The 121,896-nt window shown below is 41.7% G+C and overlaps 1 protein-coding gene across 3 annotated transcripts; it reads right to left on the bottom strand.

The window, feature by feature from the left end:
* Positions 1 to 5,211: 5,211 nt before the first annotated feature.
* Positions 5,212 to 70,780, bottom strand: esrrga (estrogen-related receptor gamma a). Of its 3 annotated transcripts, XM_029846443.1 has the most exons (10): positions 70,702 to 70,780; positions 46,246 to 46,404; positions 38,027 to 38,046; positions 37,622 to 37,924; positions 32,919 to 33,035; positions 26,107 to 26,217; positions 23,629 to 23,811; positions 8,554 to 8,660; positions 8,290 to 8,452; positions 5,212 to 5,456 (listed from the first exon to the last, which is right to left on the bottom strand). In XM_029846443.1, exons 1-10 carry the CDS (start codon positions 70,773 to 70,775, stop codon positions 5,212 to 5,214), a joined length of 1,482 nt encoding a protein of 493 aa, XP_029702303.1. In that variant the 5' UTR covers positions 70,776 to 70,780. The 3 variants fall into 3 exon arrangements, with proteins under 3 accessions (XP_029702303.1, XP_029702302.1, XP_011607973.2); XM_029846442.1 differs by lacking the exon at positions 70,702 to 70,780 and adding an exon at positions 53,119 to 53,460 and having other exon boundaries at positions 37,622 to 38,046; XM_011609671.2 differs by lacking the exon at positions 70,702 to 70,780 and adding an exon at positions 53,123 to 53,460 and having other exon boundaries at positions 37,622 to 38,046.
* Between the last annotated feature and the right edge of the window lie 51,116 nt (positions 70,781 to 121,896).

The raw sequence follows: 121,896 nt of genomic DNA, 5'->3' as shown, positions 1-121,896 counted from the left end.
AAGATGTTCTAAGAGAACGATAGGAGAGATGTAGATGAAGCCATAAGGTGGAGGAGGAAACCAGAGGAGTTAAGTTAGCCATTAGCGCTGTGGCGTGTGGAGCCCACTCTTCCACGCGTTCCACAAGGTTAACGATAAGAGCCCCTGAGCAGCTGAAATGCTCAAGTAGCTTTTATCGTATCATAATAATGAATCAAAGATAAAATAAAATAAATGAACTCCAAAAAGCAGGCGAGTGAAATAAAACGTACACGCACGGGGGTTGGGCAACCAGGCAGCAACCCAAATAGAAAAATGGGAGAGAGGAATCATGGAATGAAAAGAGGAATAAAACCCACTCTCTTTCAGTTAATATCTTCTTATGTCATCCGGATAAAAAATATTTGCCTGCAGGTCAGGGCTCCTTCTGTTGGAAAAAGGCTTCTTAAAAAGCTTCACAGCTCTCTGCTACATTAAATTCGTGGCCTCTGCGTCCCATTTACTGCTGCTGGCTATTAGAGGAGAGACAGAGGAAGGAGGAGGAATGTGAGGTGGACAGAGCAAGAGGATGGAGGAGAAAAACGAGGGTGTGAAGGAGTGGCCAGATGGAAGAAAAAGCCAAAATTAAAGTGATAATTAGCAAAGAAGATGAATAGAAATGTCGGATGTATTTCTCTTAAAGAGAAAGTACCAAGATAATTTAAATACATCGTCTCAGTTTGTGTTTTTGTACAAAGAGACAAACCCTGAGCAGAACCAGGCTAACAAGAGGGGAACCTCCTGCTGATAGACAGATGGGCAAAGGAAGAGGACAAGTGGAGACTAGGCAGGGGTAAGGACAGAAAAACAGACACATCAATGCAGATAAATCTGCATTTGTATTAGTTATTGTTTGTGGAGGTTAGAGGTTGAGGACGGACACAAAGAGGTGTGTTTGTGTTACCACTAACTTTTACCTTCACTACCTCCGCCAAATGCTGTAGTGATGCTTGACCGGTATATTATATTAAGTTGGGATGCAAAATGGTTAAAGAAACTCTGTTTGTTTGGTAGTGTTGTGTCTCCATGGCAGCGTCTGTATTATACAGACTCGTTCAAACTTTCTGTCCTGGCAGTAAATGAAACAGCTTGACTGAGGTGGCACTATGCTCCTTTCATTGTGATGCGATCTGCGATTAAAAACATTTTTTTTAGGACACACACAAAGAGAAGCGATTGTGTAAGAAGACAAGCAGAGACAAAAGACAAGTGTCAAAACTGGAAGCCTGGTTTTAATTGATATTGCTCTACTGTAATAATCCTGAAAGGCATAGTCTGGAGTAACACATGTAATGTTTCAACCCATAATAGTTTCAGTTACAGAATCATAGGTCTCTCTTTTTGCATTGAACAATATATACAATGTGAAATAAATACATTTACACAAATGGACATTATTGTTGTAGCACACTTGTATGATACACATCACAAAAATATACAGGTTATTGTTGCTTTTTTTTTTTTCATTTACTGATGTGAAGCACATCTAAAATCTACAGACATGGTTTTAATAACACGACAGGGTTCTCCAAAGGGGTCTCCTTATCTTAACCAATTATGTCGCCTCCTCACTCAAACGCAGGTTTGGTCTGCAGACTTGGCTGCAGCAAAGGTAGTGTTTTAGGTTGGGGGTTAAATACAACTAAATGACTAAAGACTGTAAAGATGCTGCTGGAAGCAGGTTGGCCTCAGCAGGTATCAGAGGCAGCTGCAGACAATCTGGTTTTGTCTTTATGCCTAAATATCTTAATGCTGAAGAAGATGAGGGCGATAATATGCTGCCCAAAGCACAACCATGTCAAACTCTCTTCAACAGTTTGGCATGTTGCCATTTAAATGGTTGTAAAACTAACTTACTAGGTGGAAAAACGCTGCAGCATTTGTGGATTTACCTCCCTTAAACAAACGTGGCAAAGCCATTAAAAGTTCGTCTATCTCGTTTGTCTAATATTAATCCAGACCGTTAGCAGCAAGTGTTCTACTGTCTTTCAGCAGACCAGGACAGACAGGAACAATAAAGAGAGGAAGTTTAAGACAAGAGCACCTTATCAGACTTTGAAGGTTGATGTACAGCAAAAGATAAAAAAGAAATTTGAGCCACAAATGGCGTCATTGGGAAATAATTAACATGCACCTGTGAAACAGGTCCTAAAATCCTTAAATGAGTCTAGATTTCTGTGTATGCGAGGTGTAAAGAGGTACAACGTTTCATTACTTGATGAGACACATTGAGCGGAAACTGAGCCGTAGGAGATTCTCCCTCCACATTTCCCTTTCGAGACCCTTCACCTGTCTGATCCCGTTTAAAGATGGCCAAAGAAAGCATTTCTGTTTTAGATGTTGTCTTTGATCAGCAACATTAATGAGTTGAGCTGCGTGGAAGGCAGGTATGTACAGCAAGTTTATCAAAAAGAGTCACCTACATTATTCAAATGTATAATTCCACCTTATTAAAACCTAATGATATACAATATGTCCTTTATTCTACAGGAAAGTTACACAAGTGATCCAGTTTAAATACTCGTATGGTGTTTCTTCATTTAGATACTAAATAGCTCATTAATTATGTCTATTTTGGTAAAGATGAAAGCTTTCCTTTGATCTCAGTGGTCTAGTTAAGTTGCTAGAAGAACATTAAATCTGGTTGGGTTCATTGGGAGAGAAGCTGGTACCCCAGACCCTGAGCGGACTGATCCGGCAGACAGACAACATGGCATGTTGTCAAAGAAGAAGCACATGACACAAGAACAGGAATCACCACAAGAAAAAGGACACAGCAACGCCTTCAGGACCCAACACAGGAGGAAAGGACGTAAAAACAGAACTTGGACAAAATTAAATGTTTTTTCTTGAGGAAACAAATAAAGAAACAGTGAACATGTAACGCACAAGGCTGAACTACGTTTTTTCTTCTTTTCCCTTCCCAATAAATTGTCTTATGTTAGAATTATAATCTGTATAATTTACAATATACAATGAGAAAGGAGGAAAATACCCCTTAATAATAAGAGAGCATGTGATGTTAGAGATCAACTCCACCCAGGCTGCAGCGCTCGTCTGCTGTGACACGTTGCCCTTCTCTACCAGATTACATTCTCTATCACAGGCTGACATTCTTATTAGATATTTTAAAAAATCCTTGGTTGTTTTCATCTGTTAAAGCTGTGATGACTGAAAATGAAAATCAATACGTATCCACGTGGTGAGAGGTCGGGCGGGTTCCTGTTTGCCCTGCTGTCCACTTCTTGTAGTTATTAAAACCAACCAAGTGAATTCCATTTTCAGAAATGCACAATAGGATCTATGTGTGCCTGATGGCCACGTCAAGTCGGGTTTTTCTACAAATGAAGCCAACAACTAATTAGCTCTGGCATGAAACAAATCCCATGACGTCACTTTCAGGAGCTTTAATGGGGGGGCCTATTCCTGTACTGCTGCCTGCCACCAGAGGGCGATGACAACACTTCAGCTTCACTCATCTACTGTAATGAAATAGAAGAGCTAAAATGAAATTTGTTGTGACATGTGATCAGCGGACACGGCGTAGCTGTAGGAAAGCTCCAGACATCACCACCACCTAGAAACACTATCTTTGACTGCATTTGTTCCTCATCTGCTGCGGCAAAATAAGAAAACGCCGAACGTCTTTAGATAGCTCGTGGCAACTCACATTCTCAGAGAGCCAGAGAATGTACAAACTGTCCTCAATGCCGCCCCCCCACCCAAAAAAAAAGAGTGACAGATGATGTTAATATCACAGACTTAGTCGATCCTTTAAATCCCACTATTGCTCAGATTTTTCTAAGATTAACGTGGATTTGTTAATACATTTTTACGTGTTATATTTATATATGACATAATTGCTGAACGTGATCAAGCTGATAGAAAAGGAAAAACATACAGTATCAATTCCGTTTTAAGAAGACAATATTAACAAAAACAGCAATGTCATGTGTCATATACAGGATGACAGTTATTTACAACCCCAACACCGTCGCAAAGATTAAGTTAGAAATAAAGACAGAAAATAAGGATGGCAACAATTGTTGTCCTTTGTTTAGTCCTCATCAGCACACCTTTCCCTCTGCTTTGACCTGCATGGAGACTGAAGCCTCCCCATCACATCAAAAATCTCTCTGCACTGACCAGATGAGCTGGAGGGGTTGTGAGTGAGGGAGCCGGGCTTGATTATAACCTTAATGACACATTCACAGATTAAAATCTCTACCAACTTGTGTGTGAGGGGCCAGCGGGTGGGCCTGAGGAGCACCCAACGGCAGCCCAAGTCAGCGTTTGAATATTTGGGAGTTGCAATCATTACTACAGATGTTAATGATGACAGATTTTGGGTTGCTGGTCCTCAACAAATATAAGCCATAATGCAGTAAGTGGAGTAGGGGGGGTCACTGGCTAAGCAGGAGCTGAATTTATGGAGAAGATGAAGTGCTTGGAGCAGTGGTTTCCAGTTTGGTTCCTCTGAGTCCTGCTGGTTTTCACAATAACACCTGCTAGAGCGGAAAACTAGCAGCACTCTGGAGGGGCATGATGAGCAGCAGCCACTGTCAGATGAGAGAACACTTTAAAGATGACTGGCATCCTCTGAATGGACCAATGCCGATCTTTGGCAGGTCTTCTCTTTCTATCTGTCCAACCAAAACTGTGTAATTTGACAAAGTGCCTCTTTAAATCTTCTTCACCGTTTCTTCTTTTCCATTCATGATTATTTAAAAAACCTCAGAGGCAGAAAACACGTGGAAACAGAAACATGGCATCGTCTTTCGGTCCCTCAGGACTAAAATTAAAAGCTGTTTTTAAAACGTGTCCTCATCTAATTATTGTTACTGAATATATGAGAGTTTTGCCATCTTCAGTGTTTGGAGCCACCACGCTGATCGGTGTGGGATTGTTAATACAGGAGCTTTTAAAGGAAACACCATCTTCCTCGGCAGCCAGGGGTCAAATCCCCAAAGGTCAAAGGTTAAGTGAGTGTCCTTTTGTCAAGGATGGTACAAGTTCAGGGTTTCAGGTACAATGTTAAGCTTAATTGTTTATTCAATGAGGGGTTTGTGTCAGTGGATATGCTCCTGTGTGTGTGTGCATGTGTGTGTGTAATAATGTGTGTGTGAGTAGCAAGAGGTCATTCAATGTGAGAGTTTGCATTGATGCTCAGGTGGAAGGAGAATCCAGCTGTCCTCACACCTTGGCCTCCAGCAGCTCCAGGAAGAGTTTGTGCATGGGGACTTTGCCGTCCTGCTTGATGCTGTAGAAGTGCTGCACAGCCTTGGTGGAGATCTGACGGAGCAGGGGCAGAGTCATGAGCATTTTCCCTGCCCGACGAGGATCCTCCTGGTGCTGCGAAGCCTCGTAGTCCTGCAGGGCCTCGTGGAGCACGTCCTGGAGCTTCTGCACTGCATCCACATCTTCAATGTGCATGGAGTCTGCAGACAGAAGTCAGAAAAAAAACTGTTAAATGAATATTAGGCCTTTGTGGAATCTGTAGATTCTGTTCGTTTTATTTTGTGACTGTAATAGTTAAACAGATTGCATAATACATTTAATAGTAAGATTTTGCAATAGTGTCCTATTTTTTTTTGCGAGTATGAAATAAACATCCAGTCATAATAAAATGCAAATTAGAGAAATGACAGCATCATGTATGATTGATGAACGATTCACTCCAAAAGGATCAATAGCAGAGATGCACCTATGTGACTTTTTATAGGATAAGTGCAAAAAATGATTGTTAAACAGAAAAAAACATTTATAAGAAAGCTCAAGTGTTGCAGATGCAATGTAGGTTTAACCGTTACCATTGCTAACTAAAATAAGAGCCAGGCTTTAAATGCTGGGGCTGCTTCTGTCATTAAAGAGTAGAATGGTGGGTGTGATGAATGAGCGGACAAAGAGACGGGTGGGTGGAGAAAAAAGAGATGTACTCGCAGAATGATGAAGAGATGCAGCAACACCTCAATGTGTGTGTGTGTGCGTGTGTGTGTGCGTGTGTGCGTGCGCGCACACATCTGTAATCTCTCTTTGTTCTGGCATGTGAGGTGTGTTTCAGCATATGTGGCAGCGCAGGCCGAGAACGTCCCTCAATGATAATGCTCCATATTACCCCTTTGGGAGGTAAAGTCTTAATGTGAGCTGGCCTTTAGCTCCCAACCCCCAATCAATGCCTCGGATCAATGACTACATGCATGTTAAATAATAATCACAAGGCAACTATTGATAGGCCACCACACCCTACACACACACACACACACACACACACACACACCCAGAGCTAAGAACTTTATGTGTGTGCCGAGAAAGTATGAATACACAACTCAGAAGAAGAGAACACATTAAAACACTAATAAAACACTTTAAAGTGCTACCATACTTGAAACAGGATTTCTCTACTGTACACACACACACACACACACACACACACACACACACACACACACACCCACACACACACACACACACACACACACACGCACACACAGACATACACACACACACACAGAGTGATGGATCTACAGAGTATAATGCATGTATCAGTGTGCAGATCCAGCCAAGTCAGATGGTTGGATTCTTTAAGGGATCAATACAAAATTCTTTTGTCTCTAAAAAGTGAGCACTTATTTCCAGTTTTGGCTGCTTTGAGTGGAAAAGAGTTAATTAATGAGAATGTAATCAACATAGGATTTGCTAATGCAAGCATGTAAAATAATGTGATTTTTCTTTCCTTTTAAATGATAAATTGTATTTTACATGCAGAGTTTGAAATAAACTGCTCTGCAGGAAGTTCTGTGAAGTGATAAGGACACAAGATGTGCTGCAAATTAAGAAAATTAACTGTCAGTCACAATTAAGAGAGAATACTTTTCTCCTCATACCAGGATTTGTGATAAGTGGTGAGAGGAAGTACAGAGAAGAGAAGTTAAACCCAAGTTTAATGAGTTTAACATTGTTTCTGATTAATACGGAGTATTTAGTATTTGGACATGGCTGCTGCTTGTGCTCTGACCTACAGTCTATCGTCAAGTATACTAGAAGACCTTAATGAGCACGAGCACAAAAGCCTGCTTAACACACATGTTAACACGGAACTCACAATTCAAACACACACGCAAGCACGCACGCATGTTTGCTGTTTCCCATGGCTAGTTTAGCCATCTTTATATGTGGGGCACGTTTGCTAACATTTCTTAAGGCCTGGCTTCATTAATGCAGACGATTAGCATCCTGTGAATTAATTAGTGTCAGTGCCCTTCAAAATGCTAATGCTAGCATTCTGTTGTCTTGGAGAAGAGTTTGAGAGTCTGGACAATGATGCAAAGTTCCTATTTAACCATCAGCTCTTTCAGTTCCATTCATTTACAGATGTTGGTTGTGTGTTTCTCTCCTGAACACTAAGAATTTTACATTCAAATAATTTTTTTGAACAGTTTTTTATTTTAAATTATGGCACTTAAATAAATGTGTTTTACATTTTGTTTTGGTTGCATTTTATTTTTAAGTTGTAATTCTCTGTCACTATGGTATATGTGTATGGTGTGTGTGTTTGTGTTCTATCCTATTTAAAACACACAGTTTTGTGTGTTATTTATGTTCAGACGCATAAAGTTGACATGACTGAGAGAAAGACTGAATTTGTTGGTTTGTGCGAGTGTTGATGGTGGTAGAATCGGAACAAAAGACCCCCCCATTGCATCCCCCCATTTAAACACATTGTATTGACAGCTCCCCCCTTGTAATTAAAGAGTACTGAAGAGCTGGCCAGCTTCCAAGACAAAGTTCAAAAGATGGGTCATGGGAGGAAGAAGGCTCTGTGTGTGTGTGTGTGTGTGCGTGTGTGTGTGTGTGTGTGTGTGTGCGTATGTGTGTGTGAGCGAGACTGAATGTGTGTCTGAGTGAGTAAGTGAGTGAGTAAGACTGAATGTGCGTGCGTGTGTGTGTGTGTCAGTCAGCTGTCGATGCAGCTGGACACATCAGAGAGGGGCTTTATCGACAGACTTTGGGCTCTAATGATTTCACCTTATTTAACAGGCATCTGAAGAGACGACTATGCTAATTGTAAAAGCGATTGCCATTTCGTTTCAGGAGGAAAGCTTCAGTTTAAAAACACACGTGTTGTTGTCATGTGTAAATGCCACTCCAGCTGGTTTCATGGTACGTGTGAAGGTAGACTACGTATTGGAAAGACGTGTTTGAGATGAATCCTCTGGCTTTGGGATCAACTCTTTATTTTAAACATTCCAATAAATAAATAACTATCCAGACCTGAATTAGCCAAAGCAATGGCCTTCAGAGTAACAAACTCCTCCTTCTCTAGTTTCATCGTCCTGTATTTCTTCACAAGCTGAAGGATGGAGTTGTTCAGGTCCAGGAGTCCAGCAAGCTTGGACTGGTCTTCATCCATGATGTAGTCCTCAGCATAAACCAGCTGCAGAGAACCCAGAGGTCAGAGGTCAGAGGTCACAGAGGCTGTGGTAACATGGATGACAAACTATTGGAGGAAAAGACAGAAGAATACTAGATACAGACCTTGTCTTCAAAGGACAATGAGCGGTACACAACGCGCAGAATCAAGATCTCCATCCATGCGCTCTGCAGTAGACTCATCTGGTCGGCCAAAGACAGCGTGGAGAAACCTGGAAATGATGGAGAAGAATGAAATGATGAGACCACAGGATAATCTGGGAGTAATGAACAGTGTCAAAAAGTGAAACTAGATGCAAATGAAAATAGTACAGCTTATTTTGACTCTCAGGGGGAGGGGGGGTGTCAGGATTAGCCCTCATCCTTCCATCCAGAGTTCTCCTCCTCCTCCTCCTGCTCCCTCCCCTGTGCCCAAGGCTGTTCTCCTGGGAATGGCAAGTCTTATCTCCCCCTGACACAACCTGCATGGATCAATGCTGGCCATCGCTGCTGCACCACACACACACGCACGCACACACACACCCTAATTGCCGCCATGGCCTCAAAAGTCCTGCTCTCTCCTGTGTCAATCCATGTCTTTCTGTTTGCTTACTCCTATATCTGTCTGTCCGTCCAGTCACACTCATGTCTTTTTACCCATCAGTGCCTACGACTAAACGTCTGAGCACCTGAATTTGTTTCACCTCTTCTGTCTGGGTCTACATTCAGGTCTTTAGCCTTCCACCACTTTTCATTGTTTGGTCTGTTTGTTTTAAAAATAGCAGTAATTCAGATGAGTGAATCTTTCTTTCTGTGTTTCAGTTTCTGTCTATCTTCCTTTTTAATAAAACACCTGCCCACTCACACCTTTCCTCACAGCTGTCCTCTCCTCATACACCTGTCCTTTCACACCTGTGTTAGCCTGCAGCCCATGTGAGCACTCCTGACAGATCTCGCTGCAGGAGTGTGAGAGAGACAAGAGCATGAGAACATGAGATAAAAAGATGTTTCAACATCTGTTGCAATGTGCTTCCTGTAAAGCTGCTGTGTGTGTGTGTGTGTGATTGTGTGTTAGACGGGCATCTCATTATGTCCAGGTTGAAGGTTACTGTTGTTTGTGCTGGGCTCTCATTCATTTCATGTACAACATTAACGTCTGCAATACTAATCTAGACGCACACTCAGACACATCACATGTACAGTAGACACCAATAACACACACACACACACACACACACACACACACACACACACACACACACACACACACACACAGTGAGGTGAGCAGTACCTTTGCCAACTGGCAGTGTCATTTTCTACTTAATGAAATCATCAGAAAGGATTAGGTGAATTTCTAAAAGGGGTTTTTACACACACACACAGACACACACACGCACGCACGCGCAAACGCACGCACTATAGCGCGCACGCACGCACGCACGCACGCACGCACGCACGCACACACACACACACACACACACACACACACATATCTTAGATGTCTTCAGAAGCTCCTCAGGACACAACGTGGGCAGGGGGAAATAAGCACATTGCTAAAATTAACACACACGCTTATTGAATCTGTGCAAACCCTGAGGTCAAATGGAGAGAGGACCAGAGTGACGGGTTAATATCATTTAATGGTGTCACTGGTTGAGTGTTTTAACTTGTCCCTGTGTGTTTATGTGTGTAAGTGTGTGTGTGTACAGTATAGTGCGAGTGTGCTTTCAGCACTCTGGCACCTGGAGTAGTGTGCATGATTCAATCAATTTAAGCACATCCCACTGGTGGAATTTGATCTGATCTGGAGACCAGTGGGGCACATGTGGCTCAAGATGTGCAGACACACACACACACACACACACACACACACGGACAATAATTAAAAGTCTGATTAATTTATTGAGCTGAAAGTGCAGCAGTTTTTATTGGGGTTCATCAATGATCTTTATCAGTGAGTTCCTGTGTGTGTGCGTATGTAAGTCTTATGTGTGAACATTTATGTGTGTTTTGTGTACACAAACACACAATAAGGCCTGTGTATAGGGTGTGAGTCCTCTGACTGGGTTCATCAGCATGTTTGTTTGCATACACCCTCATGAGCATGTGTGTGTCCACCTGTGTGTGTTTCTGCATGTTTGTGTGAGTGCACCTCCCTGGACCTCCTCCCCTCTCTACCAGCCTGTCTGCGCTGTTCAGCCATCCAATGCTTCTTATCTGTCTGATTAATAGGCGGCCAGCTTCAGGACAAATTAATTAACAGATAACGCGATCTCTCCCTTTTTCCCTTCCTCCCTTCCTCCCCCCTTCTCATGAAACGATCGATACAGCAGAAGAAAAGAAACATCAATGGGAATTTAGTGCTGATGATGGAGAGAGGGAGGTATTGATGGAGAGAAAAAGAGAGAGAGGACACAAGGAAGGGGGAGATGAAGAAGAAAGCAGAAAGGGTGTTGGAAGGGAGGATGGGGTGGAGGTGGGGGGTGGAGACCCTTCTTTCATACCTGCGATTTTATTTGACAAAGAAAGTTCCTGATTTGGCTCTAATTACATTTGCTTTCTGCCCATTGTTGATAAGGAATCTCACAGTGTGTATGAGTGTTGTATAGTGTGCGTGTCATTGCTGTATAGTGCATAAGAGTGTTGTATAATGTGTGTATCATTGTTGTATAGTGCGTATGAGTGTTGTATAGTGTGTGTCAGCGTTGTATGATATGTTGCAGTGTGTGTTTTGCTGATGGGATGAGCTGGGCGTATCTGTATAAAAAGTATTAATTGATTAAATAACATAAATGTTCTTTTAAAACATATGTTCCAGGTTTATTTTATTTGTCAAAAACTTCCCTTGAACAGGAAGAAACCTTGAACAGGTCCAGGCTAAATACAGCATTATATTCATCACAACTTGCTGTGTTTCTGGGTTAAACACACGTTTGTCCAGAGAGATGTTAACGAAGGAGATGATTAGAGCATAAACTAGATATCAAGAATGAAATCATCATTACTACATAGTTATTATTGACTTTTTTTGCAACATCTGCTGGAATGTTTGGAAAGTATGTGTGTGTGGAGGCGAGTGTGTGCACATGCAGTGGCCTGACAGGAGGAGGCTGCAGTGCAGTCATGCAGAATTAACCTTTCCTGCTTGCACTCGTGCGCTCCTCTCTTCCCTATGCTCTATCAGACACACACAAAGACAAACACACAAACACACGTCGATTCCCCAGCCACCCTGCGGCCTGTTTGTCTGCCAAATGAGTCCTGACTGCACGTTTACACCCGAGACCGCACAACAATCTGGCGTACACACACATACAGGGTAGCCCTCTCTCATGCCCCAGTTGCTACACACACAAACACACACAACCAGGAGGCCTGTGCGTATTTGTTTTCTTGTGGTTACGGGGCAAATGGGAACCAGTGAGAAGTGATCGTGATGCTTATGAGTAGCTGGGAGCTAGTGCGCGCAGTCTGTGGTGTTCATGTGGGGATACTGCTTGACTGTTTTCTGCTGGTGTGTGTGAGTGTTGTTGCTGTGCTGACATTGTGTATCATGAAAGGTACCATTGCTCAACTGGTCCCAGTATTTAAACAGGTGGCTGACGGTAACATTCTGTCACAGGTGGAAGTCAGGACCTCTGGCACAGTTGGATGTTGAGTTGTAAGAAATAAAGTTAATATCAAGATTTGTGAGATGAAAGGATGTTTTACAGCTGAACACTTTGCTGCTTAAAAGACTGTGATATGGAGGTAGGTTGTGGAGTATCGGGCCTGCTCCGACTCCAGAGACAAAGTGCCCTGTCTGAGTGGATCACTGCCCCGACACACATCTAATGGCACATGTCCATGTGTGTGTGTGTGTGTGTGTTTGCGCATCTACAACAGCAAAGGCTCGCACTCATATCCAGCGTTCACGGGCAAGGTTACATCCACTCACTATCACACAAAAGTAACACACATTACATATTCACACTGGACTGGGTTTTCCAATTAGAACCAATCCCCATAAATAACACTACACAGTAAGAAACTTATTGAGAAGCCACAATAATGATATTAATAATAAAAGTTTCTGAAGAAGTTTTACCAGGTGCCTTTTAACTGGGGTAAACCGCTTTATGGTCATCTGCTTCCCCCCTTCAGCTGTGAGAACAGCGGATTGTTTTTGTGCAGCATGTACGCGTATTGTGTTCTGCAGGGGACAGATTTAAGTCTTCTGGCCCACTGAGATAGAGATTGCATTAGAACACGTGAAGTTTCCAACAGCTACCAGCACATCAGTGCCCTGCACAGACTGTATGTGCGCGCTTACACACATGCGTGCGTGAGCTGGGTGTGTATGCACAGTGTGTCAGCGGCTCCAAAACTCTCTATCGTACGTCTTTCTGTGTGCTTTGCTGCTTCAATTTGTGTTTGTGTGCACACTGTTGCACACTGTGCAGTGCAAGTGCTCCCTTGTGATGTTGTGTGTATATGTATGTGTGCGTCTGTGTGTGTGTCTGTTGGCACTTCAAACTGTTTTGTACCATACGGCCAGACGCCGGCCCAAATGAATATGGACCCCCTGTGATGGCTTTGGCCAAGCTGAAAAAATACACAAGATATACACATGACATGCGCAATAGCGAATGCCCTATCACACTACACACACAGACACACACACACACGCACGCATGCACGCACTCACACGCGCACACACCAGATGACCCAATTACACCGAAATGTGCAATGAAATGGAAACAAATCTACCCAGAGAACCAGCTAATTTAGTGGGGCTTAGACGCACTCACACACACCCACTTACACACATGCATAGACTCCATGCAGGTTTCACTGTCATGAACACATGATGAACTATTAAAATCACCTCACACTTGTCACTTAGGCAGCTTCTACGTTTGAATGATCATGCGTGTCATCACTGATGGTAACTGGTACAACAAGAGCAGCCTGAAGCTCAACATGAGCACAAACAAGGTTCAACACTTTCAATATGGATACATCGATGATCAGATTTAAGCTTCAGGTTCAGCTTCTGAACAAAGAATATATCCCAAGTTTGGTCATTTTGGTTTCAGATTTATTTTGGGGAATATTGTCTTCCAAAATCTTTAACTGGTTTGATTGGCAACATGTCACAGAGACTCTAAACATTGACTGTTTCCAGTAGAAAAATGTGAAGGAGCTTGGTTCTACCGGTAATTAGAATATCAATCTGAGAGTTCAATTAAAAATCTGCCTGTGACAGTTAAGGTTAATCTCAGGTCTCCGTCTGTGGCTGTTGTTTGTCTGGAAAGCATCATGTTCACATCACAAAACTGCTTGAATTGTTAATATACTGAACTCTGTCTTTTGTAGTAAGATGTGTGGGTGTGCGTGGGTATGTGTGTGTGTTTCTGTGTGAGTGAGTGTCTGTGCATATGTGAGAGTAAAGGGATTATAAGATATGATCTGTCAGAGTTGATGTTCTCTTTTACTTCTTTCACCCTTCGCTATCAGAACTATTGACTGCACATTTAAGTCTTTCCATTATTCTTTTACAGTCACACATAAAGACTGGAGGGCCTAAAAAGGTGACAGACTGGTGCCAGAATGCACAATAATGTTTATATTTACAGGTTGGTATCTCAAAAAGGGCTCTTTGCTAAAAGAGGCTTGAGCTGTGAGGGACATCACCTTCATCCTCTCATATTGTGGACAAAATATCTTTTTCTATTCTTTGCCCTCCCACCCTCCTCCTCTCATCCCCTCTTTGCTCAGCGCAGCCTCGGGGAGAGAGGAGCAGTCACAGGGTTGCAGTAGCCTCTAATCAGTGTGAACAGCTAGCTAATTACCAAACCCTCGGCCCTGCCTGACTGTTAATTGCATACATTAGACACCATCAGCAGCACTGCAAGATTAACACTTAAAATCTTCCCATTGCTGCAGAAGAGATGAGTGCTCAGTGTGTGTGTGTGTGTGTGTGTGCGTGTGTGTGTATGTGTTTGAAAGAAGTAGAAGAAAAGCAGGAGACGATGGCTATGTGCTGTATTGTCTGCGTGCACGTGTCTGCTGCCTCTGTGGTTGCGGGTGATAATATTTAACACTTAATTAGACCCAAAATGGAGAAGTGGAATCATGGAGATGGCTGTTGAGTATTATAGCTGTTGCGTGGGTGGGGGCAAACGGTCGTCGAGGGCAACCCCGCGTCTCCGTGGAGACGACAGATGGAGTGACATTAAGAGCATAGCAGTGGAGGCATTTCAAATAGTAAAATATCAATATTTACATTTTAATTAGCCACTTCTCTCTCAACCAGGGCCGTGTCAAGGACTGTGGGTGATTGTGTGAGAACGTGCCACTGGCAGTTCCGGTGGGCCGGGGGAGGAAAACTCTGCACAATTCAAAAATGTTGCTCAAGTGAACGGCCGTCTGCTCTGCATTAGGTGTCAGTAAAACAAGCATCTGCAGAATTTCTAACATTATTTCAGCAACCTTTAATGTTTACAGGTTTTTTAAATCCACTTCCCTCTTCTGCTTCATCATGCTCCCTCCTTTACTACAGTGCTGATGTGGGCAGGAATGACTAAGCTGTGACTGAAACCGTACGTAGGATTTAACCTTGTGCACACAACACTGAGACTCTTTACATTCCCAATCTGTCTGTGTCCGTCACTCCCAAATACATAGCTGGCAGAAAGATTTCAGAGACAATAAGCAGAAAATCTTAAAATCTTTTTGTTTTTCAGGAGAAATCCCTTGAACCTTTTCTGTTTCTCTCTGGTTTCTTCCCACATTACAGAGACATGAAGATGAGTTTGATTCCTGAATTTAAATATGAATATTTTACCATCACAAGATTCTCAATCCAAATCTGGATGCGTGAATTATATTGTTGACATATAGCCAGGAGCATCATTAGAGACCAAACTAAGGAGCTAATTGGACTTCCCATCAAAATTCACACCCCTGGAAAAGGCACCAGTATCGCTGAGTAACACAAATGTAATCAGAAGTTTAGTGTTGACCAAGCTGGACGGATCCAACTACTGTCTCAAACTTGTATTTAATTAATATTCCCAGTTTGTTCAATTAACTGGTTTTGACACACCATTGATCTTTTGGTGGATTTACTTTTCAGAGAACATATCCTTCTGTAATCTAGTCTACTGAAAAGAGACACACAAAAAAAATCCATCCATCTAATGTGTGGTCATGGGGGCCTGAAGACGATGGAGGGGGAGAGCTGGACAACCCCCTGAATGCCATCACCTTTATGACAGGACTGCGTGACTGACATAACTGAAGATTAGATCCTCTGATTGTTAAAGCTAAAGTATAAACACGAAGAGCAAATATATGAAACCAGGCAATTAGTGGATAAATGGAACTCTGCTTTTTTTTTTTGGAAACCACAACTGATGCATGAATGGAACCTTGCTGATGATGGATTTAAGGTCTAGTCCCAGTGTCTGTATCTGAGATTATGAGCCTGTGTTGATTCTATCTTCCTAATCCCCCATAGCTTCCCATAGAGAGAGGACCGCAGGAACTCTACAAGGATTAATTTACCATTCACAGATTAGAGATATGGTCTCAGATATCATCATCCAGGACAAGCATCGCAAGGAAGGGCTCAACAATAGAGCGATGGAGGGAAGGGAAGCGGGGGAGAAACTCACCTACAGACAGTATAGACTGCGAGAACGACAGAGATGAGAATGAATGCAAATGTGGAGACATTCTTCTGTCCAACATTATCATGCCTTGATGTCCTAGCTTGAAGACAAGAGCATTAGATCTTATTCCACCACCTCATCTAGGCCTGAAAAAGCCTGGCTTGAAAATCTTAATTAATTGTTCAATAGTCCTGCAGGGTCATTATGCACTGCAATAAAGAAGCGTGTAATTATGAGATTTAACAGCCATTACCAAGGCCAGGAACTCATATGTCATCATCAGCAACCAAGCCAATGGTTTAGTACAGCTGTGTGTGGCTTGATGGACAACGCACACACACACTGGAATATATACACATGGTTGAAGAAGCAATAAATGTTTGTTCATGTGATCATGCACTGTAATGTCTGTACTCCATACTGGAACTGTAACATTCTGCATAAAAATGTGCGACTAATATGGAAAAGCAGACAGATGATGATGGACACACATGCCGGCATGCACATGCACGTGCACACGAGCCTGACCCAGACAATAAGGCAGCCAGCTGTGAGAGCAGCCTGCAGATGAAACACCCAATCAAGGTTAAATAGAGGCAAAAACACACAAACCATTACGGCGCCTTTTGGGTTTTTCGATACTTTTGAATGCAGCACGATGAGCATTCAGGTCAGAGATGGCGCTCATGGTTTTCTGCCACATGACCAGAGGAACGCAGCATCCTCCCTACGATTGGAGCCAACACACTCTTCTGGATGGAAGAGGTGGCTCTGGTATGCCAGACACAGAGGCTTCTGACATTTAAAGACATAAATATACTGAATATTTTAACTACATTCACACTAAATTCAAAGAAAATTCAAAAGTTCCCTTATTCTTGTTCAAGGACGGTCAGTGGTTAACTGCAGAATTCTAAGAGAAATCACAAACCAGTGATGTGTGTGTGTGGTTTTTTTTTTTTTTAAAAAAAACCCATCACAAACACAACAAATACATGACAAAATAATAAAACTATGATGAACAGACTTAACCCTGTGTGTATTATACACGTGCACACAGAAATTAAAAATATCACATTTGTGTATGTTGTGTGCACATATCATAAATGATTCCCAGCTGCTGACAGACATGCTATCGTATGATTTTCCCCACTCAATAATTCTCAGATGGAAGAGATGAATACTAAAGAATGATATTTATCAGCCGTGGATGAAGACAGATGGACAGAGAAGAAATACAGCAGAAAGAGAAATAAACAGCAAAGGCTGGACAACTGTAAATGAAAAAGAGAAAGAAGCCTCAACATGTAAAAAGAGAAGAATAAAGATAAAGAGTGGAAAAAATCAATAAAAATGAAGAAAGAGCATAGCAAATGGGAGCTAAAAACCTTCAGAGAAAAAAAGGAAGAAAGGAAAGAAGAAGTAAAAGTAAGATGAGGGAAGAAAGTAAAATGAAAAGGGTGAGGCAAAGGGATATGTATGAAATCAGACAAGGAAGGCAGACAGAAGACAGAGAGAAGGACAGAATACTGCAACTGTCTGTCTGTGAACTTTGCATGAACCATCAGAAATAATATGATAGCATGACTAGACTGTCCCTCCTTCCACTAGATTTGCTGCATGCATAGGTGTGTGATAGGAGGGTGTGGATATCTGAGAGTCTTCTGTGTGTGTGTGTGTGTGTGTGTGTGTGTGTGTGTGTGTGTGTGCACGGCCAATAGATAGAATAGGATGATGATGATTTGAAATGGAGTTTGGCCTGTGCATAATTATGATCATCTATCTTTATGCCCCAGCAGCATATCACATCCCATCACATCACATCACATCCCATCATCTCTCTCTTGGTCTCTTAGTCTTTCTCAGGCTCACAAATACACAAAAGCAAATTGAAAATGGTAAAAGCTGCCTGTTTGTTAGTGCTGACTTGGATGATGATGGGCTCAGATTTGACTGATTTATTTGTTGCTGCACGTCTGATGTCACCTATCATAAAAGGATGCACAGGTGCAGTTATCCTTTGTGCTGTGACTGTGTACTGATGCTACTTTAAAGTGTTTGTGGGTGAGTTTATGAGGTCTTTCTTGTGTGTGTGTGTGTGTGTGTGTGTTTGTGTGTGTTCACAGACATTATTTGATGCAGATTAGTCGGTGTACTCAGATTGCAGGCTGAGTCTCAAAGGCTGATAGACAAATGAATTTGATTTGCTAATGTAATCAAACTAACAGCAATGGGCTGCTGAGCACAAATCTAACTACTTCAATTTTTCCTTTTGCTCTTTTACTTGAGAATCTCTTCAGAGTGACATTCAGGATTTTATACAAAAAAGTGATTAAAATTACCTTTAGGTTGTAAAGGGAGAATGAGCAGAAACAACAGTGAAAATCAGTCATTCCCACCAAAAACCTTCTTCTCTGGTGAATTAGACGAAGTTGTTCAGGTTCTAAACCAATAGTTCTAATTCCGAAAGCTTTGTTGTCCCGATGCTTTTACAGTGACAAGTGTTAGTTGTGTTTGCCTGAGAATGTGTGGGAGAGCTGGAACCTGCCACAGGTCAAGCCAGTACGTTAACATCTGTGCGCAAACATGTATGTGTAGCCAGCGCGGAGTCTGCATCGTCAAGGAAACGCTGTCAACACAAGGAAGTGGCTGACTCAGACCACACAGAAAAAAAATCTAACAAGTATCTGCCAACACATACGTCAGGATTCATGATGTGGTCCCAAAGCGTTGAGATAAGATCCTTCAATGTCCCTATCAGTTTTTAAAACCAACGTATGGAATCTAATTTACTGACCAGAAAATGATGAAAGCAATATAGAGAAAAAAGGGGAAAGCGTTGCCTCTGTTCTTTCTTGATTTCTCATATTGATGAGATGCTTCGACTGCCCTCATCCTTAATCCAATAAAGAAAGCTCAACCTAATCCAAACATTAAGCTCATATATCCAATATTGTCTTGCTAATTTGATTTAATCAATATTTGTTTTCATCTGCACACACAGATATGTTTGTTTGTCTGTAGCGCAATAAGGAACCAGGGTACTCGAAACCAAGACGGTGGCCTCTAAATATGTTATGTAGCTCTGGAAAGCGAACTGGTCCAATCAAAGAGGCCCTGCAGGACCACTGGGATGCACGTTGCCAAATCGTATCATACACAGCACAACAGAAACTTGACTGAAACATTTAAAGAAACTCTTTTATTCCAAATCACATGCAAAGATAAAAGTCTAACTTGTCCCTAACTGTAATGGCTCAAATGAGGATTTAAGTTTTAGCTGGTAGAATCTGTTCTGGGTGAATCCTCAGTCAATAGAAGCAAATATGTTATATAACATAAATGTGTAAGTGTGTGTTTGTGTGTGTTGCATCTAGCATGTTGTGCCTGTCAAGGTGAGATTCAGATGACAGAATGAGGTCAAACCTGTGGAGGATTCTGTGTTTTCACTGTCTGCAGGTACAGACTGGACAGTTATTGGTAGGGAAGAGAGGAGAGGATGAGAGAGGAGCAGAAAGAAGGAGAGAGGAGAGGAGAGGAGAGGAGAGAGGAGCAGAGAGAAGGAGAGAGGAAAGGAGAGGAGAGGAGGGAAGAGGAGGAGAGAGGAGCAGAGAGAAGGAGAGAGGAAAGGAGAGGAGAGGAGGGAAGAGGAGGAGAGAGGAGCAGACAGAAGGAGAGAGGAAAGGAGAGGAGAGGAGGGAAGAGGAGGAGAGAGGAGCAGAGAGAAGGAGAGAAGAGGAGAGGAGAGGAGAGGAGAGGAGAGGAGAGGAGAGGAGAGGAGAGGAGAGGAGAGGAGAGGAGAGGAGAGAGGGGATGAGAAAATCTGATAATGTGATTAAACAGCTGAAAAAAACATTGTTGTATTTTTATGTGTCACTGAAGAATGTTTCTGATTTATCACTGACCAACAAGCTTTTTGCACCGCAATTAATGAAAACTCTCTCTCTCTCTCACACACACACACACACACACACACACACACACACACCTTGTGTATATTCATAGACAAGCACACATGCACACATCACTTCCCACAATTTTGTGTCCTTTGATGTAACTGTTTAAATAAACTAATGCTGACTAAATTCTGTGTGTGTGTGTGTGTGTGTGTGTGTGTGTGTGTGTGTGCGTGTGTGTGTGTGTGTGTGTGTGTGTGTTCGGTGGTGATTAATCAATATGTTCTTCCTGACGGGGTGTTTTTCCATCCGGTTGCTGATGTTCCTCCTTGACTTGCTGATTTACTGACTGACTGTCTGAGTGCTTGAACAGTTAACGAGATCTTTGTAAAAACCCGTCAAGATATGAAGAAACAGGAGCAGCGATGGCGATTAGACCTCCCTCCCTGACTGAGTCCTGTTTATTACTGTTAGCAAATATGAACACTTAATTTGATCAATAATCACTTAATGCTCTCCAAAAAAATCTAAACATTGTTTCCCACAACTGATCAATAAATGTGTTAAGATGAACAGAAGCAGAAGCGCCGATCAAACTGGTGAAACTGGTTGGAAGGATAAAGGCATGAGGAAGAGAGAGAAGCTTGATTTGAGGGATGAGGTTGACTCAGTGATGAGGTGAAGGATACCATGGAGAGGATGGGAGGTCAGGTCAATGAGAAGGAGAAAAGGAGGATGAGCCCCAGGAACAGAGGGCAAAGGGGTGGCAGGAATTCCACCAGCAGGTCAGAAGACTCTTATTTTTGTCAGCTCCAAGGCAGTCTCTATATTATACAGAGTTAATGCATGTGACAACGATGCTCTGGTCCTGCTACATTATTGTGCTTTAGCTTCAGTCAAGTGTTTTATTGGGAAACTGCTTCTTCATTTTGTTTCATTTTCTAGGACTTTTTACGCATTATTATTGAGCAACGAATGTAACGTAATGGAGGACACTTGATGAACCACTCCTAAAATGTCCCTGAAGATGAAGCACGTTATTAAATCGTTACAGAATAAGGAGACAGATGCCACCATCCGATCACACAAAAAAGCCAAAGCAGCTTCTTCCATATCTCCATATAGGCTGATTAAATGAATGGACCAACAGCAACTCTCAGGCACCCCCCACCCCCACCCCCATCTCCGTTTTTACAGCTCAATCATACTGCCGACGCTTATCCTGGGTGTCAAAATTGAAAGGGGAACGAAGGGAAGAAAAGGAGAATTACTAAGAAAGGAAAGAGCACGTAAGAAGAGATAGGGTGGAGAGAATAGTGAAATGGCAATGGGGGGCTGCCCCAAGAGTAATTTCTCTCTTGAATAAAGAAAGAATGGAGGGGGGACGTTGTTAAAAAAAGCACTAATGGCAAGGCCCCTGGTTCTGGATTGTTATAGGTTTTGGCTGTCTTTCACTGATTCATTCATTTGTTCATTCTATGCTCTTTCGTCAAGTCAAGTGCTGCCTGTCCGTCTTTTCCTTTTGTGTCCGCAAGTCTAGATAAGAGCTGCCGGCATGACTGTCTGCTAGTCATTTAGTTAACATAAGGGAGGGAGGGAGGGAGGATGGAGAAAACGATGAAAAGACTAATTCTACAGACAGATAAATGGCACATTTTGAATGGCCTCTTTATTTTAATTCACTCGTTCACTCCTGTTTAAATATTTGTATTCTTCCACCTCCTCTGACCTGACCACCTCTTGTTCTTACTTCAACACACACTTGAAGATAATGTGCACACTAATACACCACTAGAGACTTTAGTACACATCAAGGCCTTAATGGTTTTATACGTCTGCATAACCTACAGCTTTAAAACACAGTTCTAATACTTGACTCGTATAAACATGTATAGATATATAAATTTAACCTCTCAAACACACACACACACACACACACACACACACACACACACACACACACACACACACACACACACACACAGGCGCACACAAGCACATTCCTTGTTGGAAACAGGCCATGCATATGTGTGAAACCTCATTTTCATCTTCTAATGACATATCAAATGGTTGCATACAGCCAATAACAGTATGGAAATGAGCGTGCACAATCACATGCACAAAACATTAGAATAAAACAACCAATCGAATGCCCCATCAAAGCTCTAAGGTTGGGAAATCTGTGTCAACCACAGCGGGTCACACACCCACACCCACACACACACCCACACGTACACGTCTACCCTAGCCTTGTTATCCTGGGGCCTGTCTTGCAGGCAGCCTCTCTAACACTGAGTGATGTTTAAATTAGTTTACAATTTAGCCTCCTCGCTATCCGCAGACGGCTCTTAACTCAGGCTGTGCATGAGATGTGTTTTTGTGTGTGCGTTTCTGCGTGTGTGAGCGTAACAAATTGTTGCCAGTACGGCAGACATCTAATGACTTCAAATTAGCTGCCTGGCTCTCGCTTTGACACGTTGTTACCACTGTTAGTGGCCTGTGTGTGTGGAAGTGTGTATGCACGTGTGTGTGTGTGTGCTGCGCCGTGCAGCCATATCATGGAACATAAATTGGCTTCACCTCTCTTCTTTGTACCTCTGTCTTTTTTCCGTCTTTGTTTCCCTCTTCATCAATTTGATTTAAAAAAATTACTGTTATACAACAATTACTGAAGCGTGTGTGTTCACATGCACAGACTCATGTGTGGTCTGCTGTTACACAAATGCACATACACAGTACAAGATGTGGGAAGAGACAACTATGTAAAGGTTAACAGGTCTATACTTTTATTTACCACCAAGATTCAATCAGTTTTACCTATTTACGTGTGCAGCCGATCACTTTTTTGCGTTCATCTATCTCCACCTGTGTGTATGTGTGTGTGAGACAGTATTGGATTAGTGTTCAGTGTTGTGAACAATGTGGTTTTCATAAAGTGTCCAGATGCACGCACGCTTGCACACTTGGAAGATGAAGAGTTCTATCTTTGGCTGTGAGCAGCGGATTGCCCTTCTCATTTATCTAATCATGCCATCTTCTCTCCTCCGCCAAGCAATTGTGGCGCTTGACTCCTTTTACACAGAAAGCTGTAACACACACACATAATCAGGTTCCTCGGTTCCATCATTGCACAGTGCTGAACTGTAACCAGTGATGAAGAAATTTTCTTCTCCATTCCCACATTTTAAAACAACAGGACTCATCTTATGTAAGTCTGAGACATAGATGCTGGATCCTGTTGAACCCTGCACACAGTTGCACTAAAGTGTCACATCAAGGCCGTCACATCTGCCTCTTGGTTTTTGTCTCTTTTCTCATGTTATCATTTGTATTTTGTTTTATTTTTACCATTAAACGGCCCAGGCTTGTAGGTCAGTATTGTTATTTTAGGACTTTAGCAGCAGAGATCTTTGAAACATTTAAGCTTCCTCCTCTGAATTTAATTCATCTTGAGAAAACACAAGGCCAACATTGAAGCTTTAGTGTCAAGATGTGATGGGTGACAGGTTGGCCAGTTGTATGATGGTGGGTGAGAGGTCGCACCCGCAGCACCTGCATCTGATCCCAGTCTCACTCCAGTAGGTCAGACAGTGCACATGCACATCTGTATATGTACACGCTTGATGTTTATTGCTTAATTTTCCTACCTGGGATATGTTTAGCCCAGCCGATGTTCACCACCAGCTCTCTGTCCGCCAGGTCACACAGCGTAGTCAGGGCCTTGATGTCGCTGTCTGGTACCGTCGGGTCTGGCATGGCATAAATCTTCTCTGGCTCAGCGACCAGCAAGTGAGAGACGATTTTGTTATCTGCAAGGCAGCCAAAGGCAACTGACATGACCACCAGACAAGGAGAAAAACACAGAGACAGAGAGTTGGTGAATTTTTGCTGCGAATGACTACAAAGTGTTCTACAGCAAACGTAGGGCAGAAAAAGAATGGTTCATTCGCATAGTCTCCTCGTAACATGCTAGCTAGCACACAGGTTGCTATATGTTCATGTCTGTTAAAAAGAAGCAAAACGGCTGCTGTGAGGGTTAGACAGAAGCATATCACTTTCATATGTTAATATCAGTATTACTGCTATTTTGTGCTTGATGTATATGCGTTACGCTCAGGAATTAGTCGTTAATCAAGCAGGATAATTGATCTGACTGCTGTATTACAGCATGACTACCTTTGGAACTATAGTTGGGAAGATAAAATGTAAAAAAAATCCCCAGTTTTCATTCTGGAGTTGTTGCAAGATATGATTAAAGATGAGCACTGTTGGTGAGTCAACTTGTTCACAACATTGTATTATGCATTACCGCCTCAAACATCAAGTCAACCAATCCTCACTGACACATACAGACGAGGAAGATTATATGGAAACCAAACAGCTCAGCTGGTAATGGTGACATGTGGTGATGAGATCTCTATGGCCCATTAGTGACAGACCCTGATACCCTGCTTCCAAATTAATCCACCAACTAATCAAGCATGGGAATAATAACAGGGGATAGAAGTGAGAGAGGAGTGAGGGGAGGGAAGAAAGAGTGACAAATAAGAGGAGGAAAAAAATAACAGCGAACAGACAGGTAGAATTAAAGTCATGGACAGATCGTAAAAAGACAGACAGGAAGAGTGGAGAGAGCGACAGCTAGTAGAGATAAACAACAGAAGGGAGTGAATCAGAGTTGGGGGGGATGAGACGTGTATTGATCTCACACTCGCCACCCCCACAAACACACTTGCACATAAATATATATTCTTTTCTTCCTCTTCGGTCTAGCTCCAGCTCCAGGGTCGTTTGAACCAAAACAATCCCAGTCACTGTGTGGTATCTGTGGGTAAATCTTATTTAATGTTTCCCTAATTAGAATCAATGGAAGCCCATTTCCAAACCCTGGGCTATTGTTCTGTTCTCACACAATCAATGGGGACACTGAAGCTGGGGATTGGGCTACAGATAGATGGGATGTCTGTGTGTGTCTGAGGGACAGAAAGATTTTTTGTTGTGTGTATCGACTGTGTGTCGGAGAAAAAGAACAAAAAACAAAACAGAAAGTCTACATTAAACTCTAGATTTGTGTTCTTTGAGAATCACGACAGGAACAACTCTTTGGATTGCAGACCGATTCCAGTTATGTAATTGGATTAATAAAAGGCTTAATAAAAGAAAAATACAGTTAGGAGAAAAGTGGCCTTTCTTACAATCAAGGACATTTATTTGGTTCTGTGTATGCACACACACACACACATTTATATTATCCAATCATTCTGGTGATTAGTAGTGCAGAAGTCCTGTAAGCTGTCGTGTCGTGCAGCCATTCAGCATATTGGCCTAAAGCAGAATATGCTACAGCTTTAAGCAAAATGGGCTTTGGGGACCAAGCTGCTAAACACTAGTCAATCTGCACTGCATGTGCGTGCGTGTGTTATGTGTGCAAGCAGACGGTTAGCTAAAGAGCTAACTCTAGTTTGATGTGGTTGCCAGATTGGATTTAATCCGGATTAGGGTTCTGGCCCATCCCCTCCCTTCCTCTCTCCTCATCTCATCTCATTCTCTCTGAAAAACCTCCTTGTTAAGGTGTAGTCTCTCTCTCTCTCTCTCTCCCTCTCCACCTGTCTCTCACTTTCTCTCAGTCAGGCATTCCCTTGTTAATTTTTCAATCATCAGGCTCTGGCTATGGTTTTGTTCTTTAATAGATGCAGCCAATCTAGCCAGAGCAAAATGAAGACCTTTATAGTGAAATATTACACATATAAAATGTTATGATCCCACACTAGTAGCTGTAGAGACAAGGAAATAAACTCTGGTTGGAACAGATGGCCTCCCAACATTGTATGTGTGTATGTGTGTGTGTGTGTGTGTGTGTGTGTGTGTTTACATGACTTTAGTGTCCCATTAGTGTGGAATTGGATGGATTGGCCTTATCTTATACATGTGGATTACAACAAAACTGCCTCCACAAAATGATATAATACATTGGAATTTCAATATTTTCAATGATTTTCTAGAGAGCATAAGTGATTAGTTGTACAGTATGAGATATGATCTTTCAGAGATGCTTCCAGATCACAGGAAGAGCTATTACAGGTGCTGTTACCAGCAACTTTGGACGTGTCTTTGAATTCTCTTACATGGCTTCTTTGCAGGCAAAGCCAGTTGTGGGTTCAGGTATGGACTGTTGTCAGCATCTATTCTGCGTTTGTACTTCTGTCTGCCTCCACGGACCCGGTCCAGACGAACACCTGTGGGCAAAGGAACAAGGATATCAAGACAAAGAACACCACACAGGAAGTGAGTGCAATCACACAAGTAAAACAAGCACGCGATGGTGTCCAAATTCCACTGTACTGCATTTTTTTTACACCAAAATCTATTATCAGATATTTAGGATAGATATTACCGTATATCCTTTCCATCCTCTCTTACCGTTTGCAGCCGTGCAGTTACGGGTGGACTTCAGTTAATTTTAGGGGCTCTATTAGAGTGCAAAACCTAATGGTGCTCTTCTGACTTTTCCCATGTTTCTGGTCCAGTCTATGTTGCTGTTTCTTTCTCTTTCTGTCTTGTTAATTAATTGACACAAAGGAGTCCTAATTTAATTAGGCCAATCTCTCAGGGGATTGGGTGTTACCGTGGTTACCACTTAAAGATGGATAAGGACGACAAAGGTGTCATGAACCTAGGAGGGGAAGAGTATAAGGGAAAAGAGGAGGATTTAATAAAGATTATCAAATATTTCAAGCTGAAAAGGATTTTCCACCAAATAACTTCAGCTCTACGACATGGTTCTGATTTCTATACAATAAATGACAGCAGTCATTACATCAGCGTTCCCTGAGCAACCTTGCATCTCAATGAATTTTAATAAAACTGTGAAGCAAAAGCAGCTGAGATGAGAGTAGCGGGACTATTTTCGAACAGATAGATTAAATCCACAGAAAAATGTGCTGACGCCAACCAAGACAAAAAAGAGATTTAAGAAAAATGATCATAGAAAGTAAAAATTGGTGCACATGACACTAATAAGTGCTTGTTTGTGGTGAACACAATAATTTACATAACAATATCTTACCAAGACCTTAAATGAGCTTTTGAAATGTAAATTTAACTCTCAAACCAGTGAACTGTACATGCCGTGTGTGTGTCTGTGTTTGTGTGTGTGTGGGGGGGGGCCAAAACGGCTGACAGCCCAGGTATGCTGTTCGAGCATGTGTGTGTGTGCGTGTGTGTGATGGTGGTGGGGCGGCAGTGTCAGCAAACGGTCAAGAATCTCTGAACACCAGGGGGTACAAAGCCACACAAACACACTTTCTGTTTTTCTATCACACACACACGGTATTTTCACACAACATTTACACTCGTTTAGGTAAGCTCTGACAAACCGCTTGCTCAGTTGCTACCTGGGTCACCAGCAGGTCAGAAGTAAAGCATCAAGTATAGGAGAAGGTGCAGAAGATGGTTGGAAGAAGGGATGATTTAGAGGTCTGGCCTGAAGGTATAAGTGAAGGATAAGTGAAAAAAATATTCTTTCGTCAAAAATTAAAGTCACCTGCCTTCCTGCTCAACTGTGAGAGACAGTAAAGTTGCTGTTTAGAGTTTAACGCTACTCCCTTTATGACACTATGACCGGTGTTGCTGTTACTGTTGAGTCAGACAGTCTATGGAGGTTATTTAATGCCTTTTCTTTCGTGTTTAAACACACTGCACAGGCTTTGGACATCATACACTAATTCCGACATGCAGACGTCCAATATTTCCCTTTCCTTGGACGGTAAAGCCTCAGCGCTGCTGAGCTCACTTTATAAAGAGCCCTCTCTAACTACCTCATTTATTTTCCACCAAATTAACTCTCTCTCAACACTGATTAATGATCAAATCTAAATGAATCAAATTAAAAATTGAAAATTATATTTCCAAAGTCCACAAAAAGGAAAGAGGGGAAGGCTGGGGAAGAGTGAGAGTGTGCTCTCCTCTTAACAAATGAGCCTTCAAATAATAAAGAATGGGCAACAGGGACAGGAAAGACTGAACCAAGACTGGAGGGGAGAGAGAAAGGGTCATGGAGGAGAAGTGTGTGTATAAAAAGAGCAAATGAGCAGCAGAAAAATGGAACAAATATGGACGAAAAACAAATATAGGACAGAAAAGGAGTGCAGTCTTTCTGTTCATCATCTTTACAATCACACCCATGTTTTTCTTTCTGTCATGATAACACACACGCACACACACGCGCGCACACACACACATGCATACGCACACACACACACACACACACACACACACACACACACGAGTGATGAAGGTGAATCATTTCTGTCATGGGAATATTGCTGGCTGTCAATAGCACAATCTGCACTGATCACATCAGCATGGATTTTACACAGCATTGGCATCACTCTGTGTTACCACGTTTGTGTGTGTGTAAGTGTGTGTGTGTGTGAGTGTGTGTGAACGTGCCTGTGTGTGAGTGTGTGTGTATGTTTGAGTGAGTGTCTGTGTTTATGTGTGAGTGTGTGTTTGAATAGTTGAAGAATTGCAAGTAAAATGCCTTCGACACCCAAGTGTTTTTGAAGAAAGATGCATGTCTCTAACAGGTAGAGAGAAATGGGAAGAGATGGAGGAGAAGAAAGGAGGAGATGGAAATGGATTGATTTCAGATGGTCAATGATTAGATAACATAATGAACGGGTGAAAGAGAGGAGTGTTCAGGTGGAAAAAGTGTAAGACAGGGACAGTGGGAAAAATAAATAATGGGATTCTTGTTGATGACAATAGGAAACACTCAAAAGGAAAAAGTGGAAAATCTAAAAAAGAAAAGAGAGGAAGAACTGAATTTGTAACAGAGTTGAACACCCAGTATTAGTGATGCTGGAGGGAAGTAGTTGTTTGAATTAATTCAAGATGAATGTAAAGATTTGACAAGAAAGAAAAAGAGAAGGGATGACAAAAGAAGAAAATGAAGCGAAAGCGCAGGACGGAGAGGAAGATAAGAGGGAAAAGTGTGCGGTGTCATGCAGTGACGTTGGTTTAGACCAGAACAAATCTCAACAGAAGCGCCTGAGGCAGCGGGCAGGTGGCCGTCACTGGTGTGTGAACAGGAGTGTGTGTGAGTGTGCGTGAGGAACCATGACAATGCTGCCTTCTTCATAGAAACAGCTCGGTCTCTTTAACAGACACAGAAAACACTGCTATATATTCCAAAACAGGACATCCAGAGAAAACCAACCTGGAGCTTACCTGTACATTAGTGGCATTTATCTGATTAATTAAGGCTTGTGTTCAGGGATGGTGGTGGTTGGGGAGAGTTCTTACTCTTATTGTTGTCTTGGTATGTGTCTTCTGCCCTGAACACAGAGTGCATGTGAAACACTATGGACCACTTAGGTGTACCTCTCACCGTATTTCCATTATCACTCTCCTCTATCTGGGCTGCAACCAGATTCTACACACACACACACACACACACACACGCATGCACACACTCCAGGACATACGCTACCCAGCCAGATTTAGCTACAAGTTTCCCATGAGGGAACACCAGACGCCACCAGTTGTCTGGCACTCCTCTCCTCTGTTTCCTCATCCTCTTCTCTGCTCCTTTTATTCCCTCCATAGTTGCTTCCTAACAATCATCTCTTCACAATTGAATGTTAACTTTTATCTGAAATCCTTTTTGAAATGTTTGTGCTGTCTGAAAGTAATGCATCAGTTGGTCATCTCAATTATGGTGCGTGAGTGTGTGTGTATTTGTGTGTGTGTGTGTGTGTGTGAGAGAGAGCAACCATAAAGACTCTGGATGGCAGCAGGGAGAATTGTTGAGCTATGAAGAGAGTTATGATGCACAGCACCAGCTGTACATACACACCAAACACATGAGCACCATCATTCACACAGACTGGGGCCTTCCACCTGGTCTCACTCATTAGGTCTTAGAGGCCGGGGGGAGCATGGCCAAAGTTGGCAAGTGTGGTGTGTGTGTGTATGTGCAGTTGTGCGATGGGGGCAGTGTGCCAAGGTTTATATTAGCAGTCTGTGGACTTTCCTCTCTGGTAAACTACCATCTGAATCCAGTTGGCTGTACGGCAAAACCGAGATGGAGTCTTTAGTTGTGGATTCACCATGATTCACGTGTGATCATCAAATCTGTCGCATTAAAGGCAGCAAATGTGTCACTGTGGCCATATGCACATGTACATTTATCTTGCTGGCCCATGGATGGAGTCCCTCTGCCAACGGTCTTCATGTTCACATGTCTGTTCAGTGTTTTCTTGTTTATGATAATTCAACACATCACTGCTGAATCTGTTCTGCCAGTATGAAATGAGCAGTAATCAGTACAGTGATGCCAGATTTTTAACTTCACAATTAAAATAAAACTGTGAACACAATGCTTTACAAATCCTATTTCACTCCTTTTTGGTCAAATACTTTAACTGTAACGTTGCTCTTTTCTCACACTACCCTCCACTCATTAAGCCCCACCCACACGACCTTTTGCTCTTCAGCTGACGCATCATTATGACCTCATTAAAAATGGACAGCCAGCCATTGCCAGAGGGGAAGTTCTTATAATATAGTCAGGTCCTTTAATTGCTTTGCTCCAGAAATTAGCTAGTACATATTGGTGGGTGGGTGTCCCATGGTCGTTTATTTCTCCAGTTTAACCCCACCACCCCCCACCACCACCCCCCACTCCTTTACTTCTCTGCATGAACAATAGTCAATATTTCACACAGTTAGGAGTGAGTGGATATTCACATTATCAGGTCAGGTGTGTGGTGAAAAGAACATAAAAAACAGCAGCAGTTTGAATTGGTTTACTGACCCTCTGGCCTCTTCTCTGCTCTCTTTCTGACACACACACACACACACACACACACACACACACACACACACACACACACACACACACGCGCACACACACACACACACACACACACACACACACACACACACACACACACACAAACACACACATGCACACACACATTCACAGCTTCCTTCCTGCCTCACTTGCTCTTCATCTCACCTACTTTGTCTCCCAGAGCGACAAAGCTAATTTGAGGCCAATCTTGCCCTGAGGGGTAAACTTCAGCATCTAAACAGGGACACACACACACACACACACACACGCACACACACACACACACATACACACACACACATACACACACAAACACACACACACTACACCAGGTCTGCCTGTCCACCCTTATACGTATATTGTATGTATATGTGTGTGTGTATGTGCATGTGTGTGTTGGTGATGAGTGTACATGGAGTAGAGAGACAGTAGCAAAAAACGGCAGCAATAGTTCTGGCCTCGTACAATGCTCTGTGGGCAAACCACATCCCAGAGTGTTAAAATCAATACCATGCTTTCCCCTCCGACTATTTATTCTGTGCTACTAAAAATATGGATGTGTTTAAACTCCGATACTAAAATGGGACGGTCATTAATAATATGTATGTGAGGATCTTGTTCATCGACAAAAGGTCATGTGGTTTCCGTGTCCAGTATGAGGATGTGGTCTGAGCTCTGAACACTGAGACTCACGGAAGTGCCAACAGCACATGCACTTACACTTGTGTGTGTGCACATCTGTGGCCACACAAACACGGATGTGACCAAACAGGCGATGAGACATAGGTTCTGCTTATGTCAGATCAACTGGGACTGAGAAAAAGCAAACGCCACGACAGCACCTTCTTTGGACTCTGTGTGTGTGTGTATGTGCACATGAGGAAAGTAGGAGGCAAATGAGAAAGTGCATTAGTTCTGAGGTTTTGCAGATGATAAACCTTTCACATCAAATATATAATGAAACTAATATCAGAGCCAGGGCTGCGTCAGGAACATGTTGACACTGATGTTGTTCTTATTGTGAGTAAAATGTGCTTGTGTGACTCTAACGTCTGCTTTAATAATGATGATGTTTTCATGTGATCATGTTTGTGGTTTAGGAGCTGGAAGGAAGGGGGTGGGTGCCAAAAGGATGGAGACAAAAGGGCTGAAAAGGAGAGTGAATAGATGAAATGAAAGAGACACAACACAACCAGTGGAATAACATTGAGTGGGAGAAATGGAGAGAAAGATGAAGACAGGAATGGATGGAAGAAGGGCTGGCAGAAGCATGCTCCCTGACCAATGTGAGGAAGGGGGCGTAGGCCAGGTCTCCCATCAATTACAACCTTGACCCTCGTCTCTTTTCTTCTCCTCTCCCTCTCTCACACACTTTCTGCTCCATTCAACCATCAGTCCCAGCCTCTCGTCCTCCCTTGGTCCCTCTCCTCCCCTCTTCTCTCCTCCTATAAATCAATCTCTTCTCCCTCCATTCCTCCCCCAAGCTTTCTCTCACCCCTCCCCTTGCCCAGCTTTCTCTCTCTCTGTTCCTCCTGACTCATCTCCCTCCTTTCATTGTTGGTAGTGCAGTGGGAGTAGAAAGGTCAGGCGTGGGCAGACGAGAGTGAGAGAACGAGGCTGAGGCAATGAATGAGAGTAAAAATGAGAGAATGAGTGTGCTTAATCAAAGTGTTGAGGAACAGCTAATATGGGGAGGAGCAGCTAACATATCTGGAGCTTTTCCTACAGCAATAATAAGTGCTGAGTGAGAGTGTTGCTGAGGTTGTGTTGATATATCTGCGGTGGTCTTACTTCCTTAAATAATGTGGATAATTTACTCATGGGACAAAAACTAAAGTCATCTTGGGAACTTAGTCACCATGTACTGAATAAATCCCACATCCACGCATTTAACAAGAGCATTAGCCGTTTCTTACACAAACACTGTTTTCATAAAAGAATGAGTGTTGTAAATGTAAATTTAGGGGTTTTAATTTGATATTCATGAGCCTCTTTTGATGAAAAGAACATATTAGCGTTTCTTTAAACCACTACATGAGCTGATGAAGTTAATGAGGGTGAAACTTAAAGAGTTCTTACCCTCCCTCAACATGCCTACAGTCAGACACTTCATAAAGCGGCAGGCCTGGCATGACTTGCGTCTCCTTTTGGTGATCTCACACTCGTTGGTTGCTGGACAGCTGTACTCAATGTTGCCTGTAAAGGTGTTAATATGATGACAGAGGACAGAAAGAACAATTTTAATTCAAGACACACCAAAAGACAGATGGACAAATCATCTGTCAGCTAAAAGAAATTACCGGTAGTCAGCATACGCTGCTCCAGGACAGACAGAGAACACCTACATTCTGTTTTAGCTACAAACTGTTTCTATGGAACCATAATAACACAGATGGAGCAATTCACATCAAACATTTTCTGTATCACTAATGACTTACCTTCATTACCTGATATGCTGTAAGATTCAAACTTTATAAATGCCCCATTTGTCTGGGTTCTACTTGTGTGTATTGCACAAGTGTACATGTGACATTGCACAAGCAGACCGAGGTTGCGTGAGAAGCTGCACTTCAGTCACGGAAACACTAAGGTGTAAAGATGTGGTTAAGATTATTAGCTGATGTAAGTCTATTAACTTCACAAGCTTTGCCAGCAAAAACAACAACAAGGTGACTGTTAGAATCTTCGCTTCCCATGATGGCTGGTCAATTTTGACCAGAATAATGTGTCCATTTTCTTCAGATGTGGGAAGACGTTATTGGACTCACACATATTTCACTGACAGTACTGCTGTTAACATGCATAAATATCCAATACAAGTGTAAAGCAAATGTAAAGTCCCCTGTTAGGTATCTACAAGTGAAAACCAGGCAACATTTCTGCCCAGTAGATATTCAATGCTCAGTCAGGTGATGTTGGCAAAACAAAGGTGTGATTAAGTTGGCTTTAGTTTAGTTTATTTAGTATTAGAGGAAACCACCAGGATGGGCAGAGCCACAAGAGATGAGAAAAATGCATTGGCAAGCAAAGGTCTTTTCTTAATTCAGACTTCAACTTGTAAATTCTGGATGAACTGAGAAGATAGCAACACCTCCTTTACGTTCAGTCCTACAAACTGACACCATGTGCATGTGGTTCCATTTGCCCTGGAGAAAATGTGATGCCTAAACTACTGTACAGATTAAGCTAGAAGAGACGTTGTTGCCATCTCTTGGTGCCCACTGACTACAGTGCACCAGCATCTCTGACTGGAACAACATAAACAGTGATTACTATTGACTGTTGCTGCGCAGAGGATGTTTTCTAATTATTGGGCTGATTAAAGGGGCTAGTTAGCTTGAGAAAAGGCTAAATGCACAATAACTTCCTAATGGGTAACAAGATGCTCATTAATCAGTCTTGTTAGTTAGAGGAAGCGCTAAACATGCTAAATGCTGGGGTAACCCTTATAGCTTAATGGACACTACTAATGGGACTAGTTAGATTACAGCAATAATTACATATTGATGCTACAGGAGGACCAACTTAATTCAGCAATTAAGGAGAACAGTTATGCAGCACTAAGGCTAAATGTGTTAATGACAGAATCGTGTGGGTTAATGGATGGTCAGTGAGGGGACTTTGTAAACCAGGAAGTGCAGCTAAGTGAATAACTGCTGTTAAGAACCACTTCTGTGGCTGGTGGCATTAAGCCTAAATGTTTTAAATCCTCTTTGAGCATATCAAGCTGCTGCATAGTTGTAATAATATATAGCTTCTTATTCATTGGGTGAAACTACAGGCATGACAAAAAATGTTAGTGAAATGTGTTCTTCCAGTTCTTACGATGATTTAAATTCACATGAAGTCATTTGTGTTCGACACATATGATTTTTTTTGGTTGTGAAATGCGGTCTGTCGGCTGAATGCAGAGATCATGCTTGGACCCCCCAGACAGGTTCTTACACTCTTCTCTCTATAATGGGTGACTTTTTAAAGTGTGTGTCTGATTGGGGGTATACAAGCCTCAAATCCCCTGAAATCTCCTTTGAGATATGTTGGCATGTCCACCTTCTGCATGACAGCTGCTCCAGTCTCTGCACATCATGTAGATTCTGTATACGTTAGAAGGATTTCTTTCTTTTTATGGCCCAACAAGCCTTTTTATGCATGTTTTCATTCTTCATTGGAACTCTAACTTTGAGTGTCCTCTCTGTTAATCTGATCTCCCCTACAAATATTATCACTACATGTTTTCCCTTATGCTGCTGCCTTATTCCTTCTGTCTCTCCATTTTAATGTCCTTTTTCTCCCTTTCCTGCCCCTTCTCCCTTCCCCACATGCTCTCCCCTTTATCCCTTTTTCTCAATAAGGGAGTGATAGATGCAGGTTGTCAGGTGTCGCTGGACAGATGCCACAGAAACAACAGCTGCCAGAGTCACTTCCTCCACGCTGTGGCACGCACACACTTTTAAATCCTCTCCCCCTACTCTCCTCTCCTCCTACTCACTTCACCTCCTCTCTTCTCCTACTCTCCAGTCTTCTCTTACTGTCTTATCCTCTTTTCCTCTCCTCATACTCTCTTCTTCTCCTCCTTTCCTCTCCTCTCCTCCTTTCTCCTCTCTGTCCAGCTGGATGTGTTTTTTTGGTGATTACCTGCAGTTTTATTGGCTAATGGGTTGAAACATACCAATATGTCTGCCACTGCCCATCTGAGGCTGGCACTACTACCCAGCCAAGATGGACACACACACACACACACACACACACAGACACAGACACAGACACACACACAGACACACACAGACACACACACACACACACACACACACCTTGTGTATATTCATAGACAAGCCCACATGCACGCGGTTACATTTCCACCCATGTGAGTGGATAAACTCAAGCCCTCACACAGGCACAGAGGGGAACACAAACACACGTTCACACTTTGGTTGTGTTTGGCTCATGTGGCAGCCAGAGATGATGTCATGACCCATTTGTTCTAGGGGGTCCAAGACTGCTCAGTCTGCATCCAGACATCCAGGAAACTCATTTATATAATATAAAGCTTGTGTTCACTTTTTAAATAGCCTTGCAATGAACAATCTCAGTTGATGATATTATTAAATCATTTCAAATTAGAAGCCAGAGTCAGAGTCTTGACCTTTACCTTTAAACTCTGAATGTCCTGATTATATCAATACATTCCACCAACTTCATGAGATTGACGGATTACAAATATAAATGAGCAGATGTCAGACAGTGGACACAGCCCTGTTTAAACCAGGTCAAGGTCATCTATATACACCTATACCCCAAGCATTATGGCCATATGTTTACAAGGTTCATGTTTTTAATATAGAACTGTATCTAAAACTACATTACCTTTAACAAGACCTCACAATAAATGAAAATTCACCTTACAACGTAAATGCTCTGACAGATAAACCTAGGGTTACCTTACACGGTGTGATTACAAAGTCCTGTAAGTGGCTTAACTGTACAGTATATCATGCTGTATATGCTGTTGTCTATATGAAATTGCTTCTATAGATCTGTTTGGCCCCTTTATCTCTGCATGCCTGTACCAATCTCTGTCAGGATTGCACCGAGGCTTGAGCTCATTCCACAATAAACACATACAGGTCATCTCTCCATAGTGGTGACCATCTCATAGATGTAAGACCCCAGGACATTCTGGCACTCTCTGGGGCTTTAGTAGGAAAGCTGCTTATCTGAGGCAAAAGAAAGCAGGAACAGAGAGGTGGATGGATGAAGAGGCAGATAGATGAATCTTGTCTGATATGACCGACTGACTCAATTGATCAATGACACCTGGTCGGCTGGTTCTTGGTTATTGCAGCTGTGTCTTGACAGACAAGGAGGTTGGGTTTAAGATTATTACTGAACATAAAGTTGTCAAAGGTTGTTTGTCCCTTGTAGGGTCATATATACCACAGTGACCCTAGTTGAGAAAACCTTTCCACCATTTATCAGGCATAAAACTCTTCAAAGTTACAGTAATGCCTAGGCGCTCTGTGTTCATGGATAAAATAGTGCTGTGCAGTATGGATGGCATGAGGGTGGCTCAAAGTAAACTTAAAATAAATAAAAAGAGGAGGGTAGCCTACATACCTGATGCATTTCTTGGACTCTTTCTAACAAGAGACAGGGGAAGGATTACTGTACTGTGTGGATTACGGCTCTATCCTCCCCTCTACTGCTGAACCTGAACTTCTGACCTCCAGGCGCAACCTCTGACCTTCCTCTGACACAACGTTATCTCCTCGACAACATGCTTACAGCTAACACTCTCAATGTGGAGCCTAAGAAGCCAGATTGAAAACACTAGCTGAAAATTGAAATTACTGTTGATGAATAAAAGGTTAAATTTGAGGGTGAAAGGGAGGCGTGTCTCACAATCAGATGGATGTGTGATTGGATAGTTGTACTTGGGTGGGTTAAGCAGCAAGTGTGGCCAGAGGAGACTAGGTACTGCAACATTCAGCAAGGACAGAGGAAAAAGTGGACCATGGTTGTGTCCCGACAGCCCGCTGAGTACTCAGAGGTTACGAGCAGCATATAAAATTGTAGGTCCACATCTGGCCTGGGGCTTCTATCGAATGTTCCAGATCTAGAATACCAGCTAAAATGCATGTGCATGTGACTCACTGCTCTGTATGCTCAAGTCTATTTCATTGAAGCAGCCGTTAAAGGTGAATGAAATGAACTGTATCACAGAAATATGGACAGATACAAACAAGCATTGAGCATTCAGACAGAAGGCCAAAATGGGAGCCAACCTTGGATTGTGCGTTTGAAGAAAGCCTTGCAGGCCTCACAGGACGCCACTCCGTAGTGGTATCCCGATGCAATGTCCCCGCACACCAGACACAGCCTCTTCGGCATGGAATTTAACATGTACTCGCATTTAATCTGTGAATCTTCCCCAATAGTTGAAGAACAGTCCTCGTAACGCTTTGATCCAGGGCCACCGGTGGGACCCAGTGGCCCTGCATTGGAGCCATAAAGGCTGGGGGAGTCTAAACCGTTGGGGTGGCCGTTCATCGTAGACGAATACGAGCCAGAGGCGTCACTCGAGCCACCTGGGGAGTGATGGTTCAGACTGTCAGTAAGGGAGGCAGGACTAGATGGTTCAGTCTTTATATAAGAGGATGGACAGTTGGACTCAAGGTGGCGCTCCTTACTGGACATTCTGCAGAGGAGCCTAAAGAGGTAAGACAGGAAGAAACAGAGAAGAAAGGAAAAGTGTTAGAGAAAAACAATGCAAGAATATGACAAATGGTGTTAAAAGTGTTAAACAGACGAGACAAAGTCAAGAAAGTGTTTGAATTCAGTTTCACAAAGATTAGTGAACACAATACAACTACTGAGAGCTATTTAGGAGAGAAATGATGCCAAACTGAAGTTAGAGACATTAGTTGGAAGAAACAGACAAGATAAATGGTTTATTTAGGGGAACTGTGTAAGATGCAGAATCCTCTATACCAGCGTCCAAACACATGCACAAGGCCGGCGCTCATCCATCACTCTGCACTCAATAACAACTTGTTCTACATGAAGGTAATCAGTAAGCAGCCCTTCTGCTGCTCAATCATCCCAAAGACACACACACACACACACACACCTACCGTGCAATAAAATTTTGTTGAAAAGCGCTCGTTTACAATATAAAATAATAAGCAATTATTTATTTTGTTTTCTGGAATCTCTTGTTCTTTTCTGATATTTTGTTTTTCTCTGCTTCATTCCATCCCCCAATCCTCTCCTCTCCTCTCCTCTCCTCTCCTGCTTTTGCTTCTTCTCCCTGAGGAGGCTGGCCAGTGTCTCGTTAATGGCAGTTGTAATTAACAGCTATCTTCTTGCTGTCCATATCTCTCCATACATCCTTTTGTCTACCTTAGTATCTATCTACCTGTCTTCCTATCACCTCCCATTCACTGCCATCGCTCTAACTCAATCTCTCTCCACTCGCTTTCACTTCCTCTTTACATTACCATTCTCCATTTCTCTAACCCTGCTGTCCCTCCATTCTGTCTTTTCATTGTTAAAAGGCAGAAAGCACAAAAGAGGTTTTTAATTAAGGCAGGATGCTGCTAAACGAGGGGCTTCTAAAGTCCAGTCAGCCTGTAAAAGATCCCTGTTCTACAGGGACCCATAAAACACAGACAGCGCCTTGACGGAGAATGGAGAGCTGGGTGAGGAAAAAGGGCTGGGGAGGGGAGACAAAGTCAGGTAAGCAGATATGCAGCCATAATATAACATGGGTGGGTGGATGTGGACCTACAGGGGCTGGTAGGAATCTGTTTACATCAGAACTGTTTGAATTTGAAAGTGCAAACAGTGAATACCAAACAAACTTGTGAAATTACTTGAGATTTATAATGGCCGAAGCTCTTTCCTCTCATTAATACTTTTAATACTGTTTTTTCTCAATCACATTGTTACAAAGTGTAAAATAAAATGGTCTGTGGTTGCATGGAGGGTAGACAAGATTAGCAATGAAGAAAGAATAATGATGCTCAAGAATAAATGGATGATGAGATCTCAGAGACAGAAAACAGAAAAGGGGTGAAAGTAGATGATGTGATGGTGGTTATTTAATCTTTTCTTCTCTTTTATTCCCTTTTGTGCCTCCTCCTTTTGACCGTCAATCCCTTTGAGGACCATTAAGTGAAAGAGTTTAAGTGCCAAAGATCTCAGGTGCTTTTTTTTTTTACCTTTTCCTCTCAAATTCTCATCCATCTTTTTCCCATTGCTCCTCTTTGCTCTTTTCTCTTGCTCTCATTTCCATCATTTTTTTCTCTCATGTACTTTTTCATTCCTTCCTTCTCTCATTCTGTCTATACATGAAAAATAATGGCCGTCAAAGGGGGAGGAATAAAAAGAATTAAAGGGAAGAGATGCGTGCAGAGGAGAGAAGAGGAAAGAAGATTAAGAAATCACAGAGTGCGCCGTGCTGAGCGAGAGGTTGAATGCATTTATGTATGTATGTTATCAGTATAATTACGGCTCCATGTAACGATGGCTCAGTGCTGAAAGAGCAGTCTTATTGTGACTGTCTCTTCAGAAAAGGGTTGAGAAAGAGGGGAGGAGGATGGATCCATTTTTTGATTCCATGTGTTTTTAGGTACTTAAATACTATGGATTTGCCTAGTTGAGATGGAAAAGTTTTAACTCGTGTTTTTACATAGATTCATGGAGGTACAGAGTATGTTGAATCATGTTACTGCACAAAATAAGTGAAGGGGTCTAAGATCATCAGAGCTCTTTAAAAGAAGATGGATTTCTGTTCTGCTGAACTGTTCAAGTACATGACTGCAGGAACCGCAGAATGCAGTAAAACATAATTTATCAATTCAAAAACAGACAAAGAGAGCAGCAGAAAGAGTAGAACGTTGTCTAACAAATACAGGAGGAATGGAAAAGAAGAATCTTTATTTGAGGGTAGTTTAAAGGAAGCTGGGCCACTTTAGTGTGACAAGCTGTCATTAGAGCGGTGGGCTGATGCAGCGACCTGAGAAACATGCTATCATCGTGTTAAAGCAGCTACTCTCAGCGCTCTGCTGCGCGCTCTCTTAGTCTGTGTTTCTGTGCAGCCACAAACTATCATTATGTACAATCTTTATACAACTGTCTCATGAGATGGCAGACATAATCGGAAACAACTCCAAACAGCTTCTGCCCTGCAATAGATAAGTAATGATAAGAGAGAAGAGAAGAGCAGAAGAGTCTGCTGTTGTAAGGTCATTTCAAACCTGGGTGTCATTTTTATTTGGAATTTACTCTACTTTGGTTTTTAAATCAGTTGTTCTATGTGTGAACTTGAAAGAGATTCCTTCACACATTCACGTGCATGTACCAAAAAGATAAAAACATGCCTGTGCCCCAACAGCATTTTAAAAAACTAATGAAAAATCTATAAGAACTGGAACGGAAGGCTAAGAAGAGACAGGAAAGAGGAATGGTTGCAACAGACAGAGAGGAGAGAAGTGCTGACAACGTAGCTGCTGCCGTTTGGCTAATACCTTTCCATCACACCGAGCATTGTGCTCTCGATGCTGATAAGAACACACAGTCCAATAAGCAAAAAGAAAAAAGTGAGAGAGAAACAGGAAGAGACAGAGAGAGAGAGAGAGAATACCCCATACAATTCTATCTCGATGATACTGCAAGCGCTTTGGGTAGGAATGGGAAGGATGGAATGCAAAAAAAAAAATACATTGAATTAAAGTAAGTAGTAAGAAGAGGGATTAGAAAAAATGCATTAACATTTCTATAGTCAAATGAATAGATTTCATCAATAGACTGAATTGCTTTTTCAGCCCCTCTGTTTATTTTTATTACTTTGCTCCATGTCTATCTCTATTTTAGTCCCTTTTCTATCTGTGCATGCTTGTTGAACTGTTTGTTCGGGCGTTAATCTAATCCAGGCAACTCTGTGACTGAGTGTAGACAAGTTCAAATAAAAACACTTTCCTTCAGCTTGTTAGCCACACCATCCAACATGAAGATGAAAAGCCAGCTGCAACTAAAACACACCACTGCCATTGGACAGATCTATTTTTAGGCCACGAGTTCTTCCTGAGTAGTAATTATTAGCTGTTCTCCCTGTTTACTGTGTATGGTCTGTGTCTTGTTTTAAGGCAGGGAAAGAGTTAAATAAACTGGAGTGTGTGTTCTCCTGACTGTGTGTTTGAGGTTCCCTCAGTAGAATCACAGCATGTCAATGATTATAGTTGTTTTCAGGAAGAAAAGTGAATAAAATAAGAAATAAAAACTCACGCAGCGACAGTCAATCTAAACCAATCTCCCTCCAACTGAGCTCTTTCTTTCCCTCTCTTTAGGTCTCAGTCTCTCACTCTCCCCAATTGACTTTTCTTCTTTCAAACAAAAACACTGTTATTTCTTTTTCGGTCATGTGTACACACACACACACTGACTAAAACCACCTCATGTCCCAAGCAAATTCGCAACACATACGTGCACACACACCGGCGAACAGATCAATTGTTACAGTGTTAGTCCTGCAGGAAACCTGTAATTCGCTTCATTGGCTGCAGAATAAACCCCTGATTACATACAATCAATATGATAATGGGGAAAACACATTCTAGCCAAAGGTCTGTTGGGCTGTAAAGACCCACACAGTCATGGAAATATGTGAGGGTGTTTCATTGCATCTATGATGATCAAGCTGTAACTTTAAGTACTCTTGCAAATGAGCTTTAATTTAGCAAATATAGATGGGACGTCTACACATTGGTGTCAAATGAATTGGATAGAAGATCCATCAGCGGGGTTAAAACTGGGGTTCACGACACACACACACACACACGCACGCACGCACGCACACACACACACACACACACACACACACACACACACACACGCACACACACACACACACACACACACACACACACACACACACACACACACAGTGGGAGACAAGAGATGGTTCCCACACGGGCAGCACTGCCAAACACAGTCATGAACGCTGTGTTGTTTCGACTAGTCTGCACACCGCTCAGCTCTACTGTGTCTAGATTAGTGACATCACATCAGATGTGAGTGACATCATCACTCAGAATATTGGGTATTGAGTGCAGATAGATAAGGGGCTCACCTTGTCCACAGCAAAAATGTGAAGGTATTGCCCCCCTCACCCTGGTACTGTGTCAGATGGAAATCTTGATGATTTAGGTCATTTTCTAGTGGAACCCTGGCTGATAAGAGTGTTGCTGCCAAGCATTATCTCTGGCAGCATGTCTTCTTTCTCTTTTCTCCACCTCCATTGTTTCTGTGTTTCTCTCTTCACCCATGTTCTACCACCCTTCATGGTTTAAAGGTGGTTATCTACTGTAATAACACTTTAATGCCATCACATTATGCATCAGACTGCAACTTAGCAGTAAAAGCAGTACTAGCTCGATGTGTCCTGTCATGTTTGGCATTTTCTTCCCTTCTCAATGTGTATAATTACAATTTGACAGGATGCAGAATAAATCTGAAAAATGCTGCTTGTGTTGTTAGGGTAAAGGACACCATCCAAGGTGAAGGTGTGGATTAATGTTTTTTATAACTGAGCAAGTGAAGCGTATCGTTACATACAAAACTTACCATTAGTCCTAATACTCGCCACCATGGCAGACACTGACATACAAACAGAAATAAATGCTTGACCGAAGGACGCAGATTCTGCTTCCTTCGTCCCTCAGAGACCTTACAAAGGTGCTGCAGCAAACAAATTTGCGGGGGAAATATAAGTGATTTTTTTTTTTAATATCCCCCTTCGGATTAAAAAACACATTTTATTAAGCAGATGGTGAAAGAGGATTTTCACTCTAGTAAATATGACAGGCTTTAAATGTGACACGGGGGAGGCAGAGATGGGGGGAGAAGTTCAGGGATGTTTGGTATGAATGATGATGGGGAAAAGTGGAATAAAGGAGGAAATGAAATGTAAGAGAGAAGAAGAACGCAAGGTGCTGAGGGGAGTGAGCTAAGGAGGAGAAGACAGGGTGAGAGAGAGGGGGAGAGAAAGGGGAGAGGGAGGGAGAGGGAAAGAGAGAGAGAGAGAGGGAGCGATATGGGGGAGAGGGAAAGAGAGAGAGAGGGAGTAAAAGCTGTATTCTTTAAGCAGATCAGATTTGAGGAAATTGGGCTGTCACGACAGGATAGTGATGATTTACACCTATCCATCACAGGGAAGAGAGTCGGGAGCGTAGCTCGGCGATATACAATAATGCACATTTGTACAACAAAAATATATCCTTAACACACAAGTTACAGCCAACATTTGAGGGTGAATAAACAACATGCACACTGTTAAAGCAGAAGAGATGCTCACTGAGTATTTCGACGATACGAGAGCTGTCTGAGTTTCCGTCTAAAGAGATACTCTCTGAAAGCAAAGCCTGTTAGTACATTTGGCTGTCCTTCTATTATTTCTTTTATTTAATTGATTTATATTGTCAGCAGCTGCTGTTGACACTTATCCTGTCCTCTTCCTCACCTGCTCATCCAATGCTTTCCTCCATCCTTCCCTGGCTGCTGTCTGATGCACCTTACCGCCCTGCTCAGGACCATCTGTTAGGGAATCTAATTCACATCCAGCCATAATCAGGTTTGCTGGAGTGGCCGCCGTCTCTGTATCCAATTTTGTGTCTGTATCTTTGGCCACACGCTTCTTTTCATCTATTTTACATCCTGATTATATATCACTTACTTACACTTTGTATATCAGCCTCCCGTATTGCACTGATTTGTCCATTCGTCACTCTTTTACTCTTTGTTCTTGTTCACTTTCACCAGCACAAAAACTTGCATTGATGATGGAACAAATTAATCCACTCGTGTTTGAAGGACCAGCTGAATTAGCTTCAAACTCTGCTCTCCTCAAAAACTCATTATCTCTGAAATTAAGTGCAAATCACAACTATTTAAACACACTGTCAGCATTTTTTAAATTCACCAATAGGCATTGCACGATCTAAAGAAGGGGGTGCCCCTTCGAGACAAGCGTGCTTGTAGAGAATGTGTGTTTATCATAGCTGAGACTGAGGCAAGCTGAGGTGAAGGGGTGGAAGTTAATGAGAGGTGAGTGTCTGAGACCCTCTCCCTCTCTCTGCTCCAGCAGTAATCCTCTTCTATAAATCTGCAATCCAATCAGCGTTGTCCACACTTACACGCACACACACACACACACACACACACACACACACACACACACACACACACACACACACATGCACAGATGTACACACACAGCTGTTGGGAGGCCCATCTGTGTGTTAAGGCAATCTGCTTTATCATTATGATTACATTGGGCTCAGTTTACAGCAATGTGTGCAATGTGCATGATTGTGTGTCAGTGTGGGTCCAAGCGTGTGTTCATGTGTGTTCAAGTGCACCCCAGCTTCCTGACATTAATCACATTCCCATGGTTTGATGGCCTAAATAAAAATAGGAATAATGTTGTCATTGTCCAATAAAATCGACATCGGTGAAAAAAAATTCTTCATAAAAGATGTTTTTTCCCTTCAATTAACAATGTTGAACTAAAAATGTATGTGTTGAAAGTTAAAACATGTGGACATTTTAGAAAATATTTGAAATACCTTTTAGAAGTAAATATTTTAAATTTCCTCCACATGCACACCTCAGTCTGTGCGTGTGTGTGTGTGTGTGTGTGTGTGTGTGTGTGTGTGTGTGTGTGTGTGATCGTGTGATCGTGTGGATAAATCCCATCATCACAGTTGGAGGTCAGCGAGAATATATGTGATCTTCTGCTGTACATGTGTGAGCGAATAAAGATTTCCTCTTTGCGACGATCAAAATCCACAGGTGACAGGATCTGTGACCATGTGTTTCATGGCTGTTTGTATCTTTTAGGTGCAACTTTTTCCAGTTTGCTCCCAAAAGCTTTTTGTGAACATTCATTAACATGAAAACTCTTAAAAATACTGAATTGTGATGAATCGACAGAGCTACAAGAAGAGATGGAGCTGCAAATGGTCCAATAAAATACATGTGTGTGAGCATGTGTGTGTGTGTGTGTCAGTGTGTGTGTTATTTATTTCTATATTTATATTCATCAGCAGACTTTACCAACATACACCAATACTGACAGTGTACAAGTTCCATTCCTATTGGCCATTGGCTGGAAGTCTGCGTGAGAATGGATTGCCAGACCTCTAATTGGCTTGACCCAGGACTAGCCCTGAAATCCTATTGGACTAAGACTTCCCAGTCTACACTGGACACACAAACACACACACATACACAGAAAAATTAAAGGGCTTAGCTGAAGTCTGACAACACACTAATCAATAATGCTTTAATTGGCCACAGTAATACAACAACACCAACATGGTTCCCACAATGAAGGTGACAACAGCTGCAGAGTCCAAGAGGGTTTCACAACATGGTGGAACACACATTTCTTGTTATTGATCATGAAATGATTGAAATTCTACAAGAATTTTACAGTTTTTTTTCTACAGATCTTAAAATTTGATCTAACTCTTAGTTCATTCACGATTGTGTCGGCACCTTTATCTGTAATTACTAACTAGCAAAGATGCCGTCTGTGATTTAGCAAATAGCTGCTATTTTGATGGGAGAGACACTAGAGGGAATTTAAGAAAAATAAATCTTTACCTTGTGTGTAAGTTAAAGATGGGCACTGACACCAAAGTGCATGCGAAATCCTGACAGTACCAGGAGGAACAAGAGCACTGCGCATGTATGTGCTAGCTAGTGTACGAGTGAATGTGGTTAGACCGCAGGGCTGAATGTTGGTTAACAGGTGATGTTTATTGTTGGACATTTCAACTATGGGCCTTTTTTTTGTATGACTCTCTCTCTTGTAACCCCTCCCTCCATGTCTTTGCTCACGTACCTGGGGTTGTAGAGGGCATGTGCGTCTCTCATGTGGTTGGCCTCTTGTGGATCGTAGCTCTGGTGCATCCTCCAGGCGCCAGCGCCGCATTTACTATAGGCTGACTTGGAATTATCCTCACTACTGCTGTTCACCAAAGGCCCCTTCGATAAGTTCATTCTGTAAGTTGAGAAGTTGAAATATAATCAGCACCGCTATGACATTTTTAGTTAAAATACATCAATTTTGAAAATTGCAAATCCTGTAAATCACATAAAAATAAAGGAAAGATAGACCACATGTAGAGAATTTTAAGGTAGCAGGTATGGGGAAATTAGGTGAAGACATAAACAAACTGCAGTCGGGTGGAGATATAGAAGGACAGAGTGAAGATTCGCCCCACAGAAAAGGGCTGTTGATTTTATGCTGAACACAAACCTTTCAGTCTGCCCTAACATGAGGATGAGCATTACCAGTAAAACCAGCAGAGCCTTCAAAAGAAAAAATAATGTTCACTAAAATGAAAAAAAAAAATAAGATGCAGACTTAATTATATGATGGATCTAATGCAATCCACCTAAATTAAACAGTTTTCCTGTAATTATCGAGTTTCAATGCAGAATCTTGTGATCTCTGCGTCACAAAGTGACACACGTTAACCACCCAGAGACCCCCGCGGGTCCCTGTGTGTCTAAGCGCATCCCACTGTGGAGTCCATGTAGACAGACAGGTCGACAGACCAATCACTGCTCTGACAGCCTGCTGTCCCAGCCTGAGCTGGGCCGGCTCGGTGGTGAGAGGAGGAGTGCCAGGGTGTGTAAATATGTAGGTTTAGTTCCACTCTGGTGAATAGGAAAAATCGATAGCTCGCTGCTGCTGCTGCTGCCGCTTCAAACACTTATTGGCTTTGGTTGCAGTGTCACAACGCTGTATAGACAGACGACACTTAATACTGCTTTTTTAATGGGAAGGTTCCTGGTGTCTCTACTGAGTAAAGGACATCCAGGACCTTCTACATGTAGCACTGTACGAAACCAAATAAATGACAGATGGGGAAAATTATAAGATTTAAAGGTATAATTACGTATTATATTACTGTGAACGAAGAGGCAACCGTAACAATATTCATCTAAACGCCTGAAGATTTAACACAAATCTAAGACTAAACCTGTTTGGGGTTACAAGACACAGTCTCTTTTATTTCATGCACGCCTGTGGCAAAGTAATCATATATTTTTTCACATCTTTATTCCTTCAGAAGATTAAACCCAGGCCGAGAGGCATCTTAAAATCAACAAGGAGCGATTAAATGCACGTAACTGCAGTGTTCTGTAACATTCAGGATGAGTCAAATCTGACCAAGAGAGAAGAATACCATTTATACAATTTGGATTATTATAAGTTAGTAAAAACTGAAATATCTAAAATAAAAATAAATATTTCTAAATACTAGAAAAATCCTTTTTGGGTTTTACAAAATATGGGAAAAAATAAATTAACCTGTGTGAATCTACATAACCTATTACACACTCCTGTCAGAACACGTGAGTGGAAAGCATCTCTTTGTATCACAATCACACACACACACACACACACACACACAGTGAGAAGGAGAAGGTGTGTTTATGTGTAAAAGGTATGGAGATTGTGGGTGTCTTTCTGATGCTCAGTGAGTCGCTCAAGTGTTGCCGGTCCATCTGTGAACAGAATGACCATGACTGTGTGTGTGTGTGTGTGTGTGTGTGTGAGTGTGTGTGTGTGTGTGTGTGTGTGACATGGCAATACAGTGATGGATGAGACAGTTGCCATTCTTGCTAATGCAAAAATCACCTATCCCTGAAGGAAGGAAATGCCACAACACACATACACAGGCTGCAACTGCCCTCCCTAATTACCCCTCCAGCCGGGGCCGTGTCACATCTTCCATTCACAAGTGCAATAAAGAGACAAAAATTTAAGCTGGCTTGATAAAAAAAATGAATTAAACGTGACACAGAGATGATAATTGTCAAAGCACAAGTATGAAAGTGTTTATGTTCCGAGATGTCTCATAAGCTGAAAACGTGCGTGCATATGTGTGTGCGTGTGTGTGTGTCAGAAGGGCATTAAATGTTTATTTCAATCATCGGAAGCGCTGCATGCATGAAGATAAACAAAAACATGTCCCTAAAGGTTCCCTGTATAGTTCCACACGTGCATTAAAGCAGGTGGGGCTGGTCGCAGCTCTTTGTGTGTCTGAGTGGATGTGTGCACGTTAGCGTTGGGAGGTGTTAGCGGGGCAGGCGGCAGATGGGCTGTCGGCCTTAATAGGGACTGAGCGGGTGCAGAAAGGTGACAGCTCCACAAGGGAGGGGTGTGTGGGGAGGGAGAGGAGTGTGTGTTGGGGTGAATGGCCACGGAAGGTGGGATAGAGCGGAAATGAATTATCGGTGGAGGTCAAGAAAAGTGCGGATCCGCTGCGCAGAGGAACGCAGCTCCTGAGAGCAAAAGGTCCCTGGAGGCTTTAATGTCCACAATATGTGCAACTGTGTGGACACACTGAAATAAATTCAACACAAAAAAAGTTTTCTGAATATTTTGTCTTTTAATAAAGCCTTCGGTTGCCTAGTCTGGTCAGATTGACCAAACATGCAAAGTTCTCAGGACAAGAAGAAGAAGGTGAGACGAAAGAGGCAGACGAGAATGAAAAGAGAGGTGGGACGGTAGACTGCTGTCGTGCTCTCGCCATCAGGCACAAGCATGAAGCATGATGGTAGGATGAGAGGGCGAATAATTCACTGTCAGTCTTCAGGCGCTGCGATCATTCATTTCTTTTTTGCTTACATCTGGATCTAGTTTCTCTCTGGACTTTTATTTCTGTGAAATGCCAATTTAAACAAACATAACACATATGCTTGTCATATAAAGGGGAGAACTGTCCAACCAGTCAATCTACATCTCTTTCAGACAATTATAGACCAAATAAAACAAAAAAAGAAGCAAACAGTTTGACCCTGCATCCATCTTTCCACATTCACTCATGCATGACTCCTCTCATCTAAATCTCTTCCACTGTGGCCCCTCAGTGACGTCTGCTCCCATCAGAAGAGCACCAAACGATGGGCATCCGCACAGACTCTGGTATTATTGTGGAGAACACATACACACTAAATCGGAGACTCCTGTAAAAGTTGTGATTCATAACAGAAAAAACTTCTTCACACAGTGAATCCACACAGATGCACAGATGACCTAAATACCTACAGAAGTAGAACCATTACAATAATAGCAGGCTTAAAGTGGTCCAAAAGTCCACAAACGGCTGTAAAAATAGTCTTTTTTTTTCAGCTGGGACAACAGTAAGAATAAATGAATGCATATTTTGATGTGTTGATGACAAAAATGTGAAGAACGATCAGATGAATGGGGGGGGGGGGGGGGGGGGGGCAGTCTAACTATACATCACTTTTTCTCTTCCTTCAATTCATTTAAACACACACACACACACGCATGCACGCACACACACACACTAATGGTTAATTGCAGTGAGTTTGTATGTGTCACATCTGGTAGAGTCTCTCTTAACACATAAAGGCCAGCACTGACCAACAACATGGTCCATGCACAAGCACGCACACACACACACACACACACACACACACACACACACACACACACACACACACCTTAAAGCAGCTATATAAGACCATAGTCTATGTGCATATGGAGAAATCTGCAATTACATTTGATTAACTCCTTGCCAGCAGGTGCTTGGATGGTATTTGTGGCTGTCTGCCCTTAATGGAGTGCATGTTCAAGCGCACATTTGTCCAAGAGACCCCTAAGTGCTGGTGTCAGACAAAAGCAACCCCCCTCCCCCCCTCTTCTCTTGCTCGCCACCTCTTGCTCTGTCTGCCTCTGTCATCGCGTTGCTCTCTTTATGCACTAAATTACCAGAGAAGCGTTCGGACCGTTCAAAAGAGACTAAAGAGACTTGCGCACACACACACACACACACACACACACACACACACACACACACACACACCCTCGTATGGATGAGGAGAGAGATGGCAATTAATTTGATACGGACACAAGAGGACCAGATGAGAAAACAGATTCACAGAAAGAGGAACGGGACCTCAGACATGCCACTGATAGGTCCTTCTGCACCCCCACAAACACACACATACACACACACTGGCAACAAATCAGCGCGGCACATATTGACATGCTTTGACAGATGAATTAAGTAAATGATTTTATAAGGAGATTAAAAGGATTTTAATTTACACAATCTCTCTTTTCCCCCCTCGTCCCTCCCTTCAGTCAGATCAACCCCCCCACGCCCCCTTTGCGGTCCTGGAACAAGTGTAAGCGCAAGACTAATAAAAATAAGAAAGGGTGGAGATTAAATGTAATAAATAAGCGTTCTACAGAAGGAAATAAAAATATTTTCCCTTTGTTCTAATAAAGGTAATAAATGTTCCTCATTCCTGGCACAGATGCCAGCGTGTGGCTCTGCCTTTAGTTTAAGGCTATTTGAGTTAAAACTAAAACAACAAAAAGTCTCAATCACTGCTGACAATTTTGGTAAAATGTTTATTAAAAATTAGAACAGTAAAGAAAATTTGATCTTCGAATTCTTTTGACACTATTTATCCAAATTAAAGCTATCAGCGGGAAACTGAGCAAACCAACAAAAAATAAAAATAACTAAAAACCATGAAATCTTCAAGGTCAACACGTTGCCCTTAAAATGAAACAAAAAGAGCTGGGTGTATAGTTGCTTTCACGTCCACTCTTAACATGATGGATAAATATTAAGCGCCGTCATCTGTACCTGATTACATCTGATCAAAAAGATAAATAAATGAATGAATTTGTGAACAATTCCCTTGTAGACATGAATTTCATGCGGTAATTAAAAAAAAAATTCCATTCACACTTCAGGTAATGGAATTCTCGAATTCTTTGACCAAGTTAATTTGAGACATCAGTGTAAAATAAATCTGAACAAATGTTTATTCTGAAAGGAGTTGTGAGAGAAATCCTTTTTGCTGGCTTCTTCTTCTTGTGAGTCACTTAACCAGCCAACGATTCTGACTGTTCTGCAAGGCGGCTCTGCAAATCTCACCACCCGACTCTTCACACCCGCTGACAAAATCCACCAAATTCACTAAAGTCACTGCAGGAAATGTATCTTAATGACATGCAAATGGGATGTATACGGTGGCACAAGGGGAGCGCAATTATGTTAACAGCTTAAGAGCTGCTTGTTATTATTATTATATTATTATCATTTTGATTATCATTATCCCTAATATTTTAATTAGTGTAGGAATGAAGTGCCTGAGAGCAGGAAAGAGGGAGCAAAGGACTGAGGGATGAAGGGATGAATTAAAGAGCAGAAAGACCAAAAGATGCCAGAATGGGGGAGAGATTTTCTAAAAGTTAAGCGTGTCGCTGATGACGGACATGAAAATTCTTTGTGTCCTCATCGTGTCTGAGCTTATTTCTAAAAGTGCACGACTCACCTATATTTTGCCACTTTGTTCACAGATAAAAACAGTTTAGGCGTGTCACGTAAAGTGCAGCGTTTCATATTTAAAGGGAACCACAGTTCAGAGATGGTGCAGCCAACAGTGGACACGGTTAAAACACCCAGACGTTAGTGGTGAAACAGATCAAAATGCTCCATCTTAAATTGGATTTAGGAATCTGGTCAGATCAAAGGCATCAGCAGCTTAAATAATTACATATCTTTGATATCAAAACGGGTGTTAAAATGTCATTTGCATGCACAAGAATTACAAAAAGAATTTATTTACATTTTAATTATAACTTTAAAAAGATTTTCTAATAATGATGAAAAAGAAAATTCATTAGTAGAAAAGGGAGGTGTTATTTTACTGCATGTAAAAGACATGACACATGCACGCTCGCAAGGCACAAAGGTGAGACAGCCTCGTCCAGATTTCTTTAAATGTGCAATTGGATCAGTATAAAGAATAAAAGAGACCCATCATCCCATATCGGCCTGTGCTTTGTCTTTAGCTAAACATGCTGTGACGCTTTAAATTAAAGACACTTTCACTAATGTCATAGATCACTTTAACTCTTAATTTTTTACTCGGAAGTTGTAAATCATATTGTTGCAATATAACAATATGATTTTAAGGGATTTCTTCCTGCACCAGGACAAAAGACAGTGTGTGTCCTGTTGTGTGTTTGCATTAAATAGACCTTAGTCCTTAGACTTGCACACCACCGCTACCTAACAAGTTGGTCTTTACCTTGAGAAGCATCTTTAACACCAGTGGTTTTTTTTTTTAAAGAAACTGGTGTGTTGGTGAAAGGAGCAGCTCAGTGGTGTTCACTTGTGTGGAACTGTCACTAATTCCTGTGCAGGGCCACACACCGAGTTCCCCATCTGAAATTCTACTTCCTCTGGCATTTAAGAGCACAGCACCCCCTTTCCTCCATCCCCCCTCTGATGGGCCATCTTCTCATCTCCACATGTTCTTCTGTAACCTAAATGACCCTTTCTAACACCTATACCCTCCTTGGGCAAACACAAACATAAAAACACGTGCGTACAATCATAAACACAGAAAAAGTGTGTGTATGTGTGTGTACATGCGGACACAAGTGTCTGTGTGTGTGTTTGTCTAGCGCACAGGTAAAGGGACAGTTGCTCCTCTGCCCACTGAGTTAAGAGCTGCTGTCCGGCTGGTGCACACATGCAAACACACACAGAGCGAACGTAGGCTACCTGACAGCAGAAACAACCTTGACATGATGCCGGGCACCTCTGCTGCATACCAGCACATGCTCACACATACCCATGCAGACTAAGTGACAAGAAAGAAGTTAAATATTCCAAAAAGTAATGAATGCAAAAGTAAAAATTACCTACTCTTGTTCGGAGTGCATTAAAAAACACTCGGATAACTGGTGTCCTACCGAATCCATCGGCGATATCGGGTCATTGTCATTTCAATCTCCTCCAGGGAAAAAAAAAAAAGCACAAGTAAAACTTTTTAAGTCAAAGTTTTATATCTCTCCTCTTCTGTACTCGGCTTTACTCTCGCAGTCCTTCTTTCCGTTTGGAGGGAGCAATACAATTACCAGTCTTTGCGCGCCTGCACTGGTCGGCTCTGCGTGTGTGCGGGCTGTGAGGGAACGTGTGTGTGCGCAGGGTGTGTATGAATGCCAGGAAGAGGGAGCTGTAGGTGCACACACAGCCAGCCAGTCAGGCAGTTGGGACAGAAAGCTGTGCTGCTGTCCTAATCAACGACTTAAAGCTCCGATAGCAGCTCATGAATATTAAGCATTACTTTGCATATACAGTCCCTCAGGCCCGGCCTCTGCTGGGATTGGTGGATGCTTAACCAATGACTGTTGTGAGGGGTGGGGCAATAGGCGGGGTTAAGATAGGGGAGAGAGAGCGGGATCAGAGCGTTGAGAGGGAGGGATCAGACTGAAGGGAAAAAACAGGGAGGTAGGAATGAAAGGAGGAAGCAGAAAGGAGAAAAATCCAGGTGAGGGAAAGATTTAAAGCAAGATGTCCCACTCCCTCTCTTTTGTCCATTCTTTGTCTCCTCATCTGATATTTCCTCTGTTCCTCTCACTCAGATAAAGTTGTTCTCAAAAGTCTTCACATCTTTATGTTTCAGTATTTCTCATGCTGCAATTCCAGCAAAGACCCTTTTTCACTTTTGTAATAAAACTGACTTGTATTAATGTCTAAGGCCATTTGACAGATCCACATGTTCTCATATATGATAGATTTGTGACAGCTTCAAAAGACAGAAATCACCTCCAATACTGCGAAAGCAACAGAAGACAGATGCTCCAGAGCCTCAGCAAAACGTGCGCTGACTGTGAGCTGCACACAGCTCCGTTCATCCTAGCTCAGCAGTAAAATATGGGATTAAGGCAATTCTAGGGTTGTTTTCCTTTGTTCTGGGATGATTTGGAAATGATGACATTGGGAATGGGACATGATGTCTTCCTGCTGCCCACCTACAGTGGACACTCAATATAGAAGGTGGACCTCGTTGTTGTTGTGGTGGGGGTGCAAGAGGGGTTCTCCAAAGCTTGTGGGTCTGTGATCTCAAGAGAAGAAAGAAACAAAAATATGGTTTAAAAAAAGGGGAGTAGAGCTACAGGAAGATGCTGCATTGGATCCATTATGTTTCAACATTCTTCAGTCTTTGTCTGAATCCACTGTACACAGAACTGTGAACGGGAGCAGGAAAAGAGAGAAACACGTGGGGAAGGAAAAGAGAAGAGGACACCGAGATGAAAGACACGGCTTGTGATTAGCAGCATAGGAGTGAGCAGGTAGTCAAACATTTCCTGAAACCTATATTTGCGATGTGTGTGTGTGTGTTTTATCTTCCTATTGCTGCTAAATGTATCTGTAGACATCGGTACTAATCACCTCCGCTTTATCACCGTCTTTGTTTAAAGGCCTCCCTGCTGACAGCAGGAGGTTGTGGACCGCGTTGCTTAGGAAGAGCAACACAAGAACCTCAGGTGTCACTTATGTACATAAGTAAGTTCACTTTGAATTCAATTCTTAGTCAAGAAAGAAGAAGCAATTAATTCAAATATTTAGAAATATATCCATAAAAACATAAATATTGCTGATCAAAGACAGAGCTTTAAAAATTTGTCACTAATGTATCTATAGCTACACTTTTAACTGGTTAGAGGGTTGTTTTTTCGAACGTAGGTACAGACACAACACACATACATCACACACACACATACAGAGATATGATGCATCCAGAAGCTTATAAGCATCGACAAAGATGAGTGTGAATCAATGCTGCCGTCACTACTGAGCAAACAAATCTTTCAACATAACCTCAGTCTCCAAAACCTACATAAACACACAAACACACACTGACCCAAAGAATGATGTAAGCATTTATCATCTCTGCACTGGTGGGGAAAAAAACATAAGAAATGAGCACGCCCTAAATTAAACTTACAGTTGCAATCTGATAACTGTAGGACGGGAGAGAAGAAATCAAACTGCCTGAATCTGCACGAGAAATGATGCTTTAGCAGCACAATCTACTGGGATTGTGAGAAGAAAGCTTCTGAAAATGTCTTTTTTTTTTTTTTTTCACAAGACCATAACATACAACCAGCATTTGATTGATACAAAGACAAATAGTTACAGAAATATGAAAACATTAAAAGAGTAACAAAATTTCAGGGAGTTTAGCAACCCTGAAGCAACCTTGACATCCTCTCCCACTCTGCCCTGCTCCTCTTCTCCCCGTCTAACCCCTCATCCCACCCTCTGCGCCCCTTATTTATTGATTGCTTCTCAGTCAGTGTGTATGTTGACAGTGACCCCTTTAGGCCAATTCTCTCTCTCAAGAGACAAACAGAGCTGCCACCTAAACCTGGAAAATACACAACCATTACAGAGACATCCAGGGAAATGTGTCATAAAAGCCAAGAAACAGCACTCATTACTATAAGCAGCATTTCAAAAAATGTGTCAGATGGACATTAGTGCGTGTTTGTGTGTCCTGTTTGGACTCTGTAACACCACTGGAAGAATTATCTGTTGCAGCTCAATGAGGTCACTCTGACGACTCTCAAAAGGCCACATCAGACTCTCAAAAGGCCACATCAGGCTCATCCAAGGTGAATGTACAGATTAGACACATTCAAGGGGAGATTACTTAAGAACGTGACCACCTACTGAAACAAGGATTCATGACACACGCACACCAACACAGAGTAGGCCGAGAGTTGCAGTTTACTATTGTCCATCAGAGGGCGCTCTGAACTCTGGTCATTTCCGAGCCAACAGCACCCTCACAACATGGAAAAGTCATGTATGTTCCTGAATTTTACTTCAATAAAATACAATTACTAACACACACACACACACACACACACACACACACACACACACACACACACACACACACACACACACACACACACACAGTGGATGAAGAATTCTTCTCACAATGTAATCTAAAATTAACACAAAAATGATCTCAACCCCAACATTTCCTTACATTGAAAGGTGGACAAAATTTTCATTATTTATATTTATGATTTCTTAAATGTCACCAAAAATGTTTTGAAATTTCTAGTTAAACTGGACTAGGGTTAAGTCCCCCTGCACCAGCTACAGTTAATCATCTTCCTCCACATTTGTTTAATTTGTGACTTATTTTATGCATTTCTATGTTATGATAAGGTTGCCCTTTAAACCCCTTCTACAGCACTATACATGTACAGTATATCTTTAATATTAGACATGAAGCTCCATTTCCATCTAGGTCAGGAGGAACTTACAGCTGAAGATGGACAGGCAGAAAGACAGACAGACAGACGTGGACATGAGAAGGAAAAATATTTGCTGATAGGTTAAAAAAGATGGTGAGTTAGGATTTAGTTTTTTTCATCTCTAAATTTAAATATATTTATCGGCTGACATGAGATCTGTGAAGGCTGAAGGTTTACATTCTAAACCAAGAAAAGTTGCATCTTCAAACATCCGTTGCTATGATACCTCTGAACAATCACTCTACTCTTAACTCTCCTCTTATTCAGTCTTTCACTTAAATCTCATCCTGAGGTTTTGGTTTAAATGCACGCACGCGCACGCACATGCTCACACACACACACACACACACACACAGGTGGGCTCCTTTAATTACACCATTTTCAAACAGAACATGAGCGGGATATTCCTCAGGGATTAGTCATCTCTCAGTGCTCATTCTTTGTTCATACAATGCACGCGTACACGACACAAATGAATGCTGGCCAAAAAAGCAGCTCTCTGTAATAGTTCAACATTCAATTTATTCAAAATGAGGCACAAGCCAAGTGAATCATTCTACTGTTAATAATTTGGGAAGGGAGAATGTATTTGCTGAGGAGATGAAGGGAAAAGGGGATAAAACAGCACAAGGAGGGTTTAGAAGAAAGGTAAACCCAGAATAAACAACATCTTCAAGGACAATAAAAAACTTAAACACAACATCCAGTTATAAAACGGTGACAATTGAATTTAGACCATAAACCATCATGACGTCAAAGAGTTTCTTTAAATGTGCAAGAGAAATGGTAAAATGTCTGAAAGCATCCTAACACACACAAAAAAGACAGTATTTCTATCAAGAGTGTATCCAAGTTCTTGGAGCTGTACTTCCTCTCACGAGGGCATGTTAGCTCAAATATGCTCCCACAGGTGCACCACTGTATCCTCAATGCCTCTTTTCATTTAGATTCAGTTGTACTTCCAAGCTCTCCTACGCTGGTCCAACTCTGATGTCTGCTGCAGGAGCATTTAACAGCATAGAAGTTTAAAGTGAAGATGCGCACTGAGGCAGCAGTTAGCAACCTTTTCTGACTGTCACAGTGCATAACTAATCACTCAGACAAAACAGTGAACCAATCCAATAACAACATGATGGATGTGCTTCACATTCTGCCATTCTTTGTCAACGGTTTTACTCAAAATTAGGGATAATGCATTTAATCTCTGCCCAAGGTTGGACCTATACGCTATAAGGTCTTGAGCATGGCTACAATAATCTGTTTCCCAGATGGATAATGTTATTGCAGCGGAGAGTAAAGGGGACGGCAATATTCCACAGTGCAAGATACACAGAACATAAACACACTCCACTTCATCTGTGTCTGTGTCTAATGACTTGTGTGAGTAATTACTTTAAAGGCAACGTGTGCGGGTGTTTAAGTGCCGGCGCTCATGTATGTTTTTATCTGGGCCTTTGTCTATGTCTGTGCCAGCAATGAGTGTGTTTAATGGTGTGTGTGGAAATTCATTTAATCGTCACACTTCCTCCATTTGTGTGTGTGTGTGTGTGCGTGTGTGTTTTGCTGTCAGAGGATGAAACATGCAGATTGGGAAGTAAATGCTGGGAAAAAAAGTTTAAAACAAGTGGGAGTGATTAGTGACAGGAAAGTGAAAGAAATTAGAGAGAAAAAGAAAAAAAGGTCTTCAAGGAGGAGAAGACCTCTACTCCTTTTCTCTCTAATTCTCCACAATAACCCTTTCTTCCAATGTCGCTCTAATGTTGCTCTCCAAACCATCGACCTGTGAATTTATAGTTGGCCCAATGATTGCTTCTTGGGTCATGATGGCTGTAAATTGCTTTGCCATTTGGTAAATGTTGGCAGTTAAAAGGTATACAAGTAATTATTTCCGCTTCTGCTGATTGAGACATAATTCCAAGATGAGGTCCTGGAAAAATGACAGCATTTCCAAACAACTCTGTTTTAATTTCCCAGCTTCTCTAATTAGAATCTGTATGAACATGAGGACTTTTTTATGTGGTTTCCTTCAATGGGCAGAAATAATTAAACTGTCAAAGGGAAATAAATAAGTATAAGCAAGGTATAATTTTTTACTGTGCGCAGCACCTTGTCATGAGGATTTTTCCCTTTTTGCTTAGAAAACAATGGTGGAAAGAACGAAGGGAACAGAGGACATTAGGAGACAGCAGAAACAATGTTTGGCTAAAGGGAACTGCAGCAGATTCGCGTCACAAAGAACCAACAGCCTGTGCCTTTGGGCTTTGGGTCTTTTTAAACTAGCCATCGTCATTACACTTCTGAAAAATATTGACTTGATTTAAAGTTAATCTTGTTTATCCTTGTACTTCATAATGTGAAGCCTCTTAACCCTTATTCACCTCTCCCAGCAGTCAATAACTGTACCGTTGAGTTAGTCATGCTTTGAACTTGTGATAGTTTGGGCCCAGACATCCATCAGCGAGTCTGCCTCATATTTTTGAGTCCTACGTCCTTCAAGTCTGAAAATAGAGGATGGATTTGAGGCCGAGGTTCCTGTGCAAGCTCCCATTGATAGGGAGAGCCAATGGAGATGTATTCCAACTAGAGTTACAATCTGACAACAGCTCGTATGCCTAAGCTTTGCCTGTACGTGCACGCGCACACACAGAGACAGTTAACCTACCACAGTCTAAATGAATGTTGTAACCCAGCAGATATCACAAGCTTCATCAGCTCACTGAAAGTGGTATCACAGAAAGGTTGCCTGTTCTGCTGTAACCTGGTAATTCCGTTTAATAGCAAGCATTACACTGACATCTTTATCTCGTGTGTGGAACAATAAATTATATGAACTGCTTAAAATCCTTTTTCTACAAGACACCAGAAACCAACACCCATCACTGAAACAGGATGCAAGCTTACCAACCTGAGACCATTTAGGGTACAACCAATGATAGTTACCAGGTAAAAATGAAACTGCTCTTTATTTAGTGCTGTTTTTTGTACATCAAAATAGTAAAAGATGCAAAGAGGAATACACTTGAACATCAATTGCTCCTTCTGTAATAATATTGATAATGAAAGTACCAAACCTGTGGCTCCTCTGGAATCGTTTACATGTTGTAGTCTGTCATTTAAAGCAAAAGAAGTCAATTGACCAAGCACGAATTTTGTCTTAAACCTAAGGACAGTGTATGTTGATGGGAATAGCATCAGAAGTGGAACCCTTGATGATAATGTTTCATCCTGTCTTTTCTTGGACCTCAGCAGGAATTGCTGGGGAGACTTCTTACAAGTATAACCAGAACAAGACGCAAGTAACACCACAGGAAGACAATCAGTGATGGAAGGGTTTGATGCTGTCTGGTGGTTGGCACATTGGCCTCATAACAAGACGGTTATGAGTGAGAGGGGGACAGAGAGGGAGAAATGGGGGGAGAGTGGGAGAGAATTCGAGGGAGAGAGACAGATGAGAGATGGAGAGAGAGAGAGGGGGGAGCGAGACAGGAAAGCAGAAAAGGAAGACCTTTACTATTCAAAAGCATTTCAATGATTGATGTGAGTGACAAGGCTGCATGTGTGTATGGTATGTTTGTATTTATGTGTGTATGTGTGTGTGTGTGTGTGTGTGTGTGTGTGTGTGTGTGTGTGTGTGTGTGTGCAACCCCCATCCTCACCCTACTGCTGCAGTTACTATTATGTGTACCACCTCTGTCACCTTTCCTCTAATCAGGAGTTTAAATCAATGACGTTGTCCAAAACTATAATTGCCACTTCTTAAACTGCTTCTCTCGCAATACGCTTTCACCAAGAAACCACTCGGCAGCAGAAATACGCCTGTGTGCACATTGGTGTTTGTGTGTGTGCTCGTGGGCTGGATTAAGAGCATTTTCTCATTATGATAGTGTCTGAACGGGTAGAAAATGCTTCTCACATTGTTTTACAGCATCCAGAAAGCTAAAACCTCTGCAGTAAACAGCATTATATCATACTCTCTCATAGACACCTAAACCCAAAAATCTGTTCAGTTTTTGAAATATTGCTTCTAGTAAGTACCATATAAAAATAGCAACAACATGACCAATTAGAGGACATGTCTCCTGCTCCAGCCATTGAATGTGCTTAGCATGTAAGCATGTGCTCCCAGCATCAATGCAAGATGTGAAACTCTAAGATAATAAAATGTATTTTTCATCTTATGTGGATGCCAACAACACCATGACACATGATAAATAGGAAATAACCTCATCAAACTCACATATCAACCTCACCATTGATATGTAGCAACATGAGATAGAACAAGACTCTGATAGCATGTGATCCTTTTTCAATTATGGCAGGCAGCTATCACACATCTGCATTAGAATTTCCCAAGTTAGAGTTTAGCGCCCACATTTATGTGCCTTCCTATAAACTGATTACAATTATTATTACTTCTTGACCGCTGTATACATTTCAGAGTCACAGGGAGGGTGTTTGAGCCTCTCTCTCAGCTAGTTGTAATTTTTGTGAACACAAATTCCAACATCAGGCCACTCAGATAACCGCACCCTCACCATTTAAGGTTCAGCCAGTGGCTGAAGGTCAGAGCCTGGTGGGAAAGAGTGGCTCTCTCAGTTCACAGAACAGGAGTGGAAATAAATCTCTAAATGACACAGTGGTACGACAAGCAGACGCTGGTCCCTTTACATGGGACACATTTGTTCAGTGGGACGCCTTTGAGCTGAATAACTGTTTACATGATCCAAAAATTGACCAGCATAAGCTACCCATCTTGATCAGAAAGAAACATCTTCCCAAATGAGCTCAGTTGTATTCAAAAACGTATTTATTGCTATTATTTGTGCCAATGTAAAGATGGTTGGTGTAAGCAAAGCGGTAAAACAGCCACCGTTTCAGGTTAAACCAGTGGTTCTTAATCTGGTGTTAGATTGAACCCCAGGGGTTCGGTGAGTGGGTCTCAGGGGTTTGGCGGAGGTCAAGACACACACCTGACTCATGTGATTCGTGATGACACTCCCCACTTGCTTGGCCATCATTGGCTGCAGGTGATCATGCTATATTCCTTATCATATCTGTGCTACAGTGAATTTTGTGCGCTCTGTAGTCGACTTGTGACTGTTGTAATTGCGCGTCATGTGATTTATTCCTTAATATTTTAATCCCTTCATACTAACTGTGTCGAGCAAGAAAAGAAAGCAGTCAGACGAATATGTACTATATGGATTGACATGTATAACGGATGGGAGTCAGCATCCAACTTGAGCAATTCTAGTCGAGCACGGGCAAAAGTAAAGGAAGAGTTCCTTAAGCTGCATGGAGATGGGGAAGACAAGAACACGACGCTTGCTGAATTCAAGGTGAATGGAGCCAGATTCGATGAAAAGGCTACTCTGTCTGTTCACGGCTTAGTACAATCAATGAACTGATCCTCACAGCATTGTACAAAGTTGCTTACCTGATCGCATGTTTGTGTGTGAAAATCATGTTTTGCTGTTTTTGTTCTTTGAACACAGTGATGTTAATGGACGGTTCACATGGTGCACCAGTAAAACATACCTATGTTTTAAATTTTAAAAAAAATCTTATTTTATTTTTCCACAAAGAAGGGTTTGGTGAATGCGCATGTGAAACCGGTGGGGTTCAGAACCTCCAGCAAGGTTAAAAACCACTGGGTTAAACACTTTATTTCTGCCGAGCTGCTGATCTCAGACTAAATGATCTAATCTAAATTAATCAGGAATAAATCCCAATGATTACATCAGCCCAATATCAACAGTGGAAATCTAAACCTATCACACAAGCCAGTCTGGGAATGTATAATGTAAGTTTATATCTGAATTCACTGCTAGTAAGTGCAGTAACGTAACCTTTTGCATCACACATGGAATCAGTACCATCACTGTTGTTTAAATTGTGGCCATCAGTCAGTGTTAACCTTGATGTTCCATTAACCAGAGACAGCAGTTTCCTGAAAGTGACACACACACACACGCACACACATACACACACACACACACACACACACACACACACACACACACACACACACACACACACACACACACACACACACACACACACAGTTTTGTCAAGCAAGTAGCAGGTAGACAGACAAACGGACAAAAACAAACAAAAACAGTCTAATTCTTCCAGTCTGTAACAGAACGAGGGACAGACCCGTTGAGAGAGACAGAAGAGGAGAGAAAGGGAGAGAGAGAGGGCAAGAGAGAGATGGAAATGGAGATGTCTGGTTAACAAGGTGCTGAGCACGACAAGCCCTGGGGAGTCCACGCTCCCTTACCCTCCAAGATTAGACATCCCTGTCTGTCGACCCCACTTTCTTCCTTGTTGTGACACAAGGGGAACATGCCACCATCACAGGGGGATGCCCCACAAACCAGCACCACCTCATGCTCTCCTGACTCATAGAAAATCTTCAAAAATTGCACAGCATGACTTCTTTAAGACTAAATCAGGCTTTTTTTTTTTTTAACTGGAAAGCCAAATGGATCAATATGGTAGAAGGATGAGGATTTATGGAATAGACTGTAAAAATGAGACATTGCTGCAACTAGGAGGATTTAGGACCCATATTTGGATTTATAGTTACTGGTTACTTTCTAAAAACTCTTTTGCAATATTGACCAGGAATGTTGCAAGAAAAAGTTTAATCTGACTGTATGTTAACATGATGAATGAAGACAATTCCTTCTTTCTCTCTTGGAACTCTTCTTCCTCTCTCCATTTCTTTCCTGAAACAATCTTTTTCTCCCCCCTCTCTGTTGTTTGACACCTTTCTCCCACATGAGCATCTCTATGTGTCAGGACAAATTGGCTGAGCTCAAATCTTTCTCTCTTTCCCTCCATCTGCTCACCATTCAACCATAGAGAGAGTGAAGCAGGAAAGAAAAAGATTGATAATGTGTGGACAGGGAGGAGGGAGATGAGGCTATAGACAAATAAATATTATTACCCTAGAGCAGAAAAGGCAGAAAAGCTCCACGCAGATGGGCCTGGAACCAATGTCCTTCATTATCAGCATAATATGATCCTAAGATACCGGTACCTAAGATGATCTTGTAGCACAAAAGTGGCACAAAACAGCTGCCACAGTAAACTACTGTTAAATGTTGCCTTTTTCTAATCAGGTATACAAATAATGTAGCATCATATCCAAGAGTCATCACTAGATATCAGACTTATATAAAAGCCTTACAAACGTACAAACGTAAAAAAAAAACCTATTTAAAAACAACTACCTTCTCCACCTCGAATCATCGTCTCAGAGGTAGGACAGTACATTGGACAATTTGACAGTCCAGGGGACTCACATTCAGTCCCACACTTACATCTAGGAGCACGTAAGCATGCCATTTTGGGGGCTACTTAAGCCACATTGTCTTGCTTTGTCCTTTATTTCTGTGGCTTTTATTTACAGATTCTTAGATTATTTGTTCCTCTGAATTTTCTACACATTCAATGTGTATCTGACTGCAACAACAAAATAACACAGTACTCCACTGGTATCACCTTACTTTTTTTTTTTTTGATCACAACAACCATACATCGACTCTATACACACACAGACACACACACACGCACACACACACACACACACACACACACACGTATACACACACAACAAACAGACAATGCAGTCCAGTGTAGATCTCTTTTTCTCCATTAATTTTAACGCACATGTACACAAAATGGTATTGTGACAAAGAGATCAGAAAAATGGGCAGAAAATAATAGAATCCTCATCCTAGTAATCCGTATTCATTCTTCTCATCCCATCTTGCCTCATCTTTCCCTCCCTCACACCACACTCCCCCATATCTGACATTCAAATGAGTTGTCTTTTCTATCTTGTTAGATACACACATGCACACGCACGGACACACGCACGCACGCACGCACGCACGCACGCACGCACGCACACACACACACACACACACACACACACACACACACACACACACACACTCTCTTTCTTGGATACTTTCTGCCCCGCTGCACACGTGATGGCAAATTGAGCATCTCCCGTCTCTCTCTCTGCCTCTCTCACTCAACTTCTTGCTGTTGACTCCTCTCATCTTTCTTCCATCTACCACCCTGCCCCTACACCCCCAAACCCTCCAGATCACCCTCCCTTTCTATCCTCTTCATCATTTTTTTCCTCTGTCTCTCTTCCTCTTTTTGATTTGAATACAGCAGCAGGTTCTGTAGAATCAGGTGAAGGGAGGTAAAAGCCTTTATTGAATGGTCTGACAGGATATTCACATATCAGCAAAACACCAGCTAAAGAGTTTCTCAATTTTTTTTTGGCAAATATGATTTATTTCCCCCATCCACCCATCATTCATAAATATGTGTCCATCCATCCATGATTTCTGCTTTCTCCTGTTCTTATTAGTGGAAGATAAAGGAGAGATCATTGTTCCTGTGTACCAACACTGAGCGGGTTGCCATGGATGACAAATCTTTCTCTCTCTCTCTCTCTCTCTCTCTCTCTCTCTCTCTCTCACACATACACACACACACACACACACACACACACACACATGCCTTACATGCACACACACTCAAACACTTGAAGAGTTCATCACTGTTTGTAATTGTGATCCTGTCAATTCCACAAGTTGACAATCCATAACAACAGACCTGCATACATGCTTTCCTCACAAACTCAGTCTGAGACATTTACATTACACACACCTTTTATTGTACAAACCCTTAGTTAACAACAAACACAAGAAATCAGATAAAAAGATTGCACAAGTCCAACAGGCTCTGATGGGATCCTGCCTGAAAGAGGATACAAAACCTTTAAATTTCTGGAATCAGATTTGTTGGGCAGATGAGGATAAACTTCATGTGTTAATAGAAAAGAGCAGATAAGGATTCAAGCATCATTTATGATATGGGCCTGTATGGCCTACGCCCACAGAACAAGCTTTCTGCTGGGTATTGATGAGTTTTATACACTCTAAATCAATTTTTACCCTATAAATTGACATAAACACAACACGTTATAGCAACTACATTGCGCAAATGTGTCTGCAAATGTGGAGTTTAGGTGTGAGTGGATGTACATGCCATGAGTCCATATATGTGCAATGGCATCACAGAGTTCAGTGTTGACACTCCATGTGTCAGGGGAACCTATTATAAAACCCTGCTTCTTCCCGTACACGTGAACCCATCCTGATGCTTGTGTATGTGTTGTCAAACATGTTACATAGTGAATACCAAAATATGCATTCCACTAGCAAGACATTTGGTCCGCAAAACTACATAGGGTGGTTAGGAGTTGGGTTAGAATTGGGTTAAGATCAAGATTATAGTTAGCACATGTGTATGTGTGTGTGTTACAACTATATACCACCAATTTCTAATGTTGATTTATATCTGTGAGGTGTAATGAAACTATTGCACATCTCAAAAGCATCTCCAGGAAAAGGATTCAAGTCCACTATCTATTAGTTAGGGTGGGTGTCACAATCTGTGTTAGTATGTGCAGTAGACATCCCAGAGCGACCAGGGGTCAAACCAATGACTAGCACTAGATACCTGACCCCAAATACCACAAATTGAACTATGTTGTGTTGGTGGTGTATGAGAGTCGTGTGTATGGCTACTTACACGAAAGGCCAAAGTTAGTTCATGGTACTACTATTACAACAAGCATCTACTACGAACTCAACCAACCCATAAAGCAGGCAAACACATTTTTAAATATGACATGCAAAGAGAAATAGATACACTTGACCCAAGAATTAAACCACAAAGGGCAGAAAAATAAATCAAACTAGGTGTTATGTGTCAATCAGTCCCTTAAGCTTTGCTATGTTTGTGAAGTTTTACTTGAACTGAACTGAACTGAACTGAACCGAACTGAACTGAACTGGGAGCAAATGCAGAGGACATGTTATGTGATCCCACTTAGAACTGCCACTTAGAAGGTGGCAGCAGCATTCAGTGGGAGGTGGGCCAGAAAAGACCGGCGGACTCCAGAGCACTGAGACAGCTTAGCCTCTTTCCTGGAGTGAGCTGGAGTACACAGAAATGATAACTGTCTTTTCCTGCTCAATTGGACATGTGCATGATGAAGGCAAACATCTTTAAATATTATTCAATTGCAACAATTCAACCTAAATTCTCAGTATCTGTCTTTTCCTTTTAATCACAAAGCCTCTGTCCCATTCCATCCCTGTCTGGCTTCTTTCCTCTCTTCTACAGGCTTCTCTCACTCCCAAATCCCTTATTCTCTTACATCCCTCACATTTAGCTTGTTTACTCACTTTTTCCCCTGCCAGGCCTGATTTCCTTTCCCCTTGTCCATCACTACCAACTAAATCACTTCCACAATCTATCTCTTCTGTCTCCCATCTCTTATGTTCCCCTTTCTCTCTACTATGTAAACAGCCACACACACACACACACACACACACACACACACACACTCTACTACTCCTGTCTCTCCAAACTCGCTCAAGCACAACTAAGCCTGGGGTTTTGAGTCCCAATGAGAGCGGTTAGGGCAATCAGTGCTTTTCACACCCTCTGATGTTCTTAAAAGGTGGAGGGATCAGATGCCCCTGCTGTACTGCTGCACTTCACTGACACACTACAGGCACCAACTCAGACACAACTTGTACACAAAAGCACATGTATTTTTTTATACAAGGCACAAACAGAAATCCAGCTTTATTTGCACAACTAAATTTTGAAAAAGTGCATGAACACACCAAAGTTAAAATGGTGAGAAATGGTGCCTGTGTAAAGTAAATGCTCAGTTGAGTTCAAAGTAACTGAACTGCTCTGTGCTGCCTTTAATGCTGCAAAGACCAGAGACACCATCATTTTACACCATAGTGGACATCTTTGTTACTTGGCACCTAAGTGAGCGAAACACACACACACACACACACACACACACACACACACACACACACACACACACACACACACACACACACACACACACACATTTCAATGTTCAGGTGGATTAATTCACAGCATCATGTCTTCAATCCTAGCTCACCCCCACTGAAGGGGGAACTTTACTACTCTCTCCAGATGTTTCTACCCCTTGTTTCTCCTACTTTCCCACTTCCCTCCTTCATTTTGACTCAGTGCTCTGCTATCGTCCCCTCTTCTATTCTCTGATCCTTGCTTCATCAATCTATCCTCTACTGCAGCCTCAGCCAGGCTGAATTGATGAGCAGAGGCTGTTAGTCACACTGTGGTCACCATGCACACGTACACCTGCATAGATGCAGAAGGGGTCATCCTGGCAGGGTTACACTGCACAAAGTCAGCTTCCCATAATGTGGCTGCTGTTGCCTGCATCACACCCTCATGATCCAATTAGGAGCCCTGATTCCTCCAATCAGCTGCCGTGGAAACCAACGGGTAAACGGGCAGACAGGGGCAGCCGGGCAGTACCAATCTCATAAGTGCTTTTAAGGGATTAGAAGGTGGGTGGGAAGAAGGGAGGGGAACGCTGCGCTCTGTTTCTTGCTCTATTCTCAGTGTTATTTGGTTGCCGAGACCAAAACAGTACAGTAACTCTTGATTATCGTCACAAGTTACAAATACAAGAGAGAAAGATGCACAGGAATAATGACTCAATTAAAATAAGAGTAAGGGAAAAGGAAGCACTTGGAGTATAGCGGTGACATGAAATGATCAAAGCAACTAGAGAAAGGAAAGAGCTGAAGGAAGGATGAGCTCTCCTGGATGAAGAGACGAACTGCATTACTTTCAGTTTTATAGTCTTTCAGCCTTATATGAGCCCTTCGGGTCTAAAGGGCTTATCAGAACACCGCTGCACTTTGATCGCCGCGGCTGCACAGAAACATCACACTGTTGAGAAAGCAGCTGGTGCAGCCACCAGAACTTGGTCAAACTCAAATGATATTTTGTGACGCACTTCACATTCCTGCTTTCCCAAACTTGTATGAAGAGTTTTTATGAGTAAATTCACATCTTAATCAGTAAAACAGAAATAAGCAGGGACCATGACAACATGACAGGATGAGGCAGCAACACCCACCAGCACTTTCCACACACACATGATCAGTAAAGCCATGCAGCTAAATAATTAAAGAGGCAGAAATAACATCTTATTTTTAGCACTCTCTTGTCTGCACTGTCACACAAACACCTGTGTATACAAGGAACATGCTGTAATATCCGCAGTTTATGAGACGGTATAAAACATTAGCAGCCTCTAGTTGATAAACTCTAATTTCAAGTCTTCGGGGTGTGGAGACAAATCTGAAATGATAGAGTGGAAGCTATCTGGCAAATTGAGGCCCAAACCCATCACATTCTGAAGAATCAATTTGTACAGTTGGCTCATGGGAATCTACGTGGATTTACATCCATTTGGCTGTATCGCTCAACCATGAGAGACCCGTCCAGGAATGGGAAGTAAGAAAGAAAGGAGTTTTCTGAAGCAATGCTAAATGAGGTAATCCAGTTTCAACCTGACTGCATGTAAACATAGTATCAGAAGTGAGTTATACCGTCCACATTTAAAAAGGTTCTCTCTCCGTCTCTCTCGCACACAACCAGACATAGAATATGAATACACTTCATATACATAAATATGTGTATATATGCAACTCATTTTACCTTGAAACGACCTATTTATCGCACTATGCTGTGTACATGTGTGTGTCTCTTCATTTCCATTGAGATTTGTGGAAGTGCATTCAACTACAGCTTCAAGAGAAGGCAAAGACATGAATACAAGTGTGGCTGACTGGTCCAAAAACAGAAGAAATCCAGAACAATGATGCCCATTTTGAAGAGGCTCTCCTGCAGCCAGGAGAACTGTAGTTTAGATTACTTTCACTCTGATGACTATGGTATTGGTGGAGTATTGGTAAAAACAACAACAATTATTAGCACACAAATCAAAGACAAATAATGGGAGGTTCAATGTAGCTCCAGTTTGTTTTTGATATGATTAGTAGAAATATTACTTACTAAACATATCTCGCTTTAATTTATACCCTCAAAAGATGTCACCACTTAAGGCAGTATTAAGGCTATTGATTAAGCCAGCTTTTCTAAAAGAATTAACTATTTCTTATAGGTTTTCAATACTTGGGCCATCTAGAGATGACGAGACAGCATGAGAACTACCTGTACTAATGAGCATGAAATTGAGTAACACTCAGCCTAAAGTAAATTGCGTGTGTGTTTACATGTGTAGCATGTGTCTTTCAGCTAATACACACGTATTTTATTTCAAAATATGATGAACACTTTGATTTTGATATACTTTTCATTTACTTGGATTAATAACAAAACAGTTTGAGCTAATGAAACTGGATCCAATTTTCTTGAGTGTGACACTAAAGGAAATGGACAGACACACACATACAGACACACACAGTGCTCAGTGGTGGGAAGAGAAAGTTGAGCTGTTCTAGGAGTGGGATAACAGGAGTCCAGGAATAGTGGCGATCAATGAATGGATAGATGGATGGATGGATGAGGGGGGTGATGGGAGAAATGAGTGGTCTCCTGGGTAGAACAGTGATAGTCTCACAGTGTCTCAGACAAAATCCTTTCCAAAATAGGGAAGACAACATTAGGCTGTAACTCATGAAGAAATAAATATAGCAAAATAAAAATAGTTCAGTGGAAAGGTTTCTTTTTAGATTAAATGACGTCATCGACAAACATTAATGACAAAATTAGTTGCGGTGTTAAAATATTTATTTGTTGGTAAATCATTGCACATTTCGGTTCGAGCCCCAGTCCAGACAAAACCTGGAAGGTGTTGTAGTAGTAGGGGAAGGTGCCAGAACGCCTTCAGAGCATTGCCAAGGTACCCTTGAGCAAGGTACTGAACCCCCAAATGCTCACATAGTTCCCAGGTGACTCATCCAGGGGTCGACCTTGCATTCGCGCATATGCCCCCCCTACCATCCCAAAAGGGATAAAGCGATCGAGAAGACAAGGAAGAATGATATCAGACTTTTTTCTGCTTTGAAAATTTGTTGATGACCGAATGCAGATGGACCCCTTAATGATGAGGTTTATGAGGTTTCTACTCAGACCTGCATCAGTAAAGTAGTTACTTTATCATGTGTGTTTTAAACACATCAAAACCACTATTTTATTTATTATAGAGCCAACCAGTCACCAACCACATCTTACCTGAGTGATGAGGGAGAAACGTTCTTCACAGTGACATTACTGTCCAGAAAAAGTGGCCTCTTGGCACAAGTCATTCTTTCTGAAAATAACCAGAAACAATTTATTGTAATGACGAAACTAGACACGCTCAAAATCTGGTCTTTCGGCACCAGTAATAAAATAAGAGGACAGTTCGGAATAGACGTTTAAAAAAGCGAAATTTAGCTAAAGGTGTTCTTTTTCATCTTGTAATTATCTAAAGTATTTTAGGTAAAATCTTTCATTTAAAATCTGCAAATTATACAGAAGATGATAAACAGAGTCCACCATGCCTGGAAATGCAGAATAGTAAAATCTTATTATCTGTTAACTACAGTTTTAAATGTCTACAACTTGTTTTACTACTTTATTTAAGACCAGACTTTTTTTGTTTTTATCTGTGATGTTTACACATCACCAACTATAAATTGTAAAGTGCTGCTTGTCAAAACCTCATCTACTAATTTGCATCCATCTGTCAAAGCAGTCAAAGTTTTTCAGGTTTAGATATTAAGTCTGCAGTATTTCTTTCACCTTGTTCCAACGGAAATCCTCAGTGATCAGGCAGAGCCCTTTTAGTGTGGTGTTACTGGTGAATGGATATGACAACCCGGGTCAAAATGTCTGTCGATGCAAGCAATTCAGCATTGAGCTCCATGTAGCATAAAGTTACAGGCAACACATTCCATTTATATTTTTAAAAATAAAATAAGATTAAAGGGCTCCTGATCTGTTGTAGACAACAACAATAAGAAATGATCACAGAAATAGTCACTGCAACAAAAGTGATAGATGCTTGTTGACGCTCTTTTCTTTTGTGAGCAGCTGTTCTTTTTAGGCCTTCTAAAAACTATAATTCGCTATAATTATGAAATGAAGGTGAATTCTTTCACCAACAGCACACGCCCTCATATAACTGCCTGTGTGCACATACAGAGTCCATGAGCGCTCCAGAATAGCTGTAAAAACAGGTATTGATGTGAAGGCCCAGTCAATGACCATCAGAGGTAAACAGAGACTGCCATTAGCCAGCCAGTCAATCGCTAAAGCATTCTGGGTAACTCTAGTGCACACACAGACACAGGGATACACACATTGACAGCAAGAGGACACCCCTCAGGGGCATATTAACCACATGCAACCCCACCCCCCACCACACACACACACACACACACACACACACAGAAAGACATAAAATAAAGGGTTAACCGTAGCCTTTCTGATTATTCTCTCTGTATGCATTTCTTATCCGTCCTACTCGTCACAGAAATCATAACACACACACACAAAGCCCATGTTTTGCTCAGGAAATGCTACTGGGCCTTAACCAACTCTGTGTGCATGAGTGCGTGCATGTATGTGCATGACAGAGAGAGAGAGGGAGAGAGAGAGATTGCACGTCAGTAAGTTGTGATTATGCATTAGTTAGCTAGCTAATCAATGCTAAACACCACTAAGCCTGACAAACTGCTTATGTCACCATCAGCAAGTCTTACTAAAACTAAAATTCCCACATTCCCAAATTGACTTAATATTAGAAATAATATATATATTCTTGAATTTAACAACAACAAAAATAAAAATCTGCAAAAACGGGCTAATTGGCTTCCAGGTAGGGGAAGCACTAAAGCTGCCATCAATTATTAACCTTGTATATTCTATTTAAAGATCTGATAAAGTCTCTCTCAGGTCATCAGATATAGATGAAAGTTACTTTTTCAGTTCATCTCCTAAAGCCCAAATATTTGATGAACCATTAAAAAAAATCAATTAAAACTACTCAAATTGTTCCCTCATAATCACATTAAAGTGCCATCTGAATTCTGAATTCAGAATAATTGAAAGAATTTCACCTTTTATTTATGTTTTTTCCAGTCTTCCAAAGGGTCTCTCCCTTATCTCTCTTCTCTAGTGGGAATGAAGAAGATTAACATTTGTTTTACTTATCACGGTGCAGCCAGCTTTCCTGCAAGGAATAGGAGTAGGACCATCATTCAACACATTACACGACACAAACACGACTGCTCCTCCTGCTACTCCAGTAAAAATGAATTATTGTACATATAAAGAGAGGAACACAACTGCTTGTTGTGTGTCATAATGAGAGGTTTCAGATACATTTTGAAATATTGGTGGTTGCTTTTCTAAACATCACAGACAAAATGCTAAATGTCCTGACTTAAATTAATGAGAAATTAGCCCAGACAGTCAAAACTAAACTTCCAGAGTCAATCCATGACACTGTAACACACAGATGTGAAGATATGAAGTCCTGGAATATAAGCCTACCTTATATCCAGAAAGGTCTTCCAACCATAATACGACAATTATTCCCTTGGTAGAATAGGACGTCATGTCTCCTTAAATGTGAGAAGCAGTAAGAATCACCGAAACCTGGAGCACAGGATCTGCCCTTGTGATCACCCTGTATGTCCCAGATAGATGTAATCTACAGCTCTTTTCAGAATATCTTGCCTACAAATATTCAGTGAAGAAGAATTAAAACAGTTCTAGGAGACAAAGATATGTGGAATTCTGTCACTGTTTGAAGTTTCAGTGGTTCACAAACAGACAAAAATTTCACACTTTTCTCAACAGATAAGCATAAATAGAGAGGCATTTTTTGTGTTTCTGGTGCAATTTTCCTATTTCTTTTCATTTTACATTAATTCCCATTCTTCCCTCTCTCCATTATGCGCTCAATCTCACAACATCCCCTACTTTAGTTGGATTCTCTCCATCCCTGTGAATATAACATCAAAAGCCTCTGAGTTAGATGCAGAGTGACAGTGTTTGCTATTGGTATGCAGGCACACAGACAACTGAAGGCCTCAACTAAGTGTTTGTCAAGACTTAAAGCTATTGTTCTTTTCTCCTCTTAGATCTCAAACCTCTCACTTTCTTGCTCTTCATCTTTTTCTCCATCTCCACTTTTGCGCGTAGAGCATTTTGCTGCTGTGTCACGTGTGTGTGTATTTTGCTATGATACTTCCACTCAGCGATCAGTGCTGGTCTATCATTGACTAATAATTCCCACAGTGATTGAAAAATTATCACATTAGAATGAGCATTGGAGACTGGTTTGTTTTTAATTCTTTAATTAAAGAGCTGCAGTGGTAGATGACCTTCTGGAACTCTCTCACATCTACACAGGTTACAGTGTGGTTGTTCTAAACAAGCCTGTCTCTGAGCAGATCTTTCAGATTTTACATTGATTCGGTCATGGTCTAGAATGATCTCATAGGACTATAGAGGTAACATTCCTGTCATCACAGTGTCTGAGCATCTGTCTCAGGGGAACAGTGACATTTTCCTTTCTTCAAATTTGTGAAACGTAGACAATTCTTTTCACCATCACCTTCATATCTGAGCCTTCAGTGCTGCTGGTCTTGTGGGTGTTAGTGACACTTTCCTCAATTGGTTCATCTTTCTCTCCCCTTTTTTCTATATCTTGTCTTCAGTCTGTTTAGGTTCTTTAAATTCTCATCCACATGGTCCTTTTTCTTAAACCTCATCCTCTTCTCTGGAGTGGTCTATTAAAGGTGGAGTGTGTGAGTGTGAGTCTAAGAACCACACTTCTACCAGGGCTCCACTCAAGACCAGCAAACAAAAGCAGATTTTCTTTCAAGACTATCCCAAGATTCTATAGGGTGTAACTGTTTATCACAGATAACCCCACAGCACCACCTTCTCCCTCAGTGGGTCTTACCCTCCACTCTTCCATTATGATGTCCTGTCTTCCTCTCTCTCCATTTCTTATTGTCTTCTCTTCATTCTATCTCTTCAGGATTTCACCAGGGAGGTGGCATCTTGTAATGATGTTTGTCTGATCACATCTCATGTGTTTCTTTTGGTAAGTGCTGTGAGTGAAGCAGCATCAGAGAGGCTACAGATGCCAGTAAAGAAGATTAGGAGTTGATTTTGGCGAAGAAGGCTGGTAATTCTTTGAAACCAACAAAGACAATCCATTAGCCTCCTGCTGTTGTCCTGAAAACAGACACTGTAATACTCCCAAAACGCAACAGAGACACACAAACTCCAACCCTGTACTGACCGTGTAAACAGGCAAGCAGCCACAGCTGCATACACAAGCCAACTTACCCTTTAAGAATGATACACTCAAACTGAAATGGATGAAAATGCGCGTATACCTTTTAAATAATTCTGTTTTAGCTGACTTTTTGGCACAGATGGTGAAATTTCAGAGACAACAGACACACTAACTTACACAGTGAGTGGCAAGACAGTAGATTTGGTTTCTATGACCTGCTTGCTATGAAACACACACACGCACACACACACTCACACACACATAAACACACACACAGAACTGCCACTGAACAGGATTACGGCTATCATGGGAGAACTGGTATCCCCTCATCAGCACACACATACACACAGCACATCACATAATGGTTCACTGGGCAGGCTGATAAGGAATGCGCGTGAAAGTGTGTGTATGTGTTTGTGCATCTATATGTGTGTTTGGAAGTCTCTGATGGCAAGGATTAGACTCTTGACTCTCTGCGTCTCTGAGCAAAGAATGAAACAGGACAAAAACATACTCAGACATACAGACACCCACATTCAAAGAGAAACACTGCCACTATGTCTAAATTGAACTCCGCTGCTAACCACATTTCTAAAGGACTGCAAATTATACAGCCATGCTATTGACACTTGGGGACAAAAATCTTACAAAACAAATGACTGACTTCAATAACAACAAAAAATCAGTATCTGTCAAGATACACCCCAAAATGCTGCTTCTCCAAGTTTATCCTTTTATAAAGCAGACGTAAATGAGGTGGAAACCCAGAAAAGGCTGAATCAATATATTGAGAAAACAAAGTATAAATACATGTGCACCTCCAGAATCTGAGAGGATGTTTTATATCTCCAAGTTTTATTGTTGTGTGAATATTAATGCATCACAGTTATTTGAACCAGGCAGCAACGTAAACACTGTCTGCTCAGCACGATGCTCCAGGGGTCTTCCTGTTCTATTAAAACTATAAAGGCTCTCCTGGAGTTGGTACAGCAGGATAACCTGCTCATTCAAACTGACACTTGTGTCCACACAATCAGACAAAGACACCACAGTGCGATGGTGGACATGGACACGGCCCATAGGTCACGACCCTCAGCATTTGTCCGTGGTTGGTTTGTCAGCAGTCTAGCATCATTTCAGGCAGTTGCTATCTTATTTATTTAAGGTGATTAAAGTATTTTCAAAATTTTGTTTTAGAAATCATAAAAAAACAGCGTGAGATTAAAATTGTTAAAACAATGACACCATTGGAAGAGAAAACTGCAGCATATTACCTCTGGTTGGTGCGGGTTAAACCCCGCAGGCGATGGGCAAACACACATGTTACTGTACAGTGTAACATGTGGGTAAATTTGTTAATCCTTTAATGCTAAACTCAGGTAAGCAAACACACTCAGGGAGAGGTCATCAAGAGATGACGCTCCTGTTGGCATGGTGGGGGAAATGGGGTGTCTAAATTCGAACCATACTTCCATTTTTAAACTAGCTCTCAAAGAGAACACACTATATGCCAAATCAATATGTATTTAATAGGTATGATGAATGTGATATGAAGTGTGTGTCTATTCAGTGTTATTGTCCATTTGCTTGGGAACTAAAGACATGCTGCCTTCACAGACTTACTCTTAAACACTGTTTAAATTACTAACTCAGCCTTGAATACACCAACCTTCCTGTATGGACTTTTAAAAGGCAGATGGATGAATCATAATAGGTAGTTTTTGTAATTAATTTGGTCGATGTGTCAATAATTACAACATTGATGCATAACTAATAAAAGTCCTCACAAAGAGAGAAGTAGAGACGTGCGTGTGAGAGAATGAGAGAAAGAGAGCGCGAGAACTTCCCATTCAGTGATATGCAAAAAACAAAACACAAATAAAAAGAAAAAACAGAGGAAATGAGTAAAGAGAGTAAGTGGGTGCAACTCAGAATGAGAGAGAGAGACAGACAGACAGACAGACAGACAGACAGACAGACAGACAGACAGACAGACAGACAGACAGACAGAGAGAGTGAGACAGAGAAAAAGAGAGCATCAATTATTTATTGAAGGTAAGGTGAAGCTTCCTTGGATCAGGCAAACTGCTGGCTCTTCCCCAGAGAAGAGAAAGAATGAATTAGAGTGAATTTATTAGAACCACGTGTGTGTCAGCACAGTCCAGGAATCCTCCTTGGTTTCAGCTGTTGCACATAGGTAAACACACAGAAACACACACACACACGCACACACACACACACACACACACACACACACACACACACACACACACACACACACACACACTCCTGGAACCTGAGAGGGATCCCAAGCCTGTTTCCAGGTTCATTAATAAAAGAGCAGCTCTTTAAAAGTGTTCTTCCCCTCACTGTCCTGCCTTTCATCCATTGTTTGTTCACACACACAGTGGGATTTCTTTGTGTGTGTGTGCGCACATGTGTTTGGCATGTGTATGTGTGTTTGGCATATAAATCTCAACTGGGATTAGGGGATGGCCCCCACTGTTTGTTCATCAATATTCAACCCAAGGGTGGTACATACAAAAATCTGATCTCTCTCTTTCGTCACAGCTAATGGGGAACACCAGCCTTCTGGGCTGAGACAAAATATTCTTATGATATTCAGATCTGATTCAAACTGACACCATGGAATTGGAATGACTGTAGCAGCCTGGATGTAGTGTGTTTTACATCAGTGCTTTACTTTAGCACTATCAGTTAACCACCCACATCCTTTGCACCAAATGATCTCTTATTCCAGATTGTGCCATTATTGTATGATTACAATCATGGTGATGTGCAAAACAAGTCACGGATCATATATGAAGTTATGGAAATGAAATGTTTTTGCCCTGCTTCTGCTCAGACAGTCTCTAGAAGTTGCTCCATCTCCAGAAAGCTTTGGTCAAAATGATCACCAAAACTCCTCTTTCCATCTGTCAGCATGGATTACAAGATGTCTCAGAAAAAGCGTGATTTATACAGTATTATCCATTGAAAACTTTGATAGGCTGATCTATTTTTACTCTTAACATCCCTCATATATGATAGCTTAATGTGTAAGCATCATGAAATATTAAATATTTGTTGACAATCACTGAAGCAGTTGCTAGCATTAGATGAGTGCAACAGATGAAAAGAGCAGGAAGACATGTTCGAACAAGTCAAAAGCCTTCTAATAAATGTTGGTTACCGTTTTGTTATCTTCAAACGTGACCATCATTAAAATTAAAACACAACAAACAAGTTTGAGGTCAATGTGATGTGATGTTTAATTTAATTTTCCCAAGAACTTTGAGATTGTTTTTAACAGACATAATTTTTCCAGCCTGATTCTATTTCAGAAATGCTGTGTCGTGTTTACAAGAAATGTTAAAACAGAGGAATGCTGTATCTTTTACTCAGCTGTGTAATTTATAATTTTCTATTTTTTACACATCAAACAGATTCAGGATCACGTTCTGCTTATCAAAGGATTTTTGTTCAATTAAACTGACAAAAGATCTGAGCTGTGCTGAACTTGACCTGGAATAAACATTGGCTTTATCACAGATGAATCATTCGAGTTGGCGTTTATGACTTTCCCTGTGAAACACACTTCCCATCAATGCTGTCTCAGCTTATTTTTCTTTTTGAGGTCTCCAATTCCAATCTGTGCCCAACCAAATCTTGGTCTATTGTCTGTCTGTCTTCCTGTTTGGGGAGTATTTAAACAAAGGTGGAGTAAATGAATAAATTGAACAAGAACGCATAGGAAGTATGTATGCATCCCAACAAATGTGAATTGTGTGTGTCTGTGTGCATGTTTGTGATAGTGTGAACTGACAATTGTCTTAAGTCTGTAAATACAATGGCTGACTCAGTGATTCTGTCTGCACAAGAGCAGCAACATCTTATCTGCACCGCTGTGGTGTGTGTATATGTGTGTGGGGGGGGGGATGGGGGGGGGTATCTAGAATAGGAATCTTAACAGTTTCCCATAATAGAGAAAAGGAAATGTCAGAATGCTTCTGTAAGAGATCCTTTCTCACCATTATGCAAAACTCTTTACTTTTCTGTCTCTGTCTCAAAACCTTTGCAGCCCACTCCACCACACACACACTGACAGATACTCCCCTCCCCCATTTTGATATAATTTAGTCTTTTTGCCTGATTCTTTCTTCTCTCCTTTTTAATAAGATGTTTACTGCTGAGGTCAGACAGGCTAGGAGGAAAGAAGATGTAGATGAGGATGAAAAAAGAAAAAAAAACACCAAATGGAAAGACAGTTGTGTATAATTAGATAAAAAGTCAACATTATTAATACATACAGAATAAAGTGCCAGCTATCTGTCATCATACTCTTTGTATTCTGCTTTAAAAGCAAAAATTAATGGTTAAACTAACAGAGGCGTCGACAACGACACTAAAATGTGCAACTTTAACGGCCTCCCTGTGGATCAGAGCCTGCATGAGACAGAAGCTGCTTCTGAAAAAAGTAGCTCCTCTGAGACATCACAACACTTAAGTAGGTAAACACCAGAGGATCAAATCACCAACCAATCAATAGAGGAGCTACCCAAGACTGGACCAGACAGAAGGGACTGGAAGCATGCAAGTGTGTCACGGCACTGATGACAAGTGCATGGTGGAGGCCAGTTCTCTTACATCAGCAAGGACAGGTGTGGACATACTGAAGGACAGAATACCTAACAGATCACATGGACTCGGAAGCAGATGTTTCTGAGCCTCAAGAACAGGTGATCAGGTTTAGGTGATCTGGTTCACCAGGATATGGATCAGCAGGTTTTTCAGATGATGACTTGAAGCTTCAGGAATGAAGCTCATATGACTAATCTTCAATGGGACCAATTAAAAGTCCCAGGCAACACTGAAAAAAGCCAGAAAAATGTGGCACACTGAACAGATGTGCTTTAAAACTTCGAATTGTGATTGGTCAGGCACCACAAACTTCTCCAAATATACTCCTTATATTTAAAAACATCTCTTTCCTCCTACTCAGCAAGTTGACCTGGTTTGACCCTTAGTGCCATCATAACTGTGTTAACTGAGTGGAGGTTCCCCCTGAGGTCCATTGGCTATTGGTGGATGTCCACACAAATTGCCTCAACCTGACACCCACTCCAAAGCTCCTCTATGTCTCTGGAGTTCATGCAGCTCCTCTAGTTTAATGGTGTTAAAGTGAGAAAATTGGCCTCTAATATCACAGCAAATTTTCACTGACAACAGGAAATAACTGAGACCCTTTCTGAGATTCCTACTTATTCTTCTCTTAGGTAAACCTTTGCAAAAGTCCCAAATTGGTTTCTTATGAACTCATCACAAACAATTTTAAAGGTTTTTAACAGTAAAAAGCAGCACCAGTACAATCAATCAATCAATCAATCAATCAATCAATCAATCAATCAATCAATCAATCAATCAATCAATCAATCAATCAATCAATCAATCAATCAATCTTTATTTATATAGCGTCTTTTACAATCAAAATTATTTCTAGGCCCTTTACAGAATCGCAGGGCCTAACCGCAACCAAACAACAGTGGCAAGGAAAAACTCCCCTTTAACAGGAAGAAACCTTGAGCAGGACCAGGCTCATGTAGGGGGACCCGCCTGCTGATGACCAGCTGGGTAAAGAGAGAGGAGAGGAGAGGAGAGGAGAGGAGAGGAGAGGAGAGGAGAGGAGAGGAGAGGAGAGGAGAGGAGAGGAGAGGAGAGAATAGGCACACATAGTCCACAGAAATACAGAAATACATTATATTTAGTAAAGTAGGCTGCCGGTAGGGTCACCTAACTGCAGTTGAAACACATGGAAGAATTGCAAAATCCGTGACCTCCTTAATGTCTGAAGCAGAATATGAGCTGCTTCTACACTTAGTCCAAATAATATGAGAGGATTTGTTTACCGGGAAGTCAGAACTGTCCAAAACAGAACATCTACATTTAGTATTTCCTACCAGGTGAGTCACCTTATCACCTGAAGTCACAATGTACTCCAAGATTACAGCCGTCACATTATTCATTTTGTGTGTATGTGTGTGTGTGTGTGTGTCAGCAGGGCTGGAGGTGGTGATACATGTAATTGCCAGTGGGTAACAGTAGGCCCATCTGTTGTAATCCAAACCGAATCAAGCACACAGTTAGAAAAACTCTGCCTGGAGCCTCATCTCAACACACCTTCCACCATCACGGTCATGGATCTCAGCCTGGGTCTGAAGTCTCTCAATAAGAACTTGCAGGATTACAAAATAAGTCATTTACAGTCATGCACATACATAGAATGGTGTTAAACTTTAATTTAGAAATGGATCACTTATGCATGGAAATAGTGAGGACAGTCTATAGTGAATTATTCTGAGATAAAGTAAATTACATATATTGATTTCCATAAATTGTTACTTTAGTGGACCCACATTAGTTGACTGAGTGAATGACTACTTAAAAAATTCTAGAGTAATTGACATACATGTAGCAACCTTCAAAGATAAACTTTCTCCTGATGCCAACCTCTGAAAAAGCCAAGGAAAGTGTCCAATATCAAGCTTCCTGGAAACAGCTCATCCTCCTGAAATTGCCAGTGTGGACCAAGGACACATTGCGCTGCGATCTATTTCAGCTGACATGTCTTCTGAGCTTTTAAACAGAATTTCCTTACACTGCCTCAGAGAACACGTACTCATGTAAGCTGCACCACAAGCTGCTCCGACTGCAGATTTTACCGAAGTAAAACAATAAAACGGAGTATTTGGCATTTATAGATGCCAGGAGGAAAAAAGGAAATGGTTCCTCTCCACAGTTTAGAGTTTGAGAAGACAATAGGTCAAGGGCAAAGTGTGTTATTCTCTAAGGAATAGACCAGAAATGGGCCTCTGTCTGTTTATGCAGTTTCTGCTGGCTGATGATTCTGTGCAGCTTCTGAAATTATGATTTTCAGTGCCAAGCTATAATTTAAGGCATTGTTTAACAGTAATAGGCTGCATTTGTAATTCTTGCCGTGAAATCAATTTTGCATGATATTTTTCCTCCATTCTCTCAGCGGCGAGCACCAACTTGCTTTCCTGCTCTGGCACACAGGAAGTAAATATTTCCAGCTCTCTGTAAAGTTCAAACAAACATCTTAGTGGGAACTGAGCAGGATTTAGAGCAGAGAGAGAGTCAGATAAGCTCTTTTGCTCGCTGCGCTTGTGTGCTATATCCAGAGTTCTGACAAAAAGAAAGTTATGAATATGCATAAAGTGCTACATGCAGGTGATGTGCTTGACTTGTGTTACCGCTGTGAACAGCATGTGTTGTCTCTTCGCTCCACTTTGGAGCAGAGGAAGAGGAGTAATCTCATGGGAGGTTCTGTGGATGAAACAGCAATACACTAATGAAGCAGACACACATGCGCAGCAGGCCAGTACACATCAGTAAACGTGCAAGATGATCCTCACAAAACTTTACGCAAACATTCCTTCTCTTTCAAAGTGCATTTCAAGTAACTCATTTAAAGTTTGTTAGTGAGGTGAAAGACAGGATACACGGAGTGCATTGTGTGTGCCATTAAAGCGCTGCCCTTAATAGAATGTTAACGTTAATATAACACTCGGCGCTCAGAAATTCCCTGCAGAGCTCCTCTCAGAACTATTTTCCCCTCAAGCTGTTGTTCTGGGTGTATTTGTGCCGCATTTCCTCCATAGTATATTGTTTTAAAGTGACTGAATGGCATCAGCTCCTGTCAGCGTCTCTTGGTTTCCATGTTCCTGGTTGAATATAAATGGTGTTTTTAGAACCTTTGAAAAAGAATGTGTGTTTTTCATGAAAATATACGCCGACACATTTCATCAATTGTCCCTCTGGTGAGAGATAAACACCCTGTCATAAACAACATTATTCAGATGTAATTTAGCAGTGTGAAAGAGTCTATGCTTATAGTCCAAACCCAGAGCTGCAGTCATGTGGACGTGTCCTGTGATGGACTAGAGAACCATCCAGGGTATATTCCTACGTCCCACCCAGTGAGTGCTGTGATAGACTCCGGTGCCCCAGAAAGAAAAAAAGTTCTGCTGTAGAAACACAGCAGAACAGCATTCTGGTAGCTATGTAGGGGGACCCAGGTCAGTGTTAATGTAATGGTCGTACTCATGAGTGAAAGGAAAAAAAATGAATAAAATCAAGTTTTTATTTAATAATAATTTAATGTGATGAATGTCTTTGATAATGGCACATTATTTTAATTCCAGATTAAACTATTTCTAAGATAATGTGAATTAGACATTTTCTTAAAAAGCACATCCATAAATAACAATTTATCTTGCACATATTAGAGCATTACACTCTTCAGATGCTCAGATAAAATCCTGGCTATCACAAGGACTTCATTTTCATTTCTGTCATGGAAAAAAATCTACTTGCCAGAAAATGCAATTTTATGTGTGACCAGTAAGTGAAGGGAAATAGTTGTGGCTGCAGAGATGTTTGAAAAGGGATTTAGGGAGAGCAGCATGGAGGACGGGTTGAAGGAAGATGAGGGAGGTGAACAGGGTCAGACAGCGGGAGGAAGATAATGTCTTTATTTTCCAGGCGAGGTGGGACCTTACATTTACCCCTGAGGTCAGTGGTCATAGACAGGGTCACTGGGGGTCCTGTGAGGGGGTCTTTCAATGCAGAGGAAGAGAGGGAATGTCTTTGTAATGAAAAAAGACTGGCAGAGAAAGAGAGACAGTAATGGGGAAAAGAGAGGAAGAAGAAAGTGGAAGGAACCTCGTAATAGTCAGGAGGGGAATGTGCAGAGGTGGGAAGGTTGAGATGGGTTGAGGAGGTGAGAATACACTGGGGAGAAGACAGTAGGGACATACAGACAAACACACAAACACACACACACACACACGCACACACACACACACACACACACACACACACACACACACACACACACACACACACACACACACACACACACACACACACACACACACAAACTCACTCTCTTCTTGAGAACTGACCAAAAGCAAACTGGTGAAATTCTGATGTTGTTGATCGTTCAATTTATCAACCTGTATTTAATTTGATGTAGCAAAAAAGTAATTCCAATAAAAAAGTTTCAGCTCATCTCCTAGAATGATTTAGACAATTGTTAAACTTGCTTTTTTGACATGAACTTTAGGCACAAGAGGATCAGATTTCAGAACCATCTACTCATTAAGGAAACCAAAAAAGCTATTTAGGTCAATATTGAGGGCAAGAAATTAACATATGATGCGATCTAAAATCTTTACATCAAGTTTTGAAAAAAATCCACTGTTTCCAAAGAGTTGTATATAGGTTGGTTACAATAATGACACTACTTCCACAGCTGTTACAGATACAAACATACATAGACACACAAACACACCCGGCACTGTGCTGACTCACAGATCGCTGTACCTTCCTCTGGGATTCAAGATACTTCAAGAAGATGGCTGCAGAGGTCAGGAGAGGAACTGCCAATCCTACCATCAGTGGACAACTGTTGTGACTTTGGGCTGCCACAACCTAAATAACACTGGGTTAGAAACAACCATTTGAACTAGCAGTGAAGCAAAGCATGCTAGGTAGTACTGTACCTGTGGGCATCTGTGATGGAGCAGGTCCAACAATCCTTAAAGAGTGTTTGGGAACATGGTGTTGGTTAAAGGAGGTCATCACCATTATCAGCTCTTAGACTTTGAAATCTGACCATCACATCCTCTTTTTTTGCCCATTTTATCACAGGTGTATATAGTCTCCATTTTCTCTACATTTGAATGATATTTGTATCTTGTTTTAGATCTATTCCTGTTCTTGGCTTCATGACCAGACAGAATGCGATTCAGTTGGCTATAAATATGAGTAGCCTTTCTGGAAGGCCGATCATGAGGATTAGCAAGTCTTCCTCCTTTTCCAGCAGGCTCAGGAGACACTTGCTTTGTGGCCCCACTGTCTGTCTCTGAGTGTCATTGTATTTTTTCTGATGATCTTGATGGAAGTTAAGATTAAACTCCAAACACAAAGAATTAAAGAATTGTCTTGGTGAAAACTACTTTTGGTTGGCAAAAAATAGGGAATTAGTCAATTTAGAATAATTTAATGGGAAGTTTGATTTCATTCCATTTAGAAAAGTTTGTTCTTTTAGGAACTTTTTGTGCAGACATGTTTTAATTTCATGACTAAAATCCAAGTATCATAAGAAAGACTTTATTAAGAACAGAGTCAATCATGGGAAACAACTGTCTGGCCACATCAGGACACTGTCAAGCAGATAAAGAGAGTAGATACCGCCCATAGGACAACTTAAGTGCACAGCTATTGTAAGGCAGCGTTATCAATGGAGGCAAATGTATTTGATAATGATGTTTTTGATTGAAATAAAGAAACTAGAATAACAGACATATTTTAGGATGCAACGTATCCCCCCTGCTCTGATCAACTGACATTCATTCTCACTCATGTCAGTCAGAAAAGTGGTGTTTTTATGATGGATTTAGTTCCGATACAAATATATTTTAACATCTACACACAGTCAAAGTCAATCTTGGGAAAACACACACACACGCACGCACGCACGCACGCACGCACGCACGCACGCACGCACGCACGCACGCACGCACACAGTGATCCTGTGACCAAAGGACATTACATTTAGCTCATAGTCGGTCTGAATTAAGGGTCTCATGTCTTCTTATCACCAAACCGGAGTGATCGGTGTCTTTGTAGATGATGTTAATAATAGCCCCCAAGAGGCAACAAGACACCCTGAAGTGAGGTGACAAACAAATCCTCAGGCTATTAATAAAGGAGATGGAAAAAACTATGATCAGCGAGAGTCAACGGGATGAAGAAGGAAAATAGTGGCACTGGCACGAGGGGTCAAGAATAATGTCATGTTGTAGAGAAACAGATTTTCTTCTTCATGATTATAAGACACATGTACAGTATCAGTATGATACTAATGGTGCATTAAATTCTCTTTCAAAGTAAATTAAAAAGAACTTGTAATCATCACTTTCAAAGGTTGAGCATTAGCATCGTGTCGCACCGCCATCAAAGGTGCTACTAAACATATTTTAAGCTCATTCTCAGTCTGTCATTCATATACCATACATCTCCGGCAGAGTGTTAACAGCACAAGATAGCCCCTTCAAAAGTATTAATACATCACAGGTGAAGAACGTATCATTGAACAAATATGTTGCTTTCCAGCAGCATAAATTAGTCAATCATAATTTCTGATTACAAGTGTTATCTGCATCATTGTTGCAATAGTTGGGGAAAAATATATTTTAAAATAGACCAGGATAGGTTTTCTATGAATAAATCTCCAGTATGGAGGAAAATAACTCTACAAAGATCATTATTATGATTGTAAAATGATAATTAAATTTTTGTGCAACACAGAGGCAGAAGGAAGTATGTATTTGAGCTGAATCTATGAGTTAAATCTATGAGGCATTGTACTATCTATCTTTAGTAATTCCACAAATACAGCGCTGAGGGGCAAAACATACTGTCCTCCTGCTAATGAAGCTTTCAGCTCTGCGCCCTTACCACACAATGACAGCTGGCAGGGGAGGGGCAGAAACTACAAGCCATGAAATAAGAGGGGGTAAAAATTGATTAGCAATTTTCATTTGCGCTAAGCTAAACAAAAGAAAGCTGCTGCCCTCCTCTGCATATTATCACAGGGTAGAAGAGGAGGGGAGAGCTGTCGACAATGACGTTGGAGTGGGATGGAAAAGTGTGTTTTTTTAGGGCCAAGACGTGGTATTGTTGAGTTAGAGAAAATGTGGGTGAGGGCGACCAAAGGGAGTTTCAGAAATGAGAAATTAGGAGGCTATAGAAAAAAATAACCATGAGATGAAAGGGGAGCCATGTTAAGGATGGAAGAAAAAGGTCCAAGAAGGAGCGTAGGGAGTAAATGAGGGGGTGAAAAAGGAAAGGGGTAAAAATAATTTCATTCATTTTGGAGACAGTAGAATGGTTAACATTTACCTTTTCTGAGTACTGTTTAGCCTTTTTTGATAATAAATACTCATCAGTCAGATGGCCTCTGCACAGGCACAAGTCAAAAACTGTGTTTTCATGTAGCAAGTGCTTAGTGAGTTGGTGTAGCAACATAAAAAACGACACAACAGAATACTCATCTACCGGTAGTTTGAGTTCTTAGTTGGTCCAAACAACTAGGAACAACTTTAATAGCTGTAAAGAAGTTCCTTTTGTGTGAAAGGGCCTCTAGATAGAGAAAGCAGAGTGAGGCGCCTAAAAGCCCTGCACCAATTCTAAAAATGACAGCAGAACAGACTCGCAAGAACACTGCTTGGAAGACAAAAGCGAAGTGTCAGGAGGGGGGGATGGCCCCACCATCACATTTAAGCCATTAAAACCAGAGAACACAGATGCTGTGACAATGAAGAAATCTGCAACCACTGAGCAAAAAAACTGCTGTACGTCTGCAGAACTTTGGCCAAGCCATGTTGTTGTATGGGCAGTTTTCTTGAAGGGATTTTTGGCATCAACCTGATATATGATGGCTTATTAAGACTGACACTGGTGTGTGTGTGTGTGTGTGTGCGCGCGCGTGCCAGCGCGCGTGTGCCTGTGTTATAGAAAATGCTAAAAAGGCAGAAAAATAGCAGCTGGTGAGAAAGTGTATGAGGTGAAAAAAAAAATCAACCAAAACAGTGTACACAACTCTAAATTTAATTTTCTGCAAGATTAAGCACAATAATGACTCGCGTTATAAAAACCCATAACTAATGGCTTCCAACGAGACGATCTATAGACATTGATCTGTGCAGTATCTCATAGACTTGAAGTGTGGAGCCCATAAATAAAATATGGATGAAGGAGGAGAAAAGATGGGTAAAATTGAGAGTGGAAGAGGAGAAATGAGCAGAAATGGGAGAATTAGGAGCAGAGAAAAGAAACAAAAGAAGAAAAATGCTGTTTGACAACATAAATTGTAATGAACTTATACATAGAATAGGTTTATACTGTAGCATTTTAGCCAAAGAAAATATTCTTATGGACATTTGAAAGCGTTAATTGTAAATCTTGTTATCTTGTGACCTCTGACCTCATGTGCTGACGACAAAAATCAGTCAACCTGATGACATTGTGTGATATTTTACTCTAATTGATGTTTATGTTGATATTTGGTACCATGAGTGATGCTTCCCCCCTCCTAACTGCTCTACTGCAAGAACACAACTGATTGAGTCAGTTTGAAAGTGTGTCCTGTGATTCTTGCAAATTTCTCTATGAGACACGTTCCTCTGTCTGACACATGGAATTAAACTTTGATTGTTATAATTTGAGAAAATCCTGGTCTTTATTGAGGTGTCACTTTAAAGGTAGTCCATAAAAATTATTGCCATATGCCAGAATTTTATTAACCAAGACTGGAGAGTATTCACTAATTCTGCAGGCAACATAATTTTCTTTGTGTGGTCTGAACAGAAAAGTGCAACCAAAGATGAGCACACTATCTGGTGTTGAAACACACCACAATTCTGCTTATGCATTATATTCAAAAAGGTTATTAAGGCAGTTAACTAATGGTATTCTACACTGCTAATCCTGCACTTGACAGCTTTTCAGAGGCTCACTGGCTAAGAACTAAAGGTGGTGGCATGTGAGGAGAAGGAGAAGGAGGGAATGAAATGAAACAATCCTCTGCTGAACGCACAGAAGCCTAAATCCGGAGAGTACTGCTTGTGTTAATCCCAGTGGATTAAGCTTCTAAATACTCCTATTCAAGCCAATTAATTCATGCATATATCTGTCTCCAGCTCTTTTCATGTCATTTAAGATGATGGAGGGTGGCTTCCTGGGAAAGCTTGATACGTATCAACATTAATTCACGCAGAGCTGTCTCTACAAGATCACGCTGCTACATACAGTCTGAAGCGTGCACACATGAACACTCAGAGCAGAGCTATAGATGGAGAGTTAAAGGTGGAAACGATGGCGGGAGTACATGGACTGTAAGGGGCCTCGAAAAGTTGGCTGAAATATTCTGACTGTGGAATACTAATCACAAGATCAACCTCTGTTTAAATCTACAGCATCTCACTGGGGCTTCTGGCTGAAAGAAGCATAAAAAGGATTAACAATAAATACAGAAGGATTATAGAGAACAGAGACATCATTGGACAAACCCTACAACTTGAAACAAAGGTTGAGAAGAAGCCATGTCAGGATAGTGACGATGGTCAGTAAGGATAGTAAGCACAACTAACCAATAAATATTTCTACAGGACAAACAGAATGTGGCCAGTTTTTAAGGAAAATTATTCCGTATGGATGTAATTCTGTAGCATGCAACTCAACAAAGGCTCAGGCTCAAGGTGTTTCATTCTGAGACTGAGTCTGGACTGAGATTAACTGAACTGTGTTGCTGAAAGGGAACCTGGCATTAGCGTAATGGGGCTTTTCGATTGACACGTTTGCCCTGTTGAGGCAGATCAGGCGGTGCTGACTTTTGTTCCATTAGCTGGGCTGAGATGGAACACCTTGACAGAATGGACAAAGCACCTCTGGCCCATTTCCAAGTGGGTATCAAAGATATTTTGCCAGTTGTGGTCAACTCTTAATGACCTCTCTTCCCTCCCTGACATCAGCAGGAGGTGGCGAGACTAAACTGGGGTCTGTCCAAGTCATCGAGCATTTACAATGAGTATTTCTCAGCAATTCGTATTTCCGGCAATTTCTAAGTATATCACTTATATCACGTTTAATATTATTGCCTTTCTATTTTAAAACATATTGCAATAATATCCTCTTTTATAGGTCAACCCCTTAATATTTATACTGCCCCATTATGAAAGCCTGTAAATGAGTAAATGATAAGAAAGCTACTATTAAATGTTTATAGAAAATGTGGTCAGAGTAGCAGACCAGCAGTTAGTATACTACAATGATACTGTTAAGACATTTTATATAAAGCACTTGGCCTTGTTGTTATAGAGTTGCGAACCTGTGAAATGTGCCATAGCCCCAATGAGAAGACCCCAGACAAAGTTGTCCTTCATCTCCTATTGACTAAGTGGACTCTACCCCTCGCTGGCAACTTGTTGCAGGGAGTATTAATAGGAACCAACATAATTCGACAGGGCTTCTCAATGAACAAACAGACCCTCCAGATTCCATATTAAATTCTGGGACAAGATTATAATCTCCAGATGATATGACGGGTTTCACTGATGTTACACATGACTCCAATTACGTTAGAATAGTTAAAACATTTCAAGACGGGCAGAAAAGGTTAAAAAATTGAATTTATTTACAACTTGGAGCGAGCCACTAGCTTCCTACTCTCAGTGAATGTTTCTGATACTGTCACCAACTATGAACATGTGGAAACCTGCACAAATTTGACCTCTATCAGCTTCGGGTTTTACCAGGCCTGGAATAAGTATCCTAATCCAGACATACAACTGTTGAGCAGCACGCCAAATCACAACTGTTTTGATGCGCCACATGCAAAACACACACCTGAATATGACATTCATTAAAGAAGTTCAACTTCAAGTTATTGCAGTGTGAATAGCAGAGACACAATCTGCAGTTCTAAAAGCAAACAAATAACAATAATAAGCATAATCCAGCCATAATAATAATCAATCATTATGTTTGTCACTGTCATTATTGGGGAATTGATGATGTGCGTGCCCTGAACCTGCTCCAGATGTTGGCTGTGCATCTGCATGTTTCAATGTGCAAAACATGTCATAAATTAAACACAACATCTTAAATAAGAGGGAATAAATGCAAACATGATCTGTTGTTTTCCCCAGTCTTTAAGACTCTATCTATAAATTCTTACCTGATTTTCATCCAAGTCAGGTAAGTGCAGGTGTGAGTCCCCTGCTACTGTAACGATGTTACAGGAACAAATACTTCAGCTCACTAAATAATAATAATAAATAAACAAGCAAACAAGAAAAAACCTGGCACACCAGCAGTGGTTGGGCACAGGGTGAGGCTGGGTAGTTAAATACACAATCTTTACATTTTCTTTCTCTTACTGTCAGTTCCAGCCGGTCACTCCTGGTCCTCCTTTTTCTCTCCACAGCCTCTTCGACTCTTTCAGACTGATCTGACATCAGTGTCTGTGATTGGTTGACCAAACCTGTGTACTAACCAGTGACATGCTTTAATTATTGAGAGGCTCGACCTCAGTTGGTTGGCAGGAACTGTCTAAAACAAACTTCTCACTTATAATTTCTAAGTCTAAATATACTATTGACGTTCACTGTGCCTTTTAGCTTTAATTAGACTTACAACTATTATTATTAAGTTTATTAAGTAAGTTAATTACATAGTAATGCTTAAGCAGTAATGCTTTATTACATATTTAAATATAATTGAATTAATTTAGTTTTTTAGTTCCACAAAACAGACTTTTATTATTAACATTTATCACATTTTATGAGCCAAATAATTATTTCTTCCAGACGTCTTGCTGATAGCAGAGGCAAAACTTAATTTTAAGCTCTTCAGATGATTGTCAGACATACAAGAGTGATGTAGACTGGAAACTTTTGTGACCCTTTAATAAATTCTGCTGTAAGTAACAGAAATGATGGCCATCTGTGGTATGTCACTAATGCCCTCTGGTTCTAAATATAATCTGGTGTGTGTGATATCTGCCCCACTTGTCTCGCTTTAATGATCAAAGGCCGTACATGATACTGGACATGCGATAGTCACGTTGCTTTATAAGACATGATGCAACTGTGGCGCTTTTAGATTACGGGCTGATGATTGGCTATTTTTACTGTTACACGCCTTAGCGCTGATCACACCACGGAGCATTTTTACCTGCCAGCCAAGCACATGATTCTGACCATTTGACACCCGATGCCATAAAATGGCACACGTCTTCAGTCATGACATTCATCTAAGGAACGCATTTGGAGGGACGAGTGAAATTTTGGCTCGTATTATATTTTGATGAACGTAACCACAATGATCTTCGGCATGTGGTGTGTCGGGCCTATAATTAGAAACAAAAGTTCAACAGGTCACAATGATTGGCTTAGACTACCAAAACTAAATCTGAAAAACCCACTTTGACAGATGTTATACAGAATCAGAGGTGAAATCAGACATCATGGTACGAACATCAGGATATGCTCATGTGCTCTTCCAGTTGTTCCTGCAGTAAAACTGGCAATAAAACATTATTAATTATGTGCTGTACTAACATCAGATTGGCATTCAGTCTGGAATGTGTTGAAAGTAGTTTTGTTGTGCATTTGCAGTGAGGCTGAAAAGAGCTGCACTGGATCCAGTTATCCCTTTAATTGTACCATTGTTCATGTATTTAGTCATGTTTAAGATTAAGAGCATTAAGATTCATGCACACCTGCAAGTGGGTGAGGTTTGGCTTTGTGTTTCTTTGGTCCATACAGCATTTTGTATTTGCCATAATCCCCTGTCAGCAACACTTAGGCAGACAAACAATAGCAGAGAACATCTACAGCCAAGTCGCCTTCAGTGCAACTTTGGCAGGTCAGTGTGCTGACAGCAGGCAACACACACACACACACACACACACACACACACACACACACACACACACACACACACACACACACACACACATTACTCACACCATTCCCAGCCTTCTTCAAAGAGTTCTTATGCAGCTCTCAAGGACGCAGCTCTCAGGCAGCTCCTCTTTCTCAGTCTCTTATATTTGCGTTTTGGTTGCAGGACATCAGCTGCTGATGTGGAGCAGATGTAACCCTCTTACTGCCTTTTTTTATCTCTCTTCTTGCTTCTGATGAGGCAGCGTTCCTTCTCTGGAGTAGGACTTCTGTGGTTTTTGCTGGCTAGTGTGAGATCAGGAAGGGAGGGAGAAAGACGTGAGAAAGGAGTTCTTGGTGAGGGGATCTCGCCAATGTTCCATTGCAGGACAGCACTTTTCTGCAGACAAAATCTTATCAAAAAATCTTTATTGGAAATAAATGGAGGATCATCTTTTTGGACACCACTTTAAATTGAGAAATTTGGAGGGAAGGGAACACCTTAAATTTAATAAAATATAATTTGGCAATGTGCTTTAATGAGATTAAAAAGACTATAAAAGACAGACTATATGATGGAAGTTATACAGTATAAACTCAACTGTTGGAAAGGAAAAAATCTGGATAAAATGTATTCATACTACTAATTTAAAGGGGACATATGTAAAACCCACTTTTGGAGTGCTTTTATATATATATACTGTATATATATATTTGCATATCGGGAGTGCCTCCCTACCTTGTAAGTGTCACTTTTGATAACTAATACAATGTTTTGTAAGTCAGTAAATATGTCTCAAATTGCGCCATTTAAGTTTTTGCTGGACTGCAATGTTGCAATCTGAGTGATTAGTATAATCCCACCCTCTGGTTGGGTATTTTCTCACATCCAACCACAGCTACCCATTCAAGGATCCAACATTATTTTCTTCTCACTTCACCTGAATGTGACTGCCTGGACCTCTGTCATCTACAACCCAAAAGTTATGGTCACACGTAGCCATCCTCCCGACGCAAAAACCATATGTGGAAAGGAAGGAACCAGAAAAGGAACATAATATGTCCATGTGAAGGTGGACTGTTACATTTTTAATTTGCTGTGTGAACCCACCTCATGATGTGACACAAGCCAAATTGAACCTTATGAGTAGATGAGCATCATTACCTGTGTTACACAGCAACAATCATCATGAAAATCGAACTGTGTGAAAATGTGTTTATGTAGATGCTGACCATGGAGGTGTTAGGGAAGCCCAGTTCAGCATTTATATTCTTTCCCACTCCACATACGCACGTACATTTAGATCAGATTGAAAACAACTGGAGAATAAAAAATATCTGACTGCTGCATATTTGAAAAAATAAAGTGCAGGTCTCCCCCCTCAATTCGTCAAATAGTAAACAGTGTGGGCTTCCAATGTTGAACAAGAGCTCTAACTATTCTTAAATGATGCTAAAGGGAGGATGATGTAAACAGAAGAAGAAAGGAGTAAGAAGCCAAGGGATGGAAAAAAGAGCAGAAGAATGAGGAAGTAGATCTTACGAAACGAAAGTAGCAACAGAGAGCAGAAGAAGGGGAAAGAGGATGGAGGGCAAGGACAAGGGTGAAGGGTGTAACTCGCTCCTGTCCTCTTCAACAGCGCCCAGTCCCAATTTACCCGGAACAATCAATCAGATCAGGAGGCAGACACTGATAGAGGACTACAATGCAACAGGATCCACTACACACACACACACACACGCACACACACACACACACACACACACACACACACACACACAGATGGGGACTTGCATGCAACAGGATCTTTTCACACACATACTTTTATGCTGACTAGAGGGAAATAAGTTTGCAGCTCATATCTGTAGCATCCGTTCTGACTTCTACCAACTGTGCCTAGCGCCAAAGTCACCGCAGCTCTGAGGGGTCGCAGCAAGAGGCCAAGGCCTGTGGGAGCAGAGAGCATCGAGGGAGTTAAAGTGCATGAGGGTGAGGGAGAAAACGGGGGACAGGAGGATAATGGTGGCCAACAATAGGACGAGAGGGGAAGAAGAGTGTGGTGGAACAGGCAGAGGACAGAAGAGATGAATGAACAGGAGAGCAGAGAGATCAGATTCTTCCCCAGTTCAGATGATTCAGTACGGAGGTCACATATAAAGGGCACAGCTTAACTCTACATCTGCTCGTAATGACTTATTGTTGTGAAAGAAAATTGAATGATTCTGCCTGAAAGGCAGAATATTTGCTTTGTACTGGACCATTATATATGATTTCTGAGAACTAATGAGTCTTTATTAACATATAAATATGTGGACCCATTCATTTTCTTTTTATATTTTCCCAATATATTTCTGTTAGCTAAAGCTGATGTATTGGTTGCCTTCATCAGATATGTGTTTCCCGAGGTGCCTAAAGACAAACTAATCACATTACAGAAAAAGACATTCCATGAAAATCCAGGATGGGAAAAAATGCCTTTTTCCGAAAATTTTCCTGGATACAGGATTTTTTTTTTCCTGGATACAGGAAAAATTAATTGAATAGAATTAAATTTTATAGGCAGAATGTTGGAAAATAAAATGTGTTTTAATCACTTCTTTTGTTAGCTGGTATAAATCATGATATCATATTACTTATACGTAATCATATATCTACAGATTTTCTACATGTACAGATTATTCCATTTTTTTGGCTCTGCTTAAATAAAATTTATCATCACGCTATTCTCACTTGGTGATTTTAATGCAGTCAGGATATACAATAATTCTAAAGAGACCAGCACTGTTTGAGTACAGCTCAGTTGATTGAATTTATTGTTAATTTATCTGGCATTAGACTAATTGGAAGAATGTTTTATTTATCCAGTAAATCATCTAAAAGCATCTTTTATTGTTTTTCATGACACAGAGAGGAAGGTGAGAACTACCCATGAGAAACACCATTTTAATCAGGTCCTATGAAAGAAATTAAAAAGCATTGGTGTTATTAATGAAGGTAGATGATAGTAATGCACACACAGACAAGTGCAAAGGGACCTCGTGTACACAACTCACCCTGGATACGACTTTAAAAAAAATAAAAAATCACTGACTGTATCTTCCTATGATTTTTAAAAGGAGGCTTCACACAGTGACATTAGCACTTTGGTGATAACAAGAAATGTAACAAACAGTAAGGAAGTAAAGCTTGATCACCTTTTGCCTTCAGGGGTTAAAGTGAGAGCAACAGTACTTTCAGATTATTTCACCGAGCAGAGCAACAATATCCTGCACCAAGACCTTAGTGCAGGATATCGTGCACTTGGCTTTTGTGACCTAAGTTGATTTTACAAAACTGTATAACTGGCATTATGAGGATGAGACACCCCGAAGCTAGAGCTAAGATGTCATGGCAATAGGGCAGGATTCAAAGTCATGCTTCCCTTCGTGCTGCTGGAGTCATTAGGGCAAGAATTGACTGAACAGGAAAACAGGCTGTGCTCTTAGACTTCCCTTAATTTTGTGGTAGCTTTGCCAATCTCGTGTCATTAAACGTATAGCCTGCGTCGCACTTCTATCGATCAACAAATGACAACAGCGTCAATGTGTCGCAATGTGCACTTGAGGTCAGGGACTTATTGCCTTCTTCCATTTTTTTCCCTTCTCTCTGTCTCTCTTTCTGCAACTCCCCTCCCTCCTCCCTCCCTTCTCTCCCACACAGTCTTCCCTCCCTCTAAATAGATATTGAAGTTTTCTATTTAAAGCAGATGCTTTTTAACTTCCTCGGGGTGGGAAGTGAAAGGCAGGCAAAGGGCCATCCATCTCGCTATCCACCTGCTGACATCTTTAAATGCTATTGACACACACTGCCAGCATTAACATGCAAAACTGCACTGCATGTTTGATTTCATTAGCTCATTGTGTGCACCATTTTCCATTGTCCTGTTCCAGTTTTCCTGCCCTGTTCCAGTTTTGGAAACGCAGATCAAAGAGGTATGAGCAAACAAATTCTGTAGCCTTTCTGGCCGAGAAGGAGCTGCACCAGAAGTTACAGCTAATGCTGAAGAACAAGATGCCAAATTCTGTGGTTCCATCAAACCCTCCCAATTCCTTCCTTTTGACACCTTCAGTATGATCTCACATTAGAGTCGCCTCAGTCACCTACTGTCCAGCTGAGACCAGAGACCTGTGTAGCCACTCAGTAATATCAATAACGATAACAGTGTAATAAACATGTAAAAAGGAAAGGATGACAAATGGCTAGTTTTAGAACCGTGATCCTTAACCTATATAATACACCAGAAGCGTATCAGCTCCACCTGCCTTGCTTCTGTTCACATTCATGCCTGTGTTTACACCAGTTGCGTTCTGGTGCCCTCCGCAAAAATTATAGGCAAAAAAGACCATATTTTTGGCAGAGCAATCTAGCACAGTGCAGCAAATGCGGGACAGGAACTTGGACACACAGAGAAACTAATTCCACATTTACATTGGATCAGGCTCAACTGTACGGAAGCTACACACACTTTGAAAATACACTTAAAAAAGTAAACCCAACACACAATAAGTCATCAGTCAATTCAAATTATGTGGAAATAATGTAAATACGCATAGTGGAGACAGACAAATGAGCTAAGATGTTGAACAACAATGATTTAATGCAAAAATAAAGTTTAGCAAGTATTATTACTGTAAACAACAACAACAATGTTCAACTTACACAAAATATAAATGAATAACCCAAATTTCCCAAAACAAAACAGAAAATTAAGTTAGTGTTAGGGTCCTTATAAAACTGAAAATTGTTGCAGGTGCACTTAATTTCAATAGTTCCTTAAAGTGACTGGGATGTGTCCGAGTGTGTATGTGTGCATCTCCTTTGTGGGGAACCATCAACTTTGAGAAAGAAATGTGGTCGGAAATTAATGATGGTGAGTGGTGATCTCTTAAACATTTGTTGAGTAAAAAAAGGCTTCAGTTTGCTAGGTAGCAATAACAGGGACAGAGTTCTGATCTGGGGTTGGAGCCGTTGCTCAGGTCCAGTTTTAGTAACATTATGGGCCCAAAGAATGAGGTCAGCTGACTATAGAGACTGAATAAACAGATTACTCCAGCAATGGGTATTTACTTCTGTAGTGACACAGGCATGTTTCAAGATGAGAATGATAGGATTCATGGGGCTCAAAAAGTTGTTCAGGAATCACGAGACATAATTTTCACACGTGGATGGGTCACCACAGAGTGCAGACTTCAACCCCATTGAGGAATTTTGGGATGTGCCAGAGAAGCTCTGCTCAGTGGTCCGACTCTCCCATCGTCAAGGCCTTGGTGGAAATGAATGCAACACTGGACAGAAATAAATCTGCAACATTAGAGAAGGATAATGCTAAATTCAGTCCAATGAAACATTACAGTGAGACCTTGGTGACTTTTCTGGGCGAGTTAGTGTACATCAGTATACTGTAAGTTCAACAATGGCTACTTAACTTACAAGAACCTTTTTACTGTGTGTGAAGACTTTCAATAATACTTGTCAAGGTGACATTTAACAGATTTTCTCAAATAGCAGTCAATACAAATGTTGAGTTAGTTTTTTCGTTTTTTGAAAGTGCAGTTCTTCTCGAGCAATAAAATATGCATTAAAATCACACCCCGTCAGCTCAACTCCACTCACCTGCAAGCACAGCTGCAGCTTATTCCCAATCAGCCCTGCTTATAAGCCTCCGCTGCACTCTCAGTCTTTGCCAGATTGTTCTTCTGCCTTGATGCAAGACTTTCCAGCATTGGTTACCCGTTACCGACCCTGCCTGTCTTCGTTCTGCCTGCCTCGCCTGTTCCCCGGACAACCTACCTGCTTTCTGCCCCTGACTACGACTTCTTCCTCAGCGTTTCTGGTTTCTGTCTGCTCACCTGGTTTTGACTTCTCCGCCTGGCCCCTGGCCACTTCGCTGCTGCTCGTACCCAGTCTGCTCCGCTACATCATCAGCCTCATCTCCTGTAAGCCCCTTTCTGTCACTACTGCCCACTGTCAGCGGAACTGCACGGTTCCGAGGATTTACGTCCGTCCCCCTTGGTTCCGCGAGCCTGCAACCCATAGACTTTGTGCGGGCCCTGAGCCTGAAGAACGGACTATTTCCTGTGTTTCCTTGTCTGCCTGAGTTCCTGTTTGCCCGTGTGTTAATAAAAGTCATTACAGCGGTCCAGCTTTTCAGAGTGCTGCATTTGGGTCCAAATTGCACCTGTCACAGGTGAACCTTAGAGAGAGAATCATGAAGTCCCGGGGGAACTCAACTACCATATTTTCATGACCATAAGGTGCACTGTATTAAAAGGCGCAGTCTCAGTTATGGGTGCTATTTCTGTATTTAAAACATACATTAGGTGCACCGTATTATTAGGCGCATGCTAAAACATACAGTAAAAAATTACAACAGAAGTAAAACAGTGAGTTTCAACACATTTATTGAACAAAATATTCATTCTTCCGCCACAAAACCATCAAAGTTTTCATCTTCTGTATCTGAATTAAACAGCTGCACTATTTCAATGTCCAACATCCCGAATTCCTCTTCTTAATCATCTGAATCGGACTCACTGACCGGTTCTGGTTCAGTGTTGATTTTGTGAAAGTTCTTACAATACATGAAGACGGTATCATAGCCCATGCATCTACAATCCACCCGTATATGGTGGCATAACTTGCCGCCGCTGCCTCATAGTCTTTGTGAAGGAGTCATCCAGCGCTCTGTCCGTTTCCATGGCAGCCAAGAACCACGGTGAAAGACGACTTCTCGTGCCCCGTTGTGCGTATCGCCACTGTGCTGGCCCCTTTTTCTCCACTTTGTGGGTCAAAGGGATGTCAAAAGTCAGAGGGATCTCATCCATGTTGGTGATGTGGCTGGGCGCGATTATCTTGTCGCGGCAGTAGGTGTGGAAGATGGCCACTCTCTCCTGGTAATCCGCGGGCAGCCGCTGCGCAACAGTTGTCCTCGCGCGTATGGAGAGATGCCGCCTCCTCATAAAGCGAAAACACTAAGATTGCTCGATTGCCATTTTCAGCTGCATATTCGATGTCCTGCAGTCTAAAGTAAGCCTCATTCATACGCGTCTCGCTTGACTGGCGCCATTTTAGGGGATCCTTACGCGTAGGTGTGCCGCTCATCAATTGGCGGAGCGTTTACCGTAGTAGCAGATTTTGGAACTCAGTCCACACACAAGGCGCACCATATTATAAGGCGCATCGTCGATTTTTGAGAAAATCTCAGTGTTTTAGGTGCGCCTTATAGTCGTGAAAATATGGTACCTCCCTGCCAAGGCTAACAAACAAAGTACCAGACCAATCTCTACTTGAAGATTGAATACGGCACTGTCAACCGTCCCTACCACTACCATCACTGAGACCAATCAGCTGATGTATGCAACAGCAACGGTAATCCTACAGTGCTTGACTACAATATGAACAGCATGAACAGCCAGAAGCAGCAAACTGCCCCATAGAGGAGAAAGCTAGAGGCAAAATCATGGCAGCACAGAGAGAAGTCAGCTTTCTAACAGAACTGAGTAGAGGCATGAATCTAAGGACAGAGCTGCCCAAGAAATATAACAGACTGTCCACAACTGAGGCACTGGAAACTGCTAAGCAAAGGCTCACAGACATGGCTACCCGACTAAAGAGATACACAAAAGAAGTAGAGGCAAGGAGAATAAACGAGGTCTTCTCCACCAATCCAGCTAAGGTTTACCAGCTAGGACCCAGCTAGGACCGCCCCCCAACCCCAGGCCTGAGACTGAGAAATACTGGAAGAGTATCTGGGAGAAGGAGGCAACACAACAACAATAATGCCCAATGGCTATAAGACCTACAGACAGAGCACAGACAACTTCCAGAACAAGATTCACCTTAGCAGACATCCAAACAAGAGTGTCCAAAAAGAAGAACTGGACAGCACCAGGGCCTGATACTGGCTTAAGAAGCTGACTGCACTCCATGAATGCCTGGGAGCACAAATGAACCAGCTGCTAACATCAGGTGACCACCCAGAGTGGCTAACCCAAGGCCGGACAGTCCTCATAATGAAGGACCCCCCAGAAGAGCACAATACCATCCAACTACTGGCCCATAACTTGCCTCAGTACCACATGGAAGCTCCTGTCAGGCATTATAGTGGCTAAGATCAATAGGCACATGGATCAATACAGGAGCAGAGCACAGAAAGGCATAGGCAACAACACCAGAGGTGGCAAGCACCAGCTATTGGTCGACAGGGCAATCTGGACTGCAGGACGCGGCACACCAACCTGTGCACTGCCTGGGTTGATTACAAGAAAGCCTATGACTCAATGCTGCAGACATGGATACTGGAGTGCCTAAAGCTGTATAACATCAACGGGACACTAAGAGAGTTCATCCAGAACTCCATGAAGCTGTGGAACACGACTCTGGAGGCCAACTCAAAGCCAATTGCGCGGGTGAGCATCAGATGTGGCATATATCAAGGAGATGCTCTGTCCCCCCTGCTGTTCTGCATAGGCCTAAACCCCCTCAGCCAGATCATCACAAAGAGTGGCTATGGGTACCAGTCCCAAACTGGAACAACCATCAGTCACCTCCTCTACATGGATGACATCAAGCTGTATGCCAAGAATGAACGTGGCATTGACTCCCTGAGTCACTGTTGGGTTCCCTGCTTCTGGGAGCTTGGTTGCTGGTTTCTTCCTGCAGGGGGCGTGGTGGAGCCATTCTCCTGCCGCAGCTGGAGCTGCAGGCAGACACACCTGCAGCAATCTAGCCCCCTATTTATAGTCCGAACTCCCAGTTGCCAGCGTTGGAGTGTTTGTCCCTGACTTCTTGTGATTTTGACTGTTGTGGTTAGTTGTCCTTTTGGACTGTTTTTGGATTCTGTCGAGGTCTCGACACCTCTTGTGGATCGTACGGTTACCTGTTAACCTTCAATAAAGGCGTTCTTCGGACACCACCCTCCACTGTGTGCTGCCTGCTTTCAGTCACCTCACTAAGATCTACAGCAAAGACATCAGGATGGCATCCGGACTAGATAAATGTGGGCGGATGATATCTAGAAGCCAAAAACCTACAGAGCTTAAGGCAGGTCCTGAAAAGTCAACTGAATGGTAAGAATAAGATCCAAGTCATTAACACCTGTGCAAAGGAAGCTCCTTACCACCACAAGTTCAGCATCTTGAGGCTGTACACGAAGCGAAAGGAAGAGGGCTAAGGACTAGTAAGTGTCCGAACTACTGTCCGGGAGGAAACAACAAGCCTCCGAGAATAACAACAAAATCCCAGCAAGGAGGAGGAGCCTGAGGGGCTATCATGGAAGGACAAGCCCCTGCATGGTAGGTACTACTGACAAATTGAGGAAGTGGCTGATATCGAGAAAACATACCAGTGGCTGGAAAAGTCTTGACTGAAAGACAGCACAGAGGCACTGCTCATGGCTGCACAAGAACAGGCCCTGAACACCCGAGCACCCGGGGTCTACCATACCAGACAAGACCCCAAGTGTAGGCTGGAGAAGCCCCTGAGACAGTCCAGCATATCACAGCAGGGTGCAAGATGTTGGCAGGCAAGTCATACATGGAGCGGCATAACCAGGTGACTGGCATAGTGTCCAGGAACATCTGCACTGAGTATGGACTGGAGGTCCCAGGGTCCAGGTGGGAGACACCTCCAAAAGTGTTGGCGATCAAGCAGGCCAAGATACTGTGGGACTTCCAGATCCAGCCTGACATAGTGGTGGTAGATAAACACCAGAAAACAGTGGTGATGATAGAAGTAGCAAACCCAAGTGATAGCAACATCAAGAAGAGAGAACATGAGAAGCTGGACAAATACCAAGTGCTGAAAGAGGAGATAGAGAGAATGTGGGGTGTGAAGGCACCAGTGGTCCCAGTAGTGATTGGGACACTAGGGGCAGTAACCCCCAAGCTGAGTAGATGTTCCAATAGATACCAGGAACCACACTAGTGATCTCTGTCCAGTTGTGTGCTGTCCCAGGAAGAGCTAAGTTCCTGTGTAGAACCCTCAGACTCCCAGGCCTCTGGTAGAGGATCTGAGGCTGACAGAAGCACTGCCCAGGAGGGTGAGGAAGAGATTTTTATATAGATTGCCTTTTTAAATTGGCAATGAAAAACCAAACTAAATATATACACATCGGCATAAAATAAGACACGTGCCAGTGCTAGCATTAGATAGCATTAGCTTGCAGAGTAATAAGCGATGTTTTATTCAGAAATAAGTCGAAAGATAAAGACAAATGTAGTCGTAAGATCCAGAAGTGGATCGCACCTGGACTTCACCTCTGACCTTGCTGTGAGATGCCCAAGTAACTCCCAATTGGCTGCTGAGGGCTAGGTGGCCCCTATGTGGGGTCAAATGAACTGACTGGCACTTTTATACGAAATGGTGTATTTAAAACAGATGCTATTGTAGTAAATCTCAATGTAAATGGTAAGCACATGTCTAAATTTGATGGTCAAAAACTGAAAATTTTAACGCGTAAATAACCAAGCCTATTTTGAAAGTTCCATGAAGCTTGTCAATCTTTATTTATATAGCGTCTTTTACAATCAAAATTGTTTCAAGGCCCTTTCCAGAATCCCAGGGCCTAACCCCAGAAAAGCAACAGTGGCAAGGAAAAACTCCCCTTTAACAGGAAGAAACCTTGAGCAGGACCAGGCTCATGTAGGGAGACCCTCCTGCTGATGGCCAGCTGGGTAGAGAGAGAGGAGAGGGGGGAGGACAGGTAGAGGATAGAATGGAGAGGAGAGGAGAGGAGAGGAGAGGAGAGGAGAGGAGAGGAGAGGAGAGGAGAGGAGAGGAAACCATGACCCAGTGGGGTGACAGAGGCCTGTCAGGTGATCATGTTTCTGGACCCCGGCAGCCTTGGCCTATAACAGCATAGCTAAGATGTGACCTAAAGATTAGACGACCCCCTAATTATGGCAATTTGTCTATCTATGATAGTAACTGGAACTACAGAATTAGTAACAATAAGCTTTTTCAAAGAGGTAGGTTTTAAGTCTGATCTTAAAAGTAGCGATGGAGTCAGCCTCCTATACCTGGACAGGGAGCTGGTTCCATAGCAGGGGGGCCTGGTAGCTAAATGCTCGGCCCCCCATTCTACTCCTAGAAACTCTGGGAACCACAAGTAGACCAGCATTCTGAGAGCGGAGCGGTCTATTGGGCTGATAAGGTATCACTAGTTCCTCCAGGTAGGATGGAGCTAGGCCTCTGAGGACCTTGTAGGTCAAAAGAAGGGTTTTAAAAATTATTCTAAATTTAACGGGCAGCCAATGAAGAGACGCCAGTACAGGAGTTATGTGATCTCTTTTGTCAATACCTGTCAGAACTCTGGCTGCAGCATTTTGGATCAACTGGAGGCTTCTTAAAGAGTTGTTTGAACACCCTGATAATAAAGAATTACAATAGTCCAGCCTGGAAGTAACAAATGCATGGACTAACTTTTCAGCATCATGCCGCATCAGTAATTTCCTGATCTTTGTGATGTTCCTCAAATGAAAAAAGGCACTTTTAGAGACTGTTTTAATGTGTGAGTTGAAGGAGAGGTTTTGATCAAAAGTTACTCCTAGATTCCTCGCAGAGAGACTAGATGCTAATGAGATACCATCTAGAGTGATCATGTGGTCTAATCTATCCCTGAGAGGTTCAGGACCAAACACCATGACCTCAGTTTTTCCTGGGTTAAGGAGGAGGAAATTTGAAGACATCCAGGACTTTATGTCTTTAAGACAGGTCTGGAGCTTCACTAACTTCTATGTCTCCTCTGGTTTCATGGATAAATAAAGCTGAGTGTCATCAGCATAACAATGAAAATTTATCCCATGCTGCCGAATAATGTTCCCTAAGGGAAGCATGTACAAGGTGAAGAGGATTGGTCCAAGTACAGAACCTTGAGGAACTCCATGGCTAACCCTACTGTATGAAGAGGCAACGCCATGGACATGAGCAAACTGGTATCTATCAGATAAATATGATCTAAACCAGTTTAGTGCTGTCCCTTTAATCCCAATCACATGTTCCAGTCTCTGTAACAGGATGCTGTGATCAACTGTATCAAAAGCAGCACTGAGGTCCAGCAGAATCAGCATAGAGACCAGTCCATGATCTGAAGCTATAGGAAGATCATTAATAACTTTAAGAAGTGCTCTTTCTGTGCTGTGATGAGCTCTAAAGCCTGACTGAAACATCTCAAACAGGCTGTTTCTCTGCAAGTGCTGCAGTAGCTGAGTCACCACCACCTTCCCAAGAATTTTACAGATAAATGGAAGGTTGGATATCAACCTATAAATTGCTAAGACATCAGAACCCAGTGATGGTTTTTTAAGCAACGGCTTAACCATTGCCACCTTGTAGGACCAGGGTACATAACCTGTCACTAAAAAACAATTGTTTTGGTCCAGGATACATCTGCCTATTAATGGTAAAACATCCTTCAACAGGTGTGTTAGGATGGGATCTAAAAGACACGTGGTGGACTTGGATTTCTGAACTAGCAATGACGCCTCAGAAAAATATATAGGGGTGAAGGAGTTTAAGGGTTCGCTGGAGAACCTGTATATTCCCACAGTCAGCACATCTGGTGATGGTCCAGTTGTTGGGATTGCCTGGTTAGCTTTTTCTCTGATAGCTAGAACTTTATCAGTGAAGAAGCTCATGAAGTCTTCACCACTAAGGGAAGAAGGGATACGTGGATCTAAAACACTGTGACTCTTGGCCACAGTGCTGACAAGAAACCTGGGGTTGTTCTTATTTTCCTCAATTAAAGAAGAAAAATAAGCTGTTCTAGCCTTACGGAGGGCCTTTTTGTAAACTAATAGACAGTCTTTCCAGGCTACATGACAGCTATCTATTTTTATCTTGTAATTAACTGTTCCACTTATTGCAAAGATGTAGATCTTACAACATGCATGTAACTTAGCAGCAGAAAGATGTTCCAGCTCTGAAACTGTTTCTGCTTTTCTGTTGTTGGAACAGTTCCTGGTCCAGATTTGTCCTAATCTGAGACTTTTTTTTAGTAGTAGGATGTGGTGACTCTACACTAGAACCTCATATCACCAGTTCACACAGATCCACAGCGATATTCGGTATTACAGAAGGTTTTTTTGTCCATGATATCATGTTTTTAGATGACTATTTAACAACATATTCATTTATTATTTTTTGTCTGGTTAATGTTTTCTGCACCAATGGTGGGACAAATGAAGAGAACAATGTTTTTTCTATCGATACTGGGCTGCAGGACTGCAGGAATGTACTGGGTTTTAAATTTAATCTGATCAATTTAAGTAGTTCATTGAGATTTACAGTTTTAGGTTATTTTTCTTATCTATTATCTATTGTATTTTGGTGAAATAGAAATAATCTTCAATGTGATCTGATGATGTTAATTGTTTGTAATGAGTCCTGAAACTCTTTTGTCTGTCTGTCTCATTCTCTCTCTCTCTCTCTCTCTCTCTCTCTCTCTCTCTCTCTCTCTCTCTCTCTCTCTCTCTCTCACACACACACACACACACACACACACACACACACACACACACACACACTTATCTGCACAGGGGAAGACACTGTAGGCATGGAAGCAGAGTACTGTATCTTTGCTGCCACCTAATGCAGATATCACACACACTGTCTCCCTGCACCAGGAGGCTTTACTCCTACTTTGTCTTCAGCTCAGGCTTTGGCTTTTTTTAATCCTGCCATGTGGGGCTTCAAACACACTCACAGGTCCAGGGCTCTTCAGCACTGCAGCAGGCCTAACGCGGCCTGGGATTTTGTCTCCTCGCAGTGGCGGCGTGTGAGGCGTTTGTGATATGCTAATTTAATCATTTTTTTGTCCACTCCTCCCCGTCCGTCTTTCCCGTTTGCACCTATCAGTCTAATCACTTCATCAGGATTCCTGGAGCAGGTGGAGAGAGGGAGGGGGAGGGGAGAGACACAGAGGGGAAAAGATAGAGGGAGAGAGCAATACGCAACCTTTTTATGTACACACACACTCACCCATGCGTGCACACAGACACACACACATGCACACGCACACAGAATGCTTTTAATTTCATTGATGGTTCACTTTAATTAATATGAAAATTAAATCAAATGTAATCGTTGGATTAATGCGACCGATGAGATGATTCAGCCGCACGGTGATGAGAGCAGGGTGGATTGTCTATAAATCTAAAGTGCTCAGGAGGAGACATCCCGCAGCACCAATGCAAAGAAGTCAGGACAGCCTCAGATCTTGCGTGTGAAAGAGTATTTATCCTTCTTTCATCTGCAGATGAAAATAAGGTGAGCTGAGGTTCACTGGTCCTAATACACATGAATATGTCTGGCTTGTTTGATTACATTAATTGGAGCATCTTGTAAGCAGAATAGGGACAGGTCACACCTTATGGGAAATTTGATTTCTTCCACATGAAAGCCTTGGAGGGCCACCATTCCATATGGTAAATGACATATAATGCATTGACTTTTAGGATATAAATAACAGTATTTTGACGGTAAAAGTGTCTCTGTTACCACCTCCTGCAGTTAAGATGAACCGAGCACAAATACAGACTTTCTTATGGTGCTTCACACTTCTGACATAGCTTTCTGTATGAGAACTAATAGTAACATTTTAATTAGAAAACAGAGAGAAGTGATCATAATTCATATCACTCGTGCCACCTGCTAAAGCAGCTGCTAGAGAGTTTAAGTCTTGGAGACACTGTTGTTCTTTATCTTACATGACTCCTAAAAACAACACAGAACCATCTGTATTTCGACGTATCTGCTGCTCCACTTAACTCACTTTAATGAGATATAACGTGACTTCTTAAATGTGCATGTGCAGACAAAACAGCTTTCAAATGGGAAGCGAAGCAGATTTCCGATGGGACAACATATTTCTAATCTTCAGAGCCCTCCTTGTACCCTTCTTCCTCCTCTTTTACTTTCTGCACTTTATGTTCCTTTCATACCACCTTGTGACTTTCCTTCTTTTCTTACCTGGCTAAATACTTTTTTCCCTCGTTTCCCATCCTCCTTACTTCTTTCCCTCCCTGCCTTAATCACAGAGCCAGAGAAGTGATAACCATCTATTACCATATGTTGCTCCATGATTAATGTTCTCTCGTCTCTCTCGTTGTTTCTCATTCATAGCCCATGTCATGGCCCATAAACTAATACCTTAAAAAGATCTGCCACATGATTTCCACTTTAAAAAAAAGAGGACAAGGGAAAGCGATGGAGAGATAGTGATACTTAAGTCTTGTAAAGGGTGCCAGAAGAGCGATGTTTGGGAGCAGTAAAGTCAAAGATGAAATGAGGGGAGGGGAAAGAGTTCTTTATGCTTTGGCACTGATTGAAATATTTAGTTCCCTTTTGTCTGGCAGAGCAGGTGTCAGCGTTGTGCCAAATGGAGTTATTAGGATCATAAATCTGAGGCAAGTGTTGATTTGTTGCGCCTATCATGGCATATTTATTAGGTACAACCACCATTCTGTTATGAAGCTATTGATAACAAGTGACAAGCATTGTGAAAGGAGAAACTTCCATCTCGGTGTACTGCATGGAAGCGTCCTGTTATCACTTCAGCATATGCACGGTGTAACTTTTCATGTAATTAAATGTTTGATCTCAATCACAATTCAGTCATCTGACACAATAATTCTGACTATGAGTTCTGTTCATTACCAAAAGTAAATTTTTGTCTGTGGAAGCTGGATCTGGAAAATGGCTCTTTGCTACAGTTTCCACTCAAAACTTTGGAAACAGAAATCAGAAAAACACTGTCTAGGAAGCAAAATGTGAGTTTAAGAGGTGTAGATCCAAAAGGAGCATTATTATTCTACAGTCACATCATGCAAAAGAAGAACTAATGGTAATGGTATAAACTTTAATGACTTTTTGGCTGAGAATTATGTCTCATGTCGCATCTCACAGGCTCTGATCACATCTATGCAGCATTTAACTTGCTTGACTTCCAGTGATGATCTTAAAACCTAAATCACCTGATAGTGAGGTTGCTGGCAGGGATCCTTCTTCATTTGTTGGCTGGGAGCACCTCTCTGGTTTTTGGTTCGAGGGAATGTTTCCTTCACATTCTGCTTTACTCTCGTTTTCAGTCTAGAATGTTGCCGGAACTCCCCCGATGGCTTCTTTCATTATTTGGGTTCCCAAGTGGGTTCAAGTGAAATTCAATCCCAGAAGACAATTGGGTTGTAATTAAACTACTTCTAATATGAGTGTCGGCCAGGAAAAGATTAAAAATATTAGCCTTTACATGCAAGGGAACTCAATTAAAAAAACGAGAGAAAGACATTTGGCAATGCCGAGATGTGAAGATTGAACGCTAACAAATGAGGATGATAAAGATACAGCAAGAGCAGTAAAATGTGCAGCATGTGACTGTAAACAGAGCAAAAGAGGGAAAATTTAACTGTGGAGTGTTTGTACACAGCACCCGAGTCTATATTTAAATGGTGCTACTGAGCTCCTTGTTATAAACACAAGCAGCTGAGTCGACTCACTTGTGTTTCTCCACCTGCCAAAGGCCTTGCATACATTATTCTGGAGTTCAGATCATTTGTCGACAATTAGCCAGTACAGGGTGCAGCGAGAGGCTGATTAGCATGTCGGTACAAGTCAGCCACAGGAACAGAGACACGGGGGCTTTGAAACTGACATGAATTCGACATCACACGCATTCTCTCGTAGTTTTACTTTCCTCCGTCATTGTCTTGCTGGCTTTCCTATGCTGCTCTTTAAGGCTGAATTAATATTCATGCCTGTGTAAGTGATGAATATGGATGTGCAGACAAACTGACTCATTTTAGTGACGATAACAAGTTAAAAAAAAACCCATAAAAACAGGGAACACTGAAGAGAATCCCCTGAGAAACAACGTGTGTGGATTTCAAGTTTAATTTAGCATTTTTATTTTATTTATTTACCGGTATTGCTTTTTGTTATTTTTTCAATTACCGGTACGGTAGTGTTTTACTCTCTCAGCAATAGAAAATTGCTTTCTTCTAGAAAATTTTTCTTTTAGCATTTGGAAAACTGAATGAATTCTGTTGGCATTCAGTCTTCTCTGTAGTGCTGCTACAAATGTGCTGGATAGCACATACCTACAAGCTTATGTTGGATTTATTAAACATGATGCAGCATCATACACTAGTCCTAGAAGTACATTTATCATGGATACTGGAAAAAAAACAAAGGCTTTATCTGACATTTAATCAAAACTCAGATCAATCATAAAAAAGGACATTCAAACTACTCAAATCCATGTATGTGAAGTCTGACCCCGAGCAGTCTGCAGGACCTCTGCCCGTTTCCTTTATGTGGAAGGCCATTAGGTCAATAAAAGGGTTGAAGGACAAATCAGTGACGGATGTAAACAGTTTTACTCTCCCGTTGTCCTCTCATATTCATTAGCCAGCCAGTTGCGTGTAAAAGTAAGTTACTTTAACCACTGAAGCTGAAATGTGTTTTGGAAAGATTGAATTTATAGATGCTGTAATAAGGCTAAACTAAGGATTTATTGTCATCAAGTAAACTGAATATTGCTGCAGCAAATAACAATGATGGGTATGTTTGTCTTTTAAAAACAAAATGCAATCTGTAATGTCTTTTTTTCCCCAAGAGCTGGTCCAGAATATTAATTAAAATTTCACTTCTTTCTTGGATCAAATGATGTGATATGTGTTGCTGTGGACTGAGCTGAGAGGATATAACACCAATGGGGAAGCAAACCTCCAGAGAAAAACAATCCCATCTATCCCACCATGCATCTTTTCACCTTTCCTGCTTCTCTCTGGATGGCAGGCAGCTTTGAAGCCTTATCAGCTTCTCTGTTTGTCTGTTTCATGTCTGCCAGATGAAGGCTTTTAATATTGGAGCAAAGGTAATGTCTGAATAATTACCGGGGCACCAAGCTGCGAACGCAAATTACTGCACACAGCAGCAACAGATGTGTGACAAACACGCCACGACCGAGCTGCACAAATACGACGCACATGAAAACAAACAGGTCTGAGGCACATAAATAAGCTTCTGTATACAGAAACACACCTTCCATACATGTGTGAATACTACCAAATACATAACCAAACATCTGACAAGGTTCCTGGTTTTATTGGTTTTGTCTTGTGAAATCTGTGGAAAAACAGCTTCAAAATGCCAAACAATCATGTTTTTTGAAAGCACTCAGCCTCGAGCTTTAATGATGAATAAAATACAAGGTTGATTTTGAAAAGCATAAACATAATCAATATACTAATGAATGAAGGGTTGAAGAAAAACTCTTCAGCGTTATTCCTTGCTATTTAAAATCCTTATTTTTGCTGTTCAACAACCACAGTCATAAAAACCTCACAAAGGTTGTTTAAACAAAGCCAAAGAGAATAACAGAACATTGGCACCAAGATGGACAAGAAAGCGTAACATCTGGAAAATTTGGGGGTTGCACATTTTTGCATTGGTGGTCTGAGATGGGGAAGATTTAGGTGAGAAAAGAAATATTTCTGTTCCAAACACATAGAAGACGTTTGAGTCACACACACATGGACGCACGCCCACACACACACTCTATCCTTTTTCCCGAAGTATTAATAAATCTTTCTCTCTTTTTCCACCCAGGGATTGCTCTCTCTCTCCCCCTCTCTCTGTCTCTTTCCTTCCCTCTCTCTCTTTCTTCCCCTCTCCCTCCCTCCATCCCTCCCTCTCTCCCTCACTTCTTCTCTCCCTCTCTTCCCCTCTCTCTCTCTTTCTCTCTCTCCCTCTTTCCCCCACCCTCTCTCTCTCCCTCTCTCTCCCTCTGTCTGTCTGTCTGATTCAGTATCGTTTTCTCATATTGATGGTGAAGGTGATGTTAGACAGGCAGCAGTTTAGTGTGCTGCCTGTTTTATAGTCAGTAAAGTGAAAAAGGCATCAAGCATCTGCTGCTGTCATTAGCTTACCAACATGATCTTATCACTGATATTCTGTCATTTGCAGTAATTGTTTAGTTTCATATGCTTAAGTTGGACTGATACATAGCTAGATAGAGGAACTTTGAAGGGTCAACATAATTTCACAGGACCCTATTAAGGCGGGGGGAACACCCCCAAACTCAGGCAATAGCTATGAAATGTATAATGACGTGAACAATCAGGCATCTGAGTTCTTCCACATTGAAACTGGCTTTACCAAAACTCATAATTTGACATTAAAGTCAGGAAGGTCAGATTTCAGAGGGTTAAAAATGATTTCTACAATGGATGTAAATGAAACTCTGGGTCAGTTGAACAATTTACATTCACAGAGCTCTTTGATGATACACAAACATGCACATATGTCTGTAAATACCTGTACCCAGCCCTGTATGAGCCCCAGCATGAAATCACGCGTAGCTGTCATTGTGTGCGTGGGACTAATGGAATGCCCCAAACAGAAATCCCCGTGGGACCTGATGGTCAGACAGACTTATTCAACAGCACATATAAAAATCAATACACAATCTGAAGTTTTCACCCTGAATGCTGCTTCTTTCTTTAAGCACGCTGTTCTTTCAATGAATATACAACACGGTCAGGACCTCAGCAGCAAAGACAGGTCCTGTCCCTTGGACAGATCGGAGAGTCCTGCTAAAACAAGAAGAAAACCAAGGGAGAAGAAAGGACAGGAGAGTCTGGAGGGAGCAGGTTCAGTGTGAGCAGAAAGCCAGTAAATATAGTTGTTATTTTTTACCAATATTGTACATGTCAGGTTAATAATCTGAAGAAAGTGCAGGTTTTTTCATTCATAGAGCTAATGCAAGAATATGCATGTGCATACACACTCTCTCTCTCTCTCTCTCCCTCTCTCTCTCTCGCCTTCAAGCTTGTCTGTGTTGTTTATGTTTGGGTTGACATACATGTGGTTTTATGTGTATTTGGGAACAGCCAAGAGCTCTAATTAGAGGTCAGTTCAGTTTGGTAGTTTGTGTTCTCACCCTCTAATTCCACTGCCAGGTCACCACTAAGCTAACCCCACTGGGTGTGTGTGTGTGTGTGTGTGTGTGTGTGTGTGTGTGTGTGTGTGTGTTTGTGCATGCCCATATACAGAAGAGTGAGGTAAGGCCTGGCAGGTCTGGAGGCCAAACCAGGCAGCCAGTCAGCCCAGTGAGGAGGCCTCCATCATGGAATGAGGCTGCTGGCTGGGCTGCCTCTCTGGCCTGGATCTATGAATTTCTGTCTGCAGGCCCTACAGGTCATGTTCCATACATGTCTGTAAGGCTGCTGTCACATCTCATAACAGCAGACAATCTTTTTTTATTATGTCAAAATTTCTGCAGCACAATTATTTTGTCAGGTTGTGCAAAACACCCTAATGACAATTTAAAGAAAGTATTTAAACTAGAGCTGAATGATTAAAACGTACCTAAAAGGCAATATCATTAGATTATTATGTGAATTGTCTTTAGAGCAACATTAACATTAACATTGTCTTTCAATGGGGAATGTTTCATGTGTTTAATTGGGTTTCCTGATTAATTTCCCACCATTTCATTATCTTTCAGCACCAGTAAGAAAAAAGCATTCACACTGATACAGCACATAAAGCTGTATCTGCTTGTCAAAGATGGATGCCAAAACATGAAGAAGAGGAAGAAAAGAGCAGAGCAGGGCATCTGTGTCTTACCCTAAGGGGTGCCAGACACACTGTGCACTATGTGTGCATGTGTGTGTGTGTGTGTGTGTGTGTGGTGGTGACAGATATAGACACAAGATTGGGAAAAAGGGGATGAAAACGAGGGAGGGTGAGTACAGAGGCCCTGATGCCAGGGGCCAAAGTTTTGAAAGGGGCCAAAGTGTGTGTGTGTGTGTGTGTGTGTGTGTGTGTGTGTGTGTGTGTGTGTGTGTGTGTGTGCTTGCACACACTCATAGCTTCAGATCATGGACTGGTCTCTATGCTGTTTCTGCTGGATCTCAGTGCTGCTTTTGATACAGTTGATCACAGCATCCTGTTACAGAGACTGGAACATGTAAAGGGACAGCACTAAACTGGTTTAGATCATATTTATCTGATAGATACCAGTTTGCTCATGTCCATGGTGTTCCCTCCTCATACAGTAGGGTTAGCCATGGAGTTCCTCAAGGTTCTGTACTTGGACCAATCCTCTTCACCTTGTACATGCTTCCCTTAGGGAACATTATTCGGCAGCATGGGATAAATTTTCATTGTTATGCTGATGACACTCAGCTTTATGTATCCATGAAACCAGAGGAGACATAGAAGTTAGTGAAGCTCCAGACCTGTCTTAAAGACATAAAGTCCTGGATGTCTTCAAATTTCCTCCTCCTTAACCCAGGAAAAACTGAGGTCATGGTGCTTGGCCCTGAACCTCTCAGGGATAGATTAGATCACATGATCACTCTAGATGGTATCTCATTACCATCTAGTCTCTCTGTGAGGAATCTAGGAGTAACTTTTGATCAAAACCTCTCCTTCAACTCACACATTAAATTAGTCTCTAGAAGTGCCTTTTTTCACCTGAGGAACATCACAAAGATTAGGAAGCTACTGACGCTGATGACATGATGCTGAAAAGTTAATTCATGCTTTTGTTACTTCCAGGCTGGACTATTGTAATTCTTTATTATCAGGGTGTCCAAACAACTCTTTAAGAAGCCTCCAGTTGATCCAAAATGCTGCAGCCAGAGTTCTGACAATTATTGACAAAAGAGATCACATAACTCCTGTAATGGCGTCGCTTCATTGGCTGCCCGTTAAATTTAGAATAATTTTTAAAACCCTTCTTTTGACCTACAAGGTCCTCAGAGGCCTAGCTCCATCCTACCTGGAGGAACTAGTGATACCTTATCAGCCCAATAGACCGCTCCGCTCTCAGAATGCTGGTCTACTTGTGGTTCCCAGAGTTTCTAGGAGTAGAATGGGGGACCGAGCATTTAGCTACCAGGCCCCCCTGCTATGGAACCAGCTCCCTGTCCAGGTATGGGAGGCTGACTCCATCGCTACTTTTAAGATCAGACTTAAAACCTACCTCTTTGAAAAACCTTATTGTTACTAATTCTGTAGTTCTAGTTACTATCATAGATTGACAAATTACCATAATTAGGGGGTCGTCTAATCGTTATAGGCCAAGGCTGCCGGGGTCCGGAAACATGATCACCTGACAGGCCTCTGTGACCCCACTGGGTCATGGTTTCCTCTCCTCTCCTCCTCCTCATCAAGCAGACTAGTTATGCTGATTCCTGTGTAGTTTTTCTGCTTCTCTCCCCCCTATTAATTTACAGGTATCGCCGCCTTCGGAGCTGCATGATGACCTCCGGCCCCGCTGTATAGTGTATTTTTGTGTGTGTTTCTGTGTTCTGTGCGTCTCCTCTCCTCTCCTCTCCTCTCCTCTCCTCTCCTCTCCTCTCCTCTCCTCTCCTCTCCTCTCCTCTCCTCTCCTCTCCTCTCCTCTCCCTTTACCCAGCTGGTCATCAGCAGGAGGGTCCCCCTACATGAGCCTGGTCCTGCTCAAGGTTTCTTCCTGTTAAAGGGGAGTTTTTCCTTGCCACTGTTGCTTGTTGGGGGTTAGGCCCTGGGATTCTGAAAAGCGCCTTGAAACAATTTTGATTGTATAAGACGCTATATAAATAAAGATTGATTGATTGATTGATTGATTGATTGATTGATTGATTGATTGATTGATTGATTGATTGATTGATTGATTGATTGATTGATTGATTGATTGATTGATTGATTGATTGATTGATTGATTGATTGATTGATTGATTGATTGATTGATTGCATGTGTGTGTGATGCCAGAGTATTACGGCCTTTCTGTTGTGATTAGATGATGCGGCCTCAAAGTAGCATTGAAAAACTTTATTTTCATAGAGCTGTGGATCAAATATAGTTGGCTAGATCTCTCTCTCTCTCTCTCTCTCTCTCTCTCTCTCTCTCTCTCTCTCACACACACACACACACACACACACACACACACACTGTCTCTCTCTCTGTTTCTCTCTCTCCATCTCTCTCATAAACTCTCTCACTCACTCACTTACTCTCTCTCTTCTTTTGGCCTCCAGTCATGAAAGCAACCCCTCTTTTGGCCACCAAGGACCGAAATCGACACCGACATACCGGATGGACCACAGACGTGCACGCGTGTGCACGCACAACTCAGAAACCATCAGATCAGTCAGGTAGAAGGTGATGCAGAATATGAGACAAAGGAAATACTGAAAAAAAGAATGGAGAGACATACAAGAAAACACTGTGGAAGAGAGAAAAGGAGAAAGTAGTGAGAGGAGGAAGGAGAGCAGGAGGAAGCCGCAGGTCCAGCTTCCCAGAATAGACCAGTCTAACCAGACTCAACCGCAACACCAGTGCAGGGTTACCCCGCAACCTATGACTGACTGAAACCCACATTGATGGTGTCACTCTCTATCTTCCTGTCTGACTTTAAACAAGATAAACCTGCACCTGGTTTCTTTCTCAAATGTCTTTTTAAAATGATTTTCTTCCAGGTTGAAGATGTCCCAGGAATACTGCTGAGACAAAATGTATTTAGGTCCTTATGTTCAGTTGTTATTTTCTCTGTATGAGATCTGGTTTGTTATGTGGTTTCTTTCATGATGGGATTGACCATTTATGTTTACATCCATAAACTGGTTGGATTAAGGGTGACGTTTGGGGTGAGGAGTCACACACGTGAGAGTTACGCACCTGCAAAGAGCTGTACAAATGTGTGCGTGTGTGTGTGTGTATGTGTGTGTGCGTGTGTGTTAAAGAGAGAGACAGCAAGAGGGAGATGGAGTGACGAATGGGGTTGTGAGGAAACGTAATGACACACTCCAGTGATCCAGGGAAGGGCAGAAGCACAGTCTCATTGATAACTGGATAATTATGTACTCTATCATCATGTTATTGTGTGCATGTGTGAATATCTTGTTTTTGAGTGCATCCTTCAGTACTGCATCTCTGTTAGACATTTTTCTATATCTATGAGGTTCTGGTATCTGGTAATTAACACCAGATTAATGGAATATGTTTAAGATATAATATGGCAAAAGCATTTTTGCACACACACTCACAGACACACACACACACACACACACAATCCTATTTCCAGTGCACCTGCTGTATGCTATGTGATTGTATATGACAGCAGTGAAGTGGGACGTTAAATTGCTTTATTATGTTAGTACACCATGTAACTACACACCTTCTTCCTCTGACACACGCACAGGAGCATCACTCAGACATGGTGGTAGAACGGATGTGTTGCAACCTCCTCACAACCAAAGACATGACATCAATTTCAGTGCAAATGACTGTTGTCATTATCCCCTTTTCATCTCCCCATCATCGGCGCCTCCATCATCATCTCACTCCTGCACCTGCCTGGCACATTAGGACACACACACACACACACACACACACACACACACACACACACACACACACACACACACACATGCATATCATTACTTGCAGAGTTTGTCTAAAAATACATGTGTAGCAGCAGTAAAGAACACAGGCCCACCCACCAGGCCTCCTCCTCACCACAGAGCTAAGCCCTCAGCATGTTCTGCACTCATGTTGAGAATATTTTGGACTTTTGCTGTTATTTGGATTCCCCAGTGAGGTGAGTGCCTGTGCCTTTGTGTTTTACTCCCTGGTGAGCGGAGAAGATCGAAGCTGAAAGAGGCCATCCCATTGGGCTGTCTCTAATCCCTTAACAACAGTGATGCTGGGATTGGCTGTACAGAGAAGGATGGAAGCAGCAGGTGGTGGCGGGAATGGTCAGAGGTGTTGAACTATGGGCAGAGTCTTCATGGCTTCAAAATCAAGTTAATTTCTCTGAATTCCTTTGAGGAAATGATTATTAAGGAAAGGAAAGGAAAGGAAAGGAAAGGAAAGGAAAGGAAAGGAAAGGAAAGGAAAGGAAAGGAAAGGAAAGGAAAGGAAAGGATTTGTATTGTTATTTTACACCTACTGTACAACAAAAAACATGGACCAGATGGAGGTTCAGGCCTGAGTCAGTGGAGCGTGAGACGACGTAACCCGTATGCTGTTTGTTTTGTGATGGTAGATTGAACCCACAAGGTAATAGGGCTAATCCGTATGTCACTCCAGAGGTGATGAGCATTACAATAAAAACAACCTTGAGAAACAGCCAAGCAAACAGAAGCATTTTGCAGCCTATAATAACATAAGGAAGTCCAAATTATTTATGCAGTTGCTCTCACTGCCAGTAGAGGGTGTCTGCAGTTTCTGGAGCAGAGGCTTAAATAGATGTGATATTTTTCAAACATCACACTATTACAGATGTGGATGTGAATCTGGAAAGAAAAAAACACCACAGTGCAAAACTATAGTCTCTCTCTCTCTCTCTCTCTCTCTCTCTCTCTCTCTCTCTCTCTCTCTCTCTCTCTCTCTCTCCCTCTTTTGTTCTCTCTTTCTCTTTCTCTGTATCTGTCATGTCATTTCTGGTAGAACTACTGTATGTTCTCTTTGCTCTCCTAAAAGAGAGGATGCTGATACCAGCTGCTCAGATACAGTTAAACCAGCCTGAAGCCATTCGGAACCTACAGGCTGCTGCCTGTCAAGTGTGTAAAGAAAGTGGAGAAATAAATTATGTATTAACTGTTGCTGATTAAATGCATTTAATTTTATTTAACTTTTTTTATGTCCATATTAAAAAAATAATTTAGCAATAGCAAGATAATAATTGATATTGTTTTAATAAATTATGGCTTTTAAAGTTAAAGTAAGTTCAGAGTTTGATCAACATAAATTAAGAAACAAAACCTAATTAATGTAAGTGTTTTTATGACACAAAGCACACTTTCAAACCCTTTATTTCGTGCTCCTGTACACTCTTGGAAAATACTTCCAAAAACTAAAAATTCAGTTTTTAAATATGAACGAACCAAATTTGCTCAACTGATGGAAATCCACAACGAAATGACATTTCAGCTAATGAAACCATGACCAGCAAATATGTGGAAGGTTAAAAAAGAGGAAAAGCTCCTGGACATGTGGCAGCAGAATCTTTGCTTATATCACGAAACACCACCAGTGAAAGAGGTTGCATCTTTAGTCATAGTTGGTGATATTGTGCCTTTATCCTCAAGTCAAAGTGAACTCTGTGACTTTAAGTTAACATGTTAGATGACTAAAATCACAGTGTATAACATGCATAAACATTTTCTAAAGTAGTAACTTTAAAAGGTGACATCAGCATTGTGCATTCTTCAGAGATGGGTTCAGTGACAACATTATTGAAATTCTACGGTAGCCATCTGAGTCGCACCAGAGGCATTAGCATGATCCACCAGGAAGTGCCCTTTCTATCCATTGAGGCTCCGTGCATGGGTCACATCACAGATAGAGTTGTGGCTCCATCCATCATGTAGGTTATAGCCGCCTATGCTAATGTCTGACCCAATGAAAAGTTTACGGAGAGACGGACAAGGACATTGGGGTGGATTCATGTCATTGCATGCCGTAAACATACACACTCATACCCAACACACACACACATACACACACCCACGCACCGCTGTGAGGCTGTCATATTTCACAGTACCTGGTAGCATGGTGTGAAATATGGCCGTGTCACAGTATAGAGGGACTCTGTGTGTGTTTACGTTGAATGTGTGTATTTCAGCTCCACTCTTTGCACGTTTATTTATAAAGCAGCCCCTCATTCCAAATCAGTGTTGTCCAGAATGTCGCTGCATGTGTAAATGACAAAATGATTTATAGAAATATTCCCAAAATAAAGTCCTGCACCCTCAGGGGGTAGCGGGGGGATACAATAGCCCCAACAACCCAACCCCCTCATGGAGAACACAATAAATGCAGGTATGCTCAAATGCAGTGCAAGTTTATGCACACAAACTCTGAGGCCTGTTTGGGGGACAGAGAGGACAGCGTGCTGGTTAAACTGCTCCGTAGATTTACAGCCTGTAAACAGGAAGACGGACAGATGGATGGATGGATCTCTGGAAGGACAAATTTAAAAATGAAAAGATTAGGAAAAGGGAGAAGAATGGAAGGACAAATATGATGGATGCACAGACAGGTGAAGGAAGAAGACAGCGGAGCGGATGGTGCTCAAAAAGATAAACAGTTTTAGGGATTTATGGTCTGCACACTGGTAGACGGGTTTAAGATTTCAGGTAATGAGGAAAAAATATATGTTTAAAAGGAAAAGAAGATGTTGTATGGACAGATGGATGGAATGTTGTATAAAATAAAAGGAGGTCCTGAACTCTTTTACAGACAGAAGTAGGAATATAACAAATCCTAAAGTGGGCTTCGGCTCTTTGTGTGCCATGATTCCTGGAGGAATTGTCAAAGCATGAAATGAGTCTGGTGCTGGGAATTGTCTCATTTTGACTGGAAATGGTGTTATCGTTCTGTGCTGGTAATTATGCTCTCTGAGGGAACTGGTGTCGACAGAAAGAGAGCAGAAGAAAAAGACACTTTGATCTTTTGTGAACATGATGGAGGGGAGAATAAAATGTCTGTGAAAGAGTTTGTATATGTGCGAGAGAAAACGGCGACATTGCAGAGTTTGCAATTTCTGGTAATGTACATTTTAATTTAAAGTGACAGTCGTTCTTGTTTTCAGACTAACCACCATGTTTTTTGGCAGAGTTTGTCGTAATGGTTACGTTATTGTGCATCAGAATATTTTTACGTTCTATCTGTGTTCGTGCATCTTTTCGGCATTGCCATGTGTTGCGTCTCCTGTGAGCTTTAACAATACGAAGAGAGGGACTGATAATCTTTTAACAGGGCATCTGCTTCATCATTATAGCTCCCTGGACAGTCAGCAGGTGAATTTATACAGGCAGGGAAACAAATACGCAAGCGTAGCAGCACACTAGATATGCAGAAGGTGCAGTGCACAGCCACACAGACAATCATGTGCTGGTCAACTGAAATAATAATTAACGTCAGCAGTTTAGCATTTAAGTCCCAAACTAAAGTTGTGTCAATAGTGCAGGAAAGAATACAGGTTGTCTTTTCAAACAAAACACTTAGGTGGATGCTTGATTCTACCGCAAATGACATTGTCTCAATACGTGGAAGTGTCTGATAAACAAGTATTCAGTTGTGTTTTTCCCTCTTTTTTCCCCTTTCTGACCTTGTAGTTTTGAAAGTTATCACCTGCAGCTTTAAAATTGCACTGAGAATTGCAGTGATATTTGTGCAGCAGAAAATGCTCCCACAATTGATTGCGGCATTGCATAACTTTGCACAGCCCTCTGAAGTCAAACACATTTCAGTGGACATTTGAATCAAATGCACTTGAAGCGCCAACACACTTGTTTGCTAATGCCTTCATTTGTGCTGCGTCCTGTGTTAAAATACTATGACTTTGAAAATGCATTTGGAAGCTTCAGCAGCGGCTCAAGGTGACGCATCCAATCACTTTGGACGCTCCGATCGCACATACGCAAAGGCATGTAATGACGCCCTAGTGTTATCAGAAGGACGTGCACACAGGAGGCCACAAGGCTCGTGTGCAGGTTGGGCATGCGCGCGCGCACACACACACACACACACACACACACAAACACACACACACACACCAGCAGACTGATGGAAGACCTTTACACATTTATTCAATTATTTTTTTAATCAAAATATGGACCTTTTATTTTGAACCCCTCCATAACCACCATCACTGCTGTACCAACTTCTCTGCATTAAAGAATTTGACTCACTGCTGACGGGGGTGTTGATTGCATTATGAAACAAGGAATCTCCTCTGTCATTGAATCATGTTGACTAAAATGAACATCTCATTCAAAGCAAATACACAATAAATTGGAAAAACGTGACAATACTCCACTAAAGTGGGAAACCTAAGAGCTTCTTTGACACTGTTGTTAAGAATGCAAATAAAAATTTGGTTAATGCTCCATCGGGGTAGAAGAGGTCAAGAGTACATTAGCTGAAATATATCTACTGTCAGAGTGAGAGAATGAGAGAGAGAGATAGAGGAGAAGAGAGAGAACATAGCTGGCAGCAGTACCGTCTTTTCACCCCTAATTCTTTCCACCTTGTTAGGCACTCTGCCGTCAGCCGAGCACATATAAACACCCTGGCAGGACCGAGGAAGACAGGGAGAAAGAAATGGTGAGGGAGAAGAGAAGAGACAGATTGCTATAGTGGTAGAAGAGAGAAAAGGAGATAAGGCTAGGAAGAAGAGACTTAAGGCTGGTTTGGAGAAGCCCTGAGAGAAAATGGTCATACGTGTAAGATCATGACTGGCCTTTTTACAGGTCTAATGGATCCCTCTGTTTGTGTTTTTTACACTCTGATAATAACATGAACGGTCTGCTGATAAAAGCAACAGTCTGATAATAAAAGCAATGGTCTGATAACAACAGGAACAGTCTGATGATAACAGGAACAGACTGATAATAAAAACATCAGTCTGATAATAACAGAAACAGTCTGATAATGAAAGCAACAGTCTGATAATAACAGGAACAGTATGATAATAAACACATCAGTATGATAATAACAGGATCAGTCTGATAATAAAACCAATGGTCTGATAACAACAGGAATAGTCTATTAATAAAAG

The sequence above is a fragment of the Takifugu rubripes genome, chromosome 13 (genome assembly GCF_901000725.2).
Source record: "Takifugu rubripes chromosome 13, fTakRub1.2, whole genome shotgun sequence".
NCBI classification, from domain to species: Eukaryota; Metazoa; Chordata; class Actinopteri; order Tetraodontiformes; family Tetraodontidae; genus Takifugu; species Takifugu rubripes.
Note: the sequence above shows the minus strand (reverse complement) of the source record. Positions and strands in the feature narration are given on the sequence as shown.

What these genes read in the sequence shown, in the direction of transcription:
- esrrga (XM_011609671.2), bottom strand. Translation starts at nt 53,178, where the DNA reads ATGGATTCGGTAGGACACCAGTTATCCGAGTGTTTTTTAATGCACTCC. An exon ending in CTTCAAACGCACAATCCAAG is followed by an intron (nt 33,036 to 37,621) that starts GTTGGCTCCCAT and finishes ACACCTTTACAG; the next exon opens with GCAACATTGAGTACAGCTGT. An exon ending in TGTAGGCATGTTGAGGGAGG is followed by an intron (nt 26,218 to 32,918) that starts GTAAGAACTCTT and finishes CTTTGCCCACAG; the next exon opens with GTGTTCGTCTGGACCGGGTC.